At 55.1% G+C, this 136,408-nt stretch overlaps 10 protein-coding genes and 2 pseudogenes across 11 annotated transcripts; 5 read left to right on the top strand and 7 right to left on the bottom strand.

The window, feature by feature from the left end:
• Positions 1-1,702: 1,702 nt before the first annotated feature.
• LOC142432550 (bone marrow stromal antigen 2-like) lies at positions 1,703-7,234 on the bottom strand. The gene is made up of 5 exons (XM_075537783.1): positions 6,915-7,234; positions 3,059-3,134; positions 2,646-2,697; positions 2,280-2,416; positions 1,703-2,093 (listed from the first exon to the last, which is right to left on the bottom strand). Exons 1-4 carry the CDS (start codon positions 7,212-7,214, stop codon positions 2,281-2,283), a joined length of 564 nt encoding a protein of 187 aa, XP_075393898.1. The 5' UTR covers positions 7,215-7,234; the 3' UTR covers positions 1,703-2,093; position 2,280.
• A 10,752-nt stretch (positions 7,235-17,986) lies between these two features.
• CCDC194 (coiled-coil domain containing 194) lies at positions 17,987-24,788 on the top strand. The gene is made up of 4 exons (XM_075537777.1): positions 17,987-18,331; positions 21,281-21,377; positions 22,357-22,489; positions 24,638-24,788. Exons 1-4 carry the CDS (start codon positions 17,987-17,989, stop codon positions 24,786-24,788), a joined length of 726 nt encoding a protein of 241 aa, XP_075393892.1.
• A 13,673-nt stretch (positions 24,789-38,461) lies between these two features.
• Positions 38,462-58,040, top strand: PLVAP (plasmalemma vesicle associated protein). The gene is made up of 9 exons (XM_075555964.1): positions 38,462-38,842; positions 43,392-43,488; positions 43,577-44,286; positions 47,253-47,316; positions 47,448-47,529; positions 54,791-54,890; positions 55,108-55,249; positions 55,372-55,379; positions 57,507-58,040. Exons 1-9 carry the CDS (start codon positions 38,462-38,464, stop codon positions 58,038-58,040), a joined length of 2,118 nt encoding a protein of 705 aa, XP_075412079.1.
• Positions 58,041-60,101: 2,061 nt separating this feature from the next.
• Positions 60,102-60,628, bottom strand: LOC142454625 (small ribosomal subunit protein eS1-like; annotated as a pseudogene).
• Positions 60,629-61,493: 865 nt separating this feature from the next.
• LOC142454519 (signal recognition particle subunit SRP72 pseudogene) lies at positions 61,494-62,287 on the top strand (annotated as a pseudogene).
• Positions 62,288-69,282: 6,995 nt separating this feature from the next.
• Positions 69,283-72,418, bottom strand: GTPBP3 (GTP binding protein 3, mitochondrial). 2 transcript variants are annotated; one of them, XM_075548791.1, is made up of 9 exons: positions 72,320-72,418; positions 71,719-71,966; positions 71,529-71,615; positions 71,226-71,428; positions 71,001-71,073; positions 70,767-70,910; positions 70,495-70,660; positions 69,971-70,249; positions 69,283-69,830 (listed from the first exon to the last, which is right to left on the bottom strand). In XM_075548791.1, exons 1-9 carry the CDS (start codon positions 72,370-72,372, stop codon positions 69,605-69,607), a joined length of 1,479 nt encoding a protein of 492 aa, XP_075404906.1. In that variant the 5' UTR covers positions 72,373-72,418; the 3' UTR covers positions 69,283-69,604. The 2 variants fall into 2 exon arrangements, with proteins under 2 accessions (XP_075404906.1, XP_075404899.1); XM_075548784.1 differs by having other exon boundaries at positions 70,767-71,073.
• Positions 72,419-77,420: 5,002 nt separating this feature from the next.
• Positions 77,421-87,000, top strand: ANO8 (anoctamin 8). Its single transcript, XM_075548766.1, has 18 exons — positions 77,421-77,753; positions 78,467-78,577; positions 78,689-78,821; positions 78,968-79,106; positions 79,396-79,492; positions 80,217-80,333; positions 80,418-80,545; positions 80,639-80,800; positions 80,960-81,112; positions 81,246-81,372; positions 81,498-81,553; positions 81,636-81,710; positions 82,317-83,123; positions 83,561-83,752; positions 83,851-83,982; positions 84,128-84,238; positions 85,006-85,666; positions 86,321-87,000. The coding sequence occupies exons 1-18, from the start codon at positions 77,648-77,650 to the stop codon at positions 86,686-86,688; spliced, it is 3,675 nt and encodes a 1,224-aa protein (XP_075404881.1). The 5' UTR covers positions 77,421-77,647; the 3' UTR covers positions 86,689-87,000.
• On the bottom strand, positions 86,845-94,217 carry DDA1 (DET1 and DDB1 associated 1). The gene is made up of 5 exons (XM_075548774.1): positions 94,061-94,217; positions 90,545-90,625; positions 90,277-90,328; positions 89,579-89,640; positions 86,845-89,114 (listed from the first exon to the last, which is right to left on the bottom strand). Exons 1-5 carry the CDS (start codon positions 94,061-94,063, stop codon positions 89,004-89,006), a joined length of 309 nt encoding a protein of 102 aa, XP_075404889.1. The 5' UTR covers positions 94,064-94,217; the 3' UTR covers positions 86,845-89,003.
• Positions 94,218-96,862: 2,645 nt separating this feature from the next.
• MRPL34 (mitochondrial ribosomal protein L34) lies at positions 96,863-97,890 on the bottom strand. Its single transcript, XM_075537775.1, has 2 exons — positions 97,741-97,890; positions 96,863-97,508 (listed from the first exon to the last, which is right to left on the bottom strand). Exons 1-2 carry the CDS (start codon positions 97,812-97,814, stop codon positions 97,295-97,297), a joined length of 288 nt encoding a protein of 95 aa, XP_075393890.1. The 5' UTR covers positions 97,815-97,890; the 3' UTR covers positions 96,863-97,294.
• Positions 97,891-99,845: 1,955 nt separating this feature from the next.
• On the top strand, positions 99,846-107,201 carry ABHD8 (abhydrolase domain containing 8). Its single transcript, XM_075548755.1, has 5 exons — positions 99,846-100,053; positions 102,521-103,262; positions 105,180-105,350; positions 105,437-105,653; positions 106,553-107,201. Exons 2-5 carry the CDS (start codon positions 102,529-102,531, stop codon positions 106,709-106,711), a joined length of 1,281 nt encoding a protein of 426 aa, XP_075404870.1. The 5' UTR covers positions 99,846-100,053; positions 102,521-102,528; the 3' UTR covers positions 106,712-107,201.
• Positions 107,202-111,631: 4,430 nt separating this feature from the next.
• On the bottom strand, positions 111,632-116,440 carry ANKLE1 (ankyrin repeat and LEM domain containing 1). Its single transcript, XM_075548749.1, has 9 exons — positions 116,358-116,440; positions 116,119-116,271; positions 115,778-115,883; positions 115,568-115,688; positions 114,488-115,243; positions 114,211-114,388; positions 113,778-113,937; positions 113,554-113,683; positions 111,632-113,372 (listed from the first exon to the last, which is right to left on the bottom strand). The coding sequence occupies exons 1-9, from the start codon at positions 116,417-116,419 to the stop codon at positions 113,200-113,202; spliced, it is 1,839 nt and encodes a 612-aa protein (XP_075404864.1). The 5' UTR covers positions 116,420-116,440; the 3' UTR covers positions 111,632-113,199.
• Positions 116,441-117,665: 1,225 nt separating this feature from the next.
• Positions 117,666-127,024, bottom strand: BABAM1 (BRISC and BRCA1 A complex member 1). The gene is made up of 9 exons (XM_075548739.1): positions 126,877-127,024; positions 125,533-125,871; positions 124,536-124,594; positions 122,942-123,062; positions 122,596-122,674; positions 120,813-120,837; positions 118,994-119,123; positions 118,758-118,844; positions 117,666-118,118 (listed from the first exon to the last, which is right to left on the bottom strand). The coding sequence occupies exons 2-9, from the start codon at positions 125,857-125,859 to the stop codon at positions 117,915-117,917; spliced, it is 1,032 nt and encodes a 343-aa protein (XP_075404854.1). The 5' UTR covers positions 125,860-125,871; positions 126,877-127,024; the 3' UTR covers positions 117,666-117,914.
• Between the last annotated feature and the right edge of the window lie 9,384 nt (positions 127,025-136,408).

Genomic DNA, 136,408 nt, shown 5'->3' with positions numbered 1-136,408 from the left:
GTGGGGATTCAAGAAGGAAGACAGCCCAGAGAAACCAGACACTCAGAGCCCAGGAGGATCTAGGCAATGGGTGAATGGTCTTGAACTCAGTTTTTGCAGAAGTGCCCGCTTCAGGAGGGCTTCCCAGGACTGGTCTGCAGGCTGAATAAATGCTCAGGGCACAGAAGAGAGGGGTCAGTATGACCGAGGCCTGGCCTGCCTGTCTTTCCACAGACCCAGGTTCCAAATCCAGCCCCTTCTTCCTGTGGGAGGATGGGATCCAGGATGACCCCTTGTGTCAGCCTGTTTGCACATCTGCACCTTGAGCCATAGCAAGTGAGCGAGGCTAACACCCTCATTGTGAGTGGTGGCAGCCCAGAGAGTGCCTGTGAGGAAGGAGAAGGGAGAGAGAGGAGGGGAGATGAGGGAGGGACCCTGGGAACATTCTAGAGAATGGACACATCCACATCATGCCAGGGGATGCCCAGATGTTGGGGCTGTGATAGTTAGGTTTCCTGTCAATTGGCTGGACCAGGATCCTCAACAGATTGGCAGTCCAGGTCAACACATGAGGCAGCCTAACCGAGTGTGAGCGCCTCCGGGAAGGGTCTGTGGTGAGCAGGCAAGCAGCTCGGGGGAGACCAGGAGGAAATGTGCAGTGTTTGCATAGGTTCCCACCAACGTGAAGACACATAAAAGCGTAGGTGTGCTATTCAACCTGTCAATGAGGTCACAGCCTGATGGTGCCTCCTGTGGGTGGGGCCTTCTCATGAGGAGGGGCCTGGGAACCTGCTCTTCTCTCTCTGCCTTCCCTTCCTCCTGGCGGACCCTGGGTGTGCCAAAGCCCTGTGATGCTTCACCGCCATTGGACCCACATGACGCTGCCCCACGGGCTTGTGATATTCCTGCATTCTGCATCATTGCATGTGGCTGCTCGAGTCTGAAGAAGGACAGATGGCCTAGGATTGGACTTATGGTCTACACCAGACTTCTGGACTTGCGTTGGACAGGGCTGGGATGCTTCCTTGACATCTACTTACATCTCCATTTGAAGCTCTTTCTCACACATCTATAGGTGTCTCTGGAGTTATGTCTCTAGTCCTCATGGGCTAACACAAACTGCAACCTCCTAACTCAGTCACAGCCTCAGGGGTGTGACTACTTCATGTCTATAAGTGGACACGGTAGAGGACTTCCTCACTCCTTGCTGCTCTGAGGCCTGCCTCAATCTCATTGACCTTTGGTTCTTTAACCCTGCGGCCCACCATATTGCCTGCGAACCCTGAGAGCTACCATTAACCTGCCCTACTGCCCGCCAACCTCTGCCAGGCTCTCTCCAGCAGCCTGTGTGATCCACCTTTCTGATATACCTTACTCTCTGTGTGGGTCACACTGTGATTCACTTTCCTGATGGAGCTTACTCTGTGTGTGTGTGTGTGTGTGTGTGTGTGTGTGTGTGTGTGTGACACTGTGATCCACTTTCCTGATTGACCTTACTCTCTGTGTGGGTCACAATGTAATCCGCTTTCCTGATTGACCTTATTCTCTGCGTGGGGGTCACACTGTGATCCACTTTCCTTATAGACCTCGCTCTCTGTGGGATGGGGGGGGGTCACACAGTAGTTCCTTCTGCACCGACCCCAGCCCAACATCGCTGACACAGCGACAGACCACACATTGCACAGCCTGGTTTTCCCTCACAGGAAGGTTTTATTATGTTTTGGAGCCTGAAGACATAGAATAGAGTGACATTCCCAATGACCACACAACAAAGACTCAGGCAGCCCCACCCCATGCTCCCACCTCAGATAGCTCATGCCCTGCCAGCTCTGCAGGAAGCCACCTGTGTTCAGCTTGTCTAACTCTGAACCCTGGGCTGCTCTGGGCCCTCTAATGGCACCCTGTGCTCTCCACTGGTACCCCATTCCCCGAGAATACAGTAACACTCTACCCTATCATACTACATCAGGTCTCCTAGAATAATACCCTGTTCCTTCCATTATACCACCCCTGTGCTCCCTATAACTCTCCTTTGCCTCTCCCAAGGTCAGCCACATCAAGGGGTCCTCTAAGGAGGCAACAGACTGGAAATGGACCATCATCAAGGCATCAACCTGAGAAACACAATGAGAGAAATTCAAGACAGGCTTCAGGCAGGGTAAGCCCACCCTCCTAAATCCCATCCCTCTTCATTGCGCCAACACCCTTTCCCTGACCCCTACACCCAAGTCCCTGACCCCACAGTGTTTCTTACCACCCCTCCCACTGTTCTTTTTCCCAGGGCCTCCTCCCCGCCTCACCTCAGAGTGCCTGGGATATGGGACCCCAGGGCAGCACAACCGCAAGACCCAGGGACAGGAGCAGCAGGGGCCCGGAGGCCACCGAGGAGCTGCAAGAGTTTCTGGTGTTGTTCTGGTCTGAAGCTTCTTTCTGTTTTCTGGGATGGAGATGGGGAACACAGTAAGCAGCTCTAGTTCCCAATCCAGAGTCATAGGGCTTGGAAGAGAGGCTCGGCCACCCATGGGCTGTAGTACCTTGTCCATGGGCTGCCCATCTGGACTTCAAATTTACCCCCTGGGCAATAGGGATTTGGGGCTGGAAGGGGCCACAGATCTTGGAGGAAGATAGACTAGGGTCACAAGGGTATGATCGAGGGGCTCACTGACCTGAGCTGTTCTTCCTTCTCCTGCAAATCCTTGGCCAGTTTCTGGGTCTTTTCTGTGTGTGATGGGGGGGGGGGGGGGAGTGATAAGCAAGGCCATTTCCACCCTGTGTTCTTACCCAACTTGGACCCCCCTTGGCCCTTAGAAGACTTGATCCCAAACCCAACATGGCCCCACTTGGGAACAACATTGAATTCCTTTCCCATCCTCCAAGGGATTCCGGTTGCTCCCCTCTGTCCCAAACCAACCCTGAAACCCTGCCTCACACCTTCTCCAGAACCTGGACTGCCAACAGCCTGACACTCCCCTGATACAGACCTGCCCCTCATATGACCCAAGCCTTCCCTCACTGTATGGTTAGGGCTCTGTTCCCACCCCACCCCTCCCTTCAACACTACTCCATTTCCCCTGCTCACCCACAAGCTTCTTCATTTGGGCCTGTAACTCCTGGACCTGAGTCTTCTCTGCTTTCAGGGAAGTCACCAATTGCGCCTGGGACATAAGAAACAGATGAGAAACTTTACACAGTCCTCTCAATGTCACATAGAACATCTTCCCAATTTGACCATAGTTTAGACCACACAATAAATGTTAATAAATTTAAATAGATTGCATTCATTCAAAACATCTTCTCCAAGCACAGTGGAATGCAATGAGAAATCAGTAGCAGCAGAAATACTGGAAATGTTACAGGGTGGAAATTAAGTGATAAGCTCTTAACCAGAAGGTCAATGCGAAACATTAGAAAATGAACTTGGAAACCGAAGATACTAAAATTCATGGGATGTAGCAAAAGTAGCATTCTGAGAGAAATTCATAGCTATAAACACTTACATTTTGTAAAAAAAAAAAAAAAGAAAGAAAGAAAGAAAAAACAGACGATGCTCAATTGATAATTTAATGGTAGTCTTAAGAAACTAGGAGAAAAACAAGAGCCAGTGAAACCTAAGGCCCATGTGTTGGGAAAGTCCAGGGGTAGCTACAGTGGAAGACCCTCGACAAGAGGAATTCTCACAGGAGCCACATGGGGGCAGGACTCAGAGCAGCAGGGAGTGAGGACATTCTCTACAGTGTCCACTTTCAGCAGGAAGTAGTCACACCTCCGAGGCAGTGCCTGAGTTAGGAGGTTGCAGGTGTGTTAGGGCAGGTTGACTAGAGAAACAAATCCAGAGGCACCTACAGATGTTTGAGAAAGAGCTTTAAATCAAGAAGTAATTATATGCCAGTGACGCATCCCAGCCCTGTCCAACTCAAGTCCAGAACTCTGATATAGTCCATGAGTCCAATACTAGCCCATTAGCCCCTCTTCAGATGCCAGAAGCTACATGTAATGATTCACAATTCAGGAAAAACACAGGCCGGTGGGGCAGCGTCATGTGGATCCGATGAGAGATGCTGGATCCGAAGACAGAGCCCAGGAACAACGCTAACTCACATGGCCCATGTCAGCCTTAGTGAGAAGGTCGAGCATTTGGAACCTGGAGACACTCAGGAGGGCGCGTAATAATAGTGCTGTCACTGTCATAATCAAGGTGGTGGCCCCCAAAATCTTAAACACAAAATGACCAGCCGGCCCAGCAATACCACTGCCAAGTCTGCCTCTACCTCCAAGGACTGGAAGCAAGAACGTGAGCAGACACTTACACACCATTGTTCATTGCAACATTACTCACCACAGCCAAAGACCCCCTAAAAACTTCCATTTAATGGGGTGCACCAGAACAGCAAGGGAATGGAGCAACGAAGTCTCCAGGGAATGCTGAAGGTAGATGTGGGGGCCAGGACATGGTGCTCCAACAGACTAGACTGGAAAACACTCCTGAAGGCCAACAGACAGTCCTTGAACTAACCACAAGAAGAAAAGAGAAAAAAACACCCCTAAGCGTTCCCCAGCAGGAGACTGAGAGGCAGACTGCTGTGGGCATGCAAGGGGGCATTACTCAGGGGGTAACAGAAAGGACCTCACGGGCATGCTACCGCGGGAAGAACCTGGACAACGTGGTGCCCAGTGAAGGAAGGCAAAGGCACACCGCAGGGGAGAACATGCAGACCACAGAGGCAGAAAGTCCGTTGCTGGTCGCTGAGGGAGGAGGAGAGAAAGGGGTTGGTGGGCGAGGCGCGTGGGTTCCTGGGTTTGAGATGAATAAAGAGTTGAGGGCACACGCAGTGGGGATGGTGTGCAATATGCCAAGGTGCTTCCCACCACTCGAAGGACACTTGAAAGATGGTGAAAATCGTGGAATCCGCATGGTGTGTGTTTCATCATTTTTTTAAACACCAAAGAAAGGGGATCCCTGGCTTAGGGACATTTGCCACTGCCCCTGGGCTCTGGTCCTTTTCTCAAGGGGCTGGAGACAGAGGGGGTTTGGTCTAAGTCCCTTTTCAATTCCCCTCCAACTCTCTCTGCACCTCAGTCTCCAGCTCCAAAGAATGGTCACAACCACTCCCTCTTCCAGGGCTGCCTGGAACAAAGGGAAACAGGCAGATTGGACCCCCACCCTCACAGAAACTGCCAGTCCATGGGTCAGTGTTCCTCTCCAAGCCCCAGCCCCAGGGCAAGTCCTAAGATCAAGTGTGAGTCTAATGGAGACTTCAAACTTCCCCAGCCCCCCACTTCTCGAACGCAGCTTCCATCTCCCAGGAATTCAGTGTACATTTCAAGGGCCCCCTTCTTCAGGCCCTGGCGAGAGCCCCAGACCCAATCCCTAGTGGGGATTCCTGTTCCCCCAGGAATGACGACTGATGGCAGTTTCAAGTTCCCCCACACTTGTACATTTCCCCAAGTTCAAGTAGAAAGGGATACCCTGGGCACTGGGGAATAGCAGAGCCTGCGTACTAGGCAGGAAGCCACTTCAGTGACTTCCTGACCAACTGGCCACACACATCTTCAGCCAGAAAGTGGTCACATTGACTCTCAGGTTCACAGGGGTGGGGAAAAGGCGGGCGTTCCAGAGTGACTCTATTGGATGGAGTTGAACTGCTTGTTGGGCTTCAAAGACTCTACATTCAAGATGACAGACAGCCTCGTCTTGCTGCCAAGGAGTAGCTGGTGGGTTTGAATGGCCAGCCTGTGATGAGTGGCCCTAACTTTAAGCCCAGGAGTCCATCAGGACTCCCTGCAAGTTCTCATGAGCACAGTAAACATCCTCCCTCCAGGGGAGATGTAACAAGATCATTGGACTCCCTGACATGACCATGAACGACGTTCTAACACCTTATCTTTCAGGAAGAGAAATTCTCTGATTGCGGGCTCTTGCCTGCTCTGGCAATGTCTCCTTGACTCTTTCCTCATCTATAAAGACTCTGATCTTGTGGGCCCAGCGGGGCTGAATCTGAGGACTGGACGCCCCCAGCTTGTACCCATGCACAACCATGACCTCCCACTCCCCACCTCACCAGGCTCAGAAACTAGCACCTCCCACTCCGCTGTCTTGATTGGTGGAATTGGCCACAGTCAATGGGGCCTCAAGCTGACATTTTGGATGGTAACAAACTGAGGCTCCTGATTTGGGTGCTCTGGGGAATGTTAAAGCCCCACCCCACCTGAACACTCTGGAGAGACTTTGGAAGTGCCCCAGGCCCTAGCTTCCCAAGACACAGGATGGATTTCAGGTGTACCCCATCATCAGCCTCCATGCAGTGGGGACTTCCAGGGAGAGCATCTAGGATCCTTCCCTTCCAAAGCACGGAGCCCTGGTAGGAGCTGCAGCCACCATCATGGACTGAACCGTCCCCACTCAAACACCTGTCGGTGTGGCCACCTGCCCTTTGGAAGGGGGCTTTTCTAACTGCTGTAAGTGAAATCACTCAGCTCACAGTCAGAATAGACTTGAGGCCACCAGGTTATGCTGAAGCAGCCTTACTTTGGGATACCTCCCTGGACCCCAGCCAAACCTCCCTCATCACTCATACTTTCTATCTTGCAAGGGATGACAGGTGAGAGAATGGGCGCAGCCGGCAGGGAGGTTGTCTCACGGCCCCGAAGAAAGAGGAGCTGGGAGCCAGCGAGGGCTGTGGACTGAGAACCTTCTAGACCCTGGAAAACAGAGACGCCTAGAGACACCACGAACTCCACGGACCGCTGAGTCCACAGATGTTGAAAGGAGGAAGGGAGGGACCTTCCCCTGGAGCCACAGAGAAAGAGAGAGCCTTTCCCCGGTGAGGATAGAATTCAGGCTTCTAAGCTCCGACAAGGGAAGACCCTGGATTTCTGCTTGTTACAGCCCCCGTGAGGTCTGCTATCAGCACTAGCAAAAGCTCGCAGGGACTCACCACTTGCTGGCTGCAGGAGTTCAGCTGAGCCTGAGACTGCTCATAGTACTTCTTGGCCTGGGACAGCTGCTCTTCCAGGTGGTGGGTCTTGTTTTGACATGCGGCCTGGGCCTTGAGGCCATCGGTGCAGGCTGGGCTGTTGGCCCTGATGGCAAAAATGACCAAGGGCACTACCAAACCCACTAAGATAAGCAGAACCAACACCACTTTCGCCACCACTTTCCAATTGCAGCCTGTCTTCTTGCTGTAGCTCTCTTCATCAGTGAACGTGGGTAGAAGACGGTATGAGAAATGAAACATTTTAGCTCTGTGATCTACAGCCTCAGTCAGGGCAGAACAAGACTGGAACTTTCTAGGACTGCCTCCTTAATTAACATAGGGGCCACGCTAGCCAATGGCTGAGTAGAGGCCTTTGAGGCTCCCTGTGAGTCATGGGCCTGCCAATGGGAAGCAGAGAGTTTCAGTTTCCTTTTCCTGGACCAGAGTAGGTTTTGTGGCACCTGCATTGGGGGCCCGGATCATTTCCTGGTCAGTGGAAGCTTGTTGGAAGGGCACAGCCCTCACGCAAATCCCCACCCCAGCGTGGGACTCGCCCGCTCGCTGCACTGCCGGGGCTGGAGGGCAGCATTGGCCCTGGCAGAATGCTTGAGGCACACAAGCTTAGCGCTCAGCAAGACCTGCAGAAGCAGACATCCTGGGTCTAGCTGGAAACAGGCTGTGAGGGTGAGCGGTGACGAAGGTGGCAGAGCCTGGGACTAAGCCAAGAGGTTGTGCTTTGTGTTCATAGTCCTTGTGGTGACACGGCAGGGCTTCCCAGGGGGATAACACCTCCCAGAGGTGGTCTTGGGGAGACCCAAGAACGAGTGAGCTCAGGTAGAGGAACTTTGGCGCTGGCAGAGGAACTTGGCAAGGGCCCAGGAGAGGGGATCTGGTGTGCAGGGGAGAAGATGGGCTGCAGCTCTCTTTTTGTCCACTAGAGGCCGCGCCAGGCAACACAGGGGGCGGAGGCGAAATGAGTAGGAGTGAAAGGGAACCAGGAGCCCTGTTGGTAGTGGTTAGGCATTCACCACTAACGTCAGCAGTTCAAACCCAACAGCGGCTCCTTGGGTAAAAGCCTTTCTACTTCTGGAATGAGTAACAGTCATAGGGGAAATTCCACCCTACCTTCTATGGAGTCCCCATAGTTGCAATTGCCCTGATGGCAGTGAGTTTGGTGGGAGTCTTCTGGTAGGTGGCCAGGCTCATTCTTCCACATCCTGCCCCCGTGGCCCATGCCACCCTAGGATGTCTGGCTGCTCTCTGACCCTGACCTTCACCCTCTGTAATGCGGCTACCAACCCACCTCACCAGGAGTGGGGGATCAGGAGACGGTGAAGGGCTTCCACATTCAGTAGTGGCTGAATGGATGGTTGTGAAGCCTCCTGCCCTGCCTGTGCCTTGAGATGGATGGACAGACAGAAGGGATGTGTTTGGGGGGAAAACTCCAGATGACAGGGTCTTTGAAGGGAGAGGCCAAGAGGTAGCTGGATCCTCGGTCTGGGAATGGAGGTGGTCCGGCTGCACTGAACCCTCTTCTGTGTGGCCAAGGGAGCCAGAGCCACCTGTGGGGAATCAGCCAATGGTAGCTCCTGCTGGTGTGATGACATATGGGTCATTTCTCCAAAATCAGGGGTGTGCAAACAGACTGCAGTGCCCAGACCAGATCACGTAACCCACACGCAACTTTCATGAATGTTAATAAGACCTTACTGGCCACACTCACATGGTGGCTACAGCTTAATTCTCCCTTGTCCCCTAGTGCTTACGGTGCAATTTTGTTGTTTTTTTTTATAAAGTTCAACATCTATTGTTTAATGAAAGAATACAATAGAATAGGAATTAAGGGAAAATTTTTGCACACAATAAAGGTCATATACGTGAAAAACAACAGCCAGCAATTCACTTAATGGAGAGAAATGGAAACCATCCCTATCTTCAAATGGGAGCCAGACGCTTTCCCTTTATCACTACTCACTTAACACAGTCTTGGGGATGCTAGCCAGAGCTGCAAGACGGCAGAAAGATACTGAAGCCATTCTTATTGCCCCAAAGAAACAAACCTCTTTTGCAGGTGATATAATCTCATATATAAAAGCCTCTAAGCTTCCAATTAAAAAAACACATTTTATTAGGGACTTATACAACTCTTATCACAATCCATACATACATCAGTTGTATAAAGCACATCTGTATATTCTTTGCCGTCATCATTTTCAAACCATTTGCTCTCGACTTAAGCTCTTTGCATCAAGTCCTCTTTTTCCCCTCCCTCCCCGCTCCCCCTCCCTCGTGAGCCCATGATAATTTATAAATTATTATTTTGTCATATCTTGCCCTGTCAGGTGTCTCCCTTCACCCCCTTTTCTGTTGTCCATCCCCCATGGAGAAGGTCACATGTAGATCCTTGTAATTGGTTCCCTCTTTCCAGTCCACTCACCCTCTACCCTCCCCGTATTGCCCCTCACACCCTGGTCCTGAAGGTATCATCCGCCCTGGATTCCCTGTGCCTCCAGTTCCTATCTGCACCAGTGTACATCCTCTGCTCTATCCAGACTTGCAAGGTAGAATACAGATCATGGTAGTAGGAGGGGAGGAAGCATTTAGGAACTGTAGGAAAGCTGTATTCTTCATCTGTGCTACATCACACCCTGACTGACTCATCTCCTCCCCTAGACCCCTCTGTCAGGGGATCTCCAGTGGCCGACAAATGGGCTTTGGGTCTCCACTCTGTACTTCCCCCTTCATTCAATATGGTAAGTTTTTTTGTTCTGATGATGCCTCATACCTTTTCCCTTCGACACCTCGTGATCTCCCAGGCTGGTGTGCTTCTTCCATGTGGGCTCTGTTGCTTCTGAGCTAGATGGCTGCTTGCTCACTTTCAAGTCTTTAAGACCCCAGACACTATCTCTTTTGATAGTCAGGCACCATCAGCTTTCTTCGTCACATTTGCTTATGCACTTGTTTGTCTTCGGCGATCGTATCATGGAGGTGTGCAGCCAACGGTAGGATTTTTTGTTCTTTGATGCCTGATAACTGATCCCTGCGGAACCTCGTGATCACACAGGCTGGTGGGTTCTTCCTTGTGGGCTTTGTTGCTTCTGAGCTAGATGGCCGCTTATTTATTTTCAAGCATTTAAGACCCCAGACGCTATATCTTTTGATAGCCGGGCACCATCAGCTTTCTTCACCACATTTGCTTGTTCACCCATGGTGCAAGGTTTTTAAACTATGGAATAAACACGGCAACAGGGCTGATAGCGTCACACTGTCTGGAGAAAAGGGGAACTTGGATACAAACAGCAGGGGATGTGATGCTACTAGGGCACATGGGACCTGCGAAAATAGAACAGGAGAGGTATACGCATCATTCCGCACTTTCAAAAGTGAATGGCAATGGCTTCCCAGTTACAGAAGACAGCAGTCACACGAGCAATTACAGTGGCTGCAACGTGGCCCCACTTGGGTCAGTACCAGATGGCTGCCCTCGGCTAATGAACACAATACGGTTACACTGTGAACTGGCTCCATCTGCTACATGCTGGTTGATTGTGGTGGGTTTCTACAAGACTAGGGCCGCCAACAGTCGCTGAGTCAGGGGCCAAGCAAAGAGACCCATTCTGGGGGAGACACCAGGAGGCAGGGCACAGTCTGATGGGCGGGACTGAGGGTGACCCTGCCTGGGGGCCAGATTCCCCGCTGGGTCAACGGATCCAAAGGGTGAGAGAAAGGACTTCCTCACCCCTGGGAGCCAGGTGGGCCACTCCTTCCTGGGGAAACGTGGGCTGGGCTGACCCCGTGACTGTGCATTTTCCCGTGGCTCCTTCAGCCGTGGCCTGACCTCAATCCAGAATCCACAGAGTCTGCAGTTTCCAGGTGCTTATGTTCAGCTAGGCCAGACAGCGGGCAGACACAGGCCCAGACCTCCTGAAGGCCTGGTGTAGCCCTTCCCGGACCCCACTGGACATACCTTTAGAGGCCTATAAGTCCCCCAAAGAGTCCTGGTGGTGTAGTGGTTGTGTGTTGGGCTGCTAATTTTCAGGTCAGCAGTTCAAAACCACTAATCACTCAGAGGGAGAAAGATGGGACTTTCTGGTGCCACAAAGAGTTACACAGCTGTCCTGGGCAAACCCACAGGACACGGCTCCTCTCCTGCTGCCTCCGGAGACCCTCCAACCGGCTCCTATCCCCTGTAGATCTTGTTGGTTTACAACGTGCTCTGGATTTCTGAGTCTCATCAGGATATTGATAAGCATATATTAAAAACAGACCTATTTTGATATCCTTAGGAAATTGTGACTCAAATCCAAATCACCCATCCCTGCCCAATTAAATCTGTGCTGAAGCAAAAAATGAAACTTGGCAGACAGCAGGGATCACTGCCCTGCCTGACAGAGGCGGGCTCTCTGGTGAGGTGCCCCCACAGGCCGTCGGCTACAGGAATGATGAGTCGGCTGCAGGATTGAGGAGCTTTCTGTCTATAAACCCGCACGCCTCCAGCTGGCTCCTTCGGGTGAGTGAGCTCTTCCTGAGAAGCCCCTCCTGGAAGGTTGTAGAAAGCCCCCATTTGAAGGCAAGCTCTTTGTCTTGGTGTGGTCTCTCAAAGACTCTCAGTCTGTGTGGGAAATGCCCGCACACCTGCACCCAGACCGCAGCTGCCTCCTTGGAAGCCAGGGGTCTTCCCGATGGGCAGTATGTTCCAGAGACCCTGGGCCATGCGTGTGCTGTAATATTCCTGTGTATGACCTGGCTGGTCACATATATGAGTGCCCATGACCCCTGGCTGAAATGCACGAACGAGGCCTCCCCCAACCAGGGCCTCTAAGGACCAGCCCAGTTTGCAGCCACTGGCTTGAGGGGGGAGCCTCCCGAGGGTGGGTCCTTGTGGCTGTGGGTGGACAGGGCCTCTGTCTGTGAACCGGTGGCACTCCCTGGGCTGGCCTGGGAGAGAGGACTCTGAGGTGGCTCATGATGCTTGGGGTGACTACCTTTCTCCCAAGCCTGAGGACTTTTGCACCCCTTCAAGGGCGCACTATTTGCACACCACAGTGGCCTCTAAGTTTTTACCTTCTCAAATGCCGAGCCTAACCACCAGAAGGGGCCTGACGTCCCCTGACAGGGCAGGTGGGGGCTTGGAGGGGACCTCTGGGGGCTGAAGGGCTGGTCTTCACACAGGTCCTGTTTCCCCCAGACAGTGCCCGAAACTCTTTCTTGACCTGTTGCTCACAACTAGTTTCACAGACGCTTTAGGCAGAGACTGCCTGGGCCCAGGTGCGGCAGTTCTATGAATGCCTGGTTTATATAAAGCAAGAATATACCGGTTGCTCTTAAGGAATCCTGGCATTGTATGTGCAATTTTGTAGACCTCTTAATTTGGCTTCTAATGACACTGAATTATAATCAGGGATCTTTAAAAAGTTAAATAAAAAAAAATTTTTTTTTAAGAGTGAAGGGTGGGAATCCAGGGGTATTTCTGCCCCATCTTCCAGGTTGGCATCTACTTAATGGCACTGAGAGTCCCCCCAGTGAAGGCCCTCCACAGCCGCATACCAAGGAGGAGGAAACTAACTTCCTAGACAGGCCCTGAGGGGACCTCCAACCCCTGGCCTGGACCTCCAGTACCCGAGTCATGACCCATGGCCAAGCCGACTTCTCTGAGCCGTGTGCTCTCGTCTTCCCACCTGAGGGTTCCCTTGGGAACCGCAGAAGCGGCATTGTGGGTCAGAGTTACAGGCGCACAGCCCCCCTCCCTGTGGATTCTGGGCCCGTAACTTCCTCCTCTCACCCTTGATTTCCCCAGCTTGACGTGGAACTAATAATAGAAACTATATGAAAACAATAATAACTTATACTCTATCAAGGGGTCGCCAGGGTGGCGGGGGAGGGGACAAAAGAAGAGCTAACACCAAGGGCTCAATAGGAAGTAATTGTCTGGATGGCAACATATGTACAAGTAAGCTTGATACAACTGATGCATGGATTGTAATAAGAATTGTAAGAGCCCTCAATAAAAGTATCAAAATAATAATAGTAATAGAAGCTATCTTCCAGGGATGTAGATGCCCCTAAAACCTCAGGCCTCCTCTCTCTGTCCTTCTCTGTGCTCCATATCCCACCTTCAACCCTGTTCCCCTCTCCACCAAAGACCATGCCCACACACAAGAAACCCAACCTGTTGCTAACAAGTCAACGGCACCACACCTCCTGCAAATGGGAAGATGGGGCTTTTTCCTCTTAACATTCCAAATAGAAACCATTTTGCTGCCGTTCTGATGGTAGCTTTGATGCTATTGAAGTTTTTTTTTAACTTTCACATAATCGAGCAGCTTTGGCTTTTCAGAAACACTGTGACGGTGGTCGAGACAGTGTCTCTAAAGCTCACAGTCCACGTTCTTTGTGAGTAACAACTTGTGTCGGATGTTGTGAGTGAATTGCTAGTGATACATTATAACTAGAATCCCAAGCCCCACCCCTTGCCCTGGATTCCGTTCGATGTCACAGCGCCCCAAGCGGCTTCAGGTAAAACTGCACCACAGCTCTTGGCTTGTCTTCTTCATGGACCACACACTTGGTAAATCTGAGGGTCTCTGGACCAGAGGGAGACTCTTCAGCGAGAGGGAGGGAGCACAGTGGCCACAAATGAGGCCGACATCCAGCGGGTGTGAGGATGGCAGGGGAGCAGACCAGTGGTTCCTTCTGTTCTGCGCAGGGTCCCTGTGCGTTAGCACCAACCCCAACAGAGGGAACAACATCCATCTCTGGGGCTGCGCTTAGCAGCCTGATGCGTGACCACTGCTCTTGGGGGAAAGATGGGCTTTGAGCTCCTGTGAAGCTACAGTCTCAGAAACCCACAGGGTCGGTTGCCCGTTGCCCTCCAAGGTCACTGGCAGCCAGAACCAACTTGACCGTATGGAGCTGGGAGGGGAGACCAGCCCCTAACAGCTGTCACAGGTTTGTAGGTGCAACGGTACGGTGAGATAGGACAGAGTGAAATAAAGGAGTCAGACACATTTCATAGTAGCACGCTCACTTCAGCCCTTCTTGATGGTCCACATGGAGGTGCAGGAGGAGAGGGCAGGAGAGAGGCAGAGCTATGGAGGAGAGGAGAGGAGGAGGGAGAGGACAGGAGCACAGGGGGAGAGGGTGATTATTTTATTTTCTTTATTTTTTAAAAAATGATTTATTTCTAACCAAGGTTTATGTATCTTTGGGGGTGTTCAAGCCCCCTAATTACAGGTAACCACATACATTACAGGAAGGGGTTGTAGCATAGGCAATATAGCAATGGGAGGGGGCGGTCGAGGAGTGGCCACACAATAGGAAGAGGAGGGATTCAGGAGACACATGTGATAACATGGGCTGATCCTAATTCACAATAGCAGCCTAATCTTACTTGTCACTGAGCTGGTGTGACCTATTCTGAGCTCTGCATCAGGAAAGCAATCCACTGTCCCTAACAGCAGGGAGTGAGCCCCACCTATGGTGGGACAGACAGAGGGTTGGCTTGCTCTGGATGGCTGGTGGCTTCAGGGAGATAACTGGACAATCATTCACCATTAGTTGCAAGCAGTGTCGTGGGTCTGACATATATTGGGGGGAGACAAGCTGAGGTACAGCCTTTGTGTATCCCACCGTGAGCTTTGTTGGTATAACTGCAGCGCCGTTCCTGAGACCCTCTGCCTCCTTCCTCCTCCGGGTCTCCGCTCAGCCGCAGGCACTCCTCCAGGCCCTGCCTGTGGTCAGCAGGGTGAGGAATGAACAAGAGGAGCAGAGAGGATGCAGCTTTAAGGGGTTAATTGGGATCAAACCCTGACTCAGCCTGGGCGACCACAGCAGACTCTGCCCACTACCGAGGGGGGACCCTGAGCTCCGACCTGGGACAAGCTTTTATAGGCGTGACACCCACAGGTCTCTTCTTTTTTAAAAAATAAAGGCTAGACCTTTACTTTATCTCTCATTTCCGGTTTTTTCTAAATGCTGCGTGTACCGGCATGTGGTTTCCTGAAAGCTGCAGTGTACAACAACGGAATATTGTGCAATAAGACTGACGTTTGCTCGACCTTGGGCACATCCTGTCATCACTGTTCTTATTTCAGACCCAGGTTTAATTCAGCTTCCTTTTCACAGCCCCCGGCCCAGAGCTCCATGGGGACATCTCCGGGACTGAGGACATGGTCCAGGAACCCCCTCAGCAGGGGTTCTCCACCTTCCTCAGGTCGAGACCCTTTCACACAGTTTCTCAGTTGGTGGGGACCCCCAACCATAACATTATTTTCATTGCTACTTCATCACTGTCGTTTTGCTACTGTTAGGATTCCAGGTGTGGGGGAAGAAGTAGGAGTGGGGGCAGGGCACTCATCTCCCAGCATCTAAGTCCTGAGACTCGGTGAAATAGAGACTGTACTCTATTTGGAGTGTACTCTTATCTGGATGGGAAGCTGGAGACGTTGAGAAAAGTGTGTAACACAGCAAACGTACTGACACCCAGAAAGTATAAACCCCGACCGTCTTTGAGAGGGCAAGGCAGTCTTTGAGAAAGATCTCACTGTCCTTCCAGATCTGCTCACCGAAAGCTCACCGATTCTCACCCTGCTTCTGCGATCAGCTCAGCTGCTGGCCAGACCTTTGTGCTGTCCTCCCACGGCCCCTCACCCAGGGTTCCAGAGCAGTGCTGTCCAGGAGGCGTTTTGCTGCTGGAGCTTCACTTCCTGATTTCCTGGATGCAGTTACCTCAGGTGGAGAGAGGGACACACCGGGCTACAGTTGAAATCCACCAGGCTGGAGAAAGATGGGGCTTTCTGCTCTGATAAAAGCCCAGCCCCAGAATCGCCATGAGACAGAGTTTGCCTGGCAGAGCCTCTCCGAGTCGGAGCCGACTCAATGGTAAAGGGTTCAGGTCAATCTTTCCACTCTTCACACTAATCCCACCATGATTTCTTTCCTTCTGAACTATTTCTCTTGAAATTTGATCCGCTGTGGGTGGGATTGACTGCACTAGCCAAGAGTCACCCCAAGGTTGGGAAGGTGAGTCTCTGGGGTTCGGCACCCCAGTGGCTTCTCCATCTGGCAGAAGTCCAGCCAAGGCCAGAGTTGTGGATGTCTCTGACCTGGGAATCAGCATCTCTCGGCTGAGTTTCATGGTTACAGCCAGTTTCCCATTGGCTCATAGTGACTGTGTGCCCTGCCTGGGAAGGTCGTGGTGGGAATGTGGACGATATGCCAGGCTTTTAGGGCCTTGTATGAGGTTAGGTTGGGTTTTCTAGAGAACAAAAACAGTGAACATATATGGAGAAATTCACATCAACGAAACAACTCACAACGTTGTACCAGTGGTAAGTCCTGCCTGGTTTCTAGTCAGTGGATCAGATGTTCACTGGGAGGATTCTCCTGACTCCAACAGGATGCTGATGCACCCAGATTGGCAGACACTCCATAGGCTGCAGAGGCCTTTGAATCCAAGGTTAGATGTGACCAGAGGAGAAAGAGGACCAGGCAGGCAGGTCAGGTGACAGGCTTCTGATGGCTCCTGAGATCGGAAGGCGATATGGCAGGCCAGTGGCTCAAGTGCAGACAATTGGAGGTCCAGGAACCACATGCCTGATTCAGATTCAGCAAAAACAAGCAAGCTTCCACTAGGGCAATTTACATAAGAAGGCCACACCCCTCAAGAACTGCATCTGGCTGTGACCAGAGAAAGGAGGTCCTGCTCATGGAGGTCCTCTCAGATCCCATCATGGAGTAGATTACAGTGGATGAGGTCATGTCCCGGGGTATTCTCAGGCTTCAAATAGCAAGTCGCTGAGACTCCTGTCCCAGCCAAGTTGACACAAAACCCAAGGACCACAGGACTGATCCAGTCCATGGACGAGGCAGCAGCAGTATGGGCTCAGCCAGAGAAATAACCTCCTGACCCAGCACCACAGCGCGAGCAAAATTAGTCCCCAGCAAAAGAGCAAATCCTCTATCCATCAAGGCTAAAACCTGAGAAGGAAGACGGAGGAATCAGGGAGTGCCTTGGAGAGAGTGCTGGGGAAGAATATGCAAAGGACCTGACAGCTGAAAGCACAAACAGTCTGTCCTGGAAGAAGTGCGGCCAACGTGCTCCTCAGAGGCAAGGATGGCGGGGGTTCATCTTACCCACTCCGAACATGTACTGGGACATGTTGGCAGGAGAGACCAGTCCCTGGAGAAGGACAGTGTGCTGGGTGCAGCAGGACAGCAGCAAAAATAGGAAGGGCCTCCGGAGCTGGATGGACACAGGGGCTGCAACCAGGGCCGCAGACACACGGATCATTGTGCCAATGGGGCAGGCCAGGGGGTGTTTCATTCCTGTGAATGGAAGTTCACTGGGGTCGGCACTGACCCCAGGGCACCTCACATCCACAACCACAGCCCAGCGCTGATGGAGAGCTTGTAAAGAAGAGGAGGAGGAGCAGGAGGCAGGAAACTGTGAGGAGGGAGAGGGAAGGTGGAGGCTGAGGTTCAGGAGAGGGCATTTGCAGTGGGGTGTGGGGTGAGCCAACTGGAGACCCTGAGACTGAAGAAGGAGGGAGAGGATAAGATTTCAGGGCGAGGGATGCCCTGGGCGGATCCTAACAGACCCGGATCAGATTCGCGTTCCAAGGTCGCCCTCTGGCGACTCATTGGGGAAGGACAGGGATGGGAGGCTGTCCTAGAGGGTCACTGGAAAGGTTGGTCAGTCTTGTGTGCGCCCTTCCCCCAGCCTCCTTGTCCCCCTCTTGGGGAAATATGATCTCAGGCCCTCACTGAGAGCCCCCTGCTCCTGTTCCAAGTCCGAGAGGGGGAAACGGAGCCTCAGAGGGAGGCAGAGACAGGAGACAGGACTCGAACCCCAGAGCCCCAGACCCCCAGTCCAGGCTTGGGCTGGAACAAGGAATTCTCCTGGCAGGGGTCCAGGCCCTCCCCACGGATCAGGAAACCTTGGCTGGGCGGGGTGGACCCGTGGGTGTCCCTGGCACCCCAAAGTGCCAATTAAATGCCAGTGGCCGTCTGCGATGAGCGCTGGGGACCGCAGCATGGCCGAGCCAGGGCCAGAGCCGAGTCGCGCTTGGAGGCTGTTCGCGCTGTGCGGGGCTGCGCTCTTCCTGGCCGCTGTGGCTGCAGGCGCGGCCCTGCTAGCCTGGAACCTGGCTGCCTCTGCCACCCGGAGGCCTCACTGCCCGCAGCCCGGCCCCAATGCCACTGTGCCAACCAGGGGCCCAACTGGGGATCCGCCCGGGGACCCTCCCGAAATTGAGGAACTGCGTCGCCAACTGTCTGAGGCTGCCCAGCGCCAAGAGACCCTGGCTGGGCAGCTGGACCAGGCTGAGGGTGACCGCCAGGCTCTGGAGGAGGCACTGAGAACCTGTGAGGGCCGCCAGGTAACTTGGCAGGAGGGGGGCCTGGGAATGATCCACAAAGTCTAGGTAGATGGCCTGCTAGCATGCACACCTCAGGGTTCCAGGTTCTAGTCCCTACCCCACCAACATGCCTCCGTTTCCCCAATTCTTCCACTGAAGGAGGCAAGTCCAAACAGCATCAGAGAACAAGAGAAAACCAGACTGCCTCAGTCAGTGCCCACTACAGTGATCCTCTAGGACGCAGTGGAACTGCCCTGTGGATTTCTGAGGCTGCAGCTATTTCTGGCAGTAGAAAGCTTGGTCATTCTCCTGAGGATGGGCTAGTGGTTCTCACCTGCTCACCTTGAGATTGGCAGCTCCACTCGGAACCTTGGCACACCTTGGCTCTTGAAAGTCCATTCAGCCTGCCCTCAGCCACCGCCTGGCTGCCTGGTGGGTGAGGAATGTTGAGTAAGGAATTCCTGGGGCACAATGGCAATGGCTTGATTTGTCATTGGCTGCTTAGCTAAAGGTTGGCATTGGAACCCACCAGCAGCACTGCGGAAGAAAGGTCTGGTGATTGGCTTGCACACAGATTCCAGGTGGTTGTTGGGTGCCATCATCTGCCTCAGCTCATCAAGACCTCATGTGACAGGGAAATCTGCCCCAAGGGGTCTCCTGGTTGTGATCTTCTCAGAAAAGGGTCCAGCTGCTGTGCTGGTTATGAGTTGACCAAAATGATGGCAGTCTGAACCCCAGATAACCTGCACGCGGAAACGGTGGCCATCAGCTCTGGAAAGAGGACAACCTGACAACCCTGTCTCACTGCCATCCAGTCAGGCCCCTCACATCAACCCTACAGGCCAGGGTAGAACTGCCCTGCAGGGTCTCTGGGGCTCTTGATGGGAGCAGAAAGACTCGTGTCTTCTCCCACAGAGCGGTCGGTGGCTTTGAACAGCTGACCTTGTGATTAGCAGGCCAAGGTGGCACCGCTATCACACCAGGGCTCCTTGTACTCTGTCCGCTTGGGGTCCTGATGAGTTGCGATGGACTCAAGGTGCAGTGGGCTCGGCTTTACTGGAGGTCATGCTTCTGGAAGCAGACCAGCCAGGTGTCATCCTGTAGAGAATGCAGTTCTGCGCTGACGCACAGGGAGTCACCTTGAGCCAGGAGCAATCTGAAGACAACCGATTGACACATGACAAGTTCCTAGACCCCCAGGTCCACCTGAGGCAGCCCAGAGTCCCCTCCCCCAGCCCAGCCAGTGTCCAGGAGCCCTATTTCAAGAGACAGACTCACCACCCCTAATTAGAAGGCTAAAGCTGGTGGTTGGTGGGAGGGACCCACCAGCCCCTCCCTTTCCTGCAGTCAGCCTGCTGCAGACTCCTGTTTAACCCTTCCAGCCCTCAGCCTCCCAGAGGGCTTTGTTGTTGTCAGTCAAGCTCATGGCCACCCCACATGTGCACACTAGAGCTGTGCTCCACCTGGTGTTCAAGGCTGTGACCTGTGGGAAGCTGACTGATAGGCCTTTCTTTCAATGCAAGCTCTGAGGGGTGGGGATTTAGAACTGCCAACCTTTGGGCTAGTGAGTACTTAACCATTTGTGCTACCCAGAGCCTCTGATAAAATACTCAGCCTCAAAACCCCTGTATCATACTCGGCCACTGAAGAGGAGTCCTGGTAGCGTAATGGGTATATGCTGGGCTGCTAACCCCAAGGTCAACAGCTTGAAACCACCAGGTGCTACTAGGGAGAAAAAGGAGTCTTTCAACTCCCACAAAGAGTCACAGTCTCAGCATCTCACAAGGGCAGTTCTACCCTGTCCTCCAGGGTCTGTGGCTGTGAGTCAGTAACAAATCAATGGCAGTGAGTCTGGATTTGACTCAGTACCCGGCCCACCAAGAGTCAGGGCAGGAGAGGAGCTAGAGGCAGGAGAGGAGCTAGAGCCACCAGGAGGGACCTCTTTCCTGTCTGCCCAAGGGATTGGGGTGACAGGTTAACAGCATAGCCCTGGGTCCATCTCTGCCCCTCAAATGATCACCATCCACCAAATCACCTTGAGTGGCTTTGACACCCAAAGTTGTAGGTCTACGCCCCAATGAGGAAGTGGATTTTTCAACCAGGGTTTGCTTTGACCTCAGAGAGAGGCCATTTCCACTTCGTGGGGCCTTATTTAGGTGGTGGGGAATTAATTCCCTCCAGACAGGCAGCTGGTTCCACAGGCCATCTGTGTTTCAGTGGCCACTTCTCTGTCTTATGGTTCCCCCAAACCAAAAACCAACCACGTTGTCTTTGTGTAAAATCCTACTCAAGGACTCAAGAGGTGCGGTACTGGAAGTCCAAAACTCCCCACGCTCACTGCCAGTAAGTGGATGCTGACTCATAGCAACCCTACAGGGCAGGGTGGGACTGCCCCTGTAAGTTTCCAAGCCCGCTATTTTCCATGGGAGTAGAAAGCCCTGTCTTTTCCTGAAGGGCAGCTGGTGGTTTCGAACTACGCACCTTGCAATTTACAGCCCAATGCTTAACAACTACGCCACCAGGGATCCTTAAAAAGCTCCTTAATGTCTTGGCCGTAATTAGAACAGAATGAGCCCTGATGGGTGGTGGGTCAAATGCTTGGCTGCTACCCAAAGGATCAGTGCTTTGAACCCATCATCAGCCCTTCCTTGGGAGGGAGGTGTGACACCCTCATCTTTTTTAACCTGCAGTTAGCAGCTAATGCTTAACCCACATCTCCACCAGGGTTCCTTAGGTTAATAGTGCAGCGCAGCCAGCTGTCCTGCCCAGTCTTTTTTTCTTCCATCAAACCCCCTGTTGTCCAGTTGACTCTCACTCATGGGACTGTGCAGGCAGAGTTTACCTGCCCGGGTGCTTCTGATGCCTTACAAGCACCCTTTCTTCTTTCTCTTGCTCACAGCTGGGGGGTTTCAACTGCCAGCCTTGTGTTACCCTCTGCCCCTACCTGCCATGTCCCTCCCTTCTCTGCAGACCCGGCTTCAGACCCAGCTGAAGACAATGAAGACTGAGCTGGAGGAGGCCCGGGCACAGGGGACCCAAATGGGAGAGGAGAATGGGGCATTAACAGGTGTGTTGGGCCCAGGAGGAAGGGGAGTTTGGGGATTGGGGGAGGGCAGGACTAGAGGAGGGGAGGTGCCTAGAAGGTTCCTTGGTGTATAAACCGGAACTGGAAGATTCTTTCGTTGCTCAGTAAGAAGGAATCTGAAAGACAAATTTATCACACAGGCAAACAGGTTTATTAGGGGACAAGGCGACCTGGGGGAGGCCTGGGGCCACGCAGAGCACAGCGCTCCACACAAAGCACTTGTTTTCGTTTTGCTTTGAGATGAACTTGTCACCAGAGACTCTAAATCACTTAAGTTTTACTTTTCCTCCTTTTTGAAAATTTATATAGATAGATAGATAGATACATCCACAAAAAGTTTTTAAGGGATTTTAGGTGAGGAGGACATTGTTTATTCACAAAAGGAGGTGCTGATGAGGGAAGTGAACCCACATGGGCGGCAGGGAGTGCCTTCATAAGACAGCCCAAAGAGGCCTGTAGGCCTTCCGGGGGGGAGGGGAGATATCACCACTTATTATGGGGTGGTGTGCAGGCTCTTCGACCCTGGCAAGCTGGTCAAATGTTGAAATTTCAGCAAGGGAGTGGAACTGAAACCCATTCTGCTTGCAGAAGTGAAAGTCAATTGAAAACTACCTCAACCCCCCCAAGTTCAGAGGTTAACTGAGAGCACAGTGTGGGTGTCCGGAAATTCGGCAGTCATTCCCACTTGAGATATGGGGCTCCAAGAATCACATCCTTCGGAACCTGCCTCAGAACCAACTGCAAATGGCCACATGCAAACACTATGCAAAACCCATGCCAAAATCACATCAATACCAATGTCACAAAACACGCAAACGCCAGTTAAGCAGCTCACAAAAGTACCGCAAAAAACGACACAAATACCCCGCATATTTTATGTAAATTAAGCGAAGCAGGCAAATCCTATGCACACCATCAACCACTTCCCTAACCACTACCCCACCTCACCCCCTCCCTGCAGAAGCCCTGGCGCGCTGGGAGGTGGTTGCAGCAGACGCAGCCAGGCGGCTGGAGGAGGCGCAGCAACGCGCAAGCGCAGCCGAGGCCGAGGGTGGAGCCTGTGCGGCCCGGGAGGCGGAGCTGCGGGAACGCGTGTGAGCGAGGGGCGGGCCTGGAACGGGTGGGCGAGCTGCGCGGCACTTGGCGGAATCGGGTGTACTTTTTTCAGCCAATCATCGCATGGGGCGGGATCGGGCAAGGATCTTAATAGGAGAGGGGGGCGCATAAGACTGCTATTCCCAAGGTTAGCAGTTTGAAGCCACCAGCTGCTCCACGTGAGACAGACAGAGCTTTCTACTCCTGTAAACAGTTAAACCTTGCCCTATAGGGTCGCCTTGAGTCATTAGTGACTCCATAGCAGTGAGGTTGGGTTCCGTGGGCAGGGCCCGAAGGGGGTGTCTTCAGGAGGCAGGTTTTGTTGTTCATTGCTTTGGGGTCAGTTCCGACCCATGGCCACCCTATGCGCGACAGAACGAAACACTGCATGGTCCTGCGCCGTCCTCACAATTCCTGTGCCTGAGCCCACTGATGCAGCCGCTGTGTCCATCCATCCTGTCGAGGCCTTCCTCTCTTGCACTCTCCCTCCACTTGACCACACATGTCCTTCTCCAGAGACTGACTCCCCTCACAGCATGTCCGAAGTCTTGCTCTTCCTTCTTCCAGTCCAGAACGCTTTCTCTTTTCAACATTCTTCTTCAGCACAGTTCAAACGTATCAATTCTTCTTCGCTCTTCCTTATTCCATGTCCAACTCGCACATGCATATGAGGAGATGGAGAATGCCGTGGCTTGAGTCAGGCACACCTTAGTCCTCTGAGTAGCATCCTTTCTTGCGCAATGCAATACATATTTTGGTCTCTCAACTGCTCCTTCCATGAACATTGATTGTGGGTCCAAGTAAGTCAAAATCCTTGACAACTTCAACCTTTTCTCCAATGATCATGAGGTGACCTCTTGGTCCAGTTGTGAACAGTTTGGTCTTCGTGACATTGCGTTGTAATCCAGACTGAAGGCTGTCATCCTTGATCTTCATCAGCACGTGCTTCAAGTCCTCCTTCCTTACAGCAAGCAAGGTGGTGTCATGGGCATGCCGCAGGTTGTTCATAAGCCTTTCTCCAGTCCTGATGCAGCATTCGTCTCCGTATAGTCCCGCTTCTCTGCTTTGCTCGGCATATAGAGTGCACAAGTATGGTGAGAGCAAACAACTGTGACGCACACCTTTCCTGATTTTAAACCACTCAGCATGCCCCGTTCCCGCAAACTGCCTCTTGATCCATGTCCAAGATCCATGAGCACAATCAAGTGTCCTGGAATCCCTGTTCTTCTCCAGGTTATCCATGGTTTACTGCGGCCTTGGTATAGTCAATGAAACACAAGTGAACGTCTTTCTGGTATTCCCTTCTGTGAGCCAAGATCCATCGGACATCAGCCATGCTATCTCTTGTTCCACATCCTCTTCTGAATCCGGCCTGAACTCCTGGCAGCTCCCTGTCCATATGCTGCTGAAATCGCTGTTAGATGAACCTAAGCTAACTTTTCCTTGGGTGCGATATCATTCTGTTGGATCACCTTTCTTTGGAACGGGGAGGAATATGGATTTCTTCTAGTTAGTGGGCCAAGTCAGGGCGGGTCCAAGGACAGGCCTAGAGAAGGAAACAGGATAGGGAAGGAGGTTGGGTTCTCTGGGGCAGGGTTCCCAGGTAGGGCCAGCCCTGTGGGAGGCAAGAATTCCTGGGTCGGACCTGGTAGGAGGGGTCCCAGGGAGGTTTCAAGGCGCCCAAGGAAAGAGTCCAAAGTCAAAGGGAGGGGGAGGGGTTAGTGGTTTGGGGGCGGAGCTTCCCAATACCATTGCAGAATGGGCGGGGCTTCCAGGGAGGGTGGAGTCAGAGCGTGATGGAGGAGGGGTCTTTGAGGACCAGTATCCCTGAGGAGGCGAGTTTCGGGGAATGACAGAGGACCCAGGGGTGGGATCCCTGGGAAACAGGTAGGGGTGAAGGGCTCCCTGAGGAGGCAGCTGAAAGGTGGAGGGGTTGGGAAGAGGTGGGAGAATTATAGAGAGTTTGGAGGTATGATGGGGGTTGGGGGGACGGGCTCTGTGTGTACCAGGAGGGGGCTCTCAGACACCAGAGAGGTTGGGATGGAGGACTCCGGGATGGGGTGGGGCGGAGCTGCCTGGGGAGTGGGGTTACCCCCCCACCCCCCACAGGTCTGAGCGTTGACTAACCTCTTGTTCTTTCTCTTCAGCATCACCCTGGAGACCGAGATGGGCTATCAACACAAAGGGTCGCACCTCCTACCCCGTTCGGGGTCCCGGCCCCGGCCTAGCCCCCGCTCACGCACCCGCCCCGGGTCTTCGGGGGGCTGCCGGCAGCCTGCGCGGCGTGTTCGAGGCTGACTTGGGGGTCCCCAGCAGGTCAGGACTGGAATGGGGACAAACACTGCAGGGCGGGGGTGGGGGGCTGCAGGGGCATGCTGGATGAGACGTGCAGGGCCTCCCTGGGCAGGAACTAGCCACTGGGACTGAGACCCATTCTCTAACCACCTACTGCTTATTCTTCAGAAAGAAATCCGGCCGCCTGAAGCACCCCCCTGTCTTCTCCACTGCCCCCATACCACCGACATGAGACCAGGGAATCAATATGGCCTCTCCATGAGCCTGCGAAATAGAGTCGAACTGCCCCCACGGTTCCCAAGGCTGTCAATCTTCACAAAGCCGACCGACACATCCTTCTCCCTGGAAAGGCTGGTGGGTTCGAACCACTGACCTTTGGGTTCATAACAAACTTTGACATCCAGTGGATTCTGACTCATAGATAAGCGGACGTTGTCGGGCAGAGTAGACCTGCCCCTGTGGATTCCCACGACTAGCTCTTGTGCCCCACGGCGAGTAGAAAGCCCCTTCTTTCTACCAAGAAGCCGCTGGTGATGTTGAGCTGTGGGCTCTAGCAGCAACTAAATGCTTTTAACCACTTTGCCACCAGGGGTTTCCTAACGCAGGCATCCTCCCACATAATCCTGGTACCAGGATGAACATCAGGAAGTGAACCCTGATAACATGCTGTTATCTAATCTACAGACCTTAATCAGATCTCGCCAACTATCCCAATAATGTCCTTTACCACGGGAAAACATCCTGCCTCACACGTTGTCCTGGTCCAACTGCTTTAATCTCTGTGGACCTGAACATTTGTCAGCCTGCCACTCTGCCTTCTCCACATTGGCATATTCTGGGTCCAGGCTGGTTATTTAGGGGAGTTCCTACATTTGGGGCTGTCTGATATTTCTTCCTGCTTAAGCACAGGTTAGCATTTCTGGCAGAACTATTCCAAAACATAAACATAAAATGTCAACATACAATTCAATATTCAACATAAAATATCACTTGCTGAAGTTATATATATACACACACCATAGATATATAGATATAGATAGAGATATAGTAGATAGATACATAGATAGATAGATATACTAATAGAAAACCTCAGAGAATGGATAGAAACTTTCCTAGATGTAAACAACTATCCAGAAAACCCTGAGAAGGAAAAAAAAAAAGTCCCATTTCAAATAGTTGTTTGGGGTTTTTTTTGTTTGTTTGTTTGGTTGGTTTTTTTTATACCTGAGAATGAACTAATCTACATAAAATCCCAAACCAAATTCACTGCCAGCAAGTCACTTCCAACTCATAGTGATGCTACACAGGGCTCTGAGGTTACATCGTTAAGGAGCAGGCAGCCTCAGGTGGGTTTGAAGTGCCGACCTTTCCGTCAGCAGCCACCCCCTCACCCACAGCACCACCCAAACCAAACTCACTGCCACCCAATCCATTCCGACTCACAGTGACCCCCACAGGACAGGGCAGAGCTGCTGCTCCTGTGAGCTTCTGAGATAATGAATCTTTACGGGAGTAGAAAGCCTCGTCTTTCTCCCAAAGAGCTTCGAGTGGTTGCGAACTGCTGACCTTGAGATTAGCAGCCCCAACGCATCCCCACTGTGCCACCAGGGCTCCTTGGACTACATAGAGCACTCTGAATGTTTAATCATCTTTAAAATCTGGTAGGAAAAGGGCGAAAGCATAAACAGGGAGTTCAAAGAAACCTACAGAAAGGCGCTCACCCACACTGGTAGAAAAGAACTATCAATCGGAAAGTACATTGTGGCACCACTTTCTGTGGATCCGTCTGGAAAAGACGAAAACCAAAAAATAGCGTCAACACACAGAACGGGTGCGGCTGTGGGGAAACAGGCAGTCGTCCTCAGGCTTTGTGGGAGGGGCCATTGGGCGATTGTCCAGCATCTGTATGAACATTTAAGATGCCCCCACCTGCCCTCAGACCTGCCAATCTCCTCCTGGTTTTTCCTCACTGCCATCAAGTCTATCCTGATTTGTGGGGGCCTTAGCGGTCAGGGCAGAACTGCGCCCCTGGGTTTCCAAGACCAGCTTTTAACAGGAACAGAAAACCTCGTCGTTCTCCTGCAGCACGGCTGGTGGTTTCCAACTGCTGGTCTTTCAGTTAACAGGCCAGTGCGTGACCAAAAATGATGGATGAATGCCCTGCAGAATCCAGAAGTGGATCAGAACAGAAAAGTGGGAAAAGAGGGGAAACGGAGTCTCAAGTTTAGCTAATTGAAGGCATGAGGGCGAAGTTCATGGGAGAAAGACAAGGCCTTCTCCTCCCGTGGAGCACTGCAGTCCTGGAAACCCACAGGGGACACCTCTGCCCTGTCCTCTAGAGTCACTGTGAGTTGGAAGCAACTCCATGGCGGCGAGGAGGTTAATTTCTTAGCTTTGACAAATACTTTGGTCGCTGGATGGCCAGAGCAGTTGGCTATAGACTGCTAAAGGTCAGCGGTTTGACCTCGCCCCGCGGAACTGCTGAAGAAAGGCCTGGCCGTTTGCAGCCATACAGTTTACAGCTGAGGAAGCACCGCGGTTCTATCTCTGTCGCCCAGGGGCTCACCGGGAATCAGCCTGGACGCACGGGCCACGATGGGCGAAGCTTGGCGAGGGGTATTCAGGAAGTCTGTTTTTGTACTTCCTTTGCAGTCTTTTAAAAAAATCATCTTTGCCACGTTTCTATAAATCTGAAAGTATTCTGAAAGCCACTTGGGCCCCACGGGGAGTAGAAAGCCCGATCTTTCTAGAAGCAGCTGGTGATGTTGAGCTGTGGGCCTGAGCTCAACATCATCGCGTGATTTTTAAAAAGGAAAAAATAATCATGGCTTTTTTCAAATCACTTTATTGGGGCGCTTACAACTCTCATTCGAATCCATACATCAGTTGTATCCGGGCATATCCGTACATCTATTCCATCGTTCTTTTCTAGACATTTACTTTCTGTTCAGCCCTTGGGATCAGCTCCTCCTTTTTCTCCCCCTCCCGACTCCCCCCACACCCTCGTGGCCCCTTGATAGATTACAGATTGTTATTGTTTTCATGTCTCACACTGACCGCTGTCTCCCTTCCCCTCTGGTTTCTGTTGTTCTTCCCCGTGGATGGGTGTGGGTGGTGATGTGCCATTCATTGCGACCAGTACACCCTTCCTCCCCACCTCGCTCCCCTCCCTTCCCCCTACCCTTGGCTATATTCTTAATAAATCAAAACCCCCCCCAAAAAAATTGGAAACAACCAACATGTCTGTGAATTGAGATTAGCAAGCACTCATTTATTGTTTAAATAAGCCGTTTATCCATCTAGTGGAATATTATTTAACTGTTAGATGAGGGGAGGAGCCCCGGTGGCATAGTGGTTATGCGTTGGGCTGCAAACCACAGGTCCAGCAGTTCAAAGCCACCAGCTGCTCCATGGGAGAAAGACAAGGCTTTCTACTCCCATAAAGAGTGAGTCTCGGGACCTCCAGGGGCCGTTCTACCCAGTCCTGCAGGGCCACTCAGGGTCCGGAATGGGCTCGATGCAGGGATTTTGGGTTTGAGGAAACAGTGAAAAGCAATAAACAATAGTCTATTGACCTGGGAGAGGGGCTTCTTGTCCAGATATTATGGAAGGAAACTCTGGTATGAACTGTGCTTTCCAGGGAGGGGACTACGGGACAGGTCCTCTCACACATTTCTGCACATCCCATGTACAATTCACATTTAAAATCATCATGTGCGTGTTGCCCTTCAAACATTAAACTCATTTATGAAAATAACCAAAGGCTGCCCGTTTGTCTGCCTGTGCTGGAAGCGGTCCAAGGGCATTTTCTATGCCTGCAGGGTCCACCTGCGGTGGACAGGTTGCAGTGGAGCATCCAGAATGTGCCAGGCTAGGAAGAAAGGCCTGGCGACCCCCTCCTGAGCACCAGCCAGTGAAGACCTTATACATCACAGCAGAACAGTGACCCTGGCTTGCTGTGGGCACGCCATCCTTTGATGGAGGAAGACATGGTGACACCCAGTCAGAGACCCTCGGTGAGGTGGAGGGGCACAATAGCTACACACGATGAGCTCAGATGGGGTGGCGTTTGCTTCGCTTGTGTGGAGGATCTGCACGGAGGGTCAACTCTGGGCAGCCAACACCAGCGGGGCTCAAGGAAGGGGAGTAGATATTCCTAGAACACCGACCCCTCCCCTCGGCTGCAGCTAATCTCATTAAGTGCCGCCCAGTGGCTTCCTACTCCTAAAGGACCCCAGGGACAGCACAGTGACACACTGCCCCACCCTGCGCCATCCTCACCAGGATCAGGTTGGTCAAGGTCATCTTTGCAGCCTTGGTGTCCATCCATCTCCTCCTTTTCACTGCCCCTCCACTTTCCCAAGCGTGACGGCCTTCTCCAAGGAGCGGTCTCTCCAGTTCAAAGCAGGCAGGACGAAGTCTCACCATCCAAGTTTCTAAAGAGCGTGCTGGCTCCCCTCCTTCCAAGCCAGATGGGTTTGCTTTCCTGGCCCTCTGAGAGACTGAGCTTTCTTTGCCAGTACCACACTTCCCATGCACCCACTGTGTGCAAAGAGGCTGACATGGCTCCCTGGCCCCCAGTCTGTCCGTTTGTCCTACTGCGGTGGCTTGCATGTTGCTGTGACGCTGGAAGCTTTGCTACGGGCAGTTCAAATGCCCACAGGGTCACTCATGGTAAGGAGGTTTCAGCTGAGCTTCCAGACAGACTAGACGAGGACGAGGGAATAGACGTTTCACTTCTGAGAGGCTAGCCACTGACGACCTTCTGACTAGCACTGGACTCCCTCAGCTAGTCCTGTGCGTTATCCTCCCCCACCCCAGGGGCTTGGGGGTCCCCATCAGAGGTTTCACCTAAGAGGAGGCCCACCTGGAGAAAGCAATGGAGGCCAGAGGGTAGTAACTAGTCCACCTGCTGTGTTCCACTGACACCACTAGGGGTCCTCACAGCCTGCGCGTCCAGCTGATGCCCCTAGACCAGTGGTTCTCCACCTTCCTCATGCCTCCAACCTTTCAGTCAGTTCCCCATGGGGTGATGACCCCAACCATAAAATCATTTTCATTGCTACTCCCTCACTGTCATTTTGCTACTGTTATGAATCGTCATGTAAATATCTGATATGCAGGAGGTATGTTCATTGTTACAAATGGAACATCACTAAAGCACAGTGATGAATCACAAAAACTATGTAATTCTATATTGTGAAATATTTATTTCAAATGACAAAAAAGTGAAATGTTGTCTTGAAGCATGGTGGAGCATGGGTAACAGTCTTCACACCGGGTACTTGTAGGTGGGCATATCTGCAGGTGGGCGGACCTGCCTGGAGAGGAGCGGTATCTCGGTCCCTAAGACCATGGGAAAGATGTGTTTTCTGATGGTCTTAGGTGACCCCTGTGAAAGGGTCCTTCGACCACCCCCCCAAAGGGGTCAGGACCCACAGGTTGAGAACCACTGGCCTAGGTGGACCAGAGCTCGGGAGCCTAGAGTGGTCTGAGCAGCCCTCAAATAGGCTCTAAATCTGGAAGCCAGCAGGAAGTAGTCCTCCTGACGTTAGCCAGACCTGGAGGCCTGGAGACTCACCTGGGACTGGGAAGGGGACTCAGGAACGATTTTACCACCTGACTGTGAAGTCCAAGGGCTGATCTGTGCACAAGGCCCGGCTTAGGCAGGGCACAGTCCCTATATGCTCATTAGGATGACAAATGTACTGATTTATTCCACTGGCTTAATTCTAGTCGCATTAACCACACCCTTTAAAATCAGTGCCAGCGGTGGAAGGTACTGGGGAGCCATAGCAGGTGTGTGAGCAGGAAGGGCACAGTTGGATCTGATGTCAGGGAGAGCTGGGAACGGAATGAGGGCAAAGGCGAGAGGCCATGGGAGACCAAGGCACCAGAAGTGAGTGAAGAAGGGCTCCAGGCTAATGGGAAGTGGGCCAGCACTGGCCTTGGGTGGCCCCAGGGTCACCTAGCTGTCCAGAAGAGCAAGTCGCATTTCCAGGTGGGACCAGCCTCATGGACTCCACAAGGTGAGCCCCTGGCCTCTCCTTCCTCTTACAGTCTGACCATCCTGTCCTCTGGGTGTGTCTCTCTGGCTCTAAGTCTCTCTGAGCCTCTCTTTATCTCTGCCCAAGTCTGTCCCTCATCCACAATCACTTTAGGGCTCGCCTCTGGGCAGAAACAGATAGGGTGGGGTGGGCAGAGACTAGACGCTGAAGGACAGCCATGAGGGGACGGGGACACCTAGGGTGGCAGCGGCCTGATCCCTATGTCCCCGTGTCCCCAGCCCCCCACCCCGCCCCTCTCCAGTAAGAAAATAGACCCAGTGTTCAGCCAGGAACCAGAACCCCAAAGAGAGTAAATGGCTTCCCCAAAGGACTCTGTTTCCTCCCTCCCCTCTGGAAACACAAAGCTTCACTGCACTTCCATCTCACCCCAAACACCCTTGACGTAAAAGCAGACGACTTTCTGAACTTAGCCAAAACGTTTCTTCCCCAGAAATATCACTTCCTCCAGCGTGTTCCGAAAGCGCCACGAGATTTTGCCTAAGATTTCATGTCTCTACGGAGCTCCGTTTCCGCCAGCAGGTAGTGACACAGTCGACTCCTTCGCGACAGTCTGCCCTGCTCTGCCCAAACAAACAAAGCGGCACTGATTTGGGGTTTTGTTTTTGACTCTTCCAGGGGGGAGGGGGGGCGGGGTGACGAAAGCCGAGGCTTGATTTTATGATGACCCCTGCAAAGAAGCTTGGAGAGGTTCGTGCACCAAGCTTCCTGTAAACACAAGTTGCTTTCAGGAAAAAACGAAACATGCACGTCCAGGGGAACGGGCCACGGCTGGCATGTCCCCAGACCAGTCACCAACCCTCACCCTCTGGGTGAGGCCGGGGCTGGGGGGGTGTGGGGGGCAGAACACCTCCCAAGATCCTGGATTGCGGGGTGGGAAGCGCTGTGGGCCAGAGGCGACGGAGACAGGTTTTGGGGGCGGGCAAGGTGGGGACGGCTGAGACATGATTTTACATCTGTGGATTTCCTATCAAATCTGGGGTGATTGTTTTGTTTTGTTTTGTTTTGTTTTGTTTTGTTTTGTTTTGTCTTGCAGAGGGACCACGGGAACAAGACACTCTGGAGACCCTCTCCAGGTTCCTGGATAGAGGCGCTCACACAACCGGAGGATCGAAGCCTCAACGGAGTGCCACGGTGTCAAGTTCTTTATCAGGACCTGTCATGTTTAAACGCGTCTTGCTAATGAATTAAGTGGTGTATTAAAGAGAAACATGACCAAGCAACGGGGTGAGATCGGATGGGCAGAAAAAGAAACTGAGCAAGGTTTTCGAACTTGAAACAGCTACTATGACTTTCACTCCCTCGTTCGCTCCCTGACGGCAGCGGCGAGTGGAGTCCGGCTCAGGAAGACCCTAGAGCGCAGAGTGACACCGGTCCACCAGGTTTCAGAGGCTGGGAGTGTTTACAGAAGCAGATGATCTTTCTCCTCAGGAGCAGTAAGTGGAGTCCAACCACTGGCCCTTCTGTTAGCAATCCAGTGCTTAACCCCCAGTGCCACCAGGGCTCCTCAGACGACTTTCCTATACCTGTTTAAGAGTCTGGTCCTTAAACCCTCACAATTGCTCAACATGATCGCACCTGGGACTGAGCCGGTCACAGGTAGCCTTTTGGCTTTCTGGAAGTTCATGTTTGCCGTCTTTTTCCTTGTCAGTGGGCACTGCATTCAGGCCTACGGGTAGATTTCTTCAATGTATCGTGAAGAATAAAGTGTTAAATTATTAGAACAATGTACTGAAAAGTAACTCACTGCCACGAGTCGATTCTGACTCATGGGGACTCTATAGGACCGGGTAGCACTGCCCCTGTGGGCGTCTGAGACTGTCACTCTCTAGGGGAGTAGAAAACCTCATCTTTCTCCCTCGGAGCTGCTGGTGGTTTCAAACTGCTGGACTTGCGGTTAGCAACGTGTTACCACCCCGCCACCAGGGAATCAGAATCGTGTATTGGCGCCATAAAAAGTATCACAAACTGAGTTGCGCAAAACAGCTACTGTCTCACTTCACAGACTACAGGCCTGGAGTCTGGAATCCTGGTCCTGGAGTGTGAGTTCCTCCTTGGAGTGGCTGAGGGAGCATCTGTCCCATGCCTCCTTGCTAACCTCTAAAGATGGTCAGTGATCCTTGGCTCGTCAAATCTAAATCTGTTAGATCTCTCTGAAGATAGAGTTGTACCTCGGCCCTTGGCTCTGTGCCAGAAAGAATTCACGCCGAAGCCTGGTTCGTGATCCAAGTGAGTTTTCTGAGAGTTAGAAGAAGTTTCGGGTTTACACGGCACCCATAGGACTCCTCCCGACCATGCAGCCTGACAGAAGCTGCTCAGCTCAGCGTCAGGCAGACCAAGTTCTCTCTCTTTTTAACTCTAGTCTCCTGCCTTTTCAAGGATTCCATGGGGAGGCATGGTGGAAGACCTCTGATCGACCCCATTGGCTGAATTGAATTCTCCTGGCTCAGGTGGGCCAATCCAGGTTTAGCGCCCACCCATGCCTATTGGCGGGAAACCTGAGCCTCTGAGCATGTGCAGTGCGCCACGCCTTGTTCCCGTGCTTGGCTCTCTGGACATCTGTTTAGCCCTGCGCTAGTCTGCCTAACAAATCCACTGCCATCTAGTTGATTCCAACCCAGCAAGCCTACAGAGGATTTCCAAGGCTTCAGATCGTTATGGGAACACAGAGCCTCCTCTTTCTCCTGAGGAGCGGCTTGTGGGTTTGAACCGCTGACCTTAGGATGAGCAGTCCAACGCCTGCCTCCCAGCACCACGAGGCTCCTTCCCTGGGATTGTAGCCTGCTCCAGTCTCCACCTCCACTTGGCACGGCATGCTTTCTCTGTCCCTGTCTCAGGTTTTCTTCTCTTTGGTAAGGACCTCACTCAGGCAGGATTGCATTAGGAACCTTGGAGAGACTCAAGTGCTAGCCGGAAGGTGACAATGTCCCGAATCCACCCAGCAGCTGCAGGGGAGAAGAGGAAAAAACAGAACCAACAGTACCATCGAGTCGATGCTGACTCATAGCGACCACATAGGACAGGAGAGAACTGGCCCGGTGAGTTTCCAAGACCATAACTGTTTATAGGACTGGAAAACCTCTTTTCTCCCTCTGAGCAGCTGGTGATTCCGAACCGCTGACCTTGTGGTGAGCAACCTCAGTGCACAAGCACGACGCCACCAGGGGAGAAAGACCTGCCGTGTGTTTCTCTGAAGATTATAACAAGAAAGCTCTGGGGATCTGTTCTACTCGGTCACATGTAGTCATTATATGTTTTTTGTTTTTAATGACACCATCGATGGGAACTCTGTTCTATCATCTTCACTTTTATGTAAATCAATATAATTATTTAAAAATATATATACTTAGCATTGGGGGAGTGCAGCAGAACAGCAAGAGAATGGAGCGGCAAGGTCCCCAGGGAATGCTGAAGGTGGACTTTGGGGCCAGGGCGTGGTGCCCTAACAGACTGCTCTGGAAAACACTCCTAAAGGCCAACAAACAATCCTTGAACTAACTACAAGCTTTTCTTTCTTGTTGTTTTGTTTTTGTTTTGTTCTATGTCTGTGGTTTGTTGTTGTTTTGTTGTACATTGTTGTTTGGTTTTGCTGTCTTATTTTTGTGCATGTTATTATCTCCGCAGGTCTGTCTAAATAAGATAGGTTGGATGAACAATCTGGAGGAAAAACAACAGGACCAACAATTCCAGGGGGAAATGGGATAGGGGGACGTGGGGGTAAAGAAGTGGTGTTAACAAACCCAGGGACAAGGGAACAACAAGTGATACAAATTGGTGGTGAGGTAGGTGTGGCAGGCCTGGTAGGGAATGATCAAGGGTAAGGTAACAAAGAGGTATTGCTGAAACCCAGGTGGGGACGGAGCATGATAGTGGGACAGGAAAAAAGTCAAGGGAAATAGAGGAAAGAGCTGGGAGGCAAAGGGCATTTATAGAGGTCTAGACAAAGACATGTATGTATGCAAATATATGAAGATGGGGAAATAGATCTATGTGCCTATATCTATAGGTTTAGTATTAAGGTGGCGGAAGGACATTGGGCCTCCACTCAAGTACCCCCTCAATGCAAGAATACTTTCTTCTATTAAATAGGCATTCTATGGTGCTCACCCTCCCAACACAACTGCTGAAGACAAAGCGGGTGAATAAGCTAATGGTGAAGAAATGTGGTGAAGAAAGCTAATGGTGCCTGGCTATCAAAAGATATAGCGTCTGGGGTCTTAAAGGCTTGAAGATAAACAAGCTGCCATCTAGCTCAGAAGCAACAAAGCCCATATGGAAGAACACACCAGTCTGTGTGATCATGTGGTTCCGAAGGGATCAGTTATCAGGCATCAAAGAACAAAGAAATCATATCATTGGCTGCACACCTCCATGATACAATTGCTGAGGACAAACGGGTGCATAAGCAAATGTGGTGAAGAAAGCTGATGGTGCCCGGCTATCAAAAGGGATAGCATCTGGGGTCTTAAAGGCTTGAAGGTAAACAAGCGGCCATCTAGCTCAGAAACAACAAAGCCCACATCTAAGAAGCACACCAGCCTGTGTGATCACGAGGTGTAGAAGGGATCAGGTAAAAGGCATCATCGGAACAAAAAAATCTTTCCATATTGAATGAAGGGGGAAATGCAGAGTGGAGACCCAAAGCCCATTTGTCGGCCACTGGAGATGCCCTCACAGAGGGGTCTAGGGGAGGAGATGAGTCAGTCAGGGTCCAATGAAGAATACAGCTTTCCTCTAGTTCCTAAATGCTTCCTCCCCCCACCCCCTTATCATGATCCGAATTCTACCTTGCAAGTCTGGATAGAGCAGAGGATGTGCACTGGTGCAGATAGGAGCTGGAGGCACAGGGAATCCTGGGTGGATGATACCTTCAGGACCAGGGGTGTGAGTAGCAATACTGGGAGGGTAGAAGGAGAGTGGGCTGGAAAGAGGGAACCGATTACAAGGATCTACAGGTGACCTCCTCCCTGGGGGACGGACAACAGAAAAGGGGGTGAAGGGACACGTCAGACAGGGCAAGATATGACAAAATAATAATTTATAAATTATCAAGGGCTCATGAGGGAGGGGGGAGCAGGGAGGGAGGGGGGAAAAGTAGAGGACCTGATGCAAAGGGCTTAAGTGGAGAGCAAATGCTTTGAAAATGATGAGGGCAATGAATGTACAGATGTGCTTTACACAATTGATGTATGTATGGATTGTGATAAGAGTTGTATGAGCCCCTAATAAAATGTTTAAATATATATATATATACACACACACACACATTAATAAAAAAGACACCATCGCACCTACTCCAGTATGACCTCGTATTAATCTAACTGATAACACTTTCAAAGATCTTTCTGCATAAGGCCACGTTCACAGGGACTGGGGCTAGGACTTTGGCATAGGTTTTGTTTTTTGGTGTTTGTGGGAGGGAACAATCCAGCCCACAACAGATACCCCGGATCTTCAGCACACTCCAAGACCATTATCCCTCCCAGAGGTTGCCTCTACCCAAGTTCCCATGCTGGCCTCTAGGCCTCAGGTGTTTCTCCCCCTGCCCACTCCTCCCATCTAAAAGTCCCACCATACATCGAGGCTCAGCGTGTATCCAGCCCTGTGAACGCTTCACTGTCGCCCAGGCTGTCCCCAGTTTAGGCCAGGGAGGGCTGAGTCTCCCACTGCTGGGGCGGGGCGTCCACCAGAATTTCACTCCAGGGCTCCTGCCTACTTGACCCCCTAGGGCTTACCTCCTCCCCCAACCCAGCACTGGAGGCTCTGGGTGGGCCTGGCCAACCTGGATAAACAGCTGGTTGGACACCAGCCTCAGGGGCCCCTAACCCTTCCCTCCCCACCCCCTTGAGCAGACAAGGAACTGGAATCAGGAACCAGGCATCCTGGGGTAGCTACAAAGGCCAAAGGTCAGACCATGTTTTCCTGTCTCCCCCTGGGAGCTTCCTCCTCAGCTCCATCCTTCCTCCTCCTTCCCTTCCCTTGTGGAGCACCGCCCTGGTGGCCCCCTCCTCACTAGCTAGGCCCTCACTCCATCACCCCACTAATGGCGGGGGAGGGTCCCCCTATCCAGGCCTTCCCCTTCTTGTGTCTCTCACAGTGGACAGCAATTGTGTTATTGTCTCCCAGCCTCCTCCGGTTGTCACCGGCCTCTTCCGCCAGCCCAGCCCTGACACCCAACCCCCACCCCCACCTCCGGCTAGGCAGGTCTGTCTCAGGCTCTGTCTGCTCAAGACCAGGGGCTAACACCTTTGGGGCAGCCATGACCTCATCTGGCAGAGCTGAGACACGAGATGGGGCAAGGGACTCACCCGGAAGCCTTTGCTTCTCTGTCCTGAACTCTGCCTCCCACCCACCTAGGAGGGTTGCCCACGGTGTCTCAAGAAGATGCCAGCCGGGGGTCGGGAGGCAGAAAGATGAATGCCACGCTCACCATCTCACCAAGCAGCCCCCCAATGGTGTCACCAAGTCCTAACAGCAGGAACAACAAGGACCGCAAATCATATGGAAAACAGCCGCCAGGCCTTTCTTGCGAGCCGGCCCACAGCCTGTGCCATCCAGAGGGGCAGTGAGGCAGAGGGAGGGGCAGCTTGTCCAGCCCCAAGCCAGTGCTGCTGCTCTGCGGGCGCACTCCCTGGCCCCGAGGGGGGACGCCCGCGGAATGACAGAGTGTGGGGAGCCCAGCGCTGCTGCCATCCACAGGCCAGCTCTCTGCAAGGCGCCCTCGGGTACGATTATTGGGCACCTACTAGGGACCCCCAGAAACCCTGGTGACATAGTGGCAACGTGTGGAGACCACCAGTCGTGCTGAGAGGAGAAGATGGCACTTTCCACTGCCCACAGGGGCAGCTCCACACTGTCCTCAGGGCCACGTGAGTCGGCATGCCCTCCACAGCAGGGAGCTTGCTGTTTGGGTCCTGTGTGGCTGGCTCTGGGTTAAGCTCTTTCCAAGTGGTATCTCGCTTAACCAGACTAGGACATGGAGACACATCCCACCAGCCTGCAGGGGTTCAATTCCAGGTCTGCGAACCATGAGACCCAAGGGAAGTCCCTCTTCCTCCCCATGCCTCAGTTTCCCCCCTGGGTTCAGCGTGAAGAGCAGCAGGCCTAGACCAGTTGCATCTGGGTGATCAACCACGACCTCTACTGCCGACACGCATCAGAGTAGAACCTCGAGTCACCCGGCTTCTGATGGCGTACCCTTAGAAGGAGCTTGCCAGCCTTTTGTTTGGAGAGGCCTTTGGATGGGCTAGAACTTCCAACCTTTCAGATCCCAGTCAAAGGAGGCCACCATGCGCATCGTTGAGGGTGGCCCGTAGGCCCCGGGGTTGGGGGTGGGATGAAGGAGTTAAAGGAGACCCTACACATCACCAGCTGACTGCAGGGTCCCAGAACAAGGGCCGGACGGGGAAATGAGACTCCTGGAGGCGCCTCTGTGCTGGCCCAGCTGCGCCTGCTCACCCCCAACAGCCCGGGTGGGAGTGTTGTGATAACCCACAGCCCCCATTTCCTCCTGGCCAGGAAGGAGCCAGGCAGAGGAAGTATTAAAAGGAGTAATATAAACACTCCCCGTGGGGCGCTGTCCAGAGCGGAGCTGCCAGCTGAGGGGTGCACATGGGTCTAGCGATGGATCGCGGGGCGCCCTACTCCCGGGCGCTGCACAAGGCCGGGGGCGCACAGCGAGGCTGCTGGTACTACATGCGGTACTTCTTCCTCTTCGTCTCGCTCATCCAGTTCCTCATCATCCTGGGCCTGGTGCTCTTCATGGTCTACGGCAATGTGCACGGCGGCACCGAGTCCAACCTGCAGGCCACCGAGCGCCGCGCCGACGGCCTCTACGGCCAGGTCGTGGGGCTGTCGGCCACCCGCGCCAACCTGACCAAGGAGCTCAACCTCACGGCCCGCGCCAAGGAGGCCATCATGCAGATGCTGCTGGGCACCCGCCGCGACCTGGACCGCATCAACGCCAGCTTCCGACAGTGCCAGGCAGAGCGGGTGAGTCCGCGCCTGGCTGGCCGCCCTGCTGCGGGGCTCCGGGGGCCCTCCTCTGGGACGCGGGGGAGGGGAGGCTCTCAGACCAGGGGCTCACCTGTGGGGCGCTTGTGGATTAAAAGACGGGAGCTTTTGCCCATCTGGCGGGAGGTGGGAGTTTGGTGGTGGGAGTCACAGGGGTTGGGGAAGGGTTCACAGCGCAAAGTCGATTTCCACTCAACACGGGTGGGCACGGCATCAATGTAGTCGCCCAGACAAGATTTATTTCGCTCCGGTTCAGTAGGGGGGTAAGTATCTCCCAGGCCCGGGTGCGTAGTGGGTTACCCGTCTAGGAAACCCACAGGGGCAGCTCTACTCTATCCTGTAGGGTCCCTGTGAATCAAAATGGACTAGCGGGCAGGGAGGTTGGCTTCTTCATGGTTAATAGTAATGTTCCTATTAATATTCATGTCCCTGGCAGTGGAGGTGGGGGTGGGCAGGGAAGAATGGTTCCTTGTCTCAAGTCCGTTTAGAGGAGCATCCTGGGAACTGGCAGCACAAAGCCCGTGGCATAAACGAGTAGAGAGCCCAGCTGAGCCGTGACCCCCACTCTCTCCACCTACCCCCTACCCCCCAGCCTCTCCACCCTACCCTCCACTTACACTAGATACAAATTGACTTTGTTGTTGCAACTTGTATCGAGGGCAATCCAACTCACAGCCCCCCACCCCCCCCAAACCCCCCACACCACGCCTCTGTCACTTTGGAAGCAGGTCTTGGTGTAAATGAAAAGCTCACGGCTTTGGGTCTCAGCCGGTGGTAATAACTGTAACCAAGCCATGGCTGTCCAGGTGACTCTAACCCAGGGTGTCCGCATAGGTGTCAGAGTAGAACACATCTGATTTTTTTAGAACTCCTTTGCCAGGACTTTCTTCCAAGGCACCACGAATAAATAACCACCCAGGGACTCCCAGCTTCACGACGGTGTTCTTACTGTGAGCCTCGTGGAGTCCATTCTGCTCCCTGGAGACCCTAGAGGACCCCGGAGACCTGTCCCCTAGGGCGCCTGAGGGAGTCATCGTCGAAGGAGCTGATCGACAAGTCTTTTCAACCACTGACCTCTCAGTGAGCAGCCACACACTTGACCAGTCGGAGCAGGGAGGCTCCTCAGAGTTACTGTAACACACACACACACACACACGTGCACACACACACACACACACATACGGATCCCTGCCACTGAGTAGATTCTGACTCACAGCGACCCTATAGAACAGGGTAGAACTGCCCCTGTGGGTTTTCGAGGTTGAACATCTCTATGAAATCAGAAAGCCTCGTCTTCATCCTATGGAGGGGCTGGTAGGTTTGAACTGATGACCTTGAGGTGAATAGCCCACCCGCTAACCTACGACTCCAGGCAGGCTCCTTCGTAATAACTATAAATGGCTCCTATTGCCCCTGCTTTATGAATGTTACCACAGCAATGGATGCTCAGAGGGAGGATTGTTAAACCATTTGGTTTGGAAGGGGGCCGGAATCCAGGCCTGGGGGGGGAAGAGGGAGTTTAGGGGTGGGGCAGAAAAGGACAGCTCCCCAGGGAACGGAAAGCCTCCTTGTGTCCCCAGCTCATTCCAAACATACTTGACAGTGGCCTCTGGGAAGGGCCTCCCCCTGAGATAGGGAGAGACAGTGAGGGGAGGGGGCCTTAGGCGCTTGCCTGCAGGCTGGGGCTGGAACTGGGCTGAAGCGAGGGGATGTTCCCTGGGGGCGGTGGAGCTTCCTGTAATAAGAAGAATGGAGTAGGGGGACCTCAGACCCTCAAAGCAGGTGCTGTCTTCCAGCTGAGGCTCTCTGAAGGGCCCCTGTCTCCCCCCTCAGCCCCACAGAGCAGGGCCCGTCTATCCCCGCAGGCTTGGCAGGAGTAGTTCTACTCTGTCTGATGAGTTGGATAAGGAAATGAGTGAGTGGAAAATCCTGCCTGGCTAACACTTGACACTGAAGAATCACAGCCTCCTTTTCTTCTTCAGATTGACAACCGTCTGGGTGATCCTTGGTGTGCTGAGCTGCCCCTCAGCGTAGCATCCCTCCCCCACGCCACAGCACCCTGACCCTTGGTCTCTGTTCTTAGAAAACCCAGTTGCTGTAAAGCCAACCAAACCCACGGGGACCCCGGGTGTCTCTGAGTAGAACCGGGCTCCAGAGGATTCCCCGAGGCTGAGTTTTCTGAAGACCAACGCTGGGCGTCTCTTCGGAGACACTTCTGGGTGCACTCGACCCTGGAGCCTTCCAGGCAGTAGCAGGGGCACACTACCATCCAGGTCCCACTGGGGGCTCGGATCACAGTGCATCCATATCTGGGTCTCTCCCCAGTCCTGATTATACTAATAAAATGACTTTGCTTGCATTTTCTATAAATGCAACCAAATTTCTGTTCCTGAAATTTGAGCCATCAAAAAAAAAACCAAAAACTACTCACATTGAGTCAATTCTGCCTCATGATCTTCTATCAGGTTTCTGAGACTGTAAATCTTTATAAGATCAGAGAGACTCATTTTTCTCCCAAGGAGCAGGTAGTGGGTTTGAACCATCCATCTTGTGCTTAGCAGCTTTTCCCACTGAGCCTCCAGGGGCAAAGAGCTGTAACAGTGATTTTCAGGGTCTCTGCACCCCAGTCTTGTACACACTCACTGGGAGCCCAGATGAACCAGGGAGCATTTCTCATTGTGGTGAGAAGGTTATGTAGGGCCTTGGGTGTCTCTTGTCACTTGCTCCTGATGAAACCTCCCCCCACTCCTTTGAATTTGGGGCCACCCACAGCTCTCCCCTCTGTGGCTCACCTGCTGCCATCAAGTCGATTCTGACTCACAGTGATCCTACAGGTCAGGGTAGAATTACCCCGGTGGATTTCCAAGACCACATATCTTTACGGGAGCAGAGAGCCTCATCTTTCTCCCTCGGAGTGGCTGGTGGTTTTAAACTTCTGACCCTGTGGTTAGCAGCCCAATGCTTAGTCACTAGGCCGCCAGGGCTGGCAACGCCTCTGAGACTCAGACTTCACAACAAAAGGCAGGAGCTCCGAAGGCTATTTCTGTCCCCACCCCCACCCCCCCTGCCCTCACCCCCACCCCCTGAGCCTCCTGGCCCCGAGGTTAGCTGCGGAAAGATGCCCAGCTGTGTAAAGACAGCCCAGATTCGCTCTTGTCTTGACTCAGGTCAGTGGAAAACTTTCCATTGGGATAGTTTTTTCAACTGCCGCCTTAGTGAGTTCCAGCTGTGAAAATGTTCCCTAAAACCACAACTTTATTGAGATAATGTATCTCATGCCGTGTGTGCATTTAAAGTGGCCTTTAGTCCATCTGCTCTAGTTCCAGAGCCTAGTCATCCCCCCCCACCCCCACCAAAGGAAATCCTGTCCCCACTGGCAGTCCATCCGCACCCCGTCCCCCAGGCCCGGGTAACCACTAATCCACAGTGGGTCTCTGTGGATCTGCCTGCTCCCAACACTTCCTATCGGACACTGTGTGGTCTTTCTGAGTCTGGCTTCCTCCACTCAGCATCAGGTACCCGACCTTCATTCCTTTACTTGCTTAAGTAGCACCCCACTGGGTGGACGGACCATTCTCCCCACGGAGCCACCCATGGATGGGGATTTGGGTCGTGTCTACCTTTGGCTGTCCTGAGCATTGCTATAGTAGACATTGGTGCTACGAATGTTTGGGTGGGCCTAACTTTCTTTTTCTCTTGAGTATGCATGTACACGTGGAATTGCTGAGTGTCCTGGGGAGCCCTGGTGGCTTAGTGGTGCCGAGCCGGGCTACTAACCACAAGGTCAGCAGTTCAAAACCATCAGCCACTCCCTGGGAGAAAGACGGGTTTCTCTATTCCCATCAAGGGTTCCAGCCTCGGACACTCACAGGGGCGGCTCTACCCTAAGCTCCAGGGTTGGGGTTGGGGTTTGGGGGGAAGCGCCGTGTTCAGGAGAGTCAGACCGAGATTGTGCTTGTCTCCTCTCCCATCGCAGCAACACAGCTGCTGATTCTTCGAGGGCAGCCCGGGCTGGCCCAGGAGGATCCCACGGGGAAGCCTTATCCCATCCACCCTCCACCCTCCGGTGCCCTTCTGTACGTCATTGGGTTTCTGAGACTGCACCTCTTCACGGGAGCAGAAAGCCCCGTCTTTCTCCCCGAGGAGCGGCTGGTGGCTTTGACCTGCTGACTTTTCAGATCACAGTCCCACGTGTCACCATGACGCCAGCAGATATCCTCTGAGGAGCCTCGGGAACCGTTCACCCAGGGTCCCCGCCAACTCAGACTGACTAAGCCAGGAGCACGCTCCTCAGATAGGACCAGTAACCTAACTGACCACCTCTGCCAAGGCCACGTGGGCCAGTGCCGAGCTCAGGAGCCTTCCCAGGGGAACCTCACAGGCCAGTCCTCCGTGCTCGAGAGAGCCCAGTCACCCAAGCCCATGGGTGCTCAGCTTGGGGACCCCCAACCCTGGGACTCTGGGCGACAGGAGCCTGCCCGCAGCGACTGGCCGGTGACCTCCCTCCCATGCTCCCTTGCCCTCACAGGCCACCCACCTGGGCCAGCAGCGATACATGGCCGCCATCATCCTGAGCGAGAAACAGTGCCATGACCACCTGAAGAGCACCAACAAGAGCTGCGAAGGTGAGCAGGGCGGGCGTGCCCCCAGGCCCCCCCCCCCCAATTCCCAATCCTCCACCCCTTCCTGGATCTGAATCTCTTGCCTCCTTAGCTTTGCGGCTCACCCTGGACCAGAAGGCCAAGATGCTGGAGGTGGAACTGACCAAGGAGAAGGCCGTGTGCACCAAAGACAAGGAGACCCTGCAGCTGAACAAGCGGCTGGCGGACGAACAGCTAGCCGAGTGCGGAAAGGCGCAGGCCCAGCTGCAGCAAGAACGGCGCATTGCGGAGGAGCGGCTGCAGAAGGTGGAAGCCCTCTGCCACTTCTTTGACAAAGAGAAGTTCGAGACCAGCCTGCGCAACCTCTGGAGGGACTCCATCATCTCGCGAGCCCTGGACAGCCTGGGTTATCACCCCTACCCTCTGAGTTCGGAGGTGGCCTCCATCCGCAGGACCTGCGAACACATGCCCACCCTCATGACCACCAAGGTGGCGGAGCTGGCACACAGCCTGCGCGCCGACATCGACCGCGTGGCCCGCGAGAACGCGGACCTCCAGCGCCAGAAGCTGGAGCTGGAGCGGAGCCTGCAGGCCAGCCAGGAGGCCAAGGAGAAAGTGACCACGGAGGCGAAGGCCCAGGAGGCCAAACTCCAAATCGAGTGCACCCGGCAGACCCAGCTCACTCTGGCGGAGAAGGCCACGCTGCAGAAGGAGCGCGAGGGCCTGACCAAGCAGCTGGAGGAGAGGAAGAAGGAGATTGAATATCTCAAGATGCAGATGGCCGTCAGCGCCTCGGCCCTGGACACCTGCATCAAGGCCAAGGTGAGCTGGGGTCTCCAGATGCGGGCTGAGTTGGGCGATAGTGATCCAGAACTTCGGGGGTGGGGTGGGGTGGGGTGGGGTCGAGTTGGCTTTAGGGTTGACTTCCATGTTGGGTTAGTTAGGGCTCGTTCGAGGATGTAACTGGTCTTAGCAGATGGGAGGCTGACATTGTGTAGGACTAGGACTGGAGCTGAAGGGAGGGGGGCTGCTGCCGCTACAGCTGGGTGAAGAGGGATGCCAGCTCGCGATTGCTTTAAGCGGAAGAGGAGGAAGGCCCTGGGCGAGGTGGACTGGCACAGTGGCTGCTACAACAGGGTCAGGCAAGCATGGGAACGGCCGCTCGTTCCATTGTATGTAGTGGCGCTCTGGAAGCACAGTGCTGGGTTGACTTGGAATTGGGTGTGGCCTGGCTGTTGAGGCCAGAGTTGGCCTAAGGCTTGCGGGCATGCATGGATACAGCGCTTTGGGGCATTAGAATTGGGGCGGAGGGTGGGACCAGGAACCTAATGAGAACGAGGAGAAAGGGACGGGGCTGGGGGTGAGTTGGCATCCTCAAAGTGGTTTCAGATTAGGGTGAGGGATCCATTCAGGGTTGAGACCGGGCTTAGGATGGGATTGGAGTCAGATGTAGTTACCGTGATGCTTTGGAGAACATCTGTGTCACCAGGCTGGAGGCATCTCAGGGTGTTAACTCGTGATAAAACCCAACCCGCAGGGGGGGGGGGGGATGGGAGACGCAGGAGACCAGGCAGGTCTCCATGATGTCAGGGCCTGCACACACACCCCACTCCAGGCTGCCCTGACCCCTCTGCCCATTAGGAGCCTCAAAGCTCTTCCCCTCTCCCATGGGTACAGCCCTCCTTTCCGTCCACCTGCTGCACCCTACTGACAGGTGACAGGAGGAAGTGGGGATGCCTAGCCACTGCGCTGGGTGACCGGTGGGTCACACTAATCCCATGATGTCACTGCCTTAGTGGACTGGTACCACCCTGCCGGGGCTCATTTTTGTGTTGTCCCGTCTGACCAAGTCAGGGGGCATCGTATACCCCTCCTCCCACCCCCCACCCCCTGTGGCGATGCCATTGGAATCTGATTAGGGTGTAGGGAGACACTGGGATTAGCAAGAGGGCCAAAGGAAGGGTCGAGTCCCTCGGGGAGTACATGGCTAAGCAGACCATGCAGGAGCTGAAAGCCCACTGTTCGAACCTAGTCCAAGGCTCTTCGGAAGGTGAGTCTGGAAACTGACCTCCCGAAGGTCACAGCCTGGAAACCCCTAGTCTGCCTGCTCCCATGGGGTCACCGTGAGATGGCATCAATTCACTGCTAACTAACCACCACGCGAGTTAGAGAGGCCATTGACCCAGGAAGGGTTCAGCGATTGTGTCATCGGGCTGACATGACTTTTCGTCAACCCTGGTGGAGCGGCTCGTGGTTTTGAATGGCTGACCTGGTGGTTCCCGACTTGACCACGGGAGAAAGATGAGGCTTTCCACTCTCGTTAAGCGTTACAGTCTGACACCCGCAGGGCCAGTTCTACTGACCCTACAGGGTCTCTGTGGGTCAGAACGGACTCGATGGCAGTGAGCTTGGTTTGGTTTGGCGTCTGGAATTGGTTTGGGTGAAGTCAGGGCTCCATCTCTGGTTCGACTGTGCTTCGAGGTGCAGTTAGGATGGAGTTTGGATAGTGAGACAAGGGGTAGACGTTGGGTCCGGGTTGCCTATGGGGTGGCAAGCCTGGGGTTGGGTAAAGAATGAATCTAGTACCTTGGTTGCTATGCGACGGGGCTGGGGGATAGGCCTTGGGGGTGGACTTGCATCTGGTAGATGTAAGTGGCTGGTGGGTTAAGCGGTGATCAGAGATCTGGAGCTGACAATGAATATAGAGTCTTGTTGGCCTTAGAATTGACAATCTCAACTTCAGGCTCTTAGGAGAGACAGACAATAAACAAGCCATGATCCAAGACTAGCCACGATCCCACGGGGATTAAGCACTTACTGCGACCTTGGCAATGCACTGAGCACTTACTAGATGACTTCAGAGTTGAGGTTGAGTTGAGTGTAGGGAGGCTGGTGAGTCTAAGGTCAGTGGTGAGCTGAGTTGGGGGGGAATCCGGGTTGAGGCTGAGGGGCATTGGGATGAGAGTGGGGGTCAGGGCGGGGCCTGGAGTAGAAGCCAATGTGGATGTTGGTCTTGGGGTAGGGCTGGGCTGAGTTGGTTTGGGTGACTTGGGGGTCTTGGGCGGCTTTGGGTTTAAAGTCAGGGCTTCGTGGAACGCCGGCCATAGGGCTGGGATGGATCTGAGGTTTGTGTTGGGACTAAGAATAGGATTAGGGGAAAAGTCAGATTACAGATGGATCTCCAGTAGAGGCTGGAGCGTGATGTGGAAGCGGGGGACTGGAACACTGAGGTGGGCACGTGTAGCCAGAGGGCAGGCCCTTGGGGGTCAGATTTGTCATACTGAGTCTGGGGCAGGGAGGGTGGGGACATGCCTTGGGGCTGGAGTAAGGAGAGCTAAAGATAGGATCAGACCAGGTTCTGATTGGGAGTGAGTTGAGGATGGAGCTTGATTCTAAACGAGGCTTCGTTTTAAATTGGGAGCTGATGTCAGAACTAGAACTGGGTTCAGCCAGGAGGGATTTGACTCAGGATTTGGGGATGGGTGGCATTGAGGATGCGGGGAGTTGGCTGCAGAGTGGGTTGATTTCGGCTAGGGAGGGCCCGGCTGGCTGGGTTGGCACTATTGGCATTGTGGGTCAGGTTGGGTTAGAGCTGAGGCTGAGCTGTGGAATGAGGTCTCTCCAGTCTCTGAGGGCTGATGGTGGGCGTGTGTTGTCTCTTTCTCTGTGAGTGTCAGTGTCTCTGCCCTGGAAGGCCTCCTACCCAGGTGTGGAGGGGCAGGGGTCTCTGGTGTTTTGAGCTCACGATCCCTACTCCTGAGCACCTCCCTCTACCCTCCTTTCCACAGTCCCAGCCGATGTCTGTGTCCTTGTCAAGACCCGTGGGCCCTCTCCCCAGCCCCCAGGTCATCGGTAAGTGACAGCGGGTAGATCTGGGGGAGCGGGGAGTTTCCACCCTAAGCCCACCCCAGCCACACTCTCCTAGGCTCACAGCCCAGGCACTGGGATGACAGGTCAGGCTTGACTTTTCTCTCCCTCCACAGACCCTGCTGCCCTGGAGGAATTCAAGAAGAAAATCCTGGACTCCCAACGGCCCCCTGCAGGCAATGTGCTAATCCCCTCCAGGTGAGGTCCCAGGGCAGTAAGGGAGGCTGGGCCCAGAGCTGGCCCCACACTTCACTCAAAAAGTCACTGCCAAATGATTTAATGACAACTCATAACGACCCTCTAGGACAGGGTAGAACGGCCCCTTTGGGTTTCCAAGACTGTAACTCCTGATGGAAGTAGAAAACCCCGCTTTCTCCCAAAGGAGCAGCTGGTGGTTTCGAACTGCTGAGATTGGGGTTTTAGCAGCCCAATGTGTAACCCCTGCTCCGCTCTAATTGAGTGCCTGCTGTATACCAGCTCAGGGATGCCGAAGCAACCAGGACAAATTAGGTTCCATCCTCCCAAACCCCCAGATTTGTGGCGAGGTGGAAGGGAGTGGGCCGAGGTTACAAAAGCCAGAGAGAGCTCACAGAAGCTCTTCCTGCGAACCTGGCCCGTGCTCAGCCCTTTGCAGGATTAACCCACTGGAGCCTCACAATTCTGATGGGGTAGGACCGTTCACCCCACTCTCCAGGTGGGGAGACTGGGGCACACAGAGGAGGGTGTGCCGTGCTGCTGTGAGTTCAGGGAGTCTAGAGGCCAACGAAGAGAAAAGACAGGAATGCCAAGGCATGGGCCGTCCTGTGCCGGTGACGGTCACTTACAGCAGGGCCTTGCTGCTGCTGCTGCTGCTGCTGCTGCTGCTGCTGCTGCTGCTGCTGCTGCTGCTGCTGCTGCTGTGAGCAGACATCCAGTCACCCCACGCCTGGCGACCCCAAGCACAGTGGTCCTGCCCACCCCACAACCAACTGCAAATCAGATCATCAGGATCCACGGGGTTTTCGTTGGCTGATGCTCAGAAGTAGGTCGCCAGGCCTTTCTTGCTAGTCTACCTGGGCTGGTCCATATCATAGCAATCTCAAGCCTCGTCGGACCAACAGGCAGTGGCTGCCCATGAGGCACATGGCTGGGAATCAAACTGGGACCCCTGTCCAGAAAGTGGTAATTCCACTATGGAATTTTACTGTCCCCAGGATTCTGCTGTCTTGGACCAGTGGTGGGACGTTTCACGAGGCTTGTAAAGCGGGCGCGATGTAAATGGCTGCAGCCCTGCTTATCCGAACCCTGCATTTTAAAACGTTTGTACAGAAATTCTAAGTTCACACTGGCAGGCTTTGAAGGGGGCTGGAGGGAGGCGGATCCCTGGGTCCTGCAAAAGGTGAACACATTCAGCTACTAACAGAAAGGTTGGAAGCTCAAGTCCTCCCAGAGGCGATGCGGAAGAAAGGTCTGGCAACTTATTTCTGGGGGAAAAGCAGCACTGAAAGCCCTGTGGATGTAGTTATGGTGCCCATGGGTCCCCATGAGTTGGAGACAATTGCACTCAACCATGTTGTGTTTTATTTTGTTTTTCAGGGGTGTGGGGGGAGGCTAATGGGGCTCTGCTTGCTATGACGGGGCAGATACCAAGGCTGTAACAGAGGCCCTGGAGATAGTCAAAAGCCCAAGCCCTTTAACACCAAGTAGGCAGCAAATGGACTGGAGCCAGGAGTGGAGGGAACCATGTCCCCTGCACATGCAAAGGCCTTGAGACTGCACTGGGAGGGGAGGGTTTTCAGGCCAGCTAGGACAGGGTGCACCTGGAAGGGAAGAGGCCTCTTATCCATCCCCGGCCTTCAGCTTCCACCGAGGCGAACCCTTGGGGCCTGAGATCAAGGGCATGGAAACCTCCACCGATGGTAAAAAATTGGGCGGGGGACTTCAGCAGGGCCAGCCACGGGCACGTGGCCTCTGCTCAGCTCCTGGTCCTATGCTGGTGCCCCCCACCCAAACCCGGGGCCTGTCATGCCAGGGGCATGCTGTGTGTCATGGGGAAGGTGCTTAGCTCCTGGCCCTATGCTGGTCCCCTCCACCCAAACCCGAGGCTCGTCATGCCAGGGCATGCTGTGTGTCATGGGGAAGGTGACTCAGATGCCAGAGAACATCCCGTGCTGTGCCTCTTCAGAAGACCTGGACAGCGGGTCTTGTTCAAGGTTACCGCCCGGGGCTTAGGGAGGGGCTGGGATTTTAAATCAGATCCCTCGGCCCCTAAGCCTGTGCCTTCCATCTGTTCGACTCCAGATGGATGCCAACCTCACAGTCTCGGGGAGGGAAAGTGAGGCACACAGACTTCAAAGGCTTTGCCCTCCACAACCCAGGGGGCTCTGTGTCCATCTCCACCACGCTGCTTCTTGCAGACTCTCAGAGATGGAGAGCTCATTCTCCTGTGGAACTGTCCTCCAGTTCTTTGGGGACTGGCCCCACACTCAGTTCAACCATACTTCCTCTCACACACCCCTGGCCATGGGGAGCTCTCTCCTTTACAGATCTGTCTTCCAACTCTCTGGTGGGCAAGGGGAGGGGGACTCCATATCCAGGTCCGCCACACCTCCTCTTACATGCCCCCGTGTTGGGGAGCTCACTCCCTCACAAAACTTCCCTCTCACTCTGAATCCGTTCTGCTCAAAGAAAGCCCACAGGGAAGGAAACAAGAGGGTCCAGGAAAGACCCCGCTCCAAACAAACATGACTTTTCTCCACCTTGGCCCCAAGCCCTCGCAGCGAGGAAGGAGGGTCTATTAATATCCCCATTTCTCAGAGGAGGAAACTGAGGCCCCAGGGAAGTGACCACTCTGGGGTCAAGAGGTGGCTGCCAGTCAGCCTGGGCTCCCAGCCCAGCCCTGTCTGTCCCTGCTGAGAACCGGGGAAGCTCTTGACATTGTTTACCCCAGTGACGTTCCCCCTGCTGAGAAAACAATGCCCATTCCAGCCTAAACCCCGCCCGCCTGCCTCTCTCTGCAGGGTCGCCTCTGGTCCACTGAGCTCCAGCTGTGGGTCCCCACCCAGCCACCACCCCACCCCCACCACCCCCACCCCCGACACACACACCCAGAGAGCGAGCAGAGTGGATGTGTACGGCTCCAAGGTCAAGGTCTGACCCTAGACTCTCAACAGCCAAACTGCACATGCAGCTGACCAGGGCTTTTCGGAGCCCAGTGCCAGTTCACCTGGCCCTGGCATGGGGAAGGGGTGCGGGGGGGGGCAGCTCACTGTTTTTGCCATTTTCCCGGATTCAGGAAAATCTCTTCCAGGGCTCGGTGTGGAAGGGAAAAAGACTTTCTGCTTCCGTAAGCGTTCCCGTCTCGGGAATCCACAGGGTAGTTCTACTCAGTCCTGTCACATCGCTATGGGTCAGCACCGACTGATGGCACCAAGAGCGTTCGCTAGCCCTGACCTCTTCCTTTCTGCTCCCTGCAAATCCCTGTTTGCAAAACTAGAGCAGACCCAGGCTCAGTCTCGCCCCTGGCTTGAGGCCCAAGGCTTACTGGTTACTAAGACCTTTGCTCTTGATGGCAAGCGTGTCGGCCGGCATTCCCACACTTAGTGGGGCTGTGAGTGCTTTGGAGAGAAACTGGTTTTAGGTAGAAATAAGCCACTGACATAAAGACAGATATTAAATACAGGCAGTTGCAGGGCTGAGGACTTACAAACCTGCCCCTACACACCAGTCACTGGACGCTGCCATATGGGAAACGGGTGGACACACAATGGTTTGGGGTAACTCGCTGGTGCTACCTCGTGACAGTCAGACATTATTATTACGGTATTTTGTTCAAGATGGTGTTGTGTCTCTGGATGTGTTTCTTTGGTGTTTTCTAATGCATAGAAAGACAGGCTCTAAACGGAGGCAAATTTGGGGCTAACTGATGTTAGAGTGTAGGGACCCTGGTGGTGTAGTGGGTTATGGGTTAAGCTGCTAACCGCAAGGTCAGCAGTTCTAAACCACCAGACACTCCTCGGGAGAAAGAGGAGACTTTCTAGTCCTGTCTCAGAAACTCACAAGGGCAGTTCTCCTCTGACCTACAGGGCCGCTGTGGGTCAGGATCGATTGAGGACAGTGAGTGACAGTAGGTGCAAACCGTAACTTATTCCAACTGATGTTCGGCTTAACGACAGATTTAGGACTAGAATCCATTTGTAGTCTGGGAACTGTCATAAGGATTGGTGCAGGGCTACTTTGTCGGGGTGGGCAAACATCACCGGGGCTTCCCGAGCGGTTAAAGAAGTGAATTTGGCCCCCCAACCCAAGGCTTTGAGCTGGCTCAGGTTCATGACTGTTATGCTTGGGAATGGAGTCGTCATGGGTTCTTGCCACTCCCACTGTAACAGTTGATCAGCCACGGGTCCCTGGCTTGTGCAAACAGTGTGTGTGCTCAGTTGCTCACAGAGAAAGGTGGGCAGTTCAAGTCCACCCAGAGGTACCTTGGAAGAAAGGCCTGGTGATCTACGTGTAAAAAAATCAGCCGTTAAAACGCTCTGGAGCCCAGTTCTGCTCCGGCATCCACAGGGCTGTCCTGAGTCAGAGTTGCAGCTGGTTGTGGTTCTGTATCCCGGGCATCGTGCTGGCCACTGGGGATGCAGGGTGGGATGAGGCATAGACCCTGTCCCCTGACAGGCTCACGCAGTGTAGAGGGAAGGCAGATGGTGAACCAGACGAAGGAAGAAAAGCCTGGAGATCTGGTTCTACAAAATCAGCCCCTGGAAACCCTCTGGAGCCCAGTGCTGCCCGGAAGCACACAGGACACCACGAACAGGACTCGCCCGCACGGCAGCGGGTTTGGGGCAGGGTGTCGTATGGGGAGGGGCGGGGGTGGGCTTCATCAGGAGGTGACTATTGGCTGGAGAGCTGAATAAGGTGAGGGAGGAGCCATGGGGGGGGGGTTCCCCGGAAAGGGGGCACCAGGCAGAAGGTACTATGCGTCAAGACCCTGGGGTAGGAGCCTGCCTGGTGGGTGAGTGAGGGGGCAAGTGGGAAGAGGTCAGGACCAGAAGGGTCAGGGCCCGGCTAGCAGGGTCTGGGGGTGGGGACAAGGACTTTGGGGCCACGCTGCTGAGATAGGGTCTGCAGAGCCCACTATCCTTATCTGAAACATGGGGACCTCACTTACGTGCAAGCAGGAGGGCAGGAGTGGGACCCTGGCCCTGCACAAAGGGGAAGAGTCTTGGTTGAAGAGGAAGGTGGAGCCAGGGACAGGGACAGACCGGGGCCAAGGAACGTGAGGCCCTGGGGCCCCAGGGAAGAGTCAGGGAAGGAAGGGAGGGGGCCAGCGGAAGCAGGACTTGGCTGCCGCTCCCTCCTTCCCCCACCAGGAAACAGCCTCCTGCCAACCCCTGACCCCGCATGGGAGCCTCTGCCAGGCCCAGGAGGGGGCAGGACGGGGGCAGGACGCTCTGCAGACAGCAGCAGTGAGTGAGTGCTTGGTGGTTTGGGAGTTAGGAATTTTTTAGTCCCAGGGCTGGTCTGGATTCAGGCTTTCTCTCCTGAGGGCACTGGGGAGCCAAGGCAGGTGTGAGAGCAGGGGCAAGCTGACTAGAAAAGTGCCCTGGGGAGTGGGGGGCGGGAGGGATGGGGTTCTGGTGCTGGGTCAGTTCTGTTCGTCGGTTAGTGCCCACTGGAAATGCAAACTACTCTGGCCCGTCTGGCAGGTGTCTGCCTTTGCAGTCCCCTGGGTTGTCCCAGGGCCTCCCAAGGGGCAGGGTCACCCACTTCGGGAAACACTGGTGTGGACAAAAGAGGAGACTGAGTCCCGGCCTCGGGCCCCGGTGGGCAAGGGGGCAAGGATTATTGAGCAAACTCCCAGGATCCCCGGGCCTTTGGGGAATGTTGGAAGAGCCAGGCTGGCTGGGACAGGAGCCTCTCTGAACCCAGTCTCTTCATCTGTCTGGGGAAGTCGGAGGAGGAGCATGGACACCAGCTAACCTGGGGGGTCTCCCAGGGTGGGAGGAGGCAGGGCAGGTTTCTCAGGGGACAGCTTGCCTCTGGAGATGAGCATCCAGGGCTAGAGAGGGGCGTCTGGGTGATCACCTGTATGTCTGTGTTCTACCCCTTCCTGCTCCAGTGGCTGAGGAGGTACCAGGCCTTAAGGACCAAGGGGGCCCCCCGACCTGATGGTGCAGAAGATGCTCACAGGGACAACACAGCAGCCCTCCCGCCACCCCCAAACCCCGGCCGTGCCCACCCCCACCTGAAACCCAGCCCCACAGACACGGGATGACACCGCATTCGACGAGCATGTCACAGGCAGACCCAATGACTTCACGTACGGGAAAGACGTCCAACGGCAGTGTCACACACAGACATGGTCACAAGGTCACACAGACACGGTGTCAGCATCACACAGGCCACGGGGATAACATCATCCACAGACACGGGGACAACGCCACCTGCAGACACGGTGCCAACTTCACATAGACACAGGGGTTCTGTTACACTCAGACACCATGGCAGCATCACCCACAAACATAGTGCCAAGTTCACATGCACAGCATCGATGTCACCCACAGGGGCAGCGTCCCTCCACACCCACTTTGTATTTTCACCCCATGTCCCCCCCTCCTGCACATGGCCACGAGCCCCCCCTACCCCGCCCCCCACATCCTACAGCCTCACTTCCTGAACCTTCCTCACACCCTACACCCACAGGGCCTGACAATGGGAATGGTCAGCTATGCCCCCCCACCCACCCTTCTCCCTGGTGAATTTCCAGACTTTTTAGAGAGGGAAGCCAGCCCAGAGGGGTAGGGATGCCATGCCCTTGGCCCTCAGGGAGGGATGCTGCCGCCCACCCCCTTATTCTCCGCCCCCACCTCCCAGCCCTGTCCTATGCCACAGAAATATCATCAACACATAATAAACATTAGTAAGCCCTTCAGGGACTCTGAAGACCTGTTTTCTCCTTTGAAAAGGGACCTCGGCTGTGCGTGAGAAGAAAAAAACCTATAAAGATGAGAACTGGACAGAAGCGCCCGCTCCACTTCCCCAGGCCACCAGCCCCAGCCAAAAACAAACAATGGACCAGGGGCCAGGAGGGGGGGGGGCGCAGACCAGATCCCCACAAGACTCTCCACTGGTAAAGTCACACTGGGCTTTGGGATAGCTCCTGAGCTTAAACTGAGTCCTCAGTTTTCTAGCTCTTGACCAGGACTTACTTCGGAGATTCTGTGCCCGGAAGCGAATTTCAGAAACTCCGGGTTTCCTTAAAGGATTGATCCGGGAGCATTATCACCGAGAGGCCTTGGCGACTGTTGTGTATTGTCCGTTTTGACTTTGCAACAGACAGGCTGTCAGGGCTACTTGAATCCCTTACATCACTAAGTCAATCGTGTGTCTATGGTCCTTCGCTGCCCTTGAGTGACCCCATGCCCGAGGGACCAAGCTGCTGTCCACTCCAGCGTCATCTGCACGATTACCTGTGCATCAGACCAGTTCAGCATCAGGATGACCCTCAAGCCTCCAACAATGGGCAGGTGGAAGCTGTGGAGGAAGGGGTCCTGGCCAGGCATGGAACCTGGGTCTCCCAGGTGGGTTGCTTCCAAAATTAGCCAGCAGGCAGAGGGGTGGAAGGGGGAAGACACAGAAAAGGAACCCGGAGAGTTTCCTCCCTTTCCCTCCCTCCCCAGCGGTCCAGCGAGCAAAGCGGCAGCGCCTCTGCCTCGCTTTTTCTTATTTTTTCCCCCTTTTCCCCTCCTTTTTTTCTTTTCTCTTTCCCCCTCCCCCCGTTTCACCATTTCCCCTCAGAGGCACATCCCCCGGGCAGGGGCAGAGCCGGTCTCCCCCTCTCCCCGGCCCCCGCCGCCCTATGGCGAGAGGGAGCCCCCTCCCAACCCGGGCACAAGCAGTGGCCGGCGATTGGAGTGGGACCGGGCGGCGGCGGCCACAGGTTTGGGGTCATCATGGAACTAATTCGCTGACTGACCCGGCCCCCCAGCCGCAGCCGTGCGCCCCCGCCCGAGCCCCTGCGCCCGCGTCCCCTGCCCGGTTCCCCCTCTTCTCCCTCTTCAGTCGGCCCGGTTTCGTCCCGTGAGCCCCAAAAATTATTTTATATTTAAAAAAAATAAGAAAAAGGAACCCAGAGAATCACATTATGCCCAGCAGATGGAGGGAGAAAATACAGTGTAAAAAAAAAAAGTTCTAACACCTCCTGCTCGTGACATTGCTGTGAAAAAGGAACTTCCCTACGGGGCTGCTGGAAATGCAAACCCCATCAAGATCCTGCAGGAAACATTCCCCCTCACCAGTGACTGAAACATAAAACTGTGCAAACCCTCTGACTCAGTAAACCAGCTCAGACTTTCTCCCTGGAAAACAAAACCCCCAAGACTAGTCCTGAACAATAAGATGCCTCGAAGCAAAGTCAACGGAAGATTGCTTAAAACTTGTGGCTTAGAATCTCAGCTTATTCCAAAGGGAAGTCTCCCACACACACACAGACACCACACACACACCCTACGGGCTCCCCCACTGCAGATCCCCTGGGAGTTGGAGAGGGAGGGGTGAGTCACGAGGAGCTGGGGCTGGCAGCGCCACGCTTAGGACAGGCCAGTCTGAGGGACAAAGGAGCGATATTTCCTGGATGCGGAAGTGCGGGTGAGAGCCGGCCGCTGCAGGAAGCACTCAGCTGGGGCTCCGCCAAGCTGGGCCAGGGAGGTCAGCCAGGCCAGCCGCCCAGACGGGCCAGCCTTGGCCCCAAGGAAGCAGGACATCCCTAACCCTGAACCTACGGCTGTGGAAGCTGAGTCAGAGGGGTGCTGTTCCTGGTCCTGCCCAAGAGGCCACCAGGACCTGATTTGGGGTTTCCAGGCCGGTGAGCCCTGGGTTTGAATCAAGGTTTGGTTTTCTCATCTGAGAAATGGGCATAAGAACAAACAGGCTAATGCTTGTTCAGATTCTGCCATCTAGAACATTCTAGGATGACACTGGTCTTGTTGGCCCCATGGCTGACCCTGGCTCAGTCTTCCACAGGCCCCATGATGCCCCTGGTGGATTTTTTTGCCAGAAAATTCTAAGGCTACCATCTCCTGCTCACACATCCTCCATGGCTCCCTATTGCCCTTGAGAGAAAGCCCAGTTTCCCCAGCACTTCTGTGACATTGCACAGCCTACAAAGATCCCGGACTTTTACTTCTGTGACTGAAGACTCCCAGTGCCTCTATTTGTGCTGGGCTCTCTGGTTAAAGTACACTGTCCACTGCTGCCTGGAGGAGATCTGGTGGGGTAGTGATTATGCAGTGGGCTGTTAATCCCAAGGTCAACAGTTCAAAACCACCAGCCACTTCTCTGTAGAAAAACAAGGATTTCTAACTCCTGTAAAGAGTTGCAGTCTCTGATACCCACGGGGGGAGCGGGGGATTTCTACCCTGCCCTATGGGCTTGCTAAGAGTCGGAATCGGCTTGATGGCAGTGAATTTGAGTTTGTTCTCTTTCTTGCCTGCTGTCAGAGTGGGTTAGGCTTGAGCTAAGGGTTGACCAGGAGTTCTAAATCCACTAGCTGCTCCACAGGAGAAAGAGAAGGCTTTCTGCTCCTGTAAAGACCCTTGGTCACCCACGGGCCAGTTCTGCTCTGTCCGGTGCGTCACTATGAGTTGGAATCCATTGAATGGCTGTGAGTTTTTCCTGCCTGGGAAATTCTTCTTCCTGCAAAGCCCAATTCCAGAACCCCCTCCTCCAGGAGGCCTCCGGGCCTTAGCCTCTGCTCCTCCTTGGGACAGGGGGTGTTTGAGCTCAGCCCCTTGGGGGACCCCCAGCATTGAAAAGGGAGCAATTGGTCTACCCACCTACTCTCTGGTCCTGCAGTCCAGCCGCTGGCTAAGGCTCGGGCTCTTTGGGGATTTCCTGTGACCTCTATAAATAACCCTCCCCTACCCCACCCCCCCCTGCTTCCCACAAACCACCTCACCCTTCTTGGAAAAAAAGGAATTCTAGCCAAGGACCTGATCCAGCCAGTTACCAAGGCGGGGCCTTGAGAGGTGGGGTGGGGTGGGGTGGGGGTGGGGGCATCTTGCCAGAACAGAGTCCCTCTCCCCACCCCGACCCTGGCCCCACTCACCTTCTTGGGAACCTGTCCGGACCCTTCCAGCGCCCCAAACCTCTGCACGCCCAGCCCTGCTAGACCCCGATATGCAACCCCACCCCGGCAGGCACTCAGTCGGACTTTCAGCGAAACGGGCGTCATCGTGAATAACAGCCTGGTGCGGGCTCACGAGGACCGGCCATTTCTCCCACGCGCCCCGCAGCAGCACGTCGGGTCCGCGGGCGGGCGCGGAGCGCACTCCCTCTGTGGGCCGCCCAGGGCTTCCAGACGCCCGCGCGGCACCTCGGAAGCCAGGGACCTGGCATCCCCGCCGCTTGGGCTGGAGATCCCTCTGGAGCTGGACCCCCGCGAGACTCCGTTTCCGTGTTTTGTCCAGGGCAGACGGCTCACCCACCCTCCGCACCCCACGGCGCCGGCGCTCCGACGGAGGGCGACCAGGCACCTCTTTTGTGAGCGCAGGGCGCCCTCCGCCGGCCAGTCGGCGCCTCGTCGGTGCACCTGCACCGCGCTCTCCTCCCAGCCCAAGCCGCTCCCCTCGCTCCTCTTTCACCTGGCTCCAAAACCCGCAGCCACCAAGCTCTGGCGGGACCCCCCCTCCCCCAGGACCGGCCTCACCCCAGGACCTTTGCATGTGCTGTGACCCTGCACGGTCCAACCTCGTTGCCTCTGGCTACCCACCCTGGTCGCTTAATTCTCCTTCGGAAGACTCGCCCCAGGCTGTGTTTTAGGCAGGGCTCTCAGTCCCCCAAACACCTTTTTTATTCCCCCTCCGACCTGGAAAACCTTGTGCAAAGTCCAGCTCCAGAGCCCCTCCTCCAGGCCAGCATCGCCCTCCGACTGGAGATGTCTGGTTCTGGCACCTCCTCCTCTCCACACTCCTCCACCTGGCTTGCTGCTCACCATCCGAGGGCAGCCCTAGCCTCATCTCTGCAGGGCAGCCTTTCCTGAGTTCATGTGGCAGCCTCCTAGCTCCATTCTGTTCGCCTCCTGCACACTGCTTGCCCCATGGAGGTCTTCAGAGAACTCCAACTTGAAATCAAGCAGATAGAGCCCTGGAGGCACTGTAGAGCAAGCACTGGACGGCTCACCACAAGGTTTGTGGTTCAAAACCACCAGCCACTTCATGGGAGAAAGAGGACTGTACCTTGGAAGATTTATAGTTTGGAATCACTTTGATGGCCTTGGGTTTGGTCGTCACACCCCACAGCTGGGGCTGGGGGCCCTCCAAGAAACAATTTTCTTTCTCTGAGCCTTAGTTTCCTCTTTTATGAAACAGGAGATGGCAGAGGAGTATCAGTGGGTGTGTGGGGGAGGAGTGTCAGTTCCTTGTTGCTGGATCAGCTTCACTCACCACATCCTCAAGACTGTCAACAAGGATGAGAGAACTGCCCTGCTCTGTAAAGAGACCACCTCGTCCAGAATGGAAGTTTCACAGAAGCCATGAATGTCATCAACACACACACCAAAGTGTGAGCCAAGACTTCTCTCTGAAAGCTGATGGTGCCCGGCTATCAAAAGATATAGTGTCTGGGGTCTTAGAGGCTTGAAGGTAAACAAGCGGCCATCTAGCTCAGAAGCAACAAAGCCCACATGAAAGAAGCACACCAGCCTGTGCGATCACGAGGTGTCAAAGGGATGAGGTATCAGGCATCAAAGAACAAAAAATCATATCGTGTGAATGTGGGGGAGTGCAGAGTGGGGACCCAAAGCCGTGGGGAGATGAGCCAGTCAGTGCAGTGTAGCAACGATGAAACATACAACTTTCCTCTAGTTCCTAAATGCTTCTTCCCCACCCACTATCATGATCCCAATTCTACCTTACAAATCTGGCTAGACCAGAGGATGTACACTGGTACAGATAGGAACTGGAAACACAGGGAATCCAGGGCAGATGATCCCTTCAGGACCAGTGGTGAGAGTGGTGATACTGGGAGGGTAGAGGGAGGGTGGAGTAGAGAGGGGGAACTGATTATAAGGATCTACATATAACCTCATCCCTGGGGGATGCATAACAGAAAAGTGGGTGAAGGGAGATGTCAGACAGTGTAAGATATTATAAAATAATAATTGATAAATTATCAAGGGTTCATGAAGGAGGGGATATCTGAGAGGGAGGGGGGGAAATGAAGAGCTGATGCCAGGGGCTTACATGGAGAGCAAATGTTTTGAGAATGATGAGGGTAACGAATGTACAGATGTGCTTTATACAATTGATGTATGCATGGATTGTGATAAGAGTTGTATGAGCCCCCAATAAAAGGATTTTTTTAATTTAAGAAAATAAAATAAATTAATTAATTAGTTTTAAAAAGAAAGATGTCTCTTTCCTTTGAGAAGGCCTCCTGTGATCGAATCCAGAGGAGCCCCGGCAGTTAACCTTGGCTAGCTCGGACCCCACAGGGGCCTGCTGTGAACTAGCGCTAACTGGAGGTAGTGAGTTTTGCATTACTGCAAGAACAGCATTGAGAATGCCTTGAAGGTGAGAAATAAGTGCCACCCAGCAGACAGACAGACAAACTAAAGGAGCTGGATGGACAAATGCAGGGCCAGTGAGCGCCATAACGAAGGCCTAGCTGTGTACAGAGATCTTGTCTGAAGCTCCCTAGATGATGAGGGTGGGGGTAAAAATCAAACTTTTCAGCAGTTGTTGCAGCTCACAGCAATTGGTTCCAGACAACTTGACCCTTTAAGAAGGCACATATTAAAGGGTCCAGCGGTGAGACTGTGTTTTCTTTCAGACTTGGCGGACCTGCTGGTGCTGAGCATAAGAGGTCTTCCGAAGTTGATTATTGTGTTTTTCAGTAAAACCAACACAGAGCAGACGAAGTAGATACCCATCGGTAGTCTTGACACCAACATGAGCTTCAGTCGTGGTCTGCCATTTCTTAACCGTGGAGCACATCTTGTCCGTGTCAGGTCCATGCCGTGAAAGTCGGTCAGGCAGTTTTTGCCCTGAACGTCCTCGGTCATCAACTTAAATGTCCTAAAGGCAACCTCATTGTTCTGTAGATCGGCAAGGCTCACTTCAAAGACTCGACCCTGGAGGCCATCAGATGCAATTGTGGTTCCTTGAGTCCTGGTGACTAGTGGTTTCCCAATATTTCTTATATTGAACATAGCGGGTGCTTTCATATCACACCAATCTTTCTTAGAAAACGGATCAACCACTTTCTTCTTAGCTCCTTTTTTGCCACCTTTGGTAAGGCGCTTGTTCTTGCTAACCGCCATAGCGTCGTGCAGAAAGCCAAAAGGTCCTCCTCTCTCTAACTCTCCCGTTCTTCCTTTCGGCTAATCTGTCTTTCCTGTCTTCCAGATTCCCCTCACCCTGCTCCCTGGACTCTCATTCCATTCTACCCGCCGGGGCAGGTCCCTAACGCGAATCAACCTGTTCCTTAAAACCCACGCTCTGGGTCCGCTTTGCTTTCACTCCGTTCTGTAAGGCTGTATGTGCTCTGATTGGACAAGGCCAGCGGAACCGGCCCATGCGAATCTCACGGAAAGCTGGCAACCTTTGCCCTCGTTCACTCTGAGAAAACACTGATGGACCGAGGAAGACTCGGCCTGCAGGACTGGCCATCGTTCGCGGTCAGATGGCCTGTACTCTGCAGCTCCCGGCTGGGCAATGTTCCAACCAGACAATAAACCCAAAGCCCAGAGAAGTAGGATTGCTGGCTGGACTGGCAACGAGCATGACATCCATTAACAAGGACCAGAATGTCTGTGACGCCAAACCCACAGTGAAATTAACCAAAGCCGAAGGCCTAGCGTCTCCGCTTTCCAAGAAGCAGCCGGCAGCGATACTGAGACTTTAACAAAGGCTGACTGTGGGAGACTAACTAACATGGAGGGAAATATGACCAGGACTACATTCCCTTGCTTATAACAGAGGGAATCTGGGGAGCTAATATTCCACGGTAGGAAAGACACCACTTTGGTAAGTTAGAGATAAAGTCAACGTACATGATGCTGCTTTAAAAATCATTCCCACAGATTCTCCCCTAACAGCTATGCTGCCTTAAAGTGAGCATGCGGTTGATTACATCTCCCTGTAGAAGCGGACATTCTTTGATTATCTCCTCCCACTAAGGCACGCATGCCCCCCTATGCCTTCCCCCTATGCAGGTATTGGGCTTCCTCACCTGTGAGCTCAGGGACTTTACTGTGATTACCACCCACCTTGTGGCATAGGTAACTCCTGAATATGCATGTCGATGGCTACCTATAAATGTCCCAAGACAGTCAAGACTCCCTCTCACTTCTCCACGGCACGACTGAAGTTTCCCAAGGAGTATTTCCAAAGCAGGTCTACGACTGAGAAGCGTGGAGGAGCTCAAGCACAAACCAGCACGGTGCCTGCCTTAGGGACCGTGGACAGCCACGAGGGGCAGAGTGCTAAAGCCGTGGGGTCTCCAACACAAGTTATCCAGTGGTGCCAACAGCATCTGTCCAAGCCTTCGGCCCCTTTGTCTTTGAAGCTGCAGATATGGTGGGAGACGGAGGCAGTTAGCGACCTAGCACAGCAATGGAACAAAATCCAAAAGCGATTCACACTCTGGCTCAGCTTATTTCTGATTACCTACATGTAGATCTCGAGCTGCTGAGAGCTCTTAGTAAACGCTGGCCCTCGGCAGATAGTATGTCTGTCTCTCAAAGTCCATGTCAAGGCTCTTAAAAATCCTCCTGGTACCACAGACATTTGGAAGAGGGCTGGAAAAATTGCTGATGGTCATCAACCGAGGGGATTTGGAAAAGAAGGGAAAACTGCCTAAGAATTATGAGGCCAAAGTCACCCCAGATCCAAAATGATGGTTCCCAATTCGAGACCGTTCTTATTACAGAGGAAGGATGAACCAAACTTGCTGCCAGCCGGTCAACAGTGACTCTTAGTGACCCCCTGTGTGTTTCGGAGACTTTTAACTGTTGACAGGAAGAGAAAGCCCAGGCTTTCTCTCACGAGCTGCTAGTGGTTCCAAACTGCTGGCCATGAGGATCGCAGCCCAACACGTAGCCACTACCCAACCAGGGTTTCTACAGAGGAACGAAGCAAGGATCAGAGTGGGAAAGGGACTCAGGGGGCAACTGCAGGATTTTCATCTGAACTGGATGCCAGTAAAACTGTGAGTAGCTCGCTGACCTCCCCAAGTCCTAGCAGGCCAACGATAGCATCGGTCTCTGCAAGCCGGCATGCCCCCCTGACGTCATACCCCATGACGTCATACCCCCATGACACCATGCCCCACGACACCACACCCCATGACGTCATAAACCCATGTCATGCCCCCACGACATCACAGCCCATGACGTCATAAACCCCATGTCCTGCCCCCCCATGGCATCATGCCCCATGACATCAGAAACCTGCAGGGGCCCCGGTGACCATAAAGAACAGCCAGGGAAAAAGAAGACCGAAGTAAAGGTGGCTGGTGATTGGAACATTCTTTCTGCAGGCTATTTTTAAACCAGACTCCTTGACACAAAGGATATGATCAAGGTCACACAGCAAGAAGCACCGAACCCCTCCCTCCCTCCTTCACTCCGACATTTTCAGTGGGTTTCCTTGGGTGTCCAATGGGAATAGGAAAACCATCTTTCTCCCACTTGGTGCCCAGTCAGGCTTGCCCTTCTTGCGCCGTCTAGCTCTGCACAGAGAATGGGGGCCCCGTAGCTGGGCTTTATCCACCTCGGAGATCTGTGGTTTCCTGCAACGTGTGCTGCTGCTCCAGTCTGTCTTCAGCTCCATAAACAAGGCGGCTGATCGAACGGTTTCCCAGCACTTACCACTCTTTTTTAAAAAAAATAGTTGGAGTCTGAAGATACTTGTTCCTCTTCAAATCACACTTGCATGATATCTTGGGAAACTGAAAGTGGGATCTCCCGAGCCTTCTGATGATCTGCTTAGGAATGGCAGCGACTAAAAAGGGGCCTTCTGAGCACACTGGTGTTTTCCCTGGATTCAGTGGGTGACCCCAGGAAAACCAGAGTCGATGTCTGGGCGATTCTGGGATACTGGGAGGTTGATCGTGGTATTTTGATATACAAGAGGGCTTTGAGATGTTTCTGGGCAAATGGAATGACAAGATCATGGAATTTTCCACAAAGTATTTGAAGCCCCCCACCCATGTATTAATTGGGGCCCCTTGGCACACCCACATGCTCTGCAGATGCTGGTAACATGCTGATCCACCACATGAAGAACCCAAGGAATACCAGTGTTGACAGAACAGACTCTTCTTAGACCCTGGGTTCTGGGGGTCCAATTGGTTCAGACCGTCTCAATCAGAAATACAAATGGGCATGAGCATTGACATCCTAAACTGATAGGAGACATTGTGTTTGTGGGAAACTATCACAGAAAGCAATATGAGAAGGACTCTGTTCCCTAACTGATCACAGAGGGAATCTGGAAAGCTGGTGTTCCAGAGTAGGAAAGCCTCCACTTTGGTAAGTCAGAGGTAAAGTCCAAGTACATGATCCTGCTTTAAATGTCATTCCCAGATTCTCCCCTCACAGCGATGCTGCCTTAAAGTGAGCACATGGTTGCTTATATCTCCCTGTAGACGCAGACATGATCTTTTTGCTCTCTCTTCCCGCCATGTCACCTAACCCCCCTGTACCTTCTTAGGTTTCCTCACCTGTGAGTTCAGGGACCTTAATGTTGATACCACCCACCTTGTGACTGATGTGACTACTGAATACGCATGTCTTATGGCTACCTATAAATGTCCCAAGATAGTAAAGGTTCGCTCTCTTCTCCCAGTTCCACACGGTCCATCAGGGCCATGAGGTGAGCATACTACCGTACAATGAGCCTGACTTCCTTATTTACTCTCTCTCTCTCCTCTCTTCTTATCCTCTATGACTTGACTATAGTCTTTCTATATCATCGCCGCACATTTGCACCTTCTGGACGTTTGGTTGTTGGAGGCTGGTTTCCTCTGACAGGAGTTCAGCACCAGGAGGGATTCAGATATCAGCGGGCCACTTGGCCCAGTTAATAGCTACTCCAACGGCCCCTCTTTCTCGTTGTGCGAACGACCATTCATGTGCCTTCTCAAAACGAATAGGATATGCAGTCATGTTACAGTGTGACTGTCCTGAACGTCTTTCTTTCTCACAAGCCGCCCTCTCCCTGAACTGCTGCAGGGCAGGCCTGTTGGGCTGCCCCCCTTGTATTCCTTTCTTGCGGTCCAAGGCACCCTTGAATGCTCACTCCTGAGATGGCTGTGCTGACCATGTGCCGCCGGGTTGACTCTGGACAGATCTCCTGAGACTTCTTCCAAGAGTTTTTAGAAAGGCCTCTAATTCTTTTAACTTTAAGGGGAAGAAAGGCTAAGACCCGTGGGGCTGTCTTTTCTCCTTGGCACAATGGCCATTGACGATGGCCTGTCAAGAAGACAGTCTCTCCACCCCGGAATGATTTATTTCCTGATGATGCTTTTTATACGCTACAGAAAAGCTTTTTCTCAGAGCGACGGGTGTGTTTTGTCTTTCTGGATAGATATCCCAAGCAGAGGGCTAATTGTTCATAAGTTGTGATGTAGCATTCATTCCATGCCTGTGTTGAAGAAAAGTCATTTGTCGGTTGACTATGCGATGGAATCTTGGCGAACAGGATCTGTTCTCGAAACTCAGACCCAAGTGATGACATGTGTGGTTCTCTAGTCATGGGTATCGGCGGTCTTCAGAAAACCACTGGACCTCCTGTCAAATAGCCATGAAGTGTCCAAAGAAGTATAAGCATTTACACGAACTTGGCTCTTTGGGCAGATCTTTATCCAGTGACATCTACACTATGTGTGTGTGTGTACACATCTATCTTTAAAATATATAGATACATCCATTCACTGTGACACATTTAAAAATGAAATGTCCTAGTGGTGGAGAAAGATAACTGGAACAAAAGATCCACTGTGTTGTGCTCCTGCTGACCACTAAACGGGTGTGTCTAGTCTTATACTTCATTTAAGCCAGAAGGCCGAGAAGCAATGTGTGTCTAATCCTGACACACACTAGGGGCCTGGTGAACATTCACTGGATGAGTGAGTGAGTGAGAGAATGAAGGAGGGTGTGACTGACGGGATAAAGAGTAAGCCTGGCTGCGGAGTAGACCCGGAGTTTGCCAGTGGTGTTGAAGATACTAAAAAATGACACTAACCAGGAGCCTGATTCCATTGGAGGTTGGGAGCTCAGAGGGCAATGGCCACTTCACCCCTTTTGCTCTCAACTACGTGATCGAATCCCCTGCATCTAAAATGCCGCCTTTTACTGAACAAGAGGCACCTCACGTACGGTTTGTGGAGAGGATCGGAGAGCTGATTCAACGCTTCTCAGGTTTTCTAGATGCTGCGTGAGGTGCAATCAATGCTTGCCGAAGCTGGCCGTCCGAGCTTGGCTTTTAAATGCTTTACGATCTAAGACAGAGTGGCTAAGTTAGGGCTGCCTTTCGATAGGTATTCCAAGGTGCAGAAAGCTGCGGAACCCTGTGGGTGGGCTGGATCATGGTGCTTGTTGGGGTTAAAATAGCAGAGGTAGGTCATCACCACAATTTTCTGAAGTCTGTGCTCCTCAGGCTCAGAGCACCAGGCTTGGAGCCCCGGGGGCCTGGTGGGTAGCACGTGGGCTGTCAGTCCCAGGTCAGCAGTTGAAAACCAAAAGATGAGGCTTTCTACCCCCACAGAGTGGCACTCAGGAACACACCGGGGCCGCTCTACTCTGTCCTACAGGGTCACTAAGAGTCAGAATTGACTCAAAGGCAGTGAGTTTTTTGGGAAAGCTTAGCAGCAAGCATGGCGAGACTTCATCTCACATACTTTGGACATGTTACCAGGAAAGACCAGTCCCTGGAGGACATTGTGCAGTGGACGGGCAGCACAAGAGAGGAAGGCCCTTGAAGGGTGGATTAACGCCATGGCTGCAGCAATGAGCCCAAACTATTGGGAGGGTGATACAGGACCGGGTGGGTTTCCTTCTGTACGTAGGGCTGGGGTGAGTTCCAACCGACTTGGCACCTAACACCAAGGCTTACGACATCGAGGCCTGGTGGCATAGCGGGTGACGTGTTGGGCCACTAGCCACGAGGTAGCAGTTTGAATCCACTGGCTAATCCACAGGAGCAAGATGAACTTTCTATTCCCATGAAGAGTTTGTCCCAGAAGCCCACGGGGGCAGTTCTACTCTGTCCTACAGGGTCGCTGTGAGTCAGAATCGACTCAATGGCAGCGAAGACTTAAGATAATTACAAAACAGGATAATTTGGTGGTGAAGAAAAAAAGAGCGACTGGTGAGGATGTGAGAAATTAGAAGCCTCATGCGTTGCTGGTGGGAATGTAAAACGGGGACCCAGCTGCAGAGAAGTTTGGCAGAGCCTCAACAAGCTGTGTTCTGGTTCGGTGCCATGGAGTCGGTTCCGACTCCTAAGAGCCCTGCAAACCATAGAACACTTGTTGTCCTGTCCTCCCCGCCTCACAACTGTTGCTATGCCTGAGAGCCCACTGTCGCCATCATGTCCACCCATCTCATTGAGCGTCTTCCTCTTTGTTCTTCGCTCCCCTTCTACTTCACCTGGCATGATGTCCTTCCTTAAAGACTGGCCCTGCCTGATAACATGTCCACAGCGCATGAAACGGCACAGCCACCAAGTGTGCAAATATTTGCCATTCTCTCAGCAAATGACGCACAGCCCTGTAGGGAAACGTTGTCCTGTCCCCCTGGGAGGGCTGCTGGGGTGCAAAGACGAGGAGTAAACTTTGAGCGGGTGACCAGCAGCTCCATGGGAGAAAGACCAGACTTTCTACTCCTGTAGACAGTTACCGTCTGGGACACCCACAGGGGTTTCAACATTGACTTGGTGGCAGTGAGTTTGGGTTGGTTTTTGGACTTTATAAAAGGGGAGGAGGATGACACTCAATATCAGCCCAAGGCTAATTCCTCTGAGGTGAAGGTCAGGCGGGCCTCCACTCTCTCACCTTCTTCACCAACTCTGACACCAGCCACCCCACCCATGGCCCTACTTCTCGGCTGGGTTCAGTAACTCATTGCAATGGCCACATCAAACTCATAGACTAGATTCTCATTGGAGAAGCTTACTGAGAAGTTAAAAACAACCACAATAAAACACCATACTCAAACACACTGCCATTGAGTTGATTCTGACTCAGAGACCCTATAGGACAGGGTGGAATCACCCCTTTTGAGTTTCTGAGACTGTAACTCTTGATGGGAATAGAAAGTGTCCTCTTTCTCCCAGAGTGGCTAGCGGTTTTGAACTGTTGACCTTTTGGTTAGCACCCTAACACATAACCACTACGCCACCAGGGCTCACTAGAGAAGTTAGCAGGACAGACCCAGTTCTGGGCAGGGGCACCACTTGTAATCATGCCACAGGCACGTCTCTCTGGTTATAGGTCTCTGTCCTAATCTAGTAGTGTTACAAAGCTCCTTAGGTGCTACCGACAAAATGCCCAAAGGGCATGCTACTCTGCCATGTGCCTTATTTCAAACTTGCTCAGCTCTAGCTCCATGGGTGGCAAAGCTGGTTGTCAATTAAGTGCCTGCAGACAACCGTTCCATAAGGGAGTCTTGTGACCAAAGGCACTCAGCTGGACTTGTCCCATGGACTGGGAAGTGCCCGTGGTCGTGTGCTCTTGATTCTGCTGCCGTGGCTCCTGTGCCACTCTTCTTGCTGCTCCTTTGCAGTCACAGCTCTGTCTCCTGGGTTGAGGAGGTTCTGCACGCAGGGTCCAGAGATGGCACTCCACGCCGTGCTCCTCTTTCTTGACGAGAGTGATCCCCATTCCTGCTTCTGAGATGGCTCATTTCAATCCCAGTGAGATGACCGACCCAACTGACCGCTCCCCATAGTAGAGCCCTATACACCCTGTTTACAGGGTCTCACCCATTCCTTTGATGGAAGCTTCAAATACGGCTAGAAGAGCCACTACAGTACCTTGTACGGTTTGGTCGATATGTGATGTACAGGAGGTGATCGTAGACTGTGCGGATAAAAGTGACAACAGTCTACTATGTAAATGAAATGTCTTCGGTCTTCTTAGAGGGGATTGATTGGTCAGTGCACGGCCCTGGTAGGAGGGCCATGCCTTGAAGCTGACAGTAGCTTGTGTATATGTGCTGCCAACCCCACTGAAGTCTCACAGACAGCAGGCAGAAGGAAGAGGAAGAAGAGAGGCGAAGTCACGATTGAGAAGGAACTCCGTGAAAGAGCTGTATCATGGAAGACAGCAAGAGGTCGCAGAAACCTGCTGGTAGCAAAGCAACCACCAGATCTGAGCAAACTGCCACACTGGCATTGAGCTGGGTCCCTTAGCAGTGAGGAGGCTGAAAGCAGGGGGACCGAGGGCAGGGGGCTGGGAGGTGTCCTCAGGGGTGCTGCAAGGAAGGCTCTCCTCAGGAACTGAGAGGAAGGCTGTCTTCAGAGGGGCCAGGGGAGGCCGGCAGGGCTGAGAGGGGTGTGCCCATCTGTGAGAAGACTCTGCATGCTTGCAAGGCTGAGAGTTGTCCTGATCAGAAGGCAGCATCATGCTCTCAGTTCCGGGAGCCTCGCTACTTTCCCTACATGTTTCCTGACCCACGGTCGTGCCCTCCAGGGCCTTCATAAACCAGTGACCCATAGGTGCGCTCTGTAGCCGCGGCAGGGGATTGTGAAACCCAGCAGAGAAGTGGCCCGTGCCCGGATGGGCGGCCACTGTCAGAACTGGTGAAAAGGTTGCTGTGGGGAGCTCTGACTGAGTGCTACCTCACAGGGATCGGCTTGGGACTGAGCCTGGCCAGGATCTGCCCCCAAGTTGAACCGGTTCCGACACTACTCCCGGCTTACACTTATGTGCCTTAGGTATTTTCCAAATAAACGAAAAACACGAAACAAAGAAAACTCTGAGATTCTTCCGCCAACCTCCCCACCCTCCTCCACTCCTACTCTGGCAGCCCCTTGGTGCCCCCAGGGAACCTCCATACAGACCCACCGCGGGGGCTGAACCCTCAGCCAGGACATCGGTTGGCTGCAGCTTGGTTACCACCAGCAACCTGAAGCTCACTACCTAGGAAGGTCGGCGGTCCCCATGCCTGTTTGGGGATGGAGCTTTCCCCTGGACGAAGGAGCATTCCATTCAGCGGCCACAGTTCCCAAACCTCTCAAGGCGCCTAGGAGTCCACTCAGCTTGGGCCTGAGTCTCTGGTCTCCTCTGGTCCTCACTTGCCCACACAGAAGTCCCGGAAGATGATATCCAGAACCTCTTCAGTGCCTCCTCCTCCGGTGAGGTGAGCCAGGTGTCCCCGGGCCACCCGCAGAGCCTCAGCTGCCAGGGCCAGGTCGCTTGCCTCCTTGTAGTGACCGAGGGCCTCCAGGCAGCCCTGCAGGTGATGCCGGTGCCTGGCGCGAGTCAGGAGAGGTGGGCCTGTAGACGGGTCCCCGCACCTGGGAGAGACAGAAGGCTGGTCAGCCTCCACCTTCCAGACTAACAGGGGCAGGTGTTACCTATGTCATAGAGAAGCTGAAGTCGATGACACACGCCTCCCCCGCCCCCTCAGGTCTGTAGTGCAGAGAGGGGGACTCACACTGCAGCCAGCTCCTGCCTCAGTGCTTCCAGGAGGCCATCCAGCCCCTGTCCACTCAGGCAGGACAGCAGCAGATGCGGGGGCAGGTCAGGACAGGGGTCCAGGCCCTGTGGGGGCAGAAGGTCCAGCTTGTTCAGCACAAGGAGGAGGCGCTGGCCGCTCCCAGCAGGACTCTGGGCTTCCATGGGAGTCACAACTGTGTCCAGGAAGTTGCGACTGGAGGGCGAGCCCAGGTCAGAGGCGTCCAGGACAGCCAGAACAAGGTCGGCTTGCTCCAGCCTGAGGAAGCAGGAAAAACCACTTTAGCCCTAGCTGAGCCCTGATGGGCACTGGGCAGCGGGCATGAGGAGGGGCGGGCCTGGGCAGAGGCATAACTGAGAGTGCTCAAATCACCCCAAAACTCCCATTTAAAGGAAGCTTCTCCCTCAGGAAAAATGGGAAAATAAACCAACAGAGCGAAAAGGTCCAGGAAAGAGCTGGCCCCACCGAGGGTCTGGCCCCGCCCATGGTACGGCCCTGCCCACCTGGCCCAAGCGCGCCGCACTCCTTCTTGTTCCACTGGCCCCACGCCCTCACGCAGCCCAGCCGTGTCACTCAGCAGTGCAGGAAACCCGGCCAGGTCCACAGGGGTCTCCAGCACATCACGGGTGGTCCCCGGCTCCGGGGAAACGATAGATACGGGCTTCCGGCCTGGGAGGGTGGACGGAGGAAGGAGGAGGGATGGGTGTGGGGCTGTCCATTTCTGGACAGTCTTAGTCCACACTGCCCCCGGCTCCAGGCTCCACCTCCCACGCACTGAGCAAGTTCACCAGGCTGCTCTTGCCGGCGTTGGGAGGTCCTGCAACCACCACGTGAGCCCCGGAGCGGAGCCGCTGGCCCCGGCGAGCGTCTCGAAGATGGGAGGCCAGGGCCGCCTCCAGCCCCCGCACTGCGGTGTCCGCTGTGGGGAGGCAGGGGAACAGGAGTGAGGGGGGTCGACCGGAGGACTGCGATGCAGGGTCCACAGCGCCCACACTCTGACTGGCCCCACCTCGCTCCAGGACGTCTTCCTCCAGGTTGTCATCCTCCCCGAAGTCGATATAGGCTTCCACGTGGGCCAGAGCCTGGGGGAAGTGCCGGTTAGCCCCCAGGACCTTCCCCCAACCTCTTCCCCAGCCACAGGATTGCAGGCTCTCAGACAGGGGAAGGGTCGGTGGGAGTTCACACAGGGAATGGATGGGAGACCCTGCTCTCTCTCCAGCACCCCCACATGTACCCTAGTGAGGGTCTCGGCCCAGTCTTGGCACAGGCGGCCCAGCTCCCCGTCCAGCTGTCGCAGGGCCTGCCGCCGCTGTGCCTCAGTCTCCGCGTGGATCAGGTCCGCCAGCCCCTCCACTTCGGTCAGGCTCAGCTTGCCGTGGGCGAACGCCCGCCTGGTGAACTCGCCCGCCTCTGCCGGCCGAAGCCCAGGCACACCACCTAGAGGGGAGGCCACAGTCCTAAGCCCTGGGTCGGTGGGGATCGGCCCCACCTAGGCCCACAGACAAACCAGGTCTCAAACGCATGGCTGCAGACTCACTCAGGGCCTGCAGGACCCCGCTCACCACCGCGGGGCCACCGTGCACGTGGAACTCAGCGCAGTCCTCACCGGTGAAGCTCTGGGGACCTAGATGGCAGAAAGGTGGCAGTCCAGAGCAGCCACAGCCTGGGCACACACCTGGGCGGGAGGATAGGGAACTACAGTGGCTTCGGGAGCTGGGTCTCCTCACCTGGGAACCATAGCACTAGAGCGCGGTCCAGAGGCTCCCCGGAGCACGGGTCTCTGAGCAGCCTCAGGCGAGCGCTACGAGCCGGGGGCAGGTCCTGGGCCGCCGTGAGACTCCGGAGGGCAGGGCCGCTGGCCGGGCCACTGGTCCGAATCACAGCGACGCCGCAGCGGCCTTGACCCGAGCTCAGCGCAAAGATGGTGGCTCCGGTGCCAGGGCCTAGGGTGCCACTGGCCTGGCGCCAACACGGTCTGGAACAAGAGAGCAGTGGTCAGTGCACGGGATGGCAGAAAGGTTGAGAGCTCGCAGCCAGCTGGGGTGGCGGGGATACCTGGAGGGACCGGGTGCTCTGCGGCTGGTGGGTGCAGATTAGACAGTCTGAGGCCGGAGTCTGACATGATTGGGTCCCTGACCCCAGAAGGTGACCCAGATGTGGGCTCTGCCGTAGGAAGCGAACAGATTGGGCTTGGACAGCTGGAAAGGGCACTAATAGAGCGACTCTGCTGCAGGGAATTGGACCCCCAGGTGTCAAGGGCGAGCTCGATACCTAGGCAACCTCCCCCTGTTGGTATACATCCCCTCCGAGGTCCCTCGCCATCCCCACCTGCGAAGCCCATGTGTCGCCCGAGCCGTCAAGGTCCACAGACCCCGCCACATGGATTCACAAACTGCTTCCCCACCTGCCTGCCCGCCCTGCCGGCGCTCCTGCGCAGCTTCAAGTCCGGGCGGGAGGTCCCGCCTCCTCGCGGTGTTATTGGCTGAGCGCTCCCCTATTCTCAGCTATCATTGGGCTTCTCTGGAGAGACCCCGCCCACACAATACAGATCTTTGTTCCTATTGGTTGGTTCAAGCCGCGCAATGGGCAGGAGTGCAGCGAAATGGCGTTCCCCGGCTACAGGAGACGCTGGTTTTAGGGTCCTAGCCCAGCCAAGATCCGAAACACGGGAAACGAGGGGTAGGGTGTCAGGGACCCGCAGAGCACGCGGCGGTGAAAACAATAGCGAGGCGGGGGTTCTTATTTTCCCGCGGGCTATTCCGTAACCGTGGACGAGGCTAGGAGCTCTTTGGGGTCCAGACAAAGGGAGCCTCCACCTCTGGGCAGGAACCCTGAGCTGCTCACGGAAAGGTTGGAGGTTTCAGGCTCCTCCGGAGGCAGCTCAGAAGAAAGGCCTGGCGACCTCCTACTGAAGGATCAGCTGTAGTGGGGCACAGTTCTAATTTGAAATACACTGGGTTACTATGAGTCAGAATCGACTTGAAGGCAGTGGATTTGCTTTGTTTGTTTGTTTAACTGTAATTTGAGATCCCAAGCTCACAGAGTCTCACAGCCTGGCCCAGGAGACATTGTGCTAGAACGTCTGAGAAGACCCCTACCTGATTTTCTCTAAAACGTCCAGCCTGCTTATGACCACCGCCCACCCCACTCCCCAAGCCTTTCCTCAGCAGTTCCCTCGTCCTCCCAGCGGCAGCCTCGCTGCTCCTCCGGGAAGCCCTCCTGAGCCCCCAGCATAGCCCTCTCTGAGCTTCCCTGACCCTCTCTGTCCCCCCTAACCCTGAAATGTTGTGTGTCCGGCTTGCCTCTGGCTCACCGAAGGCCAGCAAGAGCAGTCCTGAAGATTACTTTCAGGTTAACCCAGGACAGCTCCTGCAGCGCAGAATAAAGCGCTGAATGTGAAGTTCCAGGCACTGGGCTGGGCGGGGCCTTCTAAGTCAATTCTGTGGTTTTAGAAGAGCTGGGCGGGCGGGCAGCGCAGCTGTGTTTGGGGACTTGCTGCTTATTAAGGTGACCACATTTTAACATAGGTAAAGCTGGACACCAGCGGGACACCATTGATAAAACTCATATCCTGGTGAAATAGCCACATGGCAGCCGAAAACCGTGTACCCTAGCTTGTCGTGCATTCTTTCCAAAAATCGGGACTTTTTTAAACCGCCGCCAGGCGCGGGAAAAATTATTTAAAAAGCGCGACGTCTGGTCACCTTTCTTTCTACTTGTCACAAGTGTACCTCAAACGCCTATTGTGTGCCAAACATGGAGAACCAGACAAGACCCTGTCTTGGCTGAGTTTCCAGTCTGACAATGATGGAGGCTGCTCTCTGCTTGGTGGGGAGGCTGGGTGGGAGGGGTGTAGAGTCTCCAGACAAACTAGAGGAGTTGAATGTGGATTTCAGATAAATTATGAACGTTTTTTTCTGGATAACTGTATCCAATGTAAGTAACCCCAGTGATGCTGCAGGTGAGGCACTGGGCTACTGAACCATAAGGTCGGTGGTTCAAATCTACCACCCGCTCCTCTCTGCTCCCATAAAGGTTTACAGTCTTGGAAACCCTATTCAGGGTCGCTGTGAGTCAGAATCAACTCGATGGCAGTGAATTGGGGTTTTTATTTTTTAAATTGGGATCATGCCAAGGATATGCATGAAGAAAGCCAAAGGTCACACATTAAGAATGACAAGAAAGACCATCTCTCCTTTTCTCCGCCATCCTCAGTGCCATTGCCTCCTCTACTTTCTTGGCCGTGCCTTCTCCTAAGACTTTTAGGATCAAGAGATTCCTGACCAAGAAACAAAGGCCAGAATCACACACCGCCCCTTCCCAGTGGATTCACCAGAAAACTGGTCATAAGATCAGGTGCAACTCCAAGAGAAGACTTTGGAGAAGAACCTGGCAGACGGGGTCTCGAAGGAGTCGCCCGTGTGATGGCAGTCAGCCTTCATCAAGGGGCCCCAGCATTATGTCCTGCTGAGTTTAAAACCTGCCACCATCTGATCAATTGACCTTGTAATGGTCTGGTTTCTTTCTCGGTGTTTAGGCTTCTGCATTCAGAGGTTAACAATGAACAAATATCCAAAGGCTTTGGTGTGGGGTGGGGTGGGTGGGGACAGAGAGACAGGAAACACAGACAGGATGTCTGAAGAGCCGCTGGCACTTAAGAGAAGGTAGTGTAGCTAAAGCAGAGGAAAGCAATGATGACATGAAAGTGCTGGCCAGAAGCGGTCATGGGGCAGTTTGAGGAGACAGAGTAGAGTATTAAAATGAAAGGGGCAAAGGCCTAGAGGCTGCAAACCAAAAGGGCAGAGCATGCTCAGACCTCAGCCTGGCTCAAGCTGAAGGAACCGACGAAAGAGATTCAAGCTTCAAATTACAGTATTGGAGGATTCTATGGTCAAGCTATTGAACGACCTGTGGGGGCGGGGGCGCTGATTAAAAGAACATGGAAGGAATGCACAAAAGAACTGGAGCTGGTTGACATGGAAACACTTCAGGGGGAAACGTCAAACCAGGCACTGAGGGTGGAAAGGAGAAGTCCAAGTTGTGCAGAAGACATTAGTAAAAAACAAAGTTCCAGGAATTGATGGGCTACCAATTAAGGTATTTCAACAAACGACTGCCACGCTAGAAGCACTCTCTAGTCTGTGCCAACAAAATTGGAAAAGACAATTACAAGGCCAGCGGACTGGAAGAGATCCATATTTGTGCCCATTCCAAAGCAAGGTGACCTAATAAATGTGGAAAGTATCCAAGCACTACATTACTCTGGGTAAACCTGCTGCCCAAGGCAGTGTTGAAAAGCAAGGAGGTTAGTTTGAGGAGGAAGGTGCACCTGACCTCACAGGCAGATGGAAGTTGGACCTTGAATAAGGAAGCTCGATGAACCATGACGCTGGCGAAGAACATTGAAAGTGGCACGGACTGACAGCAGAACAAACACACCTGTCATGGAAGCAGTACAGCCAGATGTTCCTTAGAGGGAGGGATGGCCAGAAGTCATCTGACATACTTTGGATATGTGATCAGGAGAGACCTGTCCCTGGAGAAAGACGCAATTGTTGGTGGCGTGGAAGGGCAGCAGAAAAGAGAAAGGCCTTCCAAAAGTGGATGGGCACAGTGGCTGCATGGGTGGGCTCAAACATAGGAACAACTGTGAGGGTGACACAGGACCCAACAGCGTTTCCCTCTGTTTGCATGGGTTCCCTATGAGCTGGAACCAGCTTGACGACCTGTCAACATCCTTACTGTCGCCTGAGAGCGTTGCTGAAGACCACACAACAAGCGTTGCAGCAGAACGTTGACACGGAACTGTCAGAAACAAGAATCCGCACAGCCAGACCGACAGATGCGCTGTGATAGATGCCGAAAAATACGGAAGTCGTGAACAATCTCCTCTCATGAGGATCCAGAAATCAATGCCTATGGGCGCAGCAATGAGGACATCAGACATATTGTTTGGGGCCCACCTGCCACACGAGACCTCTTTAAAGTGCTGAAGTGCAAAGGTATGACTTTTTTAAGTGCCATGCTTTGCTTGGCACACAATTCACAAGTCAAAGGATCTGGTGGTCCCATCATCTGGAGAAGAGCCGGGCCATCATCACCACAATCCTTTTGGGAGAGAAATTAGATTGGGGAAACATTTTCCAAAGTGGTTAACGTTGAGGACCATGGTGTGCCTGACCCACACCCCGGTCATTTCAACCACCTCCTGTGTGAAAGCGGAACGGTGAAGGAAGCTCGAAGGATCGATGCGTTTGAATGATTACGTTGGCAGCCAATACTAATTATACCACTGACCGCCAAAAGGATAAACAAATCTGCCCTGGACCCATCACCACAATGCTTTTTGGCAGTGAGGGTGGTGAGACTTGGTGTCACACACTTTGGACCTGTTACCTGGAGAAAGACATCACGCTCCCGAAAGACCCGTGGGAAAGGGAAGACCCCAGCACGTGGACTGACGCCGTGGCGGCCACAATGGGCTGGAACGTGGCAGCCATGGCGAGGGGTGCCGGGGGCTTTGTTCTGTTGTGTAAAGCACAGTGATGGGTTGGAGCGGACTTGAGGACAACATTAAAAAGACTGGCGTTCTGGTAGCATCATGGTTACAGGCTCTGCAACCTTCAAGGTTGGAGGTTCAAATCCGCCAGTGGCTTTACAGGAGACCTGTGTTAATAGTCTGCTTCCCAAGCAATTCGCAGCCTTGGAAACCCTTGGGGGCGGGGGGGAGGTTCTAGTCTGCCTCCTTGCGTTGCTGTGAGTTCCAATGGACCTGGCGAGGCGTTGGGCTATCAAAAAATCCTGGGTCTCTGGGTGGTGAACCAAGGGATGGTTTGCACCTGGCCCAGAGAACCTCAGAAATCGGATGTGGTGATCAGCTCCAAACAGGTCACACCCTTGAAAAACGCCACACACACACACACACACACACACACACACACGAATCACCGCGAGATGGAATTCACCTGACAGCTATTAACAACAACAGGAGGCTACAAAACATGCACAGACATGCCTTCATGTGAAATTCAAATCCAAGCGGAAGACCCGCATTTTCATGTGCTCTGAGGACTCGGGGTCCTCTGCTGAAGGGAGGGGGGTGTCCAAGCGCTGCGGGGACCGCAGGCAGCCAGAAGCCTGCCTTGCTAGAATTATATTCGCCCCACCTCTGCATGCCAGGCGTATTTCCCTCCCACGTCATCCCAGATACCAAACCGCGCCTTCGGGTTTGCAGTTGAGGAAACTGAGGCTACACGGCGCAGATTCCAGGTCCTAGCGCCTAGAATGCGGGGTGGGCGGGGAACAAGGAAGACAATGAACATTCAGCGCGGGCGGGGACTTGAACCAAAGAGCGCAGTGGGCGGGCAAGACGGGAAACCAAAAAAAGCCAGACGGGCGGGGACGAGAACCACAGAGGGAGGCGGGCGGGGCCGGTGGAGAACCAGAGCGACGCGCTCAGAGTGGAGCGAGAGATCCCGGTTCGGCGCGGTCGGGGACGAGAAACAGCTCTCGGGCGCGCGAGGACGGCGGCAGGCGCGGGCGGGCACGGCCTTTGTCTCCTCCTCCGGCACGCTCGGCGGCCGCACCAGCCCCATGAGCCTGCGGCCCCCCGGCGCTCGGGCCGCCCGCAGCCGCTGACCTGCCCCTGGCCTCCCCATGGCCGAGGCCACCCCCGCTGCCGGGGCCACGTCCCCGGAGGGCGAGCGCGGCAAGAGGCCCCCACCTGAGGGCGAGCCTGCAGCCTCGGCGTCCGGGGTGCTGGGTATGTGCGTGACAACGGAACCCCAATAGGGTTGGCAGGTGCCTGGGGTGCGCGCGGCAACCAGACCCCGGTGGAAGGTGGGAGCTAGGGTCAGCTGTCCCTGGCCTGGAGTCTGGCCGAGGGACAGGGGCGCCGGCCCCTCCCGGCACTGCGGCTGCGGGCCCGGCGGGTGGGGCTGGACCAGTACAGCTGCTGGTGGTGGTGGTGGGGTCCCTGTCGTGGACACATGGACACGCCCCACCCTCCCTCCAAGACGGGTCTGAGCCCCTCCACCCTCTATGGTACCCGCTCAGCCGGCAGGGACTCGCTTGAGAAATCCTCCCCGCAGAGGACACACACTAGTCTTGGGTTCGAATCCCAGCTGGGCTGTGTGACCTTGGGCAAGTGGCTTAAGCGCCCTGGGCCTCAGTTTCTCACCTGTGAAATGGGGGTAAGAACGGCACCAACACGGATGTAAGACAGCAAAGCGATCTGGGTAGATAGTGAGCGCCCCAAGATTGTGGTTTGGAGGCGGAACTGGCCTGGAGAATGAGTAGGGCTTCTAAGGAGGACCTGGGGGAAGGGCGACCTGTTGGAGGCTGGTGTAAAAGGTTTACAGGAGAAGCCAAGGCCTTGAATACCGGGCTGAGAGTGCTGGGGAGCCCTGGTGGGTGGGTGAGCAAGGCCAAGTTCAGTCCCAAGTGACCTGACCCGGCATCCTGCCCACTGTTCAGATAAGCTTTTTGGGAAGAGGCTCCTGCAGGCAGGGCGCTACCTGGTGTCCCACAAGGCCTGGATGAAGACGGTGCCTACGGAGAATTGCGATGTGCTCATGACTTTGCCAGGTACCCGCGCTGGACGGTGCCCACATGGGTTGGGTGAGCTGGGGCAAGAGTCTGTAGAATCCTCCGCCCCTGTCTGTGGCAAGAGCCATCGGTCCCTGTGCCCCTTGGCAGACACAACGGATGATCACACACTGCTGTGGCTGCTGAACCACATCCGCGTGGGCATCCCCGAGCTCATTGTACAAGTCCGCCACCACCGCCGCACACGCGCCTATGCTTTCTTCGTCACCGCCACCTATGAGAGGCGAGTCCCCAGGGCCCTGCCTCTCCCGTCCCTGCCGCCCAGCTCCCTGCCTTCCTTCCGCGCGCCAAGCACACGCTGCAGCTGCCCCACGTGTGTGCAGGGAGCAGGGGCTTCTGATGAGCCCGCCTCCATTCTCCTCTGCGCAGTCTGCTCCGAGGGGCGGACGAGCTTGGACTGCGCAAGGCGGTGAAGGCCGAATTCGGCGGAGGCACGCGCGGCTTCTCCTGCGAGGAGGACTTCATCTACGAGAATGTGGAAAGCGAACTGCGCTTCTTCACCTCCCAGGTTCAGCCGGCCCCCTATCCCCACGGCTGGGTTCCCCACGCCTGTGTTCGGTTCATGACCACAGGCCCCCACCCATGTTCCATTGTCCTACCCATGTCCCTGGCCCCTGCCATGTCTCCAGCCCATCATCACCCTCACCCTATATACCCTCTCCCGCCTCCCCAGCCCCCTCTCTGTCCTTTGTCCCTGTCCCTTACCACCCACCCCTCTGTGTCTATCACCCCACATGCTCCCGTTGCATCCCGTCCCTGGGCTGCTGTCCCCGAGGCTCACACCTTCTTCCCCGCAGGAGCGTCAGAGCATCATCCGATTCTGGTTGCAGAACCTTCGCGCCAAGCAAGGCGAGGCACTGCACAACGTGCGCTTTCTGGAGGACCAGCCAATCAGTGAGCAGGACGGGGCTGTTCTCCAATTCCAGTGGGGGTTGGGATGGGCTCTTAGGGGAGCAGCCTATCCATGCAAGGAGAGTGGGCCCTTATAGCCCGGAGTCTAGGCTGATTTATCCTGAGAGGGGCGGAGTCTTGGTGGAAAGGTGGAGCTTGTTCCTTCGGGGCGTGGCCAGCAGAACCTTTTGTGGACCCTAGAAGGAGGCAGGTTAGGACCAAAGACAGCAGTCTGGGTGGCGTGTCAGGGGGCTGGCATGGGAAACTTGGGCCTCAGTTTCCCTTCCAGGAGACAAAACACTTCAAGCACACCTGATGCTGACTTTGTACCCCACCGACTGAGGTCTCTGAAAATCGTTTACTTAGAACCGTGGTTCCCCAGCGAGCCCTGGCCATGTTGTGGTTATGTGTTGGCTGTTAACCACAGGTCAGTTTGAAACTATGAGTCCGCATGGACTCGGTGGCATTGAGTTTGAGTTTGGTGGTTCCCCAGCAGGACTCCCCCTCCCCGAGAAGTCCCCCCACTCCTCCACCAGTCTCTGCAGCCCCCAAATTCTATAGGAAACCAGAGATAGTCCATCCCAGGCCTCGGCAGTCTGAGAACAGGCAAAAAGCTGTGACTCAGGTTTCATCCAAGGGGGTCCGGTTTGGGGGAGGAGATGAGGCAGGTGCCTGGTGAGAGAAGGGCATGGGGGGTCAGGGGTCACTGCCACCCCTCACCCCACAGTCCCCGAGCTGGCAGCCCGAGGAATCATCCAACAGGTGTTTCCAGTGCACGAGCAGCGCATCCTGAACCGCCTCATGAAATCGTGGGTGCAGGCCGTGTGTGAGAACCAGCCCCTTGGTGCGTCCCAAGCCTGGGTGGGTGGGTGGGTGGGTAGGTGGGTGGGGAAGTAGGCGGGACTGACTGGGGCCCTGCCCGCTGCAGATGAGATCTGCGACTATTTCGGCGTCAAGATCGCCATGTACTTCGCCTGGCTGGGCTTCTACACGTCGGCGATGGTGTACCCGGCAGTCTTCGGCTCGGTGCTATACACGTTCACAGAGACCGATCAGGTGCGTGATGGGGCGGTAGGCAGGGCTGGGGGCTCCATGACAGAGCCGCTGAGCTGGCCAGCCCATGTGCCAGACCCTCTGTTGCCCCTGCAGACAAGCCGAGACGTGTCCTGCGTGGTCTTCGCTCTCTTCAACGTGGTGTGGTCCACACTGTTCCTGGAGGAGTGGAAACGGAGGGGGGCAGAGCTGGCCTACAAGTGGGGGACCCTGGATTCGCCGGGGGAAGCCATAGAGGAGCCGCGACCCCAGTTCAGGGTAAGTCGGGTTCTGAGTTCAAGAGTAAAGAAGAGACTACATTGGGGGCGGGGACCACAAGACCGGAGGCAGCAAGAAGGGAAACTGAGGAGGAGTGAGCTAGAAGAGGGCCTTACGCCCTCTCTTTGGTCCTCCTGCTGGCGGTCTTGCCTCCCCTAGGGTGTCCGGCGCATCAGCCCGGTGACCCGGGCCGAAGAGTTCTACTACCCTCCCTGGAAGCGACTGCTCTTCCAGCTGCTCGTCAGCCTGCCGCTGTGCCTGGCCTGCCTGGCCTGTGTCTTCCTGCTCATGCTCGGCTGCTTCCAGCTGCAGGTCACTATGGTGACCCCTGCCTAACCCTCCCAAACCCTGTGAACTCCCTGCCTTGGCCACCTTGAAACCTGTCCCTGGGTGACCTCCACCTGGAGCCCTAACCCAGGCCATCATGTCTCCCACTACCCCCCAGGAGCTGGTGCTGACAGTCAAGGGTCTGCCTCGCCTGGCCCGCTTCCTGCCCAAAGTGGTGCTGGCTCTGCTGGTCAGCGCTAGCGCCGAGGGCTACAAAAAACTCGCCATCTGGCTCAATGACATGGGTAGGCCCTGCTAGGGGTGGGGGGCTCTCACCCTCCATCCCTACATCCCACCTTGGGAGGAAGGTACCCACGCCCTCCCGGGAGTGGGGGGGCTGCTCTCCCTGACCCCGTCCCTTGGCCCCCAGAGAACTACCGGCTGGAGAGCGCCTACGAGAAGCACCTCATCATCAAGGTGGTCTTGGTGAGCAGCTGCCTCAGGCAGGTGGTGGTGGGTGGGCAGCAGAGGCAGGGGAGGGGCAAGGTGACGCTGTCTATCCCTCCAGTTCCAGTTCGTCAACTCATACCTGAGCCTCTTCTACATCGGCTTCTACCTCAAGGATATGGAGCGTCTAAAAGAGGTGAGCACCAGGCCGGGTGGCCATGGCCCCCCTCCTGGGCACAGGGCGCAGGGGAGGGGAGGGGGCATGCGGCGGCCCGGGCCCCAGCCCCTACCCCTTCTCCATCCTTCTCTCCTCTCTGTCCGTGCGTCCTCTCTCTTGCCTGTCTCTGCCTCCATCTGTCTGTCCACCTGTCCGTCGGTCCCTCCACAGCTCCTGCTCATCCTGTCCCTGTCCCAGAGCCTCGAGCGGCAGCTGCGGGCCGTACTGGTTCCGCTCGCGGCCCTGCGGTTCCGCCTGCTCCTCCTCTCCCTCCGGGGCCTCCTGCTAGCGGCCCGGGCCAAAGTATGGGCTGGAATCGAGGGGACCAAGCACATGACCTGGCTGGGTTGCTGCCAGGGCTTGGTGGGGTGGTGGGGCAGGTGGCAGGACGTGTAACAGTCCTGGGGGTGCTCAGCTGCAAAGTTGTGCCTGGTGCTTTTGGTGTCTCCATAGGGGGCCTGGGGTCCAGGGGCGCCTGAGTGGACAGGGGTGGGGCCAGCAGTCAAGTCTGTGCACATGCTGGGGGTGCTTCGTCCTGCCTGTCCCCCACGTGGCTGTTCTTACTGCCCCCCACTCCACCCCCAGATGCTGGCCACCCTGCTCATCACCCGCCAGTTCCTCCAGAATGTGCGAGAGGTCCTGCAGCCTCACCTGTACCGGCGGCTGGGCCACGGCGAGCTGGGCCTGCAGGCTGTCTGGGAGCTGGTCCAAGCCCTGCTGGGCTTGCTGGGCCCCCGGTGCCCTGCCCAGCACCATCTCGAACCCCAGGCTGAGGAGGGGACTGGCAGTATTGGGGGCCGTCGCTGCCTTCGTGGGGGCTGTGGGGCACCTGAGGAGGAGGAGGAGGCCACGGTGGAGCAGAGGCCAGCTGGCGAAGGTGGGGAGGAGGGAGATGGGCTGCGGGGGGGCCAGGAGGAGGTGGAGGAGGAGGAGGAAGAGGAAGAGGAGGACGAGGAGGATGAGGAGGAAGGGGAGGAAGGCAGCCTCCTAGACTGCGGGCTACGACTCAAGAAAGTCAGTTTTGCCGAGCGGGCCACCGGACGGCGCAGGGGCCCGAGCCCCGCGGCCCTGCTAGAGGAGGGCAGCCCCACCATGGTGGAGAAAGGGCTGGAGCCTGGGGTATTCACACTGGCCGAGGATGATGATGAAGCTGAAGCTGAGGCGGCCCCTGGCAGCCCAGAGCAGGAGCCAGCCACCGTGCTGCTGCGCCGGGCTGGGGGCGAGGGCCGAGACCAGGGCCCCAATGATGGCCCAGAAGCTGAGCAGAGCCCAAGTGACTCTGCCCGCCGGCAGCGGCAGCAGAACCGGGCCTCTTGGATCGACCCCCCTGAAGAGGAGCACACCCCCCAGCTCACTCAAGCCGAGGTAGAGAGCTGCATGAAGAAGTACGAGGTGAGCTGGAGGCACAAGCCGGGCATGAGCACAGCGTGAGAGCGGACGAGAAACAGGGCACACGGCTGGACGGCAGACATGGGGTCTGGCACAGAGGGCAGAGTTGGGGCTCCGGAAGAGTGGGTCCACAGTCTGATGGCAGGACCCAATGCGTGCGTGCGCGTGTGCGTGTGCGTGTGTGTGAGAGAGAGAGAGAGAGAGGAGTTGGGCCCAGGGCACCTAGTCTGAGGGTGGACATGGCAAGTTGCCAGAGCTCCTTAGGAGCTGGCTGGAAGTGGGTCTGTCTGCCCAGTTTCAAGGCCCAGTCAGATGGAGGAGATGAGAGTCGGAGATGGGGGAGAAACCAAGCAGGGGCAAGGGCATCAGCCCAGGGCTTGATGAGGAGAATGTGGTCCCAGAAAGGAGGCCTGCTGGGCTGACGCGCCCCGATGCCCCAGGACACGTTCCAGGACTACCAAGAGATGTTCGTGCAGTTCGGCTACGTCGTGCTCTTCTCCTCTGCCTTCCCGCTGGCCGCGCTCTGTGCCCTCATCAACAACCTCATTGAAATCCGCAGCGATGCCTTCAAGCTGTGCACGGGCCTGCAGCGGCCCTTTGGGCAGCGCGTAGAGAGCATCGGCCAGTGGCAGGTGGGGCGGAGGGGCGGGGCGTGCCGGGAGGAGGCGGGGCCTCGGAGAGTTCAGAACCCGGCCTGCCTGAAGCCCCGCCTTCTTCCTGCCTCCCGCAGAAGGTGATGGAGGCCATGGGTGTCCTGGCTATCGTGGTCAACTGCTACCTGATCGGCCAGTGTGGGCAGCTGCAGCGCCTCTTCCCCTGGCTCGGCCCGGAGGCGGCCATCGTGTCCCTGGTGGTGCTGGAGGTGGGGCCAGTGGCCAGGCTGGGGCTGGAGGGCTGGGTAGGCAGGAGGCCTTTGCCTCAGCAGCCAGCATCTCTCTCTCTCTCTCTCTCTCTCTCTCTCTCTCTCTCTCTCTCTCTCTCTCTCTCTCATTTCTCTCTTCCCATAGCACTTCGCTCTGCTGCTCAAGTACCTCATCCACGTGACCATCCCTGACATCCCGGGCTGGGTAGCCGAGGAGATGGCCAAGCTTGAGTACCAGCGCCGGGAGGCTTTCAAGGTAAGTGGACTGGGCGGGACTCAGCTGCCATCCTCTACTGCCTCCCCGCCTCCACCCCCCCACCCCGGGCACTCAGTGGGGCTCCTCCCCCTGCCCCCCTCTTGATGAGTGACAGAGACAGAGGGATCCTGGTGGCTGAGTCCTTGCCCCCACCGCCTGCTGTGTAAGCATGCAGCCAGCCCACTCACAGGTGTCACAATCCGTTTTCCAAATATGCCGGTCCCCCTGGAACCTCAGTGACATCCAGCAATGCTGGGCCAGCACGGAGCTGGTCACCCACTGGCACCTAGTTTGGGGACAGGGAAGCCCAGCCTCTCCCTCTTCTTGCTGAAAGCTTGCAGGTGGGCCACGTAGCTCACCAGTGCCACCCAGCGGAACCTGCCGCCACCAACGATGGCCCTGCAGCTGTCACCCAACTGGGTGGCCCCCAGAGGAGACCTTTGGGCCCCAATAGCAGTTCTGTCACCTGGGCCCAAGAGAGGCTCAACATGTGGTAATCCTCTCCCAGTTCCTGGCTAGTGTGGGAGCTGGAGGCCAGTAAATCTCTGTGATTTCTCCCAAACACCCAGTCTGGGTCCAGGGATCCAGTTGGCACCCCATAAGTGCTTAAACCTCCCCTGCTTGCGCAGAAAGCATTCGGCATTATCCAGTCGGTGCCCGACCTGCGTTTAGACTTGGCACAATTGTGCCTGGCGCAACCATGCCTGGGGGTGGGGGGGCGCATCAGAGACCTGCCTGTTCCGTAACGGCGCCCGCTCCGCCCGCAGAAGCACGAGCGCCAGGCGCAGCACCACTACCAGCAGCAGCAGCGGCGGCGACGCGAGGAGGAGGAGCGGCAGCGACACGCCGAGCACCACGCCAGGCGCGAGCGCGACGCCGGGGGCGGCCGGGAGGAAGCCCGGCCCGAGGGCTCCGGGCTGGACCCTGCTGCCGCAGAGAAGGCCTCTGCCAGAGCCAAGGGTGGCCACGGCGCGGGCAGCCACACCGAGCGGCCCAAGCGCCCGGGCTCGCTGCTGGCGCCCAACAACGTTATGAAGCTGAAACAGATCATCCCGCTGCAGGGCAAGTTCCTGTCCTCGGCCGCCGCCGCCTCGCCCGCTGGCGCGGCCACCTGCCCCACCGCCCGGCCGGCTAGCGCCCAGTCGCCCACGGGCAGCGACACCCGCCTGCCCGCCTTTCTCAGCTTCAAATTCCTTAAGTCGCCCGAGACCCGGCGGGACCCTGAGCAGCGCAGCCACTCGCCGCCCAAAGCCTTCCACGCCGGCAAGCTTTTCCCCTTCGGCGGGGCCCGGGCCGAGGCCAATGGGGCGGGTGGGCAGGCCCGGCCGGAAGGCATCCCCGGCGGCAGCCGGCCCCAGCGGAGTGGGCAGGTGGACGAGGCCGCAGCGGAGGAGCTGGAAGTCGCCCGGCCGGAGGAGGATGGCCCAGGTCATAAGCTTTAACTCGGGGGTGGGGATGCTGGGCCTAGCTTTGAGGCTGGAGGGTGGCCGGGCCTGGGGATTGAGGAAGCCCCAGTCTGTGGTGCCCGCTGGGGACCCTCAAGAGCCCAGAGCCACGTGCCTGACCCTCTTCACCCCAGAGAGGGATGCCAAAGCCCTGTCTGAGCACCCCTCCTGTGCCCCCCCCACTCCAAGACCCTACACCCAGCTCACTCTGGGGGCCGCGACCTCCTAGCCTCTATGCAAATCCTCTCCCTCTCTCCCCGACAGCCTTCCTCAGAGGCAGGGCTGGGGCCACCCACCCAGGGGCTCAGGAGCTCGGTCACTGGCTACACCCACATTTGCACCGAGCAGAGAGGCCCAGGCCTCACACCCCTAAACCCAGCCTGGCCCTACCTCCTCCCACCTCAACCCCAGCCCTTAGGAGCCCCACAGGTGGCAGCTGCAGCGCAAAGGACTTAGGTCAGATGTCAGGAGGGACTTCCCCAGACTGTCCTCAGTGCCCAGAGGCAGGGGTGCTCTGTAGACACCCCCCACGTCCTCCAACCAGAAGCAATAAGGCCTTGTTGTGCCTGTGCACCCGGGAGGGAGAGTGGGCCAGTGCAGGCGGCACCCCCCGGAACAGCCCCTCTCACCTCCGCAGGGACAGCGCTGGCCCCTGTGGGCGCCCCTGCCCTCCGTACCCGCCGCAGCCGGAGCCCTGCGCTGCCATCACCGCCACTGCTGCTGCCCCGGCCCCCAACACCGCCACCCACCAGCTGCTGGCAGTGGGATGGGCCTTGGGGCTGTGGGAGCGAGGGTGCCATCGCCGCTGCCCACCAAGTCCCTGCCAATGCCGCGGAGTGCCCGCCATGTGCCCATACTGGGCCCCCACCTGCCCCACAACCCCTGCCAGGGGACGTCAGCTTCTACAGCCTCCCACCCCCACCCCCACCCACCTCAGAGCACTCGGAGTCGCCAGCACCCAGCCCCAGCCCTCAGGCTGTGTGCTGGCCCAGTGGCTGGCACTAACCTGCTTGCCTGCCACGCGCATATGCAATACCCCAGTGCTGGCTGCGCCCGCCCTCGGAGGGTGGGGGGGGGCCGCCCTGTCTGCCGTCATCCTTTCGACCGGGAGAGGGGTGAAAGGACACCCACAAACCAACAGAACACACACACAATAGGCAATTATTTATTTGTTTTTAATTTATTTTGTCATATTTTTGTAAAACGGCAGAAATGCAATAAAAAGTATATTTCAACAGTGCCCAGGGTCAGTGCCGTGGAAGGGGCTGGAGCGGCCGTCCCTTCCCCTCAGGCACCAGGCCCTGCTCCAGCCCCGCCCTGGAACTGGGACTCAGGGCCACAAATAGAAAGTTTGAGGCCACTGCTAAATGCTAGGCGGCCCAGATTTGGGGGCCGGCCTCAGCATTGGGGCCCCCAGAGCAGCTGCAGGGCCTTTAGGAATGGCTTCAGCCCTCCAAACAAGGAGGCCATTTGGGGGCCAGCAGAGTCCTCTGGTGCTGTGTGTGTGTGTGTGTGGGGATAATATCTGAGAGCTGGCACTTCCTGGCACACTGTTTCCCTGGGTCACCCTCTGGGACTCCAGGACAGTGGGGAAAACATGGGGTGTGGAGTCAGAAGGCACCAGGTGGGATAGAGAAGGGACAAAGTGACAGGGGTCCCTGGAGCAGACAGGGACTCCCCTCCCCCCACCACAGTAACATGACCTCCGACCCTCACTGCTCTCTGCAAGGTGGCTAAGGGTTGCCAGCCCAGCTGGGGTGGAGGAAGGCCTGTGGAGAGGCGAATACAGCCGGGCAAAGGCACAGAATATGGGAGGCAGAGGTGAGAGCTAGAGGGGAAGTGGGGCGGAATTGGCTCCCTGCAGGGAGGCCAAGGTGGGCCACCCCATCAGTCTCAAGAGTAGCTGAGCTGGGGACTGCTAGAGGTAGCCCTTCATATGGGGCTGGTGAGGTGCCAGGCAGCTGGCTCCTTGTGTAGCAAGCAACAAGGCTGCCGGGGTCAGAGCCCAGGGAGGGGGCCTGGGCCTTCTTGGCTGCTGGGGGCTGGCTCCCTCTCTGGGCAAATGGAGGGGAGCTGCAGGTGGGATAGCAGGGCAGACACCACACCTAGGTGTGAAGGGAGCCCGTGAGAAGGAGAGGGGCAGCTCAGCCTCAGGATACCTGGGACCACCCCCTCCCCAGGAGCCTACAGTGCAGGCCCCTACCAGTGACAGGTAGGGTTCCCTCCTAGCCCAGGCTCACTGCCCCCCACCCCATGCTTAGCTCCCACTGCAGTGGCACAAGTGGTCTTGCAGGCACCTTCTCCACAGGGCCTGGGGTCTGTATGCTCCCCCACCCTCCACCCATCCTTTTGTCCACGCCCATTATAGTCATTGAAGGGGGCTGCATGGGGTTGGCCGCCTCTGACCCAGGGGGCAAGGGATCAATGCCATTTACAATCATCACACCACAGGGAACCAGCAGGGTCCTGAGACCCCAGGCTCTGCATGGGTGCACACACAGGCATGCCCAGCCATCTGAGGCCACCCTGCTCAGCAATGTCCTGGGAGCAGTGTCCAGTAACAGCTTTGTCCTCAGCAGCGTGGACTATTTCCAGGGGGCACATGGGCAGGTGAGGTAGAGGGGCAAGTCCGGCAGGTCTTGGTTCTCAGCAAGGCAGCCAAACGAAGCAGGGCCACAGGAAGAGTCCAGTTGGTCCCTGGCCCGCTTAAAGGTCCCCTCTGGCTCCTGGTGGCCACTGGATGCCACCCAAAGACCCAAGGTTGGACAGGAAAGATCCTTTTATTGGGGTAGACACTGCGTACGAACTACTCCATGATAAAATGTGCAGAGAACATACCAGCAGGGCCTCCTCTGCCCCCCACTCAGGTTCAGAGGGAAGCCTGCTCTGGAGGAGTCCCTGGTGGAATGCTGGGGCGAGCGCATCATAAAGGCCTGGGTTGGCGCCTGGGCAGGTAGGACAGTAAGCCTGCTGCTTAGCTGTCCCTGGGAGCCCCCAGCCCCCACCCTCCTGGCCACACTCATTTATGAGGAAGAGAACTGGGGGTGAGGGGGCACGCGACGGGAGGGGGCAGCTAACAGTTGTGGTTTGTCTTGTTTAAAAAGCATCTACGGACATCACGCTACAGGGTCTGAAGTCCTCTTTAACCATTGGTGGGAACACTTTACAGCATAAATAAAAACTCGAGGAAAATAAATACATCAGCTCCTAGGAAAGTGGACGCAGTGTGGACGGCGTGGGGCGGGCGGCAGGTGGGGCGGGCGCAGATGCACGACGCAGAGCAGACACGACAGGAGGCTTGGGGGAGGGCAGTGAGAGTCTTAAGTGTCCTCGTGCATGTCTTGGCTGTCGGTCCGGGCGATCTTGCGGGGGGGAGCTGAACTCTCGCCCTCCAGGTCCACTTGCTCCTGATCTCGCTTCTTGGCAGCGTTCTGGGGGAGGGGGGAGTAGGGAGGCAGGGAGGAGCATCTATGAGCTGTGACCGCCTCCTGAAAACCCGACCTGAGCCCTGGTGTCTGCCCCAGGAGCAGATGGAGAATTGGATGCTGTTGGGCTCAAGGGGCCAGGCTGGGGGGGAAGGGGCAGGCTGTGAGCAGGCAGAAACTTTCCCCCTGGCCTGACAGCTCCCTGAGCTGTTGTGTCATGAGAGGGCAGGGGACCAGACTGTCTCTGAGGGCCATTAAACAGGCTCATTTGGAGGCCCCCATCCCACATGCGCAGTTAGATCAAACCCCGGCTCACCACACCAAAGAGAATTGGAACTCCAGTCCAATTCTGGAGCCTTCTGACACCATCCCCCCACCCCCAGCACAGCTCTTCCCACTCCCCGAGTCTCCAGCGAGCTCCTCCTCAGCGCTCAGGACCATCCCTCCCCTCAACCAAGCCCAAGCCTCACCTTTTTGTCCCATTGCTGGTGCAGGTAGCGCAGGAGGATATTGGTCTTCTCGGTCACAATGACTGAGGGGGAGCGGGAAGGGGCAGGAAAGATGGTGAGCAAGCAGCGGAGGGGCACCCTGCACTGGCCCTGCTCTGCTAGCCCTCCCAGGATGGGCTCTTGGCACGGGTGACAGGCCCTTCACAGCTGATGAGGACCCAGCTCTCTGCAGCTGCATCCCTGCCCAGGGTGGCCTTCCCCGAGATCCAGCCAAGTTGCCACCAAAGGACCAACCACCAGTGCTGAAGTGGTCCCCCCTCCCTGCATGGGGAGCAGCCCCATACCACCGGGGCCTTCACTCAGAGGGCCACTTGGAGATCCTAATGCCCGTCTAGTGGGAATACAGGACTTGGGTTCAAAGCCATACCACTATCAGCACATGTCACCCCAAAGGAGATACCTAGAATGAGCGATGATGCTTCCTGGGTGCAGAGCTGGCTCAGGGGATACTGTGCACAAGAGGCAACAGGCTAGGGTCGGTAGAGACTACAGGTGCCCCAAGGGACTGGGCCTGACCGGGGCCTGGGGAGACCAACCTTTCAGTTACCTGTCTTGGTCCCTGCCCACAAGATGCAGCCACTCCAGGAACCCAGAACTGAGTCCCTGGCCTGGGTGGGGGCTTGCAGACACCCAGGGTCCCCTGTCCCCCAGCCACTTACTTTGTTCAGATGGGTACTCCCGAGTGGGCAGGTAGACTGAGGGGCGTCGGTTCTATGGGAGACCAAGAAGAGTCGGATAAGAAGCTGGGTCCCCACACTCTGAACACAAGGTAGGCAACCCAGCGTACTCTCCAGGGAAGCTGAGCTAGTAGTGAGGCCTTCCTGTGAGGCAGTCCGTGAGGTGGGGTGGGTGGGGGTGGGGTGTGTGTGTGTCCCCAATAAGCCTGCCTCCCACAGGGCAGCCTCTGACCCCAGCAGTCCCACTCACCGAGGCTTTGCACACAGAGTCAGCATGGAATCGGCTAAAATTGCTTTTGTTGTAGACGGGCAATCCTTTCAGAAAATCGGCCTAGGAGACACAGTAAAGGGCAAGTCAAGGCCAGCCATCTCTCCAGGCGGCTCTGGTTGGAGGTTCCCCAGTGGAGGCCTCAGATAGTCTCTCCCACTGGTCCTCGCCATAGCTTGTGACCACATGAGAGGCGCGGACCCCAAGGCTCAGGGAGAGCAGGCCACTTGCCCGCAGTCACACAGTGAGTTCACAGCAAGAGGACAGACCTAGGGGAGGAATGCAGCTGGCACACAGGACTGACTGAGTGGAGGGGTCCCTGGTCACCCTCAGCTCAGCCACACAGTAAGTTGTGTCCCTGACACAAAGAACCAGGCTGTTCCCCACCTTCCACAAAGACTTGCTCACCTCTAGAGCTGTGCCAACTGTTAAATCTAGACTGGCCCGAAGGTTGGCAGGTTTTGCCCCACCATCAGGGCAAGGCTCAGAAAAGCCCAACTCTGGATTTGGGGTGACAGCTTGTCTTACTGAACCCCACTCACCAGGTACGCGGATACAAAGCCACCTCTGGGAAACTGAGGCAGGTGAGATAGGGCTTTGGGTCAGCGTGGGAAGGCTGTGTCTCTATGGGGTCTGCTTTATGTCCCGCTTTAGGGACTTCCTGAATACCTAACCAAACAGGGGCTGAACCCGACAAGGCAAGAGCTGGTACCACTCAACCTAAGGACAGGGAAGCGAAGGCAACACGGTCGCTCGTCATTGGTCACCTGCTTGGAAGCCAGGTTGCTCCCAATGTGTGACTGGCCAATGTTTGTTTCCCTGCCTGCAAACAGTTACAGAACCCTATAAGCTGAGTCAACACTCAGGCTCAGCTAAAGGAGGGCCCAGCACCCTTGGGGGGTGCACCTCTGCCCTGAAGCCCAGGGAGAAGGGAAGAACCTCAGCTGCATTGGGTGAATAGAGGACACCCACTCCTACCCTGGGGTTGGCGGGGCCTCCAGGCAGCCTAGCCTGGGATGCCACAGCTGAAGTGTGGACGGTCCCTGCCACCATGCAGCTTGCCCCCTGTCCACAGCCAGCCCCAGGCCTGTAGTCAGGTCTCTCCATCAAAGGACAGCAGCTCCAGCTCAGCCTGGGATGAGAGGAGTGGGCAGAGCTTCATCTAGTCAGCACATTCTTCTGGGGCCCCGCCCACATAGCACATGGCTGGGGAGCCCCCTGGGCGGGGCCCTAAGTGGGTCAGAGAATGAGATGAGGGCAAGTGGCCTTGAGGATGTGGTCCAACCTCTGGGTCCAGAGCTGAGACCTGAAGGGGAGACCCTGCCCCAGGCCGCTCAGAGCCCTCTCCAGTGCCCTAGGACCTAACCCAACCCCTAACACAGCTAGACCTTCTTGGCTTTTCAGTCCCAACACTGGAAGTGACACTCCCCAAAATGGCCCTTTCTCCCCAAGGGGACCATTCCCAACTAGCCCCAACCCCAATTCAAAACACTCAAACTATGCCCCACCCTTTCCCTCTCCCGACACCTCAAGAACCACAGCCACAGTGGCTCACACTGTGTGGTCACCTGCAGACTTATCACCTCTTTACCTGGCACCTGTTAAGGGTGGAGGGCAGGGCAGGGCTGACTCAACTGCAGGCCCCTGGCTGTTTGACCAGGGCCAAGACCCTCCCAAGCCTGGCTGCCCCAATGAAACAGGCCTACCCCCCAGGATTGATGGTTTCCAGGCCGAGCAACGGGCAGAGTCTGAGTTTGTGCACTAGACCCCAATGGAGTCAGCGTGTGGGCTAAGCTGGTGAATCAGGCCCCAAGACAAGGGGGCTCCTCCCTGCAGACAGCCCATGCCCAGTCATCAGCTCCTCAGCCTGTCCCTGGGTACCAGAACATCCACGTGCAGCCCCACCCCAGCCACCCACCATGGACCTCCCCAAAGTGCGATGAGACGCAAAGGTGGACCAAAGAGGAAGGGCGTGGGTGCCCTCAGTCAGGTAGGGCTGTGCTGAGGTGACATCGGAGAAGGAGCACTCCAGGCAGGAGAGGCAGGAGGTATAAAGGCCCTGAGGTGGCCAGGACTTGACAGGTCGTATGGCTGTAAAGGGGGGATGAGGTCACAAAGGTGGCAGGAGCTAGGCCACCCAGGGCCACTGGGCACGGCAGGGAGTTGGGGTTGCATCCATGTTACAGCAAAAAGCTCCAACCAGCCTGATTTACGTTAAGCATGGCTGCATGGAGGGGGTGGGTGTGCAAGCATCCAGAAACCTGGGGTGACTTAAATAGCTCACCACCATTAGCAGAAAGGCCAATTGTCTCAACCCACTCAGAGGTACCCCAAAACAAAGGCCTCGTGCTCTGCTTCCATAAAGTTGCAGACTTAAAAACCCCAGGGGGTTGGCATGAGCCAGAATTGACTTAATGGTAACTAACAAGGGTGGGCCAGAGGCAAGGAGGCTGGCTGGGGTAGGTAGCCTGATGGGTGTGGGCCCTGCTGGGCTGGGGTGGGGGAAGGACATGGATGGATTCAGGGAGCATCCAGGAAGCAAAGCCATCAAACCCTCTCAAGAACTGGGAGAGCGACAGGGAAATGACTTAGGCTTGGAAAGCCCCCTTCCCATTTCCTCCTCTTCTGCCTGACCCACACCATACTGGGATGGGGGCAGTGCTGGATGGGGGAGGGGTGAGGGGGACCGTCACTGCCTCCCCTAATAGGTGGGAACCCAAACCTTCAACAGCCCCCCAGTACCCGTCGGCCGGCACTATCCTGGTCCCTCCTTCAGAAGAGGTACACAGCTGGGGAAGGTATCACCACCACCCCCCACCCAGACTGGGGAGCAGCTGCAATCGTCGTCAGCCCTTTGAGACTTCAAGTCCCCAAACAGCGACGACTTGAGGCGCAACTCTGGTGGTCTCCACTTAACAAGGACCGGGCCTGAGGGTCTGGAAGATGAAGCCCCTCTTAGGGGAAAGTGGGTCCAGAAAATTGGGGGTGGGGTCTGGCCCCGGAGTACCTAAGTGGCCCGCTATGTCGCACTTCCTTTGGCGACAGGGCCTCGCTATGTCGCGATGCCAAACTCCCTCCCCCTAGCCGCGGCAGGCCGGGCTGGTGTCGGGGGGTGAGGCCCAGATCCTCCGGAACTGGAGAAGAGTAGGCCCTGCATGCAGTAAGCAAGGCCTGAGCCAGGGGGTCTCAGTGGACCCCATCCCCATCCCAGGCGACTTCCGGAGGAGACCGCGACCCGGAAATGAATGAGTTGTCAGGGCCTGAAAGCCTAGAGGGGGGGTAAGAGGTCGGGAATTAGCTGGGGCGGGTCAAAAGAAAACGTGTAAAAGGGTTCAGGGGTAGAAGGCCAGAGGGGAGTGGAGGGCGGAACCAGCTCGCAGAGGCCGGGCTAGAGGGGGCCGGGAGGGGGGCCTCCGGGGTTATTGGGAAGGGGAGGGGGGTCGGCTCCCGGCGCCATCTTGTCGGGAGGAAGGGTACGGGGCCAGCGGTTACACTCACCATCTTCTGTAGCCGCCGTCGCTGCCTCCGCCGCCGCCTCCTCCGCTGCCGCCGCCGCCGCAGGCGCCACCACAGCCGCCTTCTCAGCCGCCGCCGCACAGTAACTTCCAGCCACGGAACAGCCCACAACGATGGCGCCGCCGGCCCCCGTCATTGGTCCGCTCTTAAGCCCCACCCCCGCAATCTGGATTCTCCGCGCTCTCTCATTGGCCAGATCCCATGAAGTCACGCATCCATTGGTTGCCACGCCTCCTTCCTCAGCGTCAGGTTCGGTTGAGTGTCCAAAACCCCGCCCGACTCTGGGAAACGAAAGGAATATCGGAAGTGGGAGAGGCCTCGCCGCGAAGCTTCTTGGGAATTGTAGTCCCAGGAGTTCGCCATCCTTTCTCTTGGGAGTTCTGTACCCAATGGAGTTCCATTTGGTTCTCACAGCTGGCCGGGAAGACTGGGTTTGTAACCCTTTCAGTCTGGTCCCAAGGGTCCCAACCTTGGGTGTCGGCCCCTCTAGACAGCTCTAGAAGATCCTCAGGGGAATGGATTAACACTGTGGCTGAAACAATGGTTTAAGCACTAGTGTAGCTCGTGCAGGACCTGGCAGTGTTTTATTCTGTTGTACATAGGGTCGCTGTGGGCCTAAAATGACTCAGTGACAACAGATAACTCCTTAAGAACCCTGGCTGCTCATCAGAAAGTCAGCAGTTCCAAACCACCACCTGCTCTCCAGGAGAAAGATGAGGCTTTTCTACTCCTTGAAGATTTATAGCCTCAAAACCCCCAGGGACAGTTGTCCTCCGTCCAATAGGGTCGCTATGAGTCAGGAATAGACTCGATGTGAGGTCTGGGGGTTTTGGTTTTGTTTTGTTTTTATTTATTTGTTTGTTTTGTTTTTGAGACTGTTTACACCAGCTACATGAAGATCTTTCAGTTGACCAAACAATTTCTCAGATGCGTTTGAATTGTGAGGTTGGAGAATATTGGAAGTGCCATGGACTGCCACAAGGGCAAGCAAGTCTTTCTGGGAAGAAGTACTGCCAGAGTGCTCCTTAGATGAAGGATGGCAAGACTTTGTCTTACATACTTTGGACATGTTAGGAGAGACCAGTGCCTGGAGGAGGACATTATGCTTGGCAAAGTGGAGGGGCTGCCCCAAAGTGGGAGGTTCTCCTCAAGGAGATGGATGGACACCGCGGCGGCAATAATGGGCTCAAAAGAACCATGGTGAAGATGGCACCGGACCAGGCAGTGTTTCATTCCGTTGTGCATAAGGTTGCTATGGGTCGGAATTGGCTCAGAACACTAGGTCTGTAACCCTTCCAGTCTGTTGCCAAGGGTCCCAGCCTTGGGTTTTGGCCCCTCTAGACAGCTCTAGAAGTCCCTCGGAATGGATTGACATCCTGGCTGAAACAATGGGTTTAAGCACTGGAAACAATTGTGAAGATAGCGTAGAACTGGGCAGTGCTTTTCTAGCTGTGGGTCAAAACGGACCCCATCGCACCTAACAACAGACAGCTAGACACTATGGACTTGCCAGTGCTCTTAAGGGTCCAGTGGCAATTCCTCAGATGTGAATTCCAGGCCCTATGAATCCTGCCTCCCTCTGCCTCTGTCAGTGCCTACCACCTCCTCCGGAAGCCTTCCCTGACTCCATTTTGCCCCCTTCCAAAGCCAAGTCAGACCCCTTATGCTCCCCCTCCCCAGAGCTCCACAATCTCACTTGTAAGCCTTCACACATTGTGCCCAAACTGCCTGAGTAAAGAATCCACTCCCCTCCCAGACTGATAGCCCTGTGAAAGCAGAATCCTGCTGAGTCCCTGTGGAGTACCAGCCCCCACAATTGAAGGGTCCCCGGGGTGGTGCTTGTGTCATTGAGGGGTAAAATTAAAGAGATAACAATCTAAGCCATGCAATCGCTCACCTTCCGGAAGACCATGATCTCAGCAGACATGGCCGCACAGAGAGGAAGGAGGCGAGTATATTTCCAATCACGGCACATATACTCTTTCAGGTGCAAGCCCCCAATTACATCATAATGGAAAGGGGTTGTACAGTCGGCATACATCAATCCGAGAGGGACAAGCTAGGGGTATTCATGCAATCGGAAGGGGCGGCACTGAGGGTAAACGTGACAAGATGGGCAGTCCCTAAATTCAAGATGGCAGCCTAACTTTGGTCCTCCTTGATTTGGTTGACCTTGTCTCTGGGTTGTCATTTACCGTGTGTTGCATTCAGTGTCTTAGGTTTGTCATATATTTGGGGGACAACCTGGGGAAAAACCTTTCTGCATTCCACAAGCACCTCACTACCTGACAGGACAATGTAGAACTGCCTCTGGGTTTCTAAGGCTGTAAATCTTTGTACCAAAAACAGAAAGCCTCATCCGTCACAGGGTGGCAGGTGGGTTCAAATTGCTGACCTTGAACTACTGACCTTATGATTGGCAGCCCAACGTGTAACCCACTGGCCCCCAGAGCTACTTTGTCAAGCTCTTTGTCAACGGAGCACCTAGGATAAGTTACTAAGCGGGAGCTGCCATTTGAAGTATTACTACTCCAGCAAGAAAACTTCCAAAGGAGTTTTACAGGAGCCAAGTAAGCCTCGGAGTGAACTGAGGTCTGACAGCAAGTCCTCAGGGAGAGATGGCAGACTCAGTCACAGGCATCCCCGTTTCCAGACCTACTTGAGGGAGAACTTCAGAAGTACCATGGAAAAGTAGAATAAAAAAGACAATAGAAAATCCCCACGGACCTTCGGAAACCCCTGGAGTCCAAGTATGATATGTGCATATATATAAAACAATAGAAATGTGAACATCGAATAGACATTTAATGACAAAGGAATTATTGCCAAAGTATTTTGAGAGTGATAAGAGCTGAGATGATCTAATCTTTGATACATTTTGAATCAGTCATAGAACAAATGAAAAGACGTGATTTGTCTGTTATCCCAGAAGGAACTGGGACAGACCAGGGGTTGCTGGAGCTCAAACTGCCTACCATCCTCTGTCCTTCGTGTTACCCTTCAAGTTCTTCCCAATTCAAAATCCAAAAAGGGGATTTGGCCAGGTCTGACTGCCTCTCTTCCAGGAGTCTCAGCCAAAATCTTCTTGGCTCCTCCCATAATTTGGAGAGCATTCATATGGTCCTGTTCTCCACCCAAAAAGGGGTGAGGGCGTGCCGGAAGCGGTCCAGGTTGGAGAAATGCTGGGGTGGAGGTCTCGAGGTGGTTGAGAGCTCCTCAGTGACTCAGCGATTTCCGACCCTTGAGCATGCGGCGGAGGATGACCTGGACGCCGGCCGCTGTCCTCAGACGCCGGATCCACCCGTGCTTGTGTTTGCGCTTGATATTGCTCGGCTGGTACTCGTTCCCGCGCGCCTTGCCCCGGGCTGGCTGCAGAGTGGGGAGGCCCCAGGCACCCGGGGGTCCCAGCCGCGCCCGAGGCTGGAGCAACCTACGAAAGCAAAGAGACAAGGGAAAATGTCAGATGGGGCGCTGTGTGACCTCCTCGGTCGCGTCGCTCCAGCGTTCTGAGCCCCAGCTTCCCGCGCCCCAACAGAGCCTAGATGCAATCGGAGATCCGTAAGGGCGCTAGGGGTTGGCAGGTCACGAGGGGACAAACACAGTCGTCACTCTGACACCACTTTCATCCCCAGATCTGGAGAGAAGTACCCCTGACGACTCACCTGCCCCCCAGCAGTGCCGTCGACCTGGCAACGAGGCCGCACAGGGGTCCCAAAGACTCGGTCAAGGCAGCCATGTCCAGCGGCAGGTCACGCCGTCTCCAACGATGCCGCAGCTTATGGGCGCCACAGCTAAGGAAAGGGCTTCTGGGAAATGTAGTTTCTTAGAGAGCGAGGCCGGCGTTCCCGCGGTGGTTTCTGGGCGTTGTAGTTTCAAGCTTTCGAGCGGGCGTGAGCAGCTGTGCCCGCAAGGGAGTGCAGTTCTTCATGAGAACCGGCAGGTGGAGCCTAGGGGCACCTCCTCTCCACGTCCATTACGTTCCGTGACGTGCTGGAAGTTGTAGTTCCTCCTCTGTTGACCAGCAGAGGGTGCCCCCGGGTGGCCGTGGCACAGCTGGTGGCAGCCGCGGGAAACGGCTGGTAGATTTCCCCCCCAACCCCAGCAGCAGCCAGACAGATGGCACACAGCTGGCTGGCAGCTTTTCTCTGGTTCTTGCCAAGTCTCTGCCCCTTGACAGAGAGCCCAGGAAGCCAGAGCTTGCACTGGCTAGATGTCCCTAGGGTGGTCCCCATGCTTCTTCGCTTTCCCTTTCTCAGCTCATTCGTTCCAAACCTGCCACTGAAGACCTAGCCTCATAAGGCTTAGAAGATTTTCCCCCAAACGTGCAGATCTGAGCCCCTCCTGCTACTCAGATGTTGTACCTGCTCCCTGCCCCACCCCCCTTAACCCCAGGGAAATGTTCAATTCCTCTGGCAGGCATGCCAGGTGCTCCCTCTGGGACACCACACCACACCCTCCCCTCCGCCTGGTATCTTCTTATTCATCCTTTAAGATCAACCCTGTCTCCTCGAGGCTGGCACTTGCTCAGGCCTGGAACTGAGGCCCCTGGGGGGTACCCAGCATCTTGCAACCTGAGGTAGGAGTGTCTGGGGAAGTGCTTGCTGAATGAATAAGCAAGCGCATAGACTCTCAGGAGCGCCCCGAGTAACCAAGTGTGGGTAGTTGGACTTCATCCAGCTTTGGCAGCAAATTCCTGGGGCCCCGGAGTGGGCCAGGAGGAAAGGAACAGATAATCCCGCGCGCCCTGAAGTCCACTCCACCTGCACTGCCAGTTAGCAAACAAACACGGGCACCATCATAACAGTACCAAGGAGTGATTTGTCAGCTGGTGGACCACTTGTTATAGGCAAGCCCCTTTAGCCTGCTTAGCGAACAAATGATAGCATTAATTTCACAGCGACAAGAACGAGGGCTCAGCGAAGTGGAGGGACTCCTTCAGCAGACTGGATTTGAACACTGGGCTCTCTTGGCCCAGCGGCGTGGACCACAGAGCTGAGAGCATGTGCCTCTGAACACTGTTCACTTCAGCTCCATCAGCAGCCATCTTTTAAAGAGGCTATAAGACGGAAGTTTTCTCCAATAACAGTAATCAGACTTTGAATCACGTAGCCAAGAGTTCAAATCCCAGCCCCGCCCCCTGCTTGCCTTGGGACCTGGAGTCCTTGGGCAAGTGACTTACCCTTTAAAAGCTTCAATTTCCCCACCAGATATTGGAAAGCTCTCGGAGTCTCCAGAGGAACCTTGGCAGCGGTGTAATGGGTTACTCACTAGACTGCTAACGGCAAGGTCAGCAGTTCAAACCCACTAGCTGTTTCTGGAGAAAGATAAGACTTTTGGCTCCCATTAAGGACTTAGAGCCTTGGAAATCCAATGCGGGCAGTTCTACTCTACCTGTAGGGTTCACTATGAATCAGAATTGACGACTCCCCCAAGAGTCTCTCCCCCTAAGGGCACGGAGGAGTACGGGCAGAGGGATGACAGGCATTTTGAAAGCAGGATCTGGCCAGGGGAGACCTCATGCATGACAGACCTCGGCAGCCCGCTCATGGAGTCCTGCGGACCACATACTAAGACCCCAGTTTCGGCCCTGAGCCAGGCCTAATCCCTCCCCCACCTCTGCGAACCCCTGAAAGGGGCGGGACTGCTGCTCTCAAAGCCCGCCTCCATCTCAGATCCCCAGCCGGTGATTGGTCGAGTAAGTAGGCCAATTCATCTTCCAGCTGCGATTGGTCTAGGCAGCTGCCCGTCCGCATGCGGACACGCCCTCTCGGGCAGGGACTTAAAGGGCCGATTTGCTCAGCGGCCGTGGGATGCCCCCGCGTTGACCGCCTGGGGTCTGCGCGAGCCTCAGCCGCCCGTGGAGAACGCTCCCAGCGAGACCCCGCGCCACCATGTAAACGGTGCTCGCAAGCAGACGCTGGCTTCTCGGCCCGGGACCCCTCCGCCCCGCCCCAGGTCCCGGGGCCCTCGATGAGGTGAGCGCGGAACGGGCCCGAGCGGGGGACATCGAGGCCCGTGTCCCGGGGGTGGGAGAGGACTGTCCCCCAGGCCAGGGCTTCTAGAAGGCTGCAGAGCCCCAGCGGCCCCCGCCTCGCCGAAGGGCTGATGGATCTTGGAGGGCAGAGAGCTGGCGCTGCGCAGCAATCCCGGTGTACCCCCTCCCTCCCATGGGGGGAGGCACGGCCCGCACCTCGCCATCACTGGGGCCAGGCCCTCTGAGTCCGGACCCTGGGCGAGCGTGTCTCTACAGCGTCCAGGCTTATGGGGCCAAGGCTCCCTCCCTGCGCACCCCAGACCCTAGACAATGGGGGGCGCTGCACGGGACGGGACTCCCCTTGAGTTATGTAATCGCCTGCGGTTGCCATGGACACAGGGGAAGGGAGAGGGTTAACCAGGAGCAGTTCGGAGGTCCCCAGCCTCCATTCTCTTCCCTACCTTTGAGGCCTGTCCTTGTGGGGCCAAGACTCACGACCCAGAGGCTAGCTTCCTTTCAACTCTCCCCTCCCAGCCCTCGGGTTTGAGGTCCATGGGCCTCAACATACCCATCCGAAACAGACCCAGCTCGACCATCTTGGGCTGAGGTAGGAACCAGAGAGGCCAGACCTGTTCACAGGAGTGACTTTTCCTTAGACTGGACCCGCTCACAGCGGGGAGGTGAGCAGGATTCCTCCCCCTGCAGCCTCACCTTTCTGGGGCCAAGTGCCTAGCCAGAGGCCTGGGGTGGGCCTCAGTGGGGTCTGCACCTCTGAAGAGGCCTTCCCAGGCTCGCAGGCAATGCCAGTGTAGCCACAAGAGATGAATGGAACCGAGCTCAAATTCTTAGAAAGTCCAGGCTGACAGGACCAGTTGAGGCTAGAGAATTCCCAGGACTGTGAACCTTTGCAGGCCCTGGTGGAGTAGTGGGCTAAGACCTTGGGCTGCTAACTGCATAGTCAGCAGTTCGAGACTGATCTTTGGAAGAAAGATGATGAGGCTTTCTACTCCCGGAAAGAGTTGCAGTTTCGGCAACCCATAGGGGCAGCTCTATTCTACCCTGTCCTGCACGGCTCCCTCTGGCAGTAGTGATGTGGGTTTGGTGGGAAGTCACCCTGTGAGATGCTTCTTTTAAACTTCAACCTGAGTGTCCCTTGGGGTGGTCACCTTTGGGGGGAAATAGATTGGTTCCTATCATGAAGATGATCACCCCAACACAAATGAACTGCCTTTTAAAAATCATCTTGGGGAGTCCAGGGGATCAGAAATGACTCTCCAGAGAAGATGGAAAGGCCAGGGCACAGGGAGTAAGACCTCGGAGGAAAGAGACCGCCAGAATGGGATAACTGAGAAGGACAGAGATATTTGAAGTATGAGCCCATGTCACTGAGTAATTTGTGTTTGATGGGAACCCACTACACTGTCTAAATGTTCTTCTTTTTTTAAAAATCATTTTATTGGGGGCTTGTACCGCTCTTATACAATCCATCCACCCATTGTGACAAGCACATTTGTACATTTGTTGCCCTCATCGTTCTCCCAACATTTGCTTTCTACTTGAACCCTTGGTATCAGCTCCTCATTTTACCCCTCCCTCCCGCCTCCCCCTCCCTCATGAACCCTTGATAATTTATAAATTATTATTATTTTGTCATGCCTTACACTGTCCAAAGTCTCCCTTCACCCACTTTTCTGTTGTCTGTCCCCCGGGGAGGGGGTTATATGTAGATCCTTGTAATTGATTCCCCCTGTAAAGGTTCACCTTAAACACATTATTAAGAAAAAGAAAGAGACACGCTGGTTTAGTGAAAGCGGGTCCGTGAAAGAGTACATACGTGAATAATGAATGAATGCATGAATGAATGAATGAATGGGTTTGGGCTGCCCTGTGTTGTACTGTCCTTGGTTGCCATCAAGTTGACTGTCTCCTGGCGACCCCATGTGTTGCAGCCTAGAACTGCTCCAGAGAGTTACCAAGGCTGCAGCTTCTCAGAAGCAGATGGCCAGGCCTATTTCCCCAGGTGCCTAGGGGTGGATTTGAACCACCAACCTTTCGGCTAGTTGAGGGCTTGACCGTTTCTGCCACCCAGGACTGGGCTAGGTGGCCATAACTGCTGTAAACTTCAGCTGAGCCAACTTTGCCATAACGTCCACTGCTCTCAGATGGGCCGCCCCTGCCCACCCCATTTCCCCACCTGCAGACACTCCCTGCCTTCCCTGTAGATGTCTCATGGGGTCCTTCTCTTGGAGGATGACCAGCCACCGAGCTGGGCCAGCCCACACAAAGCCTCTCCCTGGTACCTTGCTGGTTCCTGGGACCCCCCCCCCCCACACACACACACACGCTGGGGCCTTTAGAAGGAATTGCCTGCAGGCTCCCTGACCCAGGCACAGGGAGGGGGTGTTGCGGGGATGGAGGGTCCCTCCTGCTCGGATGACTCCTGAGCTGGCAACTGCCCCTTCTCACAGGACGCACCATGCTGACCGGGGTGACCGACGGCATCTTCTGCTGCCTGCTGGGGGCGCCCCCCAACACAGTGGGGCCCCTGGAAAGTGTGGAGTCCAGCGATGGCTACACTTTTGTAGAGGTCAAACCCGGCCGTGTCCTGCGGGTGAAACACGCCGGGCCCGCCACGGCCCCAACCCCGCCGCCGCCACCCCCCTCTGACGATGCCCAGGGTGACCGCTCCGGCTTGGTCCGCTGCCAACGCCGAATCACAGTCTACCGCAACGGGCGGTTGTTGGTGGAGAACCTGGGCCGGGAGCCACGAGCGGACCTGCACTGGCAGAACGGCTCTGGAGAGCCGCCCGCTGCCCTGGAGATGGAGCTGACTGAGCCGGCGAGCAGCGAGGGCCGCTCCGGTGCGGGCAGCGCGGGCAGCAGCGGGCGGCGGCGGCGCGCCCGGCGCCCCAAGCGGACCATCCACATTGACTGCGAGAAGCGCATCACCAGCTGCAAGGGTGCCCAGGGCGACGTGGTGCTCTTTTTCATCCACGGGGTCGGTGGCTCCCTGGCCATCTGGAAGGAACAGCTGGACTTCTTTGTTCGGCTGGGCTACGAGGTGGTGGCCCCGGACCTGGCAGGCCATGGGGCCAGCTCGGCGCCCCAGGTGGCCGCTGCCTATACCTTCTACGCGCTGGCTGAGGACATGCGGGCCATCTTCAAGCGCTATGCCAAGAAGCGCAACGTGCTCATTGGGCACTCCTACGGGTGAGTTGGCACTGGTGGGGGCTGGCGTCCAGGGTGCGGGCTGGCAGCGACCAGACATCCAGCCATAAAATACTGACTTCTTGCACAAAATGCAAATCCCACAGGAATCTGACATGAGAGACACTTCCAGTCCCTAATGCTGTGGGTACACATCATTTCAGGGCAGAGTTTCCTGTCCTCAGCACTAGGACGTTGTGAACTGAGCTCATCAGTAGCGGTTCAATAGGCGCAGACCAGTTTCGCTTCGATGCAGGAGACCAGGATTCAATACCTGGTCAGTGCCCTTCACTCACGCACCTGCACACCCCTGTCTGTCAGTGGAGGCTTGCATACTGCTGGGATACTGAATCTGCTTCCAGACTATGACTGACCTGGAGGAAAGACGGTCTACCTGTGGGGCCTGGGGTGGCCATGAGCCAGGGCTGACTTGTTGACAGCTAACCACAATGGTCATTCTTTGTACACTGTAGAATGTTTAGCAACACAACACCCCTGGCCTCTACTTCCCTCCTCAATCGAGTTAAAAATGGCTCCAGTATTGTCCAAAGCCCGCACGTAGCCGAATCCCTCTGGTTGAGAACTGCCTTCATAGCGGCTCAGGTTACCTTGGTGTGGCAAAGAAGGACTCATTAGACTCCCATAGGCCTTCGCCAAGAGCCAATTCCCTAGAAGGCTTTGGGCGAGGTACCTGATTGTTGAGAAGTAGTACCATCATCGCTCCTTCATCAGAGTTTTAGTGATTGTAGCCCATGCAATAAAACCCCCCAAAATGAGTGTTCTATAAGTATCCAAAGGACATGCATCTAGGCATGGCTCTGACTCACTAAGGTGGTAGGATACAATCCTGAAAAGTTACTGCTTCCAGCAAGTGACACCTCCAGCTGAGGGAACACCTGTCTGGTGGTTCTTGTTGACACCTTTGTAGGCATGAACTCATAGCAAGCCTGTGAGGTCAGCACAGTTACCATTTCATGGATGTGGAGACTGAAGGTCACACCTGATTTAAGCAATCTGCCCCAGGACACACGTCCCTAGTCCAGTCAAACCAACCTGACTCCTCCCTAGATGCTCGCCCGCCTTCCACAATGCTTTGTGACATCCATACCTTGAAACACACCTATGGAGCGAGCGATTGTTTCACAAACTAGAGGACCATCTAAGGTTCTGTGCAGCCTGAAAGCATGGATAGACAAATTGGTGTGGCTGCCCCACCAGTGAAACCTATCTCTTGTTGGTTGTTTGTTTTGTTACGGTAAGCAAACAGGGGGCCACCACACATGACCTAATAGTCCTGCTCCGGCTTTCAAGGGACCGAGGGTCTGGGCTTTGGGGCCCTCTGAGAAGGTGGCTTTCCACCTGGCCTCATCCATGCATTGCCCTGAGTAGACGTGAGAATATACCCAGGCCACCGTAGTGACCTTCTCTGGGCATCCACAGGGTTAAATCAGATGGCTTTCGTGACACGTGTTAATTGCCCTCATGTCTAGTCCAGCTCCTGGCAGTGCCACGTGAGCAGAGGAGACTTGCCGATAGGGTTTTTCAAGACTGACCTTTTAGTAACAAATCTCCCAGCCTTTCTTCTGAAGTACCTGGTGGGGGTGAGGGTGGGGGTCAGGGGTGGGAAGTGGGGAATTGAACTGCCAATCATTCAGCTAGTAATCAATAAGGCATTCTTTCCCTTTGGGACCCTCTAGAAAAAGCTGCCCTTCACACACACACACACACACACAGTCACAATATGGGGGCACTTGAGATGCCCCAACCTATCCAGTGTCCATGGACCCAATGGTAAGCATCCTGGCCTTATGGACTCACCTCCTAGATGAGAGAAGGGCATTAACCTCTCGCTGCCTGTCAGCGCCACTAACCTTCCATCCCAACCAACCGCCCCTGTGCCTCCCCCACCCCCCCTGGCAGCGTCTCCTTCTGCACGTTCCTGGCCCACGAGTACCCAGACCTGGTGCACAAAGTGATCATGATCAACGGCGGGGGCCCCACGGCGCTGGAACCCAGCTTCTGCTCCATCTTCAACATGCCCACGTGCGTCCTGCACTGCCTATCCCCTTGCCTGGCCTGGAGCTTCCTCAAGTGAGTGGGCAGGGGTCTTGGGGGTGCCCCTGGGGATGGGGGCTCCCATGTGGCCTTTCTAACGGTGCTCCCCCCCACCCCCCCAGGGCTGGCTTTGCCCGCCAAGGGGCCAAGGAAAAGCAGCTGCTCAAAGAAGGCAACGCGTTTAACGTGTCGTCCTTCGTGCTGCGCGCCATGATGAGCGGTCAGTACTGGCCCGAGGGCGACGAGGTGTACCACGCCGAGCTCACCGTGCCGGTCCTGCTTGTGCACGGCATGCACGACAAATTTGTGCCGGTGGAAGAAGACCAGCGGATGGCCGAGGTAGAAGGCGGGGCCTGGGAGGGTGGGCAAGGGCAGAGGTGTGGACCAAGTAGGGGTGGGGCTCCTGGAAGCACCGCCTCTGCCTTCTGCCTGCAGGCGCAAGGTGGCGAAAAAGTGGGGTGCGGGGAGCGGGGTTAGGAGGCCAAGCGGGAATCCGGGAAACGTGGCTGCCCCAGGCACCGCCCCTCTGTGCACAGGAGCTGCCCTGTGGATTTGTGGGTGACAGTGAGAATCTGGGTCGTTCTGGAACAGGGTCAGGAAGTGTCACACTCGGTCCGAGACCTCGTGGAGTGGGACTGCAGGCCCTGGGCGTTTAGACTGGCTCTGGAAGAGCAGTGGTCACCTGGGACACGGGGTGGGCCCTCTGGGGACGTTTTTGGTTGTCATGACTAGGGGGACTACTGGCATCTAGTGGATGGAGACCCGGAATGCTCCTCAAAACCCTATAGTACACAGTACGGCCCTAGCAGAGAATGATCCAGAACCAAATGTCAGGGGCGAAGCCCGCCGCGCACGTACTGTGGGCGCTTAATGAACGCTGACCGAATGCTAGTGGGACCATCGCACGCTGCTTCAAAGGGATATGGCAGGTCATCTTCCGGCTCCCCACTGGGTGGAGGGTGGAGGGTGGGGTGCAAGAGGGACCCCCCTGGGTTTTCCCAGGTCTGGCTCTCCCAATGAACGGAAGGGGAGGGATGAGGGTAGACTGCAGGCGGGACTTTCCGCGGGTGTTTTTCAATAGAGGAGGCCCGCTTCCGCAACTGCCCACGGGGTGGACTGGGATTATGAAAGGTAGACTGTAGGAGGGACTTCCCGGGGCTGAGCGCCACGAGGGGAGGGGTTCAGGGCAGCCTGTCCCCATGCCCACTGCCCTGCCCTCGGCTCCCGCGTCCCCCCAGATCCTGCTGCTGGCCTTCCTGAAGCTCATCGAGGAGGGCAGCCACATGGTGATGCTGGAGTGCCCGGAGACCGTGAACACGCTGCTGCACGAGTTCTTGCTGTGGGAGCCCGAGCCCACGCCGCAGGCCCTGCCCGCGCCCCCTGAGGAGAAGAAGTAGCCGCTGGGCAGCGGGCATCACTTGGTGAGCTGAGGAGCTGTGGCCAGAGCCCATTCTGCAGGGCACCCGCCTGGGCAGCCACTCGCTCCGCCCCCTCACTGGGCGGAGCCAGGCCAGGGAGACGCCCCCTAGGACGGTGGTGGGGCACTGGGAGTCAGGTGGACATCCCGGTCTGCTTGCGTCCCGCGGACCCATACTGTATGGGGGCCGCTGCCGGGACCCGTGGAGGTGACCTTGTACAGAAGTCCCCCAGTCCCCACACCATGAGTTAGGCAGGCCCCCACCCCTGCTCTCTGTCTTCGTGCCAGCGTGCTTTCTCCTTAGCCCCAGAGGGAACCCTTGGGGCACCCCCTTCCCCTAGATACTCCCCTCCCACTCCTCCAGGTCCCTCTTCCCGCAGCGCTGGGAGGTTTTGTCGCCTAAAGTGGTCTGTCGCCATAGAATCTGCACATCTCAACTTATAACTCAATAAAAGTAAATGACAATCGGAGTCTCTGGAATTATGTTGGGGGACTCCAGGGAAGCATCTTCTCCCTCCCCCAGCCTCAGTTTCCCCATCTCCACACTGGGTGATGCTGACCTGAGGAGGCTTGAGGCGATCTGTGCTCTAGGATCCCTTCCTGAGCTACCTGTCCCCTCTCCACGACTGCCTGGGTATGTTCTCAGGGAGGCAGTCCACCAGGCAGTGAGCTCCTGTCCCTGTAGGGAAGAGGCTGCCGCTTGGAGGGTGTACGGATCTGTGGGTCTGGCTCAGGACGGATGTTAGGTTGCCATTGAGTCTCCCCGACTTAGGATGATCTAGTGGAATGACACTACAGTCTGGCTCCATCCCCGTCATCAGTTTCCCATCATCGTGATAGTGGATCTTCAGTGCCTTATTTTTCAGAAACAGATCGCCCGGCCTTTCTTCCTACTCAGTCTTAGTCCCCAGAAGCCTGCCCCGAACGAAACCTGCTCAGCCTCAGAGCCCAAAGCAAGCCCCCACCAACAGAGAGGTCTTTGTTGTTAGGTGCTGTTGAGCCTGGCCCTTTGCCATCCTGTTCCCGTGTTTGAGTTCATTGTCTCAGCCACTGAGAGTCTTCCTCTCTTATTGCCCGCCTTCTGCCTTGAAAAAGATGATGTCCTTCTCCAGGGACGGGTCCCTCCTGATTAAGCGTCCAAAATACTAGAGGCAACGTCTCGCCATCCTCTCCGTCAAGGGGCATTCGCGCTGTTCTTTTTGCTTCGAGTCCTCTTTCCTTTCAACAAGCAAGGCTGCATCATCTGCACATGCAGGTGTTCAATGAATTTTCCTCCAATCATGAGGCCGCGTCTTCTAGCTTTTCAGCGTATTTCCTCAGCACGCAGACTGAAGATGGATGGTGAAAGGACGCGCCCTGATTGTAAACCAAGCAGGATCCCCTTGCTTTGTTCAAACATCTGCTTTTTGGTCTATGGACAGGTCCTGCATGAGCTCAAGAATTCTGGAACTCCTGGTCTGTTCAATGTTACCCATGGTTAATGATGGTCCACACAGTCGAATGTCTTTGCAGAATCAATGAAAAGTCTACATCTCTCTGGTATTCTCTACTTGCACCCAAGATCCATCTGACATCAACAACGAAGTCCTATGTTCCTCTTCCGAATCCAGCTTAAACTTCTGGCAGCGCCCTTTTGATGTACAAAATGATCTTCAGCTAACTGGTACTTGCGTGTGATTAATGACTGATGCTGTTTGATCATTTCTGCAAGCAGTTGAATCATCATTCTTTGACGTGGGCATCTCTTCCAGCTGGTTAGCCAGGTAACTGTCTTCCAAATTTCTTGACCTAGACCAGCGAGTGCCTCCTGTGTTACATCGTTTATTGAAACATCTCAACTAGAGTTTGGTCAATTCCTGAAGCCTTGTTTTCCACGAATGTCGTCAGAGCTATGGATTCTGCCTTTGCTACCAGCAGCTCTTGATAACATGCTTCTTCCTGAAATGGTTGCATCTTAATTCCATGTACCAGGACTCTGTGTATTCCCACCATTGTCTTTTGATGCATTGTCTTCTGCATTGGTCACTATTTTGCCATAGAATCCTTCAAGATGACACCTCAAGTCTTGGAATTTTTTCTTCAGTTCTTTCAGCCTTAGAATCCTTCAAGATGACACCTCAAGTCTTGGAATTTTTTCTTCAGTTCTTTCAGCTTGAGAAATGCCAAGTATGTTCTTCCCTTTTTCTTCTCTAACTCCAGGTCTTTGCATGTTTCATGATAACACTTTCATCTTCTCAAACCACGCTTTGAAATCTTAGGTCCAGTCCTAGTGCATCATCACTTCTTGTAGTCACTCTAGCTCTTTATGTTCAAAAGCAAGTTTCAGTCAGTTCTGGTGTCCACTTGGAACTTTTCTTTCTTTCTGATTTTTTTAATGACCGTTTGTTTTCTTCATGCGTGAGATTCTGATGTCATCCCACAACCCATCTATTCTTCAGGCATTAGAGTTCAATGCAGCAAATCTATTGAGTCCAAGTGGGGATATACCCATAGCAACATGAGTGCTGGTACAACAGGCGGCTGGGTACGAGGCGCATTCGGGAGGGACTGTGCCCAGGTCTCCTGCACGGGAGATAGCTGCCATAATTGAATGTTCACGATATGAGGCTTGGTGCTGGGTATCTAGCACCTATCAGCTACTTGGCCCATCATCCCACCCCACCCACACCAGTTAGCATTCTCTCTCAACTTGGCTCAGGACCTTGGTGAAGCCAGTTTTGACTTTGAAACCACCAAATCTGTCTTGTCCTCTTTTGTCTGCCTGAAGGATTTCCCCAGGCCTGCGGCCAGGATTTTGCTCTTCTGTTATCTAAGGAGACCATGCAGCCTGAGTGTCAAGGCAGTGTTAGATTGCGAGCCACAAGGTTGCTGGTTCAAACCCATCAGCCTCTCAGCTTACGTACATTTTTGTGAAAACTAATGAAGATTTACAGCCTCGTAGTGGATGTGGTGTTGGCTGTATAACTAAGGAGGAAGAAACCTGGTAGCAATGCTAGGTAAGTGTTGACGTGCTCATTGCAAGGTCAGTGGTTCAAATCCACCAGCAGCTCTACAGCAAGGAAAATGAGGCTGCCTACTCCAGTAAAGATTTACATAGAGCCTCAGAAACCATATATAGGGCCAAGTGATCCCATAGGGACGCCATGGCGGTGGGTTTAGGCATAAATTAAGAGTCCTAGAGAGGCACATGGTTAAGGACATGACTAACCAGAAGGGTGGTGGTCTGCAGAAAAAAGACCTGCTGACTTACTTCTAGAAAGATTCCAGCCATCAAAGTCCAGGGGGAGTTCTACTCTGTCACATGGAGTCTCCGAGTCAAAATCAGCTTGGACACATTTGACTTGAATATGTGTCTACTTAAGGAGCCCTGGTGGAGCAGTGGTTCCGAGTTGGGCTGTTCGCTGCAAGGTCAGTAGGTCAAAACCACCAGCCGCTCTGCAGGAGAAAGACCAGGCTTTCTACTCCCGTAGTTTCAGCCTCAGAATCACACAGGGGCAGTTCTGCCCAAGCTTCTAGGGCAGCAGTTCTCAGTCTGTGGGTCGCGACCCCCCCTTTTTTTTGGGGGGGGGTGTCGAACGGCCCTTTCACGGGGGTTGCCTGATTCATAGCAGTAGCAAAATGACAGTGATGAAGTAGCAACAAAAATAATTTTATGGTTCAGGGATGACCACCACATGAGGAACTGTATGAAAGGGTCACGGCCTTAGAAAGGTTGAGAACCAGTGCTATAGGGTCACTACGGGGCCCTATGGCAGTGAGAGAAATGTGCATTCCACTATCAGCTGATGGGCTGGTGGTCCCCGCCAACCATGGGAGGATGGCTGCTTTTGTAATGGGAGCTGTTGGCAGCGGCCAGGCAGGCGATCCTGACCTGCGGAGACCTCCTGGGATGCGCAGGAATGCTCCCTGGGGGCTTCTTGGCAGCAGACTGCCAAGTCTCCTGCCATGCTGCTGGGTGGGTGGGTCCCCGCTGCCCAGTTTTGTCTTAACAGTCAAGCAGACTGTCCCCACCCATCCAGAGCCCCCTATCATTATAGCCATGGAGAACCCGGAGTCCTACTCTAAAATGCATTAGGCTCGACGCTCAACAGCTGCAGGCTTGGTTCTGACATTAGGAACAGAAATATCACACCACACGCGAGTGGCTTTAAAAAGCAAGTTTATTCTCCATTCTGGAGTCTTGAAGTTCTAGAAGGCTATCAGCCCTGAGGAGAGTCTCTTGCTCCTAGCATCCCTTGCCTTGGTGATCTCCCGTGGGCTTCTCTCCCTGCTGTGTCCACTTGTCTCTGCAGCTATTTTTTAACATTCAAAAGGGATCAGGCTTGAGACCCAGCCTATACTGCCCTGACCTCAGGAGCTTAATGAAAACCCAGCCCAATTGGGGGGGGGGGGGTCACAGCCACAGGTACAGAAGTTTACGATCCCAACATGTATCATTTCAGGGATACAATTACATTCTGCCCTAGTATCAGCCTGGGTCCCATCTCAGAGTGTGTATGAATGGTGTGTGGTAGGGGATGTCCCCAGTTCTTCAGTTATCTCCTTACCCCCGACAGTTTCCATCTTTAATTCATGCCAGTGGTCTCAGCCAGGAGTGGTTTTAGCCCTCCAGGGCCACTGGCGATGCCAGAGACCTTTTTGGTTGTCACGACGGAGCAGGGATTATTGGCACCTAGCAGGAGGGATCCAGGATGCTGAGCCTCTCACTGGTTGTTGTACAACGGCGGGAAAAGGTCTGGCCAGATAACTCCGGGACCTCCTCAAGGGGATTCAGCAACCTCTCCCGTGACTGGCAGATAAAAGCAGACTGCGTCCACACGGCAAGGACCAAACTCTTGACCTTACACAGCTCATCGGGCAGCCCCCGCCAGATATCCAGAACCAAATGTCAATAGGGCTGAAGGTGAGAGGCTGGGTTCCAGCGAGTCCATCTAGTCGTAAGCGTTTGAGAGTCTCTGCACTCGTTTCCAGCGACGCGCTTGCATATTCCTGGGTTGATGCCATGCTGTCGCTTTATGAGACTTGGTACCCGGGAAGACCCTGATTTTATGCACAAGGGAAACACAAGCTCAGAAGTGCCCTCAGCTCTGTGCATACGGTGGGTCCCAGGCCCACTTCCAGAGACTGTGTCCTTCATCCCCAAACCAGCTGAACCAACCCAACCCTCCACCCCAGAGTTCAGGAACTGGCCAATGGAACCTCAACCTGTTACAAGTCCTGCCCACTGTGGGCCCTGGTTGGCTGAGCCATGATGATGGGCAGGTCGCAAACCCAGTGAAAGAGCAGCTCTCAAAAACAAAACCGAAAAACCCAAACCAAACTCACATCCAGTTGATTCTGGTGCATAGTGACCCCGTGGGACAAGGTAGAACTGTGCCTGTGAGTTTCTGAGACTCTAACTCTGAAAAGATGGCCCCATTTTTCCACCTTGGAGCAGATGGTGGTTTCAAACTGCTGACCTTGTGGTTAGCAGACCAATGCTTAACCACTATGCCACCAGGGCTCATTAAAAAAAAGCGCCACAGCCATTGGGTGGGTCACCTGCTCCTGGCCACCCATGTGTTACAAAGAAATGGCACCTACTGGGTTTTCTTAGCTGTAATCTTTACAGAAGCAGATTGCCAGGCCTTTCGTCTGCAGTGTCGCTAGGTGGATTCGAACCACCAGCCTTTGGGTTAGCAGCTGACTGCAAAACGGCTTGCACTACCCAGGCTCCTCCAAGTCTCTTGGCCCACTTGAGGAAGCAGCTTCTAGAATATGTAAACCATCCCCACAGACAGGACTGTGGGCACTGCAGCAACATCTACCCAGACAGAGGCCAGGCATTTATGGCACGTGATCAGTCTGCAGTCTGGTCACTCGGCTGCCAGGTTGGGAGTCATGAGCCCCTTCTTCCAGTAACAGAGACAGGCTCCAAGAAGCCAAGCCCTGGGACCCAGGTAGCGCCGTGATTCTGAGCAGGGCTGATCTCACCTCTGCCCTGTTGCCCTCCACAGGCCCCACCTGTACTTTGACACCACAGTCCACCCCTTTGCGCAGGAGAGTGTATTTTCCCTCCCGGGCTCCGAGTCAGGTCTTTGCTTGCATGTCCTGAGCAAAGGCCTCTCACTGTCCTTGGTGCACACTAAGGAAATTGGGTTCGCACAGAGAGGGAGCAACTAGTCTGGGAATGCAGTCCCTGAGTGTGTCTCTAAGAAGCCTCTGGCCTGCCCCACAAGGGGGCCCAGCAGCCCTTCCTGTAACTGGAAGATCAAGGTGGATTTTTCCCACATAGCAAGGAAGGACCAAGCATGCTCAGTTCCTTCCCTGCTTTCTATCTCTCCCAACAACTTCTGCGTCAGGATGTTCTCCATCAGGCCATGGGGCAGCCAGGGGTCCCCCAGCTACCCTCGCCTGCTGGAGGCAGGCATGGAGGCTGCTAGCTGCCGTGACAGCCAGGTCGGCCGAACACCCTGCTCCTCTCAGTGCTCAGCCTCGGGCCTGGATGTCCTGGGGCCGCAGTTCCCGCTCTCCCTCAGCCAGGAAGACAAGGAGGGCTCGGTGCAGGAGGTGCACCCCCAGGCGGCGCCGCCGGGTGGGGGGCCAGTTGGCCACCACTCCATAGCAGTGACCCTGTTTCTGATTGGTCAGCATCCGGATGCCTGGAGAGATTAAGGGAGGGTGATTGGACAGCTCAGGGACCACCCCCGGCACAAGTATGTGACAGTGACCCCTCTGTGTACTGTCCTCCAGTGAGGGTGAGCTCGTGGCGCAAAACGCACACATGCCCGCGCCCGAATACTGTGCACTAAACCAGTGGAGCAGCACACGCCAGGCACCCACCTAGAGCGTCCACAAGACACGCCTCCCGAGTATAGGCCTCCACGGCAATCACGTGCTGGAAGCAATGCAGGGAGACAACACCACGGCCACTGGCCCAGATGTCCCGGATCCGGTGTACCTTGGGGCAGGCCTATGGGGGCCACAAGGGGGGCAGGGTCAGGAATCGGCCTCCAGACTTCCACCTGCCCCTATCTGCCTGTGGCCCAGATGGGCCTCATCCCCACCTGCTTTCCTGGCCGCCCATGATGGCCAAGGGCCTCCCAGAGGTGGGCGTCCGGGCGGGCCCGTGTCCCCTTGCCCACGTAGAAGATGGCGCGGACGAATGTCCGGAGTCGCTCAATCGGGGTCAGCACGAAGGCTCGGCCTGGCAGGTCCTGAGTCTCCCTGAACGAAGGGGGCAGCTCAGCATGTGGAAAGTGAGGAGACCCAGCTCCCAAGATCACAGAGCAGCTCCAACCCCGTGATCAGTGACCCCATCTACAGTACAGGGTCAGAGAGGGCAACTAGTTCCTGGGGCCACTTTGGCACCATGAATTAGGCCCACCTGCTTTTTATAGGTAAGGAAGTGGATGGCCAGAGATGGCCGGCTATTTCTCTGGAGTCACACAGCAAGGAAGAGTCCGTCCCAGGAAGGGGGCTTCTGTTTGGGAGCCTCACCTGGGGTCCAGCAGCAGGTAGGTGAAGCTGGACTTGACCACCCCCTCTCGCCACCTTCTGGTGGGGTCAGGCCTCGCAAACTGCTGGGCCAGCGAGTCCTCGTCGGCCTGGGCATCTGGAATTCGGCCCGTCCGCAGGGCCTTGGCCAGCTCCAGGCTGTGCCCGGCAAAGTCTGGGCCTGGCAGGGGAAACTGAGTCAAAGGCGAGAGAGAAAGACAGGGTTCCCAGAAAGGTAGAACATGGGCTGGGAGATGCTGGGGACTCAGAAGTGACTAACCAGGCCCAGCCTTGGCTTCTTCGGGTCCATGGCGGGAGTGCAGACGGGTGGAGGGTGTGACAGGCTCTCCACAAACTCGGGGTCTCCGCAGCAGCTTCAGGTCGGATGCTGCAGGGACTGGTGTGCACCAGCAAGTGGGGGCGGGGTTCTTCCTAACTGTGGACTGCTCCTCATCCTCCGTTAGCCAGAGGGCAGCCACATCGCTATCTAAGGAGGTCTGGTCATCAGTCAGGAAGTGGAGGTCTGGGGCTCCCCCCAGTGGTTCCCGTGGGGGGTTCTGGGTTGGGTTGAGGGTAGAAGAGGTAGTGGAGGAAGAGTCGCTGTCTGCTGAGACCAGAGTCAGGGCCTGAAAGCAGGCGTTGAGTTCTGCCTGCCTGGCTCCCATTGGGGCTGGATTTGCCCTTGGGGAGGCACCCTGTGCCCCTGGCACCCACTCTGGGGAATGCACTTCAGGCAGGAGCCTCTGCACAGTCTGGGGCAATGACTTGGCCCTGGGGGGACTGTCAGGGCCTGAGTGCTCTGCTCCAGAAGCCTCCACTGCAGTGATAAAGGAGGCATTGGAGCTGCCGTCTCCAAGCCTAGGGCTCCCCTCCTGGTTGGCAGCCTCCAGGGGCACAGGGCGGTCAGGAGGCTGGGCAGCCTCGAGCCCCCCGTCACTGCTGTCCCCACCACCCAGCTGGGTCTGGAGCACTGTGGAGTCCCACGCCACCTCTCCGGCATCCGAGAGGTCAGCTACCACTTCATTTGCTTCAAGGCCTGGAGAAGGGGAAAGATGGGGGAGTCAGAGAGGAGGGGGGCTGGGAGGCAGAGATGTAAACAGCTGAGCCAGATGCACTCAGCCATGGAGGAGCAGAGAAGAGGGAGAGAGGCTGTGGGAGACAGCCAGAGATCTCTGGAAACCTGAGGAGCCAGCCATCAGAATAACCAGAGACCAGATAGAGGGAATAGTTGTAGATGACTAGAAACAGGCAGAGATGGAAACAGCCGCAGACAATGAAGCCAAACACTGTTGGAAACAGCACCCAGCGGACCTGTGGCACCAGAAGTGGCCCAGATGGTCAAACCAAAGGCCCCACTCACCTCTGGGCTCGGGCTTCGGGGTTGGCGCCGGATTCTGGGTCCCTGTCCTCAACGCCCGCAGGAGGCGAACGCAGTCCCAGTGTCCCTGCTGCTCAGCCAGGTCCAGTGCACGGAGCCCGTCCTGCAGCGGCGTGGTCAGCAAGGGACGCCCGCACCCCGCCCGCCCGCCCGCCCGCTCATGCTCCACCTGGGCCCGCGCTGGGTCCTCACCTGGTCACGCAGCCCGGGATCAGCTCCCCGGCTCAGCAGCAGCTCCAGGCCGGGGCCACAGCCCCAGGCGGCCGCCACGTGCAGCGGGGTCAGTGCTTCGGCCGAGCTGGGTGGGAGACCCGGTTGGTTTCCCGTGTCGATTCCCCTCCCCAGACCCTGCCTTCAGATGGAACTCTACGCCCCCCTTTAGCCCCTGGGCCCCTCAATATCCGGCCCCCACCTTGCCCCGCCCTGGACCTGCACAGCCCCACCCAGAGCCCGGTCCCCGCCCTTGGGTCCCAAGCGCCACCCTCCTGGGAGCCTCCAGGCCTCGCCCCCCGCCCCGTGCTCAGTGGCCTCACCGGGCGTTGGGGTCCCCCCCGCGCCGCAGCAGCGCCCCGAGGCAGCGGAGGCCGCGCGGGTGCTGCGCCCCGGCCGCCAGGTGTATGGCCGCTGCGCCGTCCGGAAGCACCAGGTTGGGGTCGGCGCCGCGCCGCAGCAGCTGCTCCACGTCCCTGCGGATCGGATCGGATCGGATCGGACCGGGCCGGGCCCTGCGGCGTCAGACTGGGCCGGCCCCCCGCCCCGGTCCCGCGCTCACCGCGGCTCCTCGGCGCGCAGCGCTGCCCGAAGTAGCTGAGCCAGCGCGGCCGCGGAGCCCATGGCCCCGCCGTGCCCGCGCGCCGCGGGCAGCCCTCTTCCCGCCCCTCCCCGGCGCGCATGCGCCCCGCCGCCGGGGATCCCCGCGGCGCCCCGACCCGCTCCGCGCGGCATCCGCGTCCACATCGGGCTCCGCGCTCGCTTCAGTGCTGCCGGGGCCGCCACGATGGGTGCAGCGCTCCAGCAGGGGCCTGGGGCCACCGATAAGAGCCCGGGTGTGCCTGCCGGTATCAGGAGACGCGCCCTGCCGGAGGGGGTGGGGCTTCTATTGGAGATCTGGGGTACCCGCAGTCTCGAAGTGTCCCCAGAACCCTCTGCTGGGGGAACCGCTGTGGGCGTGTGGCTTTGTTTGCCTTGGGATGTTTCCAGCGCCGGTGGCCGCACAGAGTAGAACTGCTGCGTGAGTTTTCCAGGCTGTGGCCTCTCAGGAGATCGCCAGGCCTTGCTTCCTGGGTGCCTCTCCGCACTTGAACCAATAATCATTTGATTAGTAGTCAACTACTTCACCATTTGCACCACCCGGGGACTCCCCATAACTGTTCCCAGCCCAGTGTAACAGGGGCGCCGGTTGGGCCTCCACCCTCGGACTCTGGACCGGCTGCTGTAAACGCCACAGAGGAAGGACAATACTTTGGGGCTCAGATTCTGGGCTCTGCCGTCCGTCTGCTCTGAAAGGAAGAAGTTTCACTCTGAGGCAGTTACACAATTAAGCCATTTCCTGTGGTGCCAAGACGGCCTGGCTGGTCTCTCACACGATCCAAAGATGTAGCTGAATGGTAGACCTGCGATTTGTCCCCAAACCCTCGCCTCTGAAGAGCACCCATTGGCAATCTTCCAGTCCCGAAGAGGCAGGGCCCACCAGAGGCAATGGCTCATGGGGTGTCACATGGCCCAGGCAGGGCCAATCAGTGCTGTTGGAAGAACCGACACTTCACCAGGCTTGGAGTTTGGGGGTGGGTAAGGGGCACTTCATTCCTATGCAGGTTTGGAAGGCCGGGCACACTGGACCTCAACCTTGTCCAAACTCCTGGATACAGCCTGGCCTGGAGCCATCACAATGGACCTCTCTGCTCCCCCCAAGAACTGACTACCCATTGTCATCCACGTGCATGATAGGACACAGTAGAACTGTGCCTTGGGGCTTCTGGGAAGCTAACTGGGCGTGGACAGCCTTGTCTTGCTCCTGCCGGGCAGTGGTGGGTTCAAACCTGCAACCAAGAGGGTCCCAGTGAAGACAAGTAGACCAGAGTTCCAAATTCTCGATTTTTAAAATTTTGCGGCAAAATCGCGTGCGAGAAACCAAGAGCTTACAGCGGACTTCAACTGGGAATGGGGTATCAGTTGGGGAAAGTAGAGGGTGGGTACCCAAAAGCCTAGGACCCCTTGAAATGCCCTGGGTGCCTCCTGGAACACCTCCCCGCCCCCTCGGGGTTCCAGAGAGGCCAGTTTGAGAAGTCTGACTTTGGGCCACACAGGAAAGCTGAGGGTTCTGACGGACTCAGACAGTGGCTTCGACCTCAGTGGCCTCGGCCTCCTCCTCCAGCAGGCTGTAGGACGCGTGGCTCTGGCAGGGCCGCTGCAGCGGGTGTGCCAACAGCTTGGCCATGCAGTTGTGGAGCTCCAGGGCCGGCCCGGCCAGCGCTACCTCGTACTTGTAACTTGTGCCTTTGGTATCCAGGCTGCCCATGAAAGCAAACATGTCCTGGGGGCAGGGCAAGGAGAGACTGATCAGCCAGGGGTTCCCCTGAATGGGCCCTTCCTGCTCCAGGGGGGCGTCCCAGAGAAGAGGACCTCTAGGTGGGTTCTGAAGGGTCAAGTCTTCTGTGGCGTTTGGCAACCATGTCCTGTCACCTCCCATCCTCCCCTCTAGGTCAGACGCAAACACCCCCTAACCCTCCTGCTGCTCCTCCTTGAGAAACAGAAGGGCCTTTTGAGTTGGGTATTGAAGGGTGAATAGAAGTCGGTCTCCACTTTGTGACTGGGGAAACTGCAGCTCAGAGAGGTAAGGGGCCCACTTGTGGTCCCACAACTAATTCAGGGCTCAGGTAGGAAAGACTAGGAGAACCTAGGCCGGGCAGGGAGGCAGGGTGTTCCGGGAAGATGGCCCAGGGAAGAGTCAGAAAGGGAGGCCCAAGGAGAAGAGGCTGAGAGGAGGGAGATGGACCCAGTGAGGCTCCCCGGCCCAGTGTCTGGGGGTGGTCACCCTGGGCTCACAGTGCCCATGAAAGCAATGGTGCTGGCTGATGGGCTGGTATGCTCTCACGGGGTCAGGGTTCCAGAGTTGGCACACAGAGATGGGATCCTCCTGGAGGGCAGTCACCTAGCCGCTGTGGCCCCTCACCTTCCAGCTCATTTCCTCCTCCTTCTCGTCGCCACCATTGTGGATGTACACCACGTCGAAGAAGAAGTAGGGGCACTGGAACATTTTCTGCAGGGAAAGGAAGCATGCCAGCCTTGGCCCCCAAGGCCACAAGTCTGAACCTGCCCTCCTGCTGCCACTGGAAAGTCCCTCCTGGTGTCTGACCACCACCTTGCTCACTGCGGGTTTCCCTCCCTCTCCTGGGCCTCCTCGCTCACCTTCATGGGCTCTGTCAGGGAGAACTGGGGCTGACAGGGGGGCCGGCTGTAGACGAGGATGGTGCGGACCACATACGGGGGCGGGATCGTCTGCACGTTCTCAGTGACAGGCAGCTCTGTCTTCTGCAGGCTGCAGAGTTGGGGGGAGATGTCAGGGACAGGTTGGCACATACTCCAGGGGTCTCTTCTGCTCATCACCCCCCGAGAGAGCCCACCTCCTCACCAGGTATACAAAAGCCAGGTTCAGGGTTGTCTCCGAGCCCCTCCCCTGGCTCTTCCTTCTGCTTGTTGCCCCTCCCCTGCCTCACCTACTACTCCACTGAACTTTTCGCAGTAGAGCCTGGAGCCTGCTCGGTCACCCTTAGGAGCCCCAAGTGTCCACCATCACTGCTGAGCTGGAACTGCTAGTGATACTTGTCTCCTCCACCAGGCCAGCAGCGTGGAGCAGGGCCCAGATCTATGCTAAGTCAGAGCCCCCTGTAGATCCCACCCTGCCTGGGCAAAGGAAGGGGCCTTAATATATAAAAAGCAAACCTTATCAACAAGGGAAAGAAAGCCACCATCATAGAAAACGGGCAAAGGCTACAAATAGTCAAACAGCCAGAGGGATATTCAATGACTTAAAAATGAACATAAGGGGAAAATATTGATCAGTATTGTGTTCTATATATTTTTGCCACGTCTTTTTTTTTTTTTCTTAATGAACAGAAAGAGGCTCAAGGAAAAACTTAGCCAAGCAGCCAGCTGCCTTCCCCACCTCTCGGAGGGGCGGGTCCTCTAGCAGCAGGATCAACCCTAGTGCTGAGGAAGCCGTGAGGGGACTGGCCTCAAGTGCAGACACTGCGGGGGGGGGGGGGGGGAGGTTAGCTTCTGGAGAAAATGCTTTGGTGAAAGAGCCCATCAGAATCAGAAGCAGGGGGCTCCCTGATCTTGGATGTCCTCCTTTGGGAATTTACGCCCAGGACTCATTTGCAAGACTGTCAGGTGGCTGTCCCGGGCGGAGATGGAGTAGAGGTGAAACCCGGGAGGAGGTTCACACAGGGCAGCAATCAGACTCACTTTTGACCTTTTGAAAGGGAGGGAAAATTTAAAAGCAGGGGAACCGACTCCAAGGATCTACATGTGGCCTCCTCCCTGGGGGGCGGACAGCAGAAAAGTAGGTGAAGGGAGACGTTGGACAGGGAAAGATGTGACAAAATAATAATTTATAAAGTATCGAGGGTTCATGAGAGAGGGAGAGTGGCGAAGGGGGAAATGAGGAGCTGATGCCAGGGGCTTGGGTGGAGAGCAAATGTTTTGAGAATGATGAGGGCAATGAATGTACAAACTTGCTTTACACAATTGATGTGTGTATGGATTGTGATAAGAGTTGTATGAGCCCCCAATAAAATGATTAAAAAAATTTTAAAGTAGATGATTTCAGAGCAGAGTAAAAAGCCTCAGAAAGGTGAGTGTGTGTGTGTGACAGAGAGAATAAAGTTTTATTGGCACACCCCTCTGCTCGGGGATGATCTATGAAACCAGAACTGAATGAGCTGCCCGGCTGCACTCTGAATCATTTGCCTTTGCACGGAAAAGACTGCCCACCCCGGATTAAAACAAGCAAACAAACCGGGGTGGTGGAGTGGAGGAACATGGGGGAACGTGAGACCACTGAGACTCGAGAAAGAACCTTTGCCCCCAAAACTTTCAGGCAGAGAGTAGACCAGGGTGGGGGAGGCCCTGGGCAACCTTGACCATAGCTGTGCCTTTGGGTCTTGTCCCCACAGGGCACCCTTCCTTCTAAGGGGGGGACCCTATTTTCTCCTCAGGGACTTACATGAGGCTGAAGAGGCCTTCAAGGTCTGGCGGGGGTGTTAAGGAGAAGGCAGACAGCAGCACAGGGGTGCGCAGGGCCAGGGCCCAGACCCTGGGAGAGTCCAGATCCAGGCACACATCTGCCAGAGATGCGACTTGTGACCCAGGCCAAGTGGCTGGCTCTCTCTGGCCATGTTTCCCCTCAGCGTGGCTCAAGCACAGAACTGGCACTGAGGGGCCTGAGGGTTTGGGGGGCCTAAGGCTTCCTTCCCTTCAGGGTGGGAGCACAGCTTGCACAAAGGGCGGAAGTCCCATCTCTCCCACCGCTCTCAGCCCCACCACCCTCCCCCCTCTGGCCCCAACCCTGCTACTTTTTCTACCTGCGGGGACCAGGGGTCAGAGTCTCAGTCTGGGGCAAGGCTCTGGTCAAGACGAAATAAAGACCAGATTTTAATGTTCAACTAGAGTCCCCGGGTGGTACGCTCGGGTGCTAAGTGCAAGGGTGGAGAACCCAAGCCCACCCAGAGGCACCTCAGGAGCAAGTCCTGGTGACCTGCTATTGATTTTCATAAAGAAATTCCCCTTATTAACCACAGTGAGGATGACAGGAATACGTATGTGTCAGTCAACCGGCCCACAGAGGGAGTTGGGTGATCAACTTGGCCCACGGCGTGCTGTGCCGGAGAGCAAGTGCAACTGTTCAGTCTCCTGCGGCCGTTTTGAGCGCCTGCTGTCTACCTGGCTGGAGTAGAGGCTATGTGTTGGGCTGCCAACCCCAAGGTCAGCAGTTCAGAACCACGGGCCGCCCCTGCAAGGGACAAGGATGGAGTGTTCTACTCCTGCCTGAAGTTGCAGGCTCAGGAAGCCACAGGGCCAGTTTCACTGTCTGAGGGAGCTGCCAGTCAGCATCGACTCGATGGCGTGAGTTGGGGTTTTTGGTTTTTTGTTTTTTTTTCAGTCATCCTTGAGCCCTAGTGGCGGAGTGGGTCGTGCATTGGGCTTCTAACCACAAAGTCAGCGGTTCCAAGCCGTTCCCCGGGAGAAAGCAGAGGCTGGCTGCTCCTGAAGAGATGTACAGCCTAAGCAAGCCTGGGGGGTGGTTCCAGGCTGTCCCCGAGGGTCGTCATGAGTTGATGGCGGTGGGTTTGTCACGGAGGGCGGCTGGTGGGGACTGGGAACAAGCTGTTTGGGGGACTTGTCCTGAGACTTCCTTCCCAGGTACTCTGGGGGTTTGCGGTCTGCTGTTTGCTGGTGGGTGTCAGCCGCCATCGCCCCACCCCCGTTACAGAGCGGACGGGTGCTGCACCGGGTGGGCATCTTTAGGGAAGCACATCACCAGGCTTTTCTTGTGCTGCACCACGGAGTGGGTTCGCCCCGTTCGTGCCACCCAGGGAGGGCTCCTGGAGGTGCACACGGCGGCAGTCCATCAAGACCAGGTGCTGAGTCTCCCCCAACTCCCGGCACCCCCAAGTGTGGCAGAGCGGAACTGCTCCATGAGGTTTTCTTGTCTGTGATCTCTAGAGAGCATTTTGCTGGGCCTTTCCTGCATGATGCCCCTGGGGGGGGTGGGGAGGTGGGAGGGGTGGTGGTATTTGAACTGCTGACCTCTGGCTAGCAGCCAAGTGCAAACCTCTCCCCACAGTCTCCTCGTCCTCCTTTTAAAGGACGGGAGACTGAAGTTCAGCGCTGGGATCTGGACCAGCCCTTGCCCCGACAGACAGGGACACGACACACACAGACACACACACACACACACACACACACACACACACACACACACTCGGGGAACCCCCTGGGAAGGATACTGAAGGTGGAGCAAGAGGCGGTCTCCAGGTCGTAGAGGCAGCTGCACAGTTCTCGGGGGTCAGAGGTCAGGCCTGACAGCTGTAGGAAGCAGAGGGCTCAGTGTGTGTGTGTGTGTGTGTGTGTGTGTGTGTGTGTGTGTGTGTGTGTGTGTGTGTGTGTGTGTGTGTGTACACGCACACGTGTATGTTGGGAGTATTGTTCAGGCCTCGCTGCCTCCCCTCACCCAGGCTGTGTCATTGTTCACCACCAGAGGGCTCAGTGTGCTAATGCGTGTTAGAGGGGGTGTGGGGGGGAGTGTCCAGGCCTCAGGCCCCCCTCACCCTCCGTGTGCCCCAACCCCCTCACCCAGGCCGTGTCGTCATTCACCACCACCAGGGCGAACTCGTGGCTCTTGCAGATCTTGTGTTTGGTCCGAACGAACATCTCGATCATCTTCTGGGAGACGTTGAGGGCGTTGGTTTTGGAGCTGCAGGGCGAGGCCAGAGTCAGGGGTGCTGAGGCAGGGCCTCCTGGATTAGGGGACCCTGGCACCCCTTGCCCATCCAGCTGGGGGGGGGCCTGCCAGCCCCATGGTGACAGCCAGGCCTGAGCTTCCCAAGCTCCCAGCAGGGACCATGGGGCTGCCCAGTGCTCTGACCTTGCCCTTCAGTCCTGCCCCAGCTCTGCTAGACCAGGCATCTGGGCACAGGCACCAGTGAGGGGAGAGGAGGGGAGGGCAGGCTCCCCCTCAGGATGACCCACAAGTCCCTCTGGCTTCGCTGCTGGAGCCTGCAGACTCCAAACAAGGACTTTGGGGTCAACCGGGCCTGGCTCCAAATCCCATTTTCCTCCCTGGCCCCTGAGACCTGCTTCTCAGAGCCTGTTATGACCTAGATTGTGCCCCCCACCTCCCCAACAATCTGTGTTGCAAATTTTAGCCCCTCGACCTGGGGATGTGCCTTGCTTTGGAAAGAGAGCTTTCTTTGTATGATCGGCGTCGGGCAGCAGAGGGGATGGGAGACAGATGCCACCTGGAGGTCCCCATGGGGCAACTCTGACCCCGGTGACTCCATATTGGCAGGGTGGACTAGGGGCTTTCGGTGGGGATCTTTGGGCAGCAGATCGCCAGGCCTTTCTTCTGAGGCACTCGTGGATGGGTTTCAAGCCGCCAGCCTTTTCATTAGTGGACATGCCGGAGGAAGTGCACTACAGAAGCTCGAAGAACCTGCTCCCAGAGCCAGAGGAGAGAGAGCGAGAGCGAGAGAGAGCGAGAGAGAGAGAGAGAGCCTTCCCCTCCAGGCGGCCCCTCCATTCCTGTGCCCGCAGCCCGAGGACACTGAGAGGGAGCGGGCAGGGGACAGAGGGTGCGAAGGATCAACTGGATCAACACGCAGCGCTAGAAGCCACCCTGTCAGCCAGGCCACAGCCCGATGGAAGCCTCCTTGGGGGGTGCACTTCTCATGGGAGTGGGAGGGAGGGAAACGACCCGGGGGCTGGAAGCTCCCATGCTCTGCTCCCTCGCCCTCCTGCTGGCTGGGACTCTGCACCCGCGGGCCGGGTGACCTTCCTGCATGTGCAGCTGTGAGTCTGCAGAGGGACTGCTGGATTGTGCCCTTCCTCCGATGTAATCTCTTCTCCACACCGAGTGTCACTGCGTTTGTTTCTCCCGACAGCCCGGCCTAACACGGAGGGGGATGATCATCTACCTTTCCCACAAGCCCCTTCTTCCGAGTGGGTTCCCGGTCCCGGGGAGACCTGCTCTCTCAGTCGATTCCCTAGCGACCTAACATCCCAGCTCGGGTCCACAGCGGATGGGCCCTAACCTGGATGGAGGTTCCACCTGCCTCGGGATTCCCTACGTGCCAGCCTCCAGCTGGTCCAGGGAGCGCTGGTACTGGACGCCTTCGTGAAAGCGCCCCTCCCCAGCCGCGACCAGGGCCCCGGCCCCAAGATGTCTCACCCGTTGAAGGACTCCAGCTTTGGCAAGGACATTTCCTCGGACAGGTCCAGGCAGATGATCTGCAACGGGGAAGAGAGGGTGGTGAGGGCGGGCCCTGGGCCCTGGGCAAGGCAGCGCCAGGCTGTGGACCCAGCTACTCTCCCCAAGCAGCCCCTCTGACAAGGCGGGGCCTGGGTTAGTTTCCATCCAGTACGTTCCAATGTAGAGTGACCTTCAGACTAAGGGAATGAAATGCTGCCAGGTCCTGACCCTCCTTCACAAGCCCTGGTCTAATTCCGTCCCTGGTGTGGGTTTTCCTCAATGCGTTGTCTCTCTCCTGGACCGACCCCCGGGGCTTGGTCTTGTGACTGTCTTTCCTGATGGCTCCTTCAGAGTGGTGAGTGGAAGGCTCCCCGCCCTTGCTTCCAGGCACATTCCCGCTGCATCTCCTCTAAGACTGATGTGTTGTGTGTCCGGCAGTGCCCTGAATATGCCCTACTCTTCACCTACACCACAGTGTAGCGCTTTTGACAGGACTCCACGAGCGCTGGTGGCACGGTGATTGCAAGTTGGGCTGCTAACCCTAAGGTCAGCAGTTTGAAACCAGCAGCTACTCCTAGAGAGAAGGATGAGGCTTTCTATTCTTGCCAACAGTGACAGGAAACCCATCGGCGAAGTTCTCTACCCTGCCCTCTAGGGTCGCCACGAGCAGGCACGGGCTCGATGGCCATGAGTTTGGGGTCTCCTTTTGCACTGCCAGCATGCAGGTGCATGGACAGTGAGTTAAAAAGACCACAGCCCTTGGGTCAGGGGCACCTTGGCCACCCCTACCTAGCCGCTCGTTTTAGAAGTCAGGGGCTCAGAGAAAAGAGCACTCAATCAGGGGTCCAGGTTGATGATCCTCTGACACAGAAACTAGGAAATGAGGGGCTGGTAGCAGAGGGCATTCTGAAAGGCAGGAATGTGTAAGCCAAGACACACCAACCCCTTGGAGCCAAAGGTCTAGCCTCCCACTTACCACTTTCTCTGGACAGTTGACCCTCGGTGTCCGCACCTGGACCTCAGGGGCTGGCGGAGGCACCTGCCAGGGCTTGGGGCCGGCACCTGGTGGGTTGGGGGTCCCATCATCAACGCTGGCAGCCTCACCCTCGCCCTCACTGCGACTGCCCACATTGGCCTGGGCCCCCAGGGCCCTGTCCTCGGCACCCTCTGGGTTGGAGCGGGTGCGCGGCCGAGGCTCGGCTGACTGCTCTTCCTCTTCCTCCTCCTCCTCCTCAGTGGGGCTGCTGGGCTCCGGAACTTCCATAGTTCCCGTGTGGCTGAGTTCAGCAGGGGCAGGGGACATCAGGCAGAGGATCTAGGATAGAGGACAGGACACGAGTTTCTGGCTGCCTGTGAGAATCACCCCTCTCAGAGCCTGAGCCTCCTCAACTGTAAAATGGGAAGCTTTTCCAGCTCCCTGGAAGCCTGGTAACGTAGTGGTTACACTGGGATGGGTCAGGCCAGCAGTTTGAAACCACTAGCCCATCTCCAGGAAACCCACAGGGCAGTTCCACCCTGTCCCACCAGGCTGCTATGGGTCAGAATCAGCTCGAAGGGAGTGCGCTAGGCTTTTGGGTTTGTTTTCCGGTAATCTTGATCCCATCCCCACTTCCTTGGAGAACATTCTAGCCCCCTGGCCACTGTGATTAGCTCAGAGGGATGTGCATATGACCCAGCAGAGGTCAGAAAGGGGTAGCCTGGGACTTCCAATGTTGCCATCAGACAAGGGGCTCTCCTTGGGTGTGCAGGGCTGGCCTGCCCACACCGAAATTGCCGGACAGGTTTGAGTACCCGGATCCAGCCGGGCCTGAAGCTTGCCAGTTCTAGTTCAAGCCAGTAATATTTCTTGCTTGCTCAGACCAGATATGCACTGGGGTTCCCGTTAACAGAAACTGAAAACTTCGTAGCGAATAAAACAGCTAAACTCCTAATAAAACTTTTTTTTAAAGAAAAAGAATAGCTAATATCTAGGATTCTCCTCCAAAGGCGCTGGGACGTGCCGAGAAGAGGTAAGATCTGGCTATTGCGCGTCCTTTTGGGGAGAGACAGGTGGCAGGCGGAAGTCTGCCTCTCTGGGTCATGAGCGCGGGCTGCTCGAGGTGGCCTCAGAGAGCCTTGAAACGCCTGCACCCACGCCCACCAGCTCCAAAAACAGCTGCAACTGCAGCAAGACGGACGGAGGCTTAGACTCCAGGAGAACCTGCAGAGCTGTAGGCTGTAGCCTCCGAGCAGGGGCAGCGGGAGATGTGAGATCCGACCTAGGGCAGCTGGACCTCTCGGGATGGGCCCCACACGCTCTCACCACCCAATTTCTGCTCACCGAAACCTAAGCCGGTCTCCCACTCGGCCTAGGAAGCAGCCATCTTGCTAACAGAAAAATGACGTTGGTCCCGCCGCAAGGCCCTCTGGGACATGTAGTTCACCGAACGTCGGGGTCAACGCAGCGGTTAGCCGGACGCGTCTGGAGAGGCCTTGGAAGTTGATAGGTTGGGACTGTGCTCAGAACGTAGAATATGATTGGCTGGAGGGTAGCCTAGAGGGCGGGATCTTGAATGTGACAGGCTGCACTGAAAACGCTATCTGCCACGTGATTTGTTAAAGCCAGGCGAGCTTGATTAATGTTTCTGGACGAACCAGCTTGAACTGGTCCCTTCCTCGACCCTGATAGGCTGAGAAGCGGGGTGTCTGAGCGACGCTTTTAATGCTCAAGAGATGGAGGGCTGCAGTCCGACTCTGCCACGCGGGGGCGCCACGGGTCAGAACCGACCGGACCGTCGAGGACGCCGCCGCCCTGGGAGTTGGGTACCAAGGAGGAGGCTTTAAACCGACTGCAGACGCATCCGTGGACGAAGGGCTTCTCGCTACGTAATTAAAGTAAAAGATGGAGGAGGGCGAGCTTGCAAGGTGATAGGCTGTTTGGGCGGCCTGTAGTGTGAAAGGCGGGCCTTAGTTGCTGATTGACAGACCTGCCCCGGGAGCAGCGTGGGGTTTCCAGAGGCGCGGTGGGCGGGCCTGCCCTCCAAGCACGCTTCATTATTTAGCCATATTCCTTCATTTACGTTTATTAACATAGATTAAAAAAAAAAAAACTAAAGCCGATTTCCAACCAGCGCATGGTAAAATTGTGGTTGGCGTGAAAGTTCACAGAGCGAATTAGTTTTACATTCAACAATTTATACACATTGTTTCATGAATATTCATTGCAATTTAAACCAACTTACAAGCATGCTTTTAATTGTGACAGTGGCACGGGGGCAACCACTCGCTGCGCCACAGGAGGGAGATGTACCCTCTTGGGAACCCTATAGGGCATTCTGTGGTGAGGAGGTGGTTCTGACTCATAGTGACCCGAGAGACCACAGAACAGAACAAAACGTGTCCCCAGCCACACCATTCTAACAAGTGTTCATAGGCGTGAGCCCCTTGTGGCAGCTACTTTGTCAATCCACCTCCCCGAGGGTCTTCCATGGTTTCTTTGCCCTCTCCGTTGCCAACCGTGATGCCCTTCTCCAGGGTCTGTTAACATACCCAGAGGACATCCGATGCAGTCTTGTCATCCCTGCATTCTACGGAGCATTATGCATGAACTTCCAAGGCAGATTAATATTTTTTCTTTTGGTAGTCCAGGGTGCAGTCAATTATTTGTCTGTGCCAAAATTCAAAAGCATTCATTCATCTTTGGTTCATCCATATTCCTTGTCCAACTTTCTCATGCTTAAGGGGCTGTAGAAATACCCTGGCATTACACCTTAACAGGAAAAAGGTGAATAATCCTACCAAAGAATAGACATTTGTTCAAAGATGACATCCAGGCAGTCAAGAAATGCATGGAGACAAGCGTGTAATCTCTGATCATTCAAGAGATGCAATTCAAAACAATGACGAGATAGGCTAGATCAAGGACACTACACACAGTAAGACTTTACGCTCCAGAGAGATGACTCACAATGTTCTCTAACATAAAATAACAAAGACACCTCTAAGGTGAACCAGAGGCATATTTGAGACATAGATATAGAAATGGATTGGGGTTTGCACTTAATCCTAGCTCCAGTTTAAGAACTTAGTCCTTATGAAATGGCCCTGCTCAAACACAGAAGATATGGGTGCTATAGCAAGGCGTGATGAAGAAACTAGATGGTGCCCAGCTATCAGAACAATAACAACCGGGGTGGGAGGGAGGGGAAAATGAGCAGCAGATATTAAGGGCTCAAGTAGAAGGCAAATGTTTTGAGAATGATTATGGCAACAAATGTACACATGTGCTTGACGCAATGGATGTATGTATGGATTGTGATAAGAATTGTATGAGCCCCCAATAAATTAAAAAGATAGGGGGAAAAAAACAATAACAACTGGGGTCTTACTGGCTTTTTTCCCCACCAACCAGACCTCTAAATGAGGCAACAACTAAGCCCTCATGAACGAAGTACACCATCCTCTGTGATCCAAGGATTGCAAATAATATCTAAATCCAAAAGGGTAATGGTGTCTGTGCTAGGCAAAGTTTTCTGAAGAAACAAAACCAGAACACACACACACACACACACAGATATATAGAGAGGTTTATGCATCAAGAAGGAACATAACAACTAATTACTCCACACAGCAGTACAGAGGGCTCAGTTCAACCCACTTTCATGGAACAGTTAATAAACCAAAAGTCCTTCAATTCACATGGGCTGTCAGATCCAAGGTCAAGGAAGTGGACAGCTGAGTCCACCCTACAGCAAGGCAGGCAGAGTCTGCCCACAGGAAGCAAACAGCAGGGGGGTCAGCAACAGTCAAGTAGCACAGGAGCTTAACAAAGCAGGCCCAGATAGGATATCGAACCACAAGCAATGCAAGGCCACAGAATCCACCAGCCTCAAGCTCAAGCAGTGTACACACCAGCAGATTGAAAGAGCAGGTCTTAAAGGAGCCTCAAGCTCTAGCAACATGATCCATGGGTGTAGCTCACAGGTGGAGGCAGAGAACTAGCTAAAGCAGCAGCGTGCAGATTCAAACACCAGAAAGCAAGGGAGCTGGGGGCGGGCCTTGCAGAGTTATTTATCTCTTTGGCCTCCAATCAAACTTCAACTTGACTATTCCCACATGTTCCTATTGGCCAGGCTGGCACAATAAACCTAACTATCACAGCTTCCAAGCTTAAATTGTGAGATTCTGGTGTGTGGAAGCCCCAAATACATTTGCAAGATCTATACATAGAATAAGCCTTCAATGATTTCCCTCTGACCATAATTGAGAGCTGCGAATAGCCTGGTTATCAGACACAGGGTATTGTAGAGACAATTATAGATTAAAATGAAAAATATAACTTGAAGAAAGAAAATGTTTTGAGAATAATGATGGCAACAAACGTGCAAATGTGCTTGATACATGGATGTATGTATGGATTGTGATAAGAGTTGTATGAGCCCCTAATAAAATGATTTGAAAAGAAAAGAAAAAAATATGACTTGAATAATTAAAACTTTATCATTAGATCTCCCTGTTGAAACATTTGAATTTGCGCTGGTTTTTAATATTTTCTCTTTTCTTTCTCTGATGTGTTTTGTTATTGTTCGTAGTCTTCTCTACTCTCTGTTATGTGTTTTCTATGTTTTCCGGTGTATGAAACCCAGGATAGATTAATCTATAGAGACAATGACTAGATTAAGGGTGGTGGTAATATAATCTGTTGTCAATTCAAGAGGATTAAGAGTGAAGGGGTGGAGTTTAGCCAGTGAATCAGGTGGCAGCTTGATGACCTCATTTGGAGGTGCTAAAGAGATGAATAGCTCATTGGAGGCGGGATCAGGTTCACTCCCTAAGAGATGTTGTAACTGACAACACACATGGAGCTACAGTAGTGCCCTGAGCTGGAGGAGCCACGTGGAGACCCCTGCCAGCACTGAGATGCTTACAATGCCTCTGTATCCACAAGACCTCCCACCCACTGGCCTTTGATTTTCCTGAATTCTGCATCATTGCATGTGTTTCCTGAGTCTGAAGAAGACTTTCTAGATTGGTATCAGACATATGGGCTGATATCAGACTTAGGGACTTGATCTGGACTGGGCTGGGACGTTTTCTCAATATTCAACTGTTCTTGTATAGAAAGTCGTTACACACCTATGAGTGTCTCTGAATGCTTCTCTAGTCTGCCTGGACTAACACATAAGGACTCCTGGGGAATTCGGCAGGAGGTTGGAGGTCATGGGTAGCTAATAACAAAAGTACAAGAAGGAAGAAAATGCTTTAAAGCTGACTATGGTAGTGATTATACACTTCTTGATCTGACTGAACTGTTGAATTATATGATGTCTGGATTGTGTCCTAATAAAATGGTTAAACAACAACAACAATTACAAAAGATAAGCTACTACCTCATACTGGCGCTGATAGCTGTGGGACACCAGCCCCCACAATAGAATGCGTCCAAGGAGAGGTTTTGTAACTGAGTGAAATTAAAGAGCCATCAGACAAGATAAAGCATGGGATTGATCACCTCCCAGAAGGCCATGATCTCAGCAGCCAGATCCATGCAGAGAGAGAGAGAATATATTTTTCTTTTTTTTAAATTCAATTTTATGTATTTATTTTTAATCCTTTTATTGGGGGTTCATACAACTCTCATCATGCAACAGGAAGGGGACGAGCTAGGGGTGTGTAAGCAATAGGAAGGGGAGACACTAAGGGTATGCATGTGACAAGATGGGCGGAGTCTAGATTCAAGATGGCAGCCTAATCTTGGTCCTACCTGAGTTGGCTTCTTGACCTTGTCTTTGGGCTCTTCTTCAGGGGAACAATCCACTCTCCTTATCAGAAGGGAGCGGCCCCACCTAGGGTCGGTGTGATAGCTCTAGCTGGCTGATGACCCTCAGGCAGATAACCTTTAAGCAGTTGACCTCCAAGTGCCTAGTCGATTGACCATGTATGAGCAAGCAGCACCTTAGGTTTGGATGGGGTGGGTGGGGTGGGTGTGTGTATGGGGAAACCAGGGGAATAACTTTTCTTTTTCCCACAGGTCTCTCCAGATAACAAATCCAGAGTACAAGAAATGAAGCCTCCCCACCCTTGCCTCTAAGGAGCGTTCTGGCTGTATTCTTGCAACACAGATGGGTTTGTCCTTTAGCGGGTGGAACTTTCGGCATTCTTCTCCAGCACCACAGCTCAACTGCATCCATGCTTCATGAGTCCTCCTTAGTCAGTGTCCAGCTCTTACACGCCTGTGAGCCATTGGAAATCCCATGGCTGGGTCAAGGCATCTCGTCCTCAAGGTCACATCCTTGCTTTTCAACACTTCAAGGAGGGCTTGTGCAGCCGACTTGCCCAGTGCAGTGTGTTGTTCGGTCTCTCGACGGCTGCTTCTATGAGCACGGTTGGTGGAGCCAATCCAGACAAAAGTCCCTGACGCCCCCAGTCTTTTCTCCATTTGTCATGATGTTCCCCATCGGTCCAGCTGTGAGGATTTGGGTCTTGATCATGGACTTGTTATCCAGATTGAAGGCTGCTTGGTATATCGCCTGAAGAAATCAGGACCAAGACAGGGCCCACCCATGTTGTGGCAGCTGTACTCACAGGAGGAAGAAGGCGGAGGCCATCTCACTGCCCACAGGCTGAAGCATGGGTAAATGAACTGGGGTCCCTACACACCCTGGACTGCCAGACGTTGCTCAAGAATTGTGATGCAACTCAAGCGCTTCATGACATGGATGGATGTGGAAGGCGGGTAGGATGCTGTGAGAGGCCAGACAATTTCATGAAGACAAATATTGTGTGATCTCACTGTTGCAAAAGAAAAGATGAAGATTTGAAGGCCAGGTGGAGGCTAAAAGGAAGGGGAAGGAAGGAAGAAGGGGTACGCACCGTCATTCCCACATCTGGTCAATAACGACGTTCTCAACGGCCAGACACTGTTCCCTTCCCCCACACCAGCAAGGAAGGAATCAACAGCATGATGCCCAGTGTCGGTGAGCATGTAGACATAGGCCAGTGTTCATTCCTGCTGGGGGGAGCTCTCTGGTGGTGCAGAGGTTCCACATTGGGCTGCTAAGGACAAGGTCGGCAGTTTGAAACCACCAGCTGCTCCACAGGAGAATGGCAAGACTTTTTATCCCCCTAAGGAGTTACGGTCAGTTTAGGAAACCCGCAGGCACAGTGCTGCCCTGCCCTGTGGGGCCACTGTGAGTCGGAATCAACTCAGTGGCAGTGAGTTGGGTTTGGGCTTGGGGAGTTCACCCGACCATATGGCTGTTAAAAAAAAGAGTCCTTATGTAGGCTTCAGACTCTTAAGGAGAGGACGAGGAAGGACGCCTGCTGTCACTACTCGCCATAAAGTGGAGCCTGCCGGCTGCTCTGTGGCAGAAAGACAAGGCTGTCTGCTCTGCTCACATTCCCAGTCTCAGACAGCCTCTGTATGAGCTCGACATGGCTTGAAATCGATTCAGCGGCAGTGGATTTGGCTTTTTTCGTGTAAGTATTGACAAAGGGGGCCCTGATGGCATAGCGATTATGCATTGGATTTCTCATCCCAAGATCGGCAGTTCAAAACCACCATCTCCTGGGGAGGGGACGAGCCAGTCAGGGTGCAGGGTAGCAACGATGAAACATACAACTTTCCTCTAGTTCCTAAATGCTTCCTCCCCCGACTATCATGATCCCAATTCTACCTTACAAATCCGGCTAGACCAGGCGATGTACACTGGTACAGATAGGAACTGGAAACACAGGGAATCCAGGACAGATGATCCCTTCAGGACCAGTGGTGAGAGTGACGATACAGGGAGGGTGGAGGGAGGGTGGGTTGGAAAGGGGTAACCGATTACAAGGATCTACATGTGACCTCCTCCCTGGGGGATGGACAACAGAAAAGTGGGTGAAGGGAGACATCGGACAGTGTAAAATATGACAGAATAATAATTTATAAATTATCAAGGGTTCATGAGGGAGGGGGAGAGGTGAAAAAATGAGCTGAAACCAAGTGCTCAGTAGAAAGCAAGTGTTTTGAGAACGATGAGGGTAACGAGTGTACAAATAAATGTGCTTTATACAATTGATAGATGTATGGATTGTGATAAGAGTTGTATGAGTCCCCAATAAAATGATTTAAAAAAACCAGTTAGTCTCAGGAACGTCACAGGGGCAGTTCTACCCTGTCCTACAGGGTCACTCACTGTGCATCAGCATCGATGGCCTGGAGTGAGTGAGTTTTTTTATTGACAAAGCCTGAAGGAACAGGAAAAAGATGTTGGAAAAGAAGGCACCCAATGAGGCAGGCAGTTATGGTTCCGAGCAAGGATTACCCAATTCTACTTTACAAATCCGGCTAGACCAGAGCATGTACATGGGTACAGAGAAGAGCTGGGAACACAGGGAATCCAGGACAGATGAACCCCTCAGGACCAATAATGAGAGTAGCGATACCAGAAGGGGAAGGGGAAGGTGGGGGAGAAAGGGGAAACCAATCACAGCAATCTACCTATAACCCCCTCCTTGGGGACAGACAACAGAAAATTGGGTGAAGGGAGATATCAGTCAGTGTAAGACATGAAAAAATAATAATAATTTATAAATTATCAAGGGTTCATGAAGAAGGAAAGGGGAGGGAGGAAAAATGAGGAGCCGATACCAAAGATTCAAGTAGAAAGAAAATGTTTTTATGGATGTATGGGTGTGTTTTTAAAAGAGCTGTATGAGCCCCCAATAAAATTATTACCAAAAAATAAGAGCAGGGATTACACTGCACATGCTTGCCTCCAAAACATGGCTCTACCTTTTACACATTCAGTGATTCTTTTTTATATATAATTTTAAAAATCATTTTATTAGGGGCTCATACAACTCTTATCACAATGCCTACATACATCAATTTTGTAAAGCACATTTGTACATTTGTTTGCCCTCATCATTCTCAAAACATTTGCTCTTGACTTAAGGCCCTGGCATCAGCTCCTCATTTTTCCCCTCTCTCTGATCCCCCTCCCTCATGAACCCTTGATAATTTATAAATCATTCTTTTGTCATACCTTGCCCTGTCCGACGTCTCCCTTCACCCACTTTTCTGTTGTCCGTGCCCCAGAGAGGAGGTCCCATGTAGACCCTTGTAATCGGTTTCCCCACATTTAGTGATTCTTAAATACTTACCACCTTTGATATATTTGATGATTCTTTTCTTATAGTGAGTCTTGACAAATTCCTTAAAGTCCCAAGTCTCCTGGTGAAGCACAACAGCCACAAGTGCATCGCGATGATGACAGTAGCTAGTGGTGCGTCGTGGGGAGGGCTTCACGAGCAGCCGGAACACACAGTCGGTAAAACCCACTATGAACATGCAGTCGATCCCGGTGGGTTAATCTTCTACTTAGAAACTAGCCACTCAGTGCGCTTCTGAGCACAGGCTCTTTGTACAGTAGGGTGGGGGGGCGGTTCGAGTGGCGTCCACTGGGTCAGAGAAAGAGGATCTCCCCAAGCTGGCCTCTTTGACTCAGGAAAGTCGCTGTCTGCTGTAGCAAGAAGGGAGGGAGGGAGTGGTCAAGCATCGGCACCGCTCGGCCTCTGTATGGTCTCAGCCCCGGCCACAGTGTCTAACTGCCACGGGCCAGCTTCCATGGAAACATGGGCATGCGGTAGGGGGCAGAAGTCAAGAGGTTTCACACCCAAAAAAAGAAGGGTGGGTGGGACGGGGGAGAGGAAGGGAAACTAAGTAAATAAGAAATAGCTTGGCTTGGGTCAGGGGCCCTTAGTCCTCCGCCTGCAAGCTTTGCTTCGTGACACTTGTCAGAGGGTTCATGCAGCAGACTTGCCCAATGCTGGCGATGCGGCGCTTGATTTCCCGATCGCTGCTTGCAGGCGGCGTCCCCGGGAGCTGGGGATGGGTTTCCGTCGGTAGCAGAGCGTTTGGTCTCTCCTGAAGTCCGTCAGGCACATGCTCCCCTCCAGCCCCCAGACCACGTTGTGTCCAGTTACCTTGATTATTAGCGGAACCCTTCGACCTGCCCCAAACCAACTGCCCCGCGTCCACCCCAGCCCCAGGACACCCCGTGAGGTCAGAGTAGAGCCCATGGCTGATTGTCAGGCCTTTCTTCCAGGGCACCTCTGCCCGACCTCTAGCCTCCAACCTTTCTGTTCACCACTGAGCATGTGCCCAACCGCAGATGCCGAGCCCACTGCTGTCGGGTGATGCCTACTCATTTCAGGGACCCTATAGGACACGCGGAACTGCTCAATATGGTGTCCGAGGCTGTAAATCTTTATGGGAAAAACACAAACAAGCCCAGTGACGGTAACTGGGGCTCCAGCATAAGAACAAGCCGTGAGGAGGGTGCAGGACCAGGCGGGGGTTTGTTTTGTTGTTCTGCACCTAACAACAACAAATCTCTCCCACGCAAACCTCGATGTCTTTCTTGTGCGGAGTGGCAGGTGGGCTCCAGCGCCCTACCTTTCACTTAGCAGCCGGGTGCTTTAAGCACTCCACCACCTGCCTCCATCTGCCACCTTCTGACCCAATGACAGACTGAAGGGGGTGTTTAAGGGGAGCCCTGAAGGATGACTACTTCTCTACAGAAAGAATAAGAGCACAGGCACTCCAGGCAGAGGGGGAGCTTGGGCAGAGGCTTGGAAGCACCTTGGGGCAGTTAAGGAGTGGAGTGGCATGGTGGGTCATGTGTTCGAATCCATTAGCTGCACCACGGGAGGAAGCTGGGGCTTTCTACTCCCATAAAGACTGACGGCCTCAGAAGCCCACACAGGCAGCTCCACCCTGTCCTATAGGGTCACCAGGAGTCGGGGTCTACGCGATGGCAGTGAGCTTGGCTTTGAGTATGGGGAACAGTTTCATGTGCCAGGCACCAGCCAAGTTGGGAGGGAGG

This window comes from Tenrec ecaudatus, chromosome 1, assembly GCF_050624435.1.
Source record: "Tenrec ecaudatus isolate mTenEca1 chromosome 1, mTenEca1.hap1, whole genome shotgun sequence".
Classification (NCBI taxonomy): Eukaryota; Metazoa; Chordata; class Mammalia; order Afrosoricida; family Tenrecidae; genus Tenrec; species Tenrec ecaudatus.
The sequence above is the reverse complement of the archived record's forward strand: the minus strand, read 5'-3'. Positions and strand labels throughout refer to the sequence as shown.

Bases quoted from the DNA above. Each gene is read 5' to 3' on its own strand.
- ANO8 (XM_075548766.1), top strand. From the start codon at position 77,648: ATGGCCGAGGCCACCCCCGCTGCCGGGGCCACGTCCCCGGAGGGCGAG. The intron at 79,493-80,216 runs GTGAGCAGGACG...CTCACCCCACAG, and splicing joins TCTGGAGGACCAGCCAATCA to TCCCCGAGCTGGCAGCCCGA. The intron at 85,667-86,320 runs GTCATAAGCTTT...TCACCTCCGCAG, and splicing joins GCCGGAGGAGGATGGCCCAG to GGACAGCGCTGGCCCCTGTG.
- GTPBP3 (XM_075548784.1), bottom strand. From the start codon at position 72,372: ATGTGGCGGGGTCTGTGGACCTTGACGGCTCGGGCGACACATGGGCTT. The intron at 71,616-71,718 runs GTGAGGAGACCC...TCTGCCATCTAG, and splicing joins TCTAGTGCTATGGTTCCCAG to GTCCCCAGAGCTTCACCGGT. The intron at 69,831-69,970 runs GTGAGTCCCCCT...TGTCTCTCCCAG, and splicing joins AGGCAGGAGCTGGCTGCAGT to GTGCGGGGACCCGTCTACAG.
- LOC142432550 (XM_075537783.1), bottom strand. From the start codon at position 7,214: ATGTTTCATTTCTCATACCGTCTTCTACCCACGTTCACTGATGAAGAG. The intron at 3,135-6,914 runs GTGAGTCCCTGC...CTTATGTCCCAG, and splicing joins ACTCCTGCAGCCAGCAAGTG to GCGCAATTGGTGACTTCCCT. The intron at 2,698-3,058 runs GTGAGCAGGGGA...CATCACACACAG, and splicing joins CCAAATGAAGAAGCTTGTGG to AAAAGACCCAGAAACTGGCC.
- CCDC194 (XM_075537777.1), top strand. From the start codon at position 17,987: ATGGCCGAGCCAGGGCCAGAGCCGAGTCGCGCTTGGAGGCTGTTCGCG. The intron at 21,378-22,356 runs GTGTGTTGGGCC...CCCTCCCTGCAG, and splicing joins GGAGAATGGGGCATTAACAG to AAGCCCTGGCGCGCTGGGAG. The intron at 22,490-24,637 runs GTGAGCGAGGGG...CTTTCTCTTCAG, and splicing joins GCGGAGCTGCGGGAACGCGT to CATCACCCTGGAGACCGAGA.
- DDA1 (XM_075548774.1), bottom strand. The intron at 90,329-90,544 runs GTGAGTGGGACT...GGTCTCCCATAG, and splicing joins ACTCTGTGTGCAAAGCCTCG to AACCGACGCCCCTCAGTCTA. The intron at 89,641-90,276 runs GTAAGTGGCTGG...GCTCCCCCTCAG, and splicing joins GGAGTACCCATCTGAACAAA to TCATTGTGACCGAGAAGACC.
- PLVAP (XM_075555964.1), top strand. From the start codon at position 38,462: ATGGGTCTAGCGATGGATCGCGGGGCGCCCTACTCCCGGGCGCTGCAC. The intron at 43,489-43,576 runs GTGAGCAGGGCG...TTGCCTCCTTAG, and splicing joins CACCAACAAGAGCTGCGAAG to CTTTGCGGCTCACCCTGGAC. The intron at 47,317-47,447 runs GTAAGTGACAGC...CTCCCTCCACAG, and splicing joins CCCCAGCCCCCAGGTCATCG to ACCCTGCTGCCCTGGAGGAA.
- MRPL34 (XM_075537775.1), bottom strand. From the start codon at position 97,814: ATGGCTGCCTTGACCGAGTCTTTGGGACCCCTGTGCGGCCTCGTTGCC. The intron at 97,509-97,740 runs GTGAGTCGTCAG...TTGCTTTCGTAG, and splicing joins ACGGCACTGCTGGGGGGCAG to GTTGCTCCAGCCTCGGGCGC.
- ANKLE1 (XM_075548749.1), bottom strand. From the start codon at position 116,419: ATGGGCTCCGCGGCCGCGCTGGCTCAGCTACTTCGGGCAGCGCTGCGC. The intron at 115,244-115,567 runs GTGAGTGGGGCC...CCCCTTCTCCAG, and splicing joins CCCGAAGCCCGAGCCCAGAG to GCCTTGAAGCAAATGAAGTG. The intron at 113,373-113,553 runs GTGGGTGCCTGG...TAATCTCTCCAG, and splicing joins GTGTCTTGTGGACGCTCTAG to GCATCCGGATGCTGACCAAT.
- ABHD8 (XM_075548755.1), top strand. From the start codon at position 102,529: ATGCTGACCGGGGTGACCGACGGCATCTTCTGCTGCCTGCTGGGGGCG. The intron at 103,263-105,179 runs GTGAGTTGGCAC...CCCCCCTGGCAG, and splicing joins CTCATTGGGCACTCCTACGG to CGTCTCCTTCTGCACGTTCC. The intron at 105,351-105,436 runs GTGAGTGGGCAG...CCACCCCCCCAG, and splicing joins CTGGCCTGGAGCTTCCTCAA to GGCTGGCTTTGCCCGCCAAG.
- BABAM1 (XM_075548739.1), bottom strand. From the start codon at position 125,859: ATGTCCCCTGCCCCTGCTGAACTCAGCCACACGGGAACTATGGAAGTT. The intron at 123,063-124,535 runs GTGAGACATCTT...CTCGCCCTGCAG, and splicing joins AAGCTGGAGTCCTTCAACGG to CTCCAAAACCAACGCCCTCA. The intron at 120,838-122,595 runs GTATCCTTCCCA...CACCCCCGCCAG, and splicing joins CGCCTCTTGCTCCACCTTCA to ACCTTGAAGGCCTCTTCAGC.